This window comes from Triturus cristatus, chromosome 2_2 (assembly GCF_964204655.1).
Source record: "Triturus cristatus chromosome 2_2, aTriCri1.1, whole genome shotgun sequence".
In the NCBI taxonomy this organism is placed as follows: Eukaryota; Metazoa; Chordata; class Amphibia; order Caudata; family Salamandridae; genus Triturus; species Triturus cristatus.
The window spans coordinates 920,817,459-920,961,637 of record NC_140582.1 but is presented as its reverse complement, the minus strand read 5'-3'; the positions used below and the strand labels follow the sequence as shown (position 1 = coordinate 920,961,637).

Genomic DNA, 144,179 nt, shown 5'->3' with positions numbered 1-144,179 from the left:
GAATCATTGGGGTCATTTAACTTGAGCCTTATCTGTGATCTCATAGTGGGCCTCAACCTCAGCTAAAGGGAAATTAATACTTCCACTAAACCATAGTTTCTCAGTTTCAACCCAATTGAATCGTTTTGCAAATGAGCTGTACCAAAGAGTGAAGCATGTAGAATATCATCCCTAATAATGGATCTACAACCTCTGGTGTGTCTCAGCCAGTGAATGGCTTTATTAATAAGTGAATCACGCATATCCCTATCACCATGTGGAATTTGTGGGACATTCGCCATATATATATTATGCTGTTTGCTATAGGACCGATGGCGGTCACAGCTGGTGTTCTTCCCATATTTGCTATTAGGTGGAGGATATTTTTGCCTTAGTTGGGTGTTATAATGTGGTACCTGCTGTGTATGGGAGTTATGTCCCAGAGCAGTTAATTGTCCTATTGCATTCACACTATTATGCAAACCTGCAGTTCTTATCTGGTTGCTAATACTTGCGTGAGCTACATTATCTCCAAGATTGTATATTTCTCAGTCAGTAGTCTGTTTAAAATTTGCAGGGGTGACTTTATTTTTATTAGTTATCAGTGTGGTGTTTATATTTGCTACCAGAGCTGAGAGATTATCCAATTTTTCATTGAGGGTTTTAGCCAGTCTACTCATACAGTCGCGAAATGTTGAAATCTCTCCCTTTAGGGCATTAAGTTGAACACTTGTATCATTGATGCCCTCTTTAAGGACGGGCCCGGGTAACTCAGTGCCTGGAGGTTCTTCGTTTAAACACCACATAATTGCAACTAGATAGAATGTTCAATATCAGATATTACAGGAGCATAGGATGACAACCGCTGAATCGGGGATCAAGAGGTGATGCAACTTGCCTAGAGGCCATACGAGAGGTGCTGCTAGTGTGATTTTCTTTTGTATTAAGTCTTGCAATGCATCCTTCCTCTGGTTTATTGAGGTAAGATCTAATACTCTTCTGTGTACTTCCCCTCTCCTTCTTTTTTCTGTGATACTACTTTTCCTTAGGTGCTAACGATCCTTCTACTTTCTTTATCAGCGTGTTAATATCACTTTGGGTACAATTTTATGCTGAATGTCTGGGGAGTTTCCTAGCACCACCTACCGGCATGTCTGGAGAGTTTCCTAGCACCACCTGCATACATATATTGTCGGTCACTTTCCTTTCCATAATGACTTTAGTAATCACCTCATTTTTGGACAGACACTTCTAAACTGCTATTCAAAAACACAAAGTGTTTCATATTCTAGCTGCCGACTTGTTTCAGTGGCTACTATAAGCGGGAGCTCAGGAATTTTAAAACTCAAATCGCAAATGATTTCAATCAAACACAGGTATGGCCCTTAGATTTAGCCAACAGCCCTACAATTGGAGATGCAAGTCTTTTTATTGTGAAGGTTCCAGTCCTCAGCCCAACGCTGATAGGGCAAGATTACCTTTATCTTTAATTTTTTGTTTTTTTTAAAGATATTTTATTCATTTTCTGCATTTTAGCCAATAGTACAGTTATATAGCAGGAATATGCAAGTGAACATTCAAGCGACACATAGTGATTGCCATATAGCAATGTATCCATAATATGCTGTTTGGCTCTGAATTAATCGGTGTAGTGCCTGTCCACGAACTTCTCGTACTGACAGTTGTTGTTAAACCTGCTGCTACAATAATAGGATTACAGTGCATAAAAATTATTATAAAACAATTAAACATTTCAAACTATCCCACCACCTCCCTCCCTGCTGATGGATCAATGATAATTAAAAGAAGAGAGATATGACACCATAGAAAGGAGGTAAATTGTAAATTGTTAAGATTGCTACTGGTATATTTGGTACTATATAATAACTCTTGTTGTGGGGTACTGTGTACTTTGGAGAGTTGCTAAGTTCTGAGATCACATCTATTATCTACGAGGTGGATTAATTTCCAGGGTTGAGGGCATCAGTTGCTTTAAAGGATGTCAATATAATGTCCATACACATGACCATAGGATATTTTCGTAGTCCTCTGCTTTCTTCTCTACAAATGGCTACGCTTTCTGCTAGTCCACATTTTTCTACTTCATCCTTCTATAAGTGTAATGTAGGGGCAGTTGGTGATTTCCATCTCCAAGTTATGCCACGCTTGGCTAGGAATAGGGCCAAGTCTGCAAACTTAGCTTGTACCTCTTAGCCTTTTCGTCGTTTATTTAGTCCTAAAATACAAGCTTCAACTGTATAGAAACCCCCATTGCTCAGTGTTTCTCCTAATGCAGTGGATATCCCTTCCCTGTACCCTCGCCGTTTATCACAGGCCCACATTATGAGAATCAGGTCTGCATCTTGCCCAACATATCTGGGACATGTTGCTATGCCATTTGGATATATGAATTTTATTTTATGTGGTGTTAAATATGCCCTTTGGGTTATTATATATTGGAGAAATTTAAAACAATTATTGCGGGACACTCATTTTGGGTATTCAAGTACAGTATTCCACTTGTCCAGTAGTGGTCTATTTATATCTCATTCCCATTTACTGCGCACTGAATTTAGCGGGTATGGTTGGTGTGTACATAACCCTTGGTAAACCCATCGCGTAAGGTGACTTCCTGTTCCAATAAGGTACATTAAATTGACTAGTTCATTTGTTGCGGGTTCCGTTCCATGAGGAGCCCATTTTCTCTTAATATAAGTTATTAGGCTTGCGTGAGTTAAGAACAGTGTTTCTGGTACTCCTCGTTCATTAGTGAAATCGGTATGTTTTAAGAGTGTCCCCTCTCCAAAGAGATCGCCTATTGTATTCACCCCGGCTTGTGTGCAGGGTTCCAGCTGTCGATTAGTTAACGTTCTAGTGTTAGTGGGGATGCCTAATAATGGTATGTCGGACGCGTATGTTGGGGTATCTGCTGTGTACTTTAATGCCCGTTTCCAGTAATCTATTGCAATACTTAGCAACATTTGGGACAGGGCAGAGATGTGGCATTGGGTATAGCAAACTGTGCAATCTACCTTGCGCAAGCATTTGTGATTTGTATGCTATTCCATGTAAATTTCGACCTGATACCCAATATGAGAGCCATTGTAGATGTGCAGCAAGGCAGTATGCATAAAGGTCTGGGGCTCCCATTCCTCCTGCGTTTGATGGGAGTTGCAGCTTCTTTAAGCTCAATCATCAACTGCCTGTGCCCGATATTAATCTAATTAATAATGTGTTTAGGGTTTTAAAAATATTTTTGGGGAACAATACTAGCAGGTTTGTGAAGAAGTATAATAGTCGCGGTAGCATTACCATTTTTGATATTGCCAGTCTGCTAGCAACCGAGAGGGGTAGAGACATCCAGAATACAATTTGTGCTCTTAGTGAGTTGCCCTCTGGAGGTTCCCTTCAATAATGTCTTGTGGGTCCCTATATACCAGTATTCCCAATTATCTAAAGGTCCTGTGTCCGAAAGGTATGATATGTGCGTCTACGTCATTACCAAAAGGGAATGCGTTGGATTTTTCATAATTTATGACCAGCCCTGCAATAGATTCAAATTTTGTAAAGGTCTGTGCTGCGTTAAGTATATTATCCTGTAGGTTGCTAACGTAAAGTATAATATCGTCAGCGTATAGTGATATATCATGATGTGTGTCATTAAGGGTAATGTCCCTTCCAACTGATTCTGCTCATATCTTGTGAGCTAATGGATCTAGTGCAAGAGCGAACAACATAGGCAAGAGGGGACAGCCTTGTCTTGTGCCTCTTTGTATTTCGAGGGGCTTTGATATGTATGATCCGGTATGTTCCCTGGCATTTGGAAGATGATAAAGTAATGGTATCCACTTAATATATTCCTGGGGGATTCCGAATTTTCTGTAGCGCAGCTAACATGTAATCCCAGCTTAATGTGTCAAATGCTTGGGTAATTTCAAATGAAATACACCCTGTCTCAGGTAGGTCCCTAGTGCAAGAAAACATTATATTGCAGAGTCTGTGTATGTTAAGGGATGCATTACGTGTTGGGACGAATCCACATTGATCGACATGAACTAGGCCTGTTAGGAGGGTTTGTAGTCGATTTGCTAAAATTTTGCTAAGGATTTTATATTCAGTATTCAATAATGATAGTAGGCGATATGCATTCAGTTTAGTGTGATCGCATCCAGGTTTAGGTAACAAAGTTATTAGGGCCTGCGAAGTTGAGGGGGGTAAGGTACCTGTTTCATATATTGCTGTATATAGTTTCTATAGCGGAGGAGTCAATGGTTGAATGTAGGCAACATAGAACACCGCTGTTAGGTCATCTAATCCTGGAGTCTTATTTTTGGGAAGGCCTTTTATTGCTGCATTTATTTCCCCTGCTGTAATGGAGCTAGCTAGGTTTTTCCGGGCATTTTAAGTAATTTGGGGTAGTTTCACCATCCCTAAAAATGAGTGGAGCTCTTGCGAGTCTGCTCATCGTGGAGCCCTATATAGGGCTTAATAATGGTTATAAAAGGCATCATTAATGTCTGCCAGTGTGGTTGCTTGAATATGGTGTGGTATTATCATTTCTACTATTGGTGTTGGAGACGTGCACCAGGTCTGTCTGCTTCTGTGTGTATTTTTTGTGTCTAGGAACGATAATCTCTGACTCGTAATTGTTCTAACAATTCTGCGTATTGTATGCAGGCTTCTTGTAGTGTTGGTTTTGCAGTGGGGTTGCTGGAGCAGGGTTTTCTGTTTAAACCCGAACATCAGCTTATTAATTTTGTATGTCATAATTAAAATTACTTAAGAATAATTACTAGATATTAATTTTGTTGAGTTTCTGACTAATCAACCTTACTAATGAAAGAATTACACGTGGGAATGCAATTGCATGGCTTAATTAATAAGTGAACTAAGTTGGTGAGCAGATTAATTAAATACGTGTGGCTATAGTGTCATTTGTTATGTGTTTGCGCTTTGAAATAATATGCTTTAAAGCTTCTTTATGTTGCAGATGGCTAGATAATTACATACACATAAGGGTATTAGTGGGAATTAACACTGTATAATCAATACGATGTAGTAACGATGTTTTGTGTTTCTTTTAATTAAGATTGTCCATTTTGGCCTATTGAAAGATGGCCGACATTTACAGCCTGCATTTGAGTAGATGAAATACGAAGAGAGGCCTCGCTGAATATGGTTGAAAACCTGACCTCGGTCTCTGTCTGTATTAAAAGTTTCCGTGAGGACAGCAGCTCTGGGCTCGTCGCCAGCTATCCTTGGAAGAGAACAGTAGCCACAATTAACATTTTGATAAACTTGCAGTGGCTTCACTATAATTCCGGAGAAGAGCATCCATGAATGTTGCAGATTTAGTTTGTGCTTCCTTCTTCCGTGTTTTTATTTTTGTGATATTCGAGAGCGGAGGTTTTTCTAAATGTTGCGAGCCAACATCCTTTCCTGCTCGCTCTGCTCAACGGACGTTTTGAGCTTGTTTGTAACTTTTAATGTGTAAGTTTTAGTATAAATATTGTTAGACCAGAGAGGGTCTAAGGCCACTTCTTCCCGAACTTATGCTCGAGAGGATCGATGCTGATTGAGAGGACAGCGACTCGGGAGACTTTACTGAGAGACCTGTCCTGACCTAATTACGACATTTAGCTAGAATAGGTAACTATGAGAATAATGATTTTGCTATTGGATGTCTTTTCATTTGAATTAATTTAGATAAAATAACCTTTGTTTGAATTCCAGTGTCGGGTGGTTATTTCTTTGTCATTTATTGAGATCTCAAATGTGTTCTTATTGTTTAAATCATGACTCGAGACAAATCAATTAGGTTGCATTGACCTCAGTTTAGATGCAGATTGATACAGGAGTTCTCTCTTATATTCAGTGTGGATAGAGTAATAGAATGAATGTTGGTGTGATGGGCCCTAGCGTATGATGAGTGTATGTGCGTATGACTGTGAAATTACTCTGTCCATGGAAGTAGGGAGAATTTATATGCTTTGATCTGCAGCAGTTTCCTGGTAGCAGTATGATGGTTTGATTATTGTCTTGATCTAATAGATTGCTTGTACATAGGCTTTTGGATTTATTGGTTTATTGATTGATGTTGATACATGTACTAATACTAAATGTTGAAGTCGTCGTATTGAGTTATATGTAGTGTGTACGGCTTCTGGAATGTAGGGAGCTGGTGACGGTTCTGTAGTAGGGCAGAGGGAAGTGAGTGCTGCTCTTGGGAAAAACGGGATTGTTGGCCCTGTACGTATGCAGGGAAAAGCGTGTGACAATTGAAGTTGCGCGTCGCATTGTCTGGTTTCGGAATCAGTGACATCGCCGTGTGTTACTATTAGAGATATATTTTCTGTATAAAGGGAGTGCGTATGGTAGCAAAGGTTATCTATGAAACTCTGGTCTTAAGTCCCAGGGATCCGTAAGGTTTGCCGTTAAAGCTTACCGCTGGAGAAGTAATAGGTATTCTCTGAGCTTGTTTGAAGGACTGGGCAGAGGTAAGCGCTGCTTAGTTAGCGTGTGTTATAATTCTGTAGTGGGACAGACTGTTCGCTGTTCTCGGGAAAGGCAGGATTCTGTGTAAATGTGCTACATTTTCTGGTGTGAAAGTGCGTGAATGTATGAGCATTTAGTTGATTGTGAGACTCTTTGGAGCGTTCCGAGAGGAAACAGTTAATGGATGCATGTTAGAAGGGCAGAGTAGAGGGATGTGCTACTGTGTCAACGAAAGTAATAATTCCGTAGTGGAGCAGAGGTAAGCGCTGTTCTAGAGAAAAAAGCGGGATTCTTGTGAGAAAGGTCTTTACTATTCTGTGGTTAGCGAAGCAGACAATGGAGATGTTTATATGTTGTAACTAATAGATTTGTAGAATCTGTAACAGAGTCTACCGAGAAGGCTTTGTAAAGGAGGGGTAGACGAGTGACAGGAGACAGGAGTAGAAGCGACTGCAGCGACTACTGACGTCAGAAAGACCGCGCTGTGATTGGACAGTGGGTTAGAACAGTGCTCGCGCTGTGATTGGTGCGTTGGTGTGAGCCGCGCAGGGATTGGAAGGAGTACAGGGTGACGTAGACGCTCCGGGATTGGTGCGTTAGTGTGAGTCGCGCTGTTATTGGACAAAAGATCGTACGGTTGCGGAAAAGGACTAGAGGGTTGTGATAAACGTAAAAATGTATTACCAAACAGAGGAGAAAAAGAAGAAATCCTTGTTCGGTAAAATTAAAAAGTGGTTCGACAAGGATAAGGACATAATAACTAGAGAAGGTGAATTGCTACCTCCGACAAGAACCCCTGCATCCTTCATGGTTGCGAAATATGGGTATCATACACAGTTTGAGGCATTGGTGGAATGGGAAGATGAGGTGCATGAGCGAGAAAAGCAGAGGAGTGGAGGTAATTATGGGTATATTTTTGAGAGGAAATATGATCGTGAAACTCATCATGATCGAATGAGGAGATGGCGAGATGCTAGTATGTTAGAGGGACTATATACTATGAGAACTGTTGAAGAAACGGAAGGGAGGAAAGGTACGGAAAAGGTACCTGATGCAGAATTGAGAAGGTATGGGGCTAATGATTATGAGGATGAAGTATTGGATGACATGATTTACAAGAGACCGCCTCCATATAGACCAGAACCAGAAGAGAGAACGCCAGTTGCTACTCCCATAAGAGATACTTTGCGAATTGTTAAAACAGAAATTGCGACACCTGATCTGAAAAGTGGTAGCTCTTTCATGGAAAGGGAGAGAGAGAGAGAGCGAGAGAGAGAAAATCAAATCGGGGATGAGAAAACAAGAGAGTTAGCAAGAACGACTTCTGAGTTGACAGAGAAAATTAGAGAATTAACAAAGAATCTAGAAGCTGTTACAGTGCCTGTAGCCATAGGTCCGGTTATGCCTATATTTGATAAGCAAAGAATGGGTGAAAATGGTTTGACAGTTCCCTATGTAGGAAATGGTTTGGTTGGTTCTTCGGGAGAGTCAGGAATAAGGATGGAAGAAAATAATTTGAGACAGTTGAGACATGACACATGTGGTGGAGGGTCAGATGTACAGCCTAATTCAGGATTGAATACTGGTTGTGTAGGAGGATCAATTTTGGAACCACAGAGGATGGTAGAACAAGTGGGTACAGTGAAAAGGTCTACAGAAATAACGGCTGAGGATTTGAATGATTGGTTAAAGGTTCTTCAAAAGAAGGATAAAGATTCACAGGCAATTGAGGTAGCTAGGTTGCGCATAGAATTGGAGGAGCTTATAGCAGGAACAATTCCTACAGAAATGTTGAAAAATCATCATGATGGAGAATTGTTATTCATGTGCAAGAGTATCACCTGGAGGGCTAAGAGTACACATGACAGGTTAAAAGGAATAGCGAGTGAAATGGGAATTGATATGGATAAGGTGAAAGCTTTGCAGAAGCCTTACAGAGTGGATTTTTCTGACAAAGACATCGAGAATTTAAATGATGTTGGCAGAACAGGGCAGATTAAGGAAATGATTTCCTTATTGCGAAAATGGGGTGATGTGGAAAAGTGGAAGGATAGGTGGTACAAGAAAAGGGAAGATTCAGTGGACAGGACTTACTCAGCATTTCCCATGAGAGAAAAAGAAAAAACAGTGGATGCTTATCCTATGAGAGAGATTCCTGGAGGAGGATATGTACATGTCCCATGGACTAGACAGGATATTTTGTCATTTACGAATGATTTCCCTCGACTAAGAGAAAAGCCCGTCGAGTGGTATAGGCAGGTAGACAAGTTTGTGAAATTGTCAAAAGTGCTGTGGATTGACCTGAAAAGTCTGTTTGATATAATTGTTCCAGCAGACTTGTGGGCAGAGTGCAAGATAGTTGTAGATTGGCCTGCTAAAGAAGACCCAAGGGATCAGAAAACAGGAGCTCCAGACCCGGAGGTTATGAGAAAATATGAACAGGTTATTGTGTTCCTGAAGAATAAGGTACCCCCTAAGGAGACAGATTGGGTTAAGATAGATCGAACACATCAGGAAGCAAAAGAATCAGTTCATGCTTTCTATGAAAGGCTGATACTGGCTTTTAAACAGTTCAGTGGAGATGAACATCTGGGTGATAAGGATTTGAGTCATTTTGTATACAGATTTGTATATGGCTTGAGACCTGAAATCAGTGAAATGATTCGAGAGCATACAGTCGATTGGCAGAGTAAAAAGATTGATGAGATCTTGAGACATGCGAAATACTTCAGTGATGAAATTGAGGCAAAACAAAGAAAGCTGAAGGAGACAGCAATGTGGGCACAGGTGAAAGTTGCAGAAAGACAAGAAGCACAGCTGATTGAACAAGCAAATAATCCAGGAAATAGGCCCAGATATGGTTCAGGAAAAGGAAAGGGGAATTTAGAAGAGGCCAAAAAGAAGTTCCCATGTCACAACTGTGGACAATTGGGGCATTGGAGATCCGAGTGTACGAATCCACCATTAGTGAGTAATGAGAATAAATCATTGAATCAACAAGTGCAGAACGAGGGGTGTAATCATCAGCAGCAACAGCAGAAGGTTGTCAAGCAGCAGAGTCAAGAGCCAAAACCACCCTTGCCGCAGAATAGAGGGTCTCAGAAATATAACCAGGACTCAGGATTCTACAATGATGAGCAGGTAAACAAACCGAGGCGTACTAACCCAGTACAGCAATACTGGTTAAAGAATGAGGGGCGTGAGTCTGAAGGGGACTACTGACGGTGCCGAAGAGAGGAGGAAGAGTGCATACTTGGAGCAACTCTAGAAATAGACCAGGCAGGACCATTTGTAGATGGGAAAATAAATGGGGAAAGTGTTACTTTTTTGGTAGACACAGGAGCGACGAGATCAACTGTCAGGTCAGCAGATATAAGAAATCTTCCTCTCTCGGACGAAGCAATCCAAGTGGTTGGTGTAGCTAATACACAGATTAAGGCTCATCTTACCGAACCAGTAAGGGTAAGAATAGGGAAATTTTCAGATATGCACCGATTTGTGGTGTGCGACACCATTCCACTGAATTTGTTAGGTAGGGACTTATTGTGTAAAATGAATTGCACAATTTTTTGTACTCCGGATGGAATAGCTTTTGAGACACCAGATGAGGATGTTTTGTACAGGATGACTCTAGATAATAGAGAGAGTGAGATTGTTGGAACATATGCTGTATTTAATCCAGATGACTTGCCTCAAGAGTTGAGGAATACAGTAAAGGCGGCAGTTTGGGATTTTACTGGAGAAGATGTGGGATTGATGAATAATGTAGATCCAGTGAAGATTACAGTGAAAGAGGGAATTACTTACCCTAATATCCCACAATACAGATTGACACCAGAAATAATTGAAGGAATAACACTTATCATAGATAAGATGATTCAGCAAGGTGTTTTGAGAGAGTTACTGAGTAGCCCATGTAATTCACCGATAATGGGGCTGAAGAAACCTAATGGGAAGTTCAGGATTGTACAAGATTTGAGAAAGGTTAACAAAATTGTGGTATCATGCTGTCCCATTGTGCCAAATCCGTCAGTGATTTTGTATCAGATTCCTCATGATGCTGAATGGTACACGGTAATTGATTTGTGTCATGCTTTCTTTTCAATTCCACTGCATCATGACAGCCAGCCGATTATTGCATTTCGGTTTGGACAGCGTATTTTGGCATGGTGCCGTATCCCACAGGGGTATACAGAGAGTCCTTCAATATTTAATCAGTTGCTGAAGAAATCATTGGAGAGTTTGATCATGCCTGAAAGCTCAGTACTAGTACAGTATATCGATGACCTACTTGTGGCATCGAAGACACTTGAAGCTTGTGAAGTAGATACCATAGCTTTATTGAATCATCTGGCAGATGGAGGGTTAAAGGTATCTCCGGCCAAATTGCAATTTTGCAAGAAAGAAGTACATTATCTTGGACACAATATTGAAAAGGGTCTGAGAAAAGTGACCAATGACAGAATCAAAATTATCAGAGGAATGAGAGCCCCAATGACCCAGAGAGAAGTAAGAATGTTTCTGGGAATGGTGGGTTATTTTCGTCAGTGGATAAGTAATTTCTCCCTGATAGCAAAGCCACTGATTAAATTGACTAAAAGTGAGGTGAAAGACCCATTGGAACTGAATGCAGAACAAATGGCAGCATTTGAAGAATTGAAGAGCAGATTATGTGAAGCTCCTGCTCTGGCAATGCCGGACTATGAGAAAGAGTTTGAATTGTACTGTAGTGAGAGAAATGGATGTGCACTTTCAGTGTTAATCCAGAAACATGGACGACTGAGAAGGCCAATTGCGTACTTCTCATCAACACTTGACCCAGTAGCTGTGGGTTTGCCAGGTTGCCTGAAAGCAGTAGCTGCTACATGCAGAAGCTTGGAACAGAGTGAGGGCATAATAATGGGATATGCTGTAAGGGTATTCGTACCTCATGATGTGGCAATTCTTTTGACAAGGAGCAGAACTCAATATATGTCACATAGTCGGCTGACTAAATATGAGAAAATCATTCTAGGAGCATCAAATGTGACTCTTGAAAGATGTGTGAATGTGAATCCAGCAACACTCTTGCCAGATGCTGAAAATGTGAATGTGAGAGATGATGTTGATCATGATTGTTTGGATGTGCTTGATTACTGCACAAAACCAAGACCAGACATAAGAGATCTGCCACTACCTGAGAGTGATCATGTGCTGTTTGTGGATGGATCATGTTTGAGAACAGAGGAAGGTGTGCTGAGTGCAGCATATGCGGTGTGTAAAGTTTCAGAAGTTATGGAAGCTTCGTCTTTGAAAGGAGTTAGATCTGCTCAAGTAGCTGAGTTGGTGGCATTGACAAAAGCTTGCAAGATTGGGAAGAATTTGAGAGTGACTGTGATGACTGATAGTCAGTACGGATTTGGAGTGGTTCATGATTTTGGGCAACTTTGGCTACAGAGAGGTTTCTTGACGTCGAGTGGGACTCCTATAAAGAATGCTGAAGTGATTGGGAAGTTGCTTGAGGCGATACAGCTGCCTAAAGAACTAGCAGTTGTAAAATGTGCTGCTCATGGACAAGGAGATGATTTTGTTACTCTTGGTAATCGGTTCGCAAATTACATAGCACAGTATTGTGCAAAGAACAATCATTCGATTAACAGGGGAAGAGAAAGGGAAATGTCTTTTTGTTCTGTGATGTTTACTAATGTCCTGGAAACATGGGATGAGGTGAAGCAGTTGCAGGATGAAGCAGGAGATGAGGAAATGAGAGATTGGATTAAGGCAGGTTGTGCTCCAAGAGAGAAAGATCATGTTTGGATCTATAGGGATGGGAGACCAGTCATGCCAAATTCCATGTTGTCAACAATGGCAAGAATGTATCATGGCCAGGGACACCTGGGGAGGGATGCTATGATTAGGTCCTTTAATCAAACCTGGTACAATGCAAAGTTCGGGCTGATTGCAGAAAGCATCTGTCAAAGATGTTTGATTTGTCAGCAGTTCAATACTGGAAAGAAAACAGTGGTGAGCCTAGGAACAATAGGCAGAGAAGGAGGTCCTTTTACCAGAATGCAAATTGATTTCATTGAAATGCCACAGGTCAATAGATTGAGATATGTTCTAGTGGTAGTCTGTTTGTTCTCAAGGTGGGTGGAAGCCTATCCGACTAGGAGAAATGATGGAATAACAGTGGCAAAGTTACTGTTAAGAGAGTTGATTCCTAGGTACGGGTTCCCAGTGACAATTGAGTCAGACAGAGGGGGACACTTCTACAATGAGCTCATGGGTTTAATTTGTGAAGCATTGAGCATACAGCAGAAGCTACATTTTGCATACAGGCCAGAGGCTTCTGGTGTTGTTGAACAGATGAATGGCACAATCAAAAATAGAATTGGTAAGATGTGTTTAGCCACTGGAATGAAATGGCCTGATGTCTTGCCTCTAGTGTTAATGACTATTAGATCTACTCCAGATAGAACTACAGGGTTCAGTCCACATGAAATATTGATGGGACGAGCAATGAGACATGCATTCGTGCCTGTCAACAAATTGATGACAATAACTGATGACATGATTTTGGATTACTGTAAAGGCCTGGCTGACGCAGTTCATTCTGTGTTTCACCAGGTTGGAGAAGACGCCACCACACTTGAAAAGAAGCAAGCCCATGATCTAAGTCCAGGGGACTGGGTGAGAATAAAAGTGCACAAAAGAAGAAATTGCTTGGTTCCAAGGTGGGGAAGGCCAAGACAAGTCATTCTGACTATGACGACTGCTGTGAAGTGTGCTGGAGTGAAGAACTGGGTGCATGCAAGTCATACTCTGAGAGTTCCGAATCCGAAGGATGGGACTGGTAAAGAGTACTTTGAAGAGTCAGATTCCAGTGATGATGCAGACACTGAAACAGTGAGAAGAAAAAAGAATCCTAAAAGGGGGGAAAGAGAGTCAGAAAGAGAGTCAGGTGATTCTTTTTTCTTACCAAGAGAGGCTTCGAGAGGAACATTGAGAACTTCAGGAGAGAGTTCAGATTCTGGAAAGGTGCCTGAAGTTTCAACGAGCGGTGAAAAAGAAAGAGGAGAAAAGAACAATTCCACAGAGACTACACCTGAGTCAGATGAAGAGATTGAGAATCCACCTGAGATTACTCCTGAAGAAGTATGGTCAGAAGAAGATAGAGAGGGACAGGTTGCGGAAGACCCCCGAGGAGGTGTAGGGAACATTCCTGATAAGCTAGGTGAAGGGACAAGTAGACAGCAAGAAGATTGCGTGTCGGAGACCCGAGGAGGGACAGTAGTAGGGAAATCTCAATCGGTGGAGAAGAAGTCTGTGGAGCAAAAGAGAATCGTTGATGAACAAGAGGCAAATGAGACAGAATCGGATGAGAGTGAGAATGAGAAACCAGAGGGTCGAGTTCTGAGAAAGAGAACTTGGATTGGAGAAAGAAACAATAGAGAAGTGAAACAGAAAAGGAGTGTAAAAGGAGATCTTTGGCCTAACAAGATAAAGAGGCTGAGGTATCTGTTGACACAAGCAAATTCATTGAAAGCTGAACAGGTGAATGAGGTGTCGAGTCAGAATCAAGCAAAAGAGGAAGAAGAGAAGAAATCAAAGGAACCAGAGGAGATCAAGAGAATCAGAAAGCCCAACCAGAAGTATAGGTCACCGGAATGGACGTATGTGGCACTGTCTGAAGAAGAAGAGGCAGAAAGTCAAGGAAATCCAGAGGGGGCCTTACGGGAAGTGGTTGAGGAGGAGAAAACTGTTGGAGTCCTGAAAGTTATCTTGACTGACATTGGAGAAGAGACAGATGTTCAGGATATTGAAGATCTGATACAATTTGATGTTGCTGAAGAAGAAGTGAAAAGTGATGAAAATCCAAATTGAGTGAACTGAAGGAGTCACTTGGAGAAGAGTGAAAAAGAAGAAATCTAAAATCAGCAGATTGAAATAATCTAGTGTTCTAGAAATTCAGTAGTGGAGTAGTAGAGGCTAAGTCAAAAGACACTGCCAAAGTAATAAGATGGCTAACACAGAAAATAATCAAAGTAGATGTACCTTCTTGAAAAGATGGTGTAGAATGTGCTGCTGCTGTACAGGATTATTAATGCTACTATGGAGTGTACTTGCTTTACTAGTTACTTTTAGAGTTACAATAGACACCTTTGGAATACATACTGAGAATATGACTAACATAGAGAGGAATTCACAGAAAGTAGTTCCAACTAGAATTAGTAACATATACATACATAAGGATAGGTCAATTAATGATTTTTCTAGTAATGTTTTTCAAAATTGTTGTATAAATACGTAAAGAAAATGGAAGTAAGGGATTGCTACGTCTGTATGCAATTGCCTGCATCCGTTTCAGAGGGAGTTACTTATCATCATCTTCCGGATACGTATGGGATTTCATGTAGTGTGTTGAGTAGTGTTTTTTATTTGTTAAGGAAAATAGATTATGAGATGTCTAATAAAGATAACATTTTTGGGCAATTGCCTATGAGTAAGAAACTGAATCCTTAGACGTGTTAGCCTCCGACCCGGGCACCCGCCTCGTTCCCACCATTTGTCAGAGTTCAAATCTGTAGGCCGTAGGTTACAGTTTATCCCTCAAAGGGCCTATGTAATGTTCCTTATTAGCGTTGGTTTCCTGTGACTTGTATTGGCAACAGACTTACCTCTGTCTATGATGTGCATCTGGTTGTCCCAGTGTGGCTTGTTGCACAGCCCGACTGGGTATCACACTTTCTCCGCACCAGCAAGTAAGTGCTAATTAGTGTCATGGATGGCTGCTGATGTCCTGGGTAGTCATCCGTTCCCGTACTTCCAAAGAGCAGTCACACGAGACGGCTGTTGAAGTAACAGAGATTTGTAGTCTCTCAGTCTTCAATTAAGCAGATCAGTGATTGTTTGTGAAGATATGGATGAAAAAAGCAGTTGGCTGTTGTCTGGCTCTGAGTGTACAGTGTCAGCTGTGGAAAGTTCCTCATCTATTATTGCTCTGTTCTCATTGAATGTGGCTGCAGATATTGTGGCTTGTCGTTGTCCTTCCATTACCTGTGCGGGTGTTGGGTCCTCTTCCGGCTTGGTAGTTCTCCTGCGCCATTGTTGTTGCGTCCATCTTCTGGGCAGTGAATCGTCATTTTGTCGATGCACTGAGTCAATAGGAAAGTCAGGGAAGGTGTGTTCCAGGCAGTCCCACGCTTCGTCTGCGGTGTCAAAGAAATGACTTTTTTGATCATGTAAAATCTTGATTTTGGCAGGGTATAGTAGGGTATATTTCAGATTTATGCTTTGCAAGTGTTTCTTTCCACCTTGGTATGATGCTCTTTGTTTTTGAACTTGGAGTGAGTAATCTGGGAACAGTGACATCCGCACATTGTCTTTCAATATTGGGACTTTCTCATGTGCCACCTGTAGGATTAGATCTCGATCTCTATAAATGAGCACTCTAGCAACAATTGGGTGAGGCGCAAGTCTGGTGGGAACTCTGTGAGCCCTCTCCATGCAAAAGGTGGATGTCATTTTTCCCGTTGGCATCAGCTTGACCATGTTTCAATAAAACATGTAGCATTTTGTCCTTCAACATTTTCAGGCATTCCTATAATGTGAATGTTATTATGGCACAATCACCCCTCTGCGTCTTCTACGTGTTCTTGAAGAATTGTGATCTGGTGTTGTAGGCGCTCTAATTCTGCAGAGTGCTCCTTCTGCTGTGGAATCAGTTCCTGCAGAGCCGCTTTATTGGTATTTACTTTGTCTGAGAGTTTTCTGTGGCAATCTCTGATTAAAGCTACTTCTGCTGCGAGTGAACCTAGTTGTTGCTCCATTGATGTACGGGAGTGCCTTATTTCTTGAAGAATAATGTCCAGTTTATCTGGCGGTGTATTTTCTATTGTGTGGGGGGACCGTATTTGTGGGTGCGGTACTTGAAGAGGAGCTGGTGTCTTCGGTTTCTTCAATTTTACCCCCTTTTGGTCCTCCCATTAAAATTTTACACTTGTGTTCTGTTGTAGTGCAAATTGTAGGCGGGTATTTTTAGGGTATTGGGAGCTGCTGTTTGGTGATCTTCTCCGTAGGGAGTGACGCTTTCGTATTCGCATTTGCACCAAAGCAATTGTGCTATATGCAGGTGCGTTCTTATTGTGTCAAGCACCTTTTTGTTTTTGCTATAAGAGTCTGCCGCAGTTCATCCCTCTCCTACCTTGGCAGTGTGCCTTATTCGCACTGTCCCAGCTGCGCCTAACACTACTGCATAGTTACATTGAGTAATGCGCAGTCTTTATTCAATGTGCAGGGATAGGGGATTATAGGCGATGCGTTTTATCAGGGCTGCGCTCCCTGGTTTCTGATGATACCTTGATGTACAGGGGTGTCACAATGTTTTTGTGTTCTTATTTTCTGGGTGGCCTTCAGTCAGTGTTCATGGCAACCCCACACGCTTAACACTTTGTTGAGAATGCCGGTGATAGGCCTCGTGACTCAGGTCCCCGTGATGGTGTTCAGCCGTTCATCTGTCGACTAGGGCCATTCCCTCTCGCTTCATACCTTCCAGCTGTCTAGGTCCAGCTAGGCCTCGCAGGAGTTTCACTGTCTCTGGTGGCAACGCAAGTCCAGCAGCATCGCAATCACTCCGCTCAAGCGCACGGGTGCTCCTGTCAGATCCCCGCACAACCAAACCAGCAGTAGTCAACAGCAAGGGGCCCACCACCCATTCCACGACACCATGCCACAGCGGCGTGCGTGGTGGCGAGTTTGTTGTGTGTTGTGTGTCCTACGGGTGCCTCGGTGCAGCACCCCTACCTCCTGCGCTTCAGGAGAGCAGAGGGTCAGCCATTTTTCTGCCTCTTCATCCTCAACAACATGTCGCAGAATCAGGTGCAGATATGGATGTTGGGCGCCAGTGGTGATCCCTCGCAGATCTCCGAGTCTAGCAGGTCATCGCACTAGCTGGCAGGAATTATGGGCTCCGGGCCGGGAGCTTTGTTACTATACGTCCCCCTTGTTCGGCGGTTAGCCACACCCACCTTTATCTTTAATGTTAATAAGCATTCGGAATAAATATGTTCTTACCAGTCACAGCAATGTTCAAGATTAGGGCCAATGGGGGTGGTCCATCCCTGCCTCTTCCTGTCGCTGACGGGCCTGCCCTTGCCCTCGGCTTTCTCCTGTTGCATCTCACGCTGCGGGACAAGCCGACCCACTATATAGCACCTTGGCAGAGATCAGCTCTGCCTCCACTAGAGCAGTGCAGATGGTCTCGCACTGCGGGACAAGTCACTGCGCTATATGGCACCTTAGCAGGGATCAGTTGTGGCTCGTTGCAGGGACTGCCTCCTGGGGATCAGAGGATTCTGGACAGTGAAGTTCCCTACTGGAGCAGTGAAGGAAGGGACCCGATTAGGGCCACCCGGGTCACTCAAGACCACATTTCAGCCTTCCATACAAATGAAGAGTCGGTCAGACAGTAGAGAATACAAACCGAAGTTATTTATTAGTCATACACTCAAGTGGAGTCCAGTATGACCAGCCTCCTTGGATTGCTGCTCAGTGGACTGACTTCAGACAACATTTCAAGAGGTAAAGTACATTTCCAACACCCCTAAAGACCCGACCCAACTGCATTTTTCTAGTTGGGAGCTAATGAACAAAGGAGGTACAGAAGGATAAGCTGCAACCCTTAGAACGGGCCCATTTTATCTAACATTCAAGGTTACTCTGCCTGCCCTCACCACTCTGAGCGGTAGAAACAGGTCTATCTATTTAGAAAGGTATGCGTTAATAAAACATTCTATTCAATAGCACAGCAAACTCGGCCTTGGAGAAATACACATACAGAGAACACATTGGCAGCTGCTTCTCAGTGAGGTGGGTAAAGACTGAGATGGAAATTAGTTTAGATCATTCCATCAAAATGGTGGCTAGATACAAAAAGGTGCAGCGAATGCTAACTTAAATTGTACAGGGCATAGGGAATTCGACAAAAGCATTTTTCATTCCAACAGCAGTACAGATGGTCTTGCTCTGTGGGACAAGTAGCTGCACAATATAGCACCTTAGCAGAGATAAACTGTGGCTTGTTGCAGGGAGCGCCTTCTGGGGTGAAGTGCCCTACTGGAGCAGTGCAGATAAAGTATTAAAAACACAGTAATGTTGAATTGGGAGCCAGTGGAGTAAGGCTAGATGTTGGAGCACTGATTAATGGCATGCAAGATTTAAAATCAGCTAAGCAGCAGCATTTTGAAGCACCTGAAGTCTGTGGATAAGGTCCATAGCCAAATTGGGAGATTGTAATGGCTTGAATTATGGTTTTACACAAAGTAATAAGAAGGAAGGGAAAGGCCTTGCAGAGCATTATGAAAATCGGGAAACAGGTGGAGGCACCACAGATATCTGCAGGGCAAAACATAGTCATCAAATAAGATGCCCAAAATGTATGTTGCAAAAAATAGGTCGGACCGAGTTCTGGTGACAATCAAGTTACTGATCAAATTGAGTATTGAGCCCCAAATTAAGAAATTCAGTTTTATCATTACTGAGACTCATAAATTGAGGCATATCCATGAAACCACTGCAGACGTGCAGGCAGCGAAGCACTCTTGAGCGTATGAGATGTTCATTGAAATAGAAACCATGATCTGCATGTCATTTGAATAACACATTATGTTAAATCTAAAAGACCTAATGAGTGCCGCAAGGGAGATGATGTATATGCTAAAAGAGTTAGGGCTCAAAGAAGAACGCCTAGGAACTCCACAAGTGGCCGGAACATTGGCAGATTAAAAAGGCAGCAATGAGATGTGTTGTGTTCTCTTTGTTTTAAAAGACTTAACCATCTCAGATACTAATATCAGAGACGCATTTGATGAGCACCTGATGGAACACCGTATAAAATGCCACCGAGTGATGCAATAGGACCAGAGAGTTCCAGATGCCCCAGTCTAAGACGGTTCTAAGATTATCAGCCATGGCCAAGAGAGCAGTATCAGTGTACATAGGGTCTTGTTGAATTCAACATAGTTAGAAACCTGGAAGTTGGTTTGGACTAGGGTGTGAGCAAGAAAATGGGTCTATAATTTTCAAAATCCTCTGGGTCCACGGAGGGCTTTTTCAAGAGAGGAATGACCAACGCATATTTCTAGCAGAGTGAAACAGTGAATGTAGTCAAAATAAGATTTCATAGGTCCTGCAGGACTCGAATGAAAATATCTGAAGCCAAAACTTACATCTGCAAGGAAAAGAGCTCTAAAGAGAAACTCGATCTGATGGATTCAAGCAGAGCTCCTATCTCCTGAAGGATAATAGAAGTGAATGCAGAAAAAGGGGAAGTATTGACAAACTGGTTAATTTGAACTGACAAGTGCTCCCACACTGCCAAACTCCACTGCTGACCGCCCGCTGGATTACAAGCTGTAATCCGGGTGGGCAGTCTTGCGGTTCCTGGCCCAAGGCACTGCCTTTCAAAGACTCATAGGAGAGCTTTTAGCGCTTTCCAGCATGGCATGGACAGTAAATTCCATGCAGTGCTGGAACCGGTACAGAAAGACACAGGGGCACACCATGTGCCCACCTGCATGCATCCCTGTGCACCGATGCACTAGGGGGCCCTGTAGGGCCTCCTAAGTTTCCTCACCGCTACCCTTTTTATGGTGGGCTCACCGCCATGAAAAGGAGGGCAGTGAGGAAACTCATAATGGTATAGAGTCATAATATCGATGTTTAAATATCGATATGGCATAATATTGATGTTTAAATATCGATGTGACACAATATTGACCTGCAAGAATATCTTCGACCAGAATATCGGCATGCAGGTAAGAAATATTGTTTTTTTAAATATCGAAGTTAGTAATATCGTTAGTCAAAATATCGTTGTTAATAATATCGAAATTTATTTTAGTGTTCTGTATTGTAGTATATGTGTTAAAAGTATAGTTTATTTTTCTAATGTATGTTTGAAAATTTTAGAAGTAATTAATTTTACGTTTAGTAATTTTCTGTGTATTTTAGTTCTGTAGCGGGTTGTGGGTTTATAGGGGAATAGGGTGGAAAGTAATTTATATTTAATAATTTATTTTGTTAATTGTGTTAAATAATTTGTTATTAATTAGTTATTAATTGGTTATTAATTGTTAATAATTATTGCTAAATATGTTAATTGTGTAATGTTTAGGAGTGGGTTGTGGGTTTATAGGGGAGTTGGATGGGAAGTAATTTAATTATAATTAATTAATTAATACTTTTATTAATTAATAATTATGTATTTAATAATTTATGTTGTTAATTGTGTTAGATATGTTGTTATTAGTTAGTTATTAATTGTATATTAATTATTAATAATTAATTGGTAAATATTTTAATTGTGTTATTTATTTAAGAGTGGGTTGTGGGTTTATAGAGGAGTAGGGTGGGAAGTAATGTAATTATAATTAATTATTTAATAATTTGTAATAATTAATATGTGTGTATGTAATACTTCATATTGTTAATTGTGTTTCATAATTTATTATGTATTAATTGGTTATTAATAATTCAAATTAATTGGTAAATATGTAAATTGTGTCATTTTTTTATGAGTGGGTTGTGTATTTAGAGGGGAGTAGTGTGGCAAGTAATTAAAAATAATATAATTTTTTACTTTTTCAGATATTTATTTATTGTTATTTTATAGTCTTAATAGTATGAATTAATTTATTACTCATTGTTTTTAATTGTATTGTTTATTGTTATTAGTTAATTAATTAATTGTTAAGCAATTATGTTAATTGTGTCATGTTTTACAATAGTGGTGGTGTTATTATAGGGGTATTTGTTGAGAGGTAAATTATTTTTAAGTATTTGTTAATTAATGTTTATTATGTTGCTGAAGTGGGAATAGTAAATTATTCCCCTACGCTATCCAACATCTTCCCTACTGTTGCACTCCGTGGAGTGGGAATAGTAAATCATTCCCCTCTGCTACCCAACACTTCCCCTACTGTTGCACTCACTGGAGTAGGAATAGCAATGTTTACCCACCCGCTATCCAACACTTTCCCTACTGGTGCACTCACTGGAGTGGGAATAGTAATTTTTCCCTACTGTTGCAATTACTGGAATCGGAATAGTAATTTTAACCTCTCCGCTATCCAACACTTTCCCTACTGTTACACTCCATGAAGTGGGAATAGTAAATCATTCCCCTCCGCTATCCAACACTTTCCCTACTGTTGCACTTACTGAAGTGGAAATAGGAATTATTCCCCTCCGCTATCCAACACTTTCCCTGCTGGTGTACTCTTTGGAGTGGGATTAGTAATTTTATTCCCTACGCTATCCAATTTTTTCCCTACTGTTATAGTTAATGTAGTGTAAAATATTTTAATATTTGTATTTTTATTATATATATATTTATTTTTTATCTGTATATTAGATATTTCTGTATATATATATATATATATATATATTCACTTAAAAAACCATAGGTTTCACACATGTTATAGTTAGCTGGACATTTCACTCGTAATAAAACCAATGAAATTCCCCCGTTATAGTTAGTGCAGGCAACTATAACTCACGCGACCGCAATCCTCTGCTGATGACGTCAGATATTACATCACTGTATTTAGACACTTATTTACCCATGTCTTCTTCCATTAATCTTTAGCTATACATATATTACAAATATTTATTTTTCATAAAGACACATATGTCATCAGTGATGTAATATCTGACGTCATCAGCAGAGGATTGCGGTCGCGTGAGTTATAGTTGCCTGCACTAACTATAACGGGGGAATTTCATTGGTTTTTTACGAGTGAAATGTCCAGCTAACTATAACATGTGTGAAACCTATGGTTTTTTAAGTGAATTTGCAAGGTTTTTTAAATGCTAATTCTTAACTATAACGTGTGTGAAAACTATGGTTTTTTCAGTGAATTTGTACGGTTTTTTAAATGCTAAGTTATGTATTTATGAAATTTATTTTTTTTCAGGTTTTTCACCGTGCACGCACGGTTCGCCATGCGTGCCGTGCGCGTGCGGTGCGCGCACCTCGTAATTTTTTTTTTCTCCCTTGGGGGTCCTTCTGTGACCCCCTGACCAAGGCTAGGGGGTCAGGAACTGTCCACTCTGCCCCCTTTTCATGTTCTCCACCTTTTTTTTTCACCTCCTCAGACTGCGAGAGACAAAATGGCGGCCGACACTTCCTGGTTTCGACCGATTCGAATGTTTACCGACATCTAACAACCAATCAGAATTGCGCTCGCGCACGGCAGGGTGCGCGCGTATAGATATTGATATGCTTTTAAATGCTATTTTCTCAGGAAATACAGAACAGATTTACACCAGACCTGCAAAAGGCACTTCCTTGACCTTATGGCTACCACTCTGCCAAATTTCACGAAATTCTGTTCAGCCGTTCAGGTAGCTATGGAAAAATGCATGGGGAAAACTCGTTTTAGGACCCCCCCTTTTTCTCGGCCCCCGCTTGACGAATCACCCCGAGACTTTCAGGGTAGGAGCTGAACGGAGCGCCCCATTTGTTTTGAAAATTTCGCGAGGATTCGCCAAAGTTATTCAAAATAGAATTTTGAGATTTCCTATGGAAACTAGGTTGTAACTATAACTATCTACTGGCGACCGCCAGTAGATAATATAGTAATATTAATATGTTAATATATATTTTTTTATATGTATGTTTAATTTTTATATTACATTTATTATTTCTCATTTTTAACTTTTTAAAATAATTCTAACTATGTTTTTATTAATTATATTTAATTAATTCATTTTATATTATTTTTAAGACATTTAAAAAAAACGATATTTGAAACAACGATATTTGAAACAACGATATTTTAAACAACGATATTTTGGTTGCGATATTTTTGTACTTACCTTTGTGGAGATAGGATGTCGATATTCTGTCCATCGATATTCTGTACTCGATATTCTTGTAGGTCGATATTCAGTCCGTCTATATTCTGTCAGTGATCCACTCATAATATGCTTGGTGGTACCGCAGCGGCACCATCAAGCATATTGTGGACTTAGACTGCCAAGCCACCTCCAGGGATTGGAGATCCCTGGCAGTTGCAGCGGTTTGCTGGCGTTCCGACCGCTATACTTGTAATACAGCGGTCCGACTGCTGGTGTGGTGGTCTCTGACCACCGCCACACCTCCACCGCGAGTATGGTGGTCCCACGGACCACCAAACTCGTAATCAGGCTCTTTATGATGTTTTTGGAGGTGTGGAGATCTCTGGGCATGGGAAACTGAAACACAATTTGACGCTGTGACTCTGCCATTCAGATACTTTTTCTTGGGAGTCCTGCTATAACTCAGGAGCTCTGAAGGAAAAGTTTTCAAAAATACAATTCTAAAGCCCCCAGGACCCCAGAGAACTCATTTAGACTTAGGATGTCAGGCAGAATCAAACAGCAGGCCTATAGCAGAGTCCTGTCCAGGTCTAGTTGCTACTGGTAAGCTGGACACTTAAGTAAAAAAGTCTCTTGCAGCTTGTTGTGTCCCTGTAGCCACACAGACCGTCTGCCCACTGACCCTTGGGATTCACTTTTTTTATCCTGGGTACAAGTGGGAACTTCATGCTGTAGTGGGCTGAAGAAAGGATGACGAGAGCTAGTTGAAAGTCCCTATCAATGTATATATTATATTTTACTAAAATGTATTTTACTAAAATTAAAAGGGGTTGGCTAACACCCGATGTAAAACGAGATGTTGCTTTACAAAGAAAAGTAACTCAAGTTAAGCTCTCATCATATTCAAAAGAAACAATACAGCACTTTTTCATCAATACTGTAAATTTATGTACAGAATTAATGGAAATGGTAATAGTACTGAGGCAAACATAAGAATTTAGCATTGAGACACGCGCTTCGCTATCGACTTGAAGATGTTATGTGCAAAAGCACATTGTTCTATATTTTCCTCCACAAGTCAAAACAGCTCTTGACAATAGCATTGAATTTAAACACTAGCATCACGGTAATGACCTGGGACAGGAAGCAAGTATGTGGATGCCAGGTGGCCACTTCAGCACAAAGTGGCCACTTCAGCACAAATACTTTAATAACACAAACTGCACCCAGTTAATGAACATTTGGCTACTTTACCTTAGAAACCCACCAGGGATATAGGACACAAAGTGCCGCCGGGGCGCAACAGGCTTTGCGCTCACTTTGCACGCCTCTGGGGCACTTTGGTATTACAGAATGGGCCCCAAATGATTGTGCGACCCCTTCTGTATCATTGAAAGCGCTGGTGCAGATCCAGCACCAGCGCTTTCTCAAGAGGGTGTTACCTCATTTGCATGGGGGCGTGCCCCATGCAAATGAGGAAATCCCTTCTCATCTGTGCCATATTACAGACGGGGCGCAGAGGCACAGAAACTGACAGGGGGTGCACTTAGTGCACCCCCTGATAGCAGCCCTCTAGATGAGGGAAAGGGGGTCCCATGGACCCCGCCAGACATCCCCTTGCGGGTGGATACAGTCAGTCACTGCACCCGCCTACAAGGGGATCTCTAATCCCCTTTAGAAGTGGAGGCGGCTTGCTGCCTGCACAGTGAAAAACACAGTGGCTGCTTTAAAGCTGCTCCATATTTCACTTGAATGCGCTGTCCTCAGGGCAGCACGAGTTTGCGGCTACCCTGGGGGCAGCGCATTCTATGTAATAGGGCTCACTTTCGCTGTTTGCACCTGTCGCACCTGTTTGAAGGTGCATCTGTCGCAAGCAGGTAAAGTGCGCCCTATACATAATAGGGCCCTAGCTGGTTATACATTTTTCAATGGCAATTAAAAAAGAAGTTGGAATATGTATTCTCTAAAACATCTCTGAATAAGCCAGCTTCTCTCCAGGTCTGTCATGAAAAGAACACCAACATATACATAAGATCTATTAAAGTTATAGAATGAGCTGGCTTTATTTTTAGTGTTAACTGATGAACATACACCAAATAGAGACACAACAGAGATACAGTGGCACGGGGAGTGGACTTTGTAAGCAGATGCATCTGCATATGGTAAACTGCATGTCGAAATTGCCCTGAATGTTCACATTTGCAGGCATCTATTATCCATCTATTTTCTAACATATCAAAATATGTATTTGCAATGACCATGCTGTTTCTTAATATCTCCACCAATAAAGATAATTGTAATGATCAGACAGCCTTCTGCCTGGATAAACTGCTGCAAAACTTTCACTCCTTGCAAGCACTACAATGCCAATAGGTCTGACTTTAAATGAATGCTGTATGGTAATGTGAAGCAGTTCAAGTAAAGGGCATGAGAATGGATATGTATTTGTGTGGAACCAAAGAACTGTAGAATAATATTGGTGTAGGTCCTCAGGCCATCTCCCTTGCAACAGTTCTCCAGTCCAGCTTGCCTGCAGTCCCTTGCCTTCTGCTGCCTGGCTACATGCTGCTCTCTGTTTGTGCCTCCTCTGCTCGTTTCTTGCTGCGTTTTGCCTTTTCAGTTAGTTTTTCTGCCCTCTGTATTGCGTTTTTCTCCTCGCTTTCCCACCCTCTGTCTTGCCTTTTCTGCTAATTTTTGTGGCCACAGCTTTGCCTTTTCTGCTCGTTTTTCTGTCCTCCGTTTTGCCTTTTCTGTTCATTTTCCTATGCTCTATTTTGCCTTTTCTGCTCATTTTTTACCCTGTTTTGGCTTTTTCCATTCATTTCTTTGCTCTTCCCACTGTTTCCCTCCTCCCACCGTTCTCTCCTCCTGCCATTTCCCCAAGACTTACCTAATGGTGCGCGCAGCATGACCTCCTTGAGCAGGTCCTTGTGCCAGCTCCCCCAGCGACAGTCCTCCTGTCCAGCATGCCTGCAGTCCGCTACCCTCCACTGCCTGTTTAACTGCTGCCCTCTGTTTGTACCTCTCTGCTCATTTCTTGCTCTCTTTAGCCTTTTCTGCTAGTTTTTCTTCCCGCTGTTTTGCCTTTCCTGCTCGTTTTTCTGCTCTCTGTTTTGCCCTTTCTGTTTGTGTTTCTGCCCTCTGTTTTGCCTTTTCTGCTTGTTTTTCTGCCCTCTGTTTTGCCTTTTTCTGCTCGTTTTCTGCTCCCTGCTTTGCCTATCTGCTCATTTTTCTTTCCTCTGTTTGCCCTCTCCTGCTCTGTTTTGCCTTTTCAGCTTGTTTTTCTGCCCTCTGTTTTGACTTTTCTGCTAATTTCTTCCCTCTTCCTGACGTTCCCCTCCTCCTTCAGTTTTGCTCCTCACGTCACCCAACGTCCCGCCCTCACCACAGGATCTATGTAATAGAGGCCATATTGTGACCCCATTGAGCAGGTCCTCATGCCAGCTCACCCTGCAACAGTTCTCCTGTCCAGCTTGCCTGCAGTTTGTTACCTTCTGCTGCCTGTCTACCTGCTGCCCTCTGTCTGCAAATGTAAATGCCAGCATTCGTAAAGTGCACAGCCACCTCCGGAGAGATGCCCCATCACTGGGGGTCGTCGGGAAGATTAAGCAAGCTATTGCCCAGAGTCACATGGTGCTGGGCTAATCTGCCGTCGGAGCCAGGGATCACACCATGAACCCTGTGGTCCGGAGTAAGGCACCCTGGTCTTTGCGCCACACCTCTACCCCTTCTGCTCTAATCTGCTCATTTTCTGCCCTCTGTTGTGTCCTCTTCTGTTCTGTTTTGCCTTTTCTGCCACCTGTTTTGCCTTTTTCTGCTCCTTAGTCTGCCCTCTGTTTTCCCTTTTCTGCCTTTTTTTCTGCCCTCAGTTTTGCCTTCTTGCTCATTTTTCTGCCATCTCTTTTGACTTTTCTGCATGCTCTTTTTCTACCCTCTGTTTTGCCTTTTTCTCTTCGCACCCAGGCCTACCAAGGCTGACAATGCCGCACTCTACAAATGTTGATTGATTGATTGAATAATTGATTGATTGATTGATTATAGGGTCAGGTGGCAATTGCACTCTCACGCCAGATCTAAGAATTCATGTAGGTTAATGACAGCCCTCCTCCCATACGTGCTGCTGCCAGAGAAAAACGCCATAAATTGGCTAGTTATCTAAGACACTTTCATAGGATTACAGTTTCATGTGTGTGCCCCTGTAAATTTAACCCCTTCGACGCGCATGACGGAGCGGTTCCGTCATGCACGTCGGTTGCGCTGTGCGCATGACGGAACCGTTCCGTCATGGCCCCACCCGCGCACAGAACCTTCAGCGTGGCGCGGAAATCCGCGCCGCGCTGAAGGGGTTAAGCTCACGCAGCTGGATGAATTAACAAAATTATCACAGCTGCGTGAAGGACAAGCACTTTTTTTGTGGAGGCACACATCTTTTTCCCAATCAAGACGTGTACTTCTGGATCTACACATGTGGGTGGAGCCAAGCCCCTCTCCTGGTGATTTTCACATAATTGTCTGGTGACAGCTGCGCTTTCAAACCAGACCATAACATTTCTGTGCTGCATCACTACCCTACTGCAGCAAAAAGGCAACAAATTCTGCTGACAAATAATACTTGTTTAAATGCATACACTAATGTAAAATGAAAACGTAATGTTTTTTTTAAAAAGGGTACATGTTCTTCCACCAGATGTTAAAAGTTATTCCTATAAATCTTTTTAAATAAATGAAGCTCGATATAAATGTATACTTGGGTTGCCTGGCTGCTTGCTACATGCGCTTGCCGTCCAAAAACGGATGTTCATGTGCCCCTCGTACTGCAAGCTGATGGCTTGTCGGGCACTCGGGGTACCGAACACTTGATGGCAAGCAGAGGACAGAGAGGAGCTATGCTAACACTGGAAGACAATTATCTGCTGTTCCCCATTGGAACCAATAGGAAGTGTAGACGAATGAGTGGGTGCAGTTCTGAATGTCTGCATCATGGCAGCTGACCTGGGAAGGAGGCTGACTCATGGAAAGGATGAGTGAAAAACGTACAATCTAGTAGTCATTTTTACTTGTTGTAAAGTGGACGTTTAAGGAGCCTTAGCATTATAAAAGAGGGCATGCATGTCTAGAACTATAATTATGCCAGAAGCTGCTAGTTTTCCTCTGGCTGGTTCATGTACTGTGTATGCAAAGAACATATTGGGGTACAAAGAAAATCGAAAGAAAAGACACTACCTAAACCAAAAAGGTTTTTGCAAAGCCATACAACAGCAACCAAAAAGGTTTTTAAAAAACACATGAAAGGAGACATTAAGACATGCACACTGGCACTGAGAACTATATTGCATGCACAGCCACAATGTGCAGAGCCTATGGCTCAAGTGAGTAGACCATGCTCCATGCTGTATGATATGTTGGGTGTAAGCAGAAATTGAAGCAAACTGTAAGAAATTGGGTTGCAGGTTGAGGGTGTGAACCTATACTCAAGCAGAAACTATAATCCTTGTCAGGATGAGGCACAAACAAACCCCAGATTAACCTGTGCTCAATACTTTGGCAGCTTGGCAAAGAACAGTCAGGGTCAACTTAGAGACAATGTGTAAAGTATTTATGTAGCACTTTAAATAGTAATAAAGTGAAAACACAACACAAAAGAACTTCCAAACCAATTTACAACAATAGAGTAAATTTTAATAAATAAACAAAGACCAAAATGACAATAATCCAATCAGTAGAACTGGAGATATGCAAGTTTAAAGATGTCAGTGAATATAGCACCACAAAGCAACAACTGTGGATATCTGGTTGTACAAGTCCGGAACAAAGTCACAAGTCGAGGCCAACCAGGATGGAGTGTGGGCCAGCTACAGGGACCCAGCTAGGCCCAATGAACAAAGTAACTTAAATCCTGGTTGCGAAGAGTTGTAGAGGCCTCCTGGAGTAGCAGGATTCCCAGCCTGGTGCCTTCCTTGCTGTCCAGGCCATGGCTGAGTACCCAGAGGAGCTGCGCCGCCTGGCCTCAGAGCACGTGCTGGAGCACCTGTGGGACGACGGGGTGGTGACGGTCAATTACATTGAGCAGAAAAAAGTAGAAGACAAACTTCAAGATGTTTTTAATTCATTCAAAATCACAGAGAGCTGGTTACGACTTACTTTGGCCAGAGAGAAACATTTCCACGATCTAAAGAGAGGACTGAAGCATTTGCTTGACTACCAGTGTCCAGATGCCAGCCGTCGGCGGTTGTGCTATTGGATCTTGCACAGATTGGCACGACTAGATGTACCCATTTCAGAGTATGCAGCTTCAGATGTGTGCCAGCTTCTAGCTTGGTGCCAGGACCCAAATGGAGGATTTAGAGGTGGACCAGGACAGCACCCTCATCTTGCTCCTACTTATGCAGCTGTCAATGCCCTCTGCATCATCTGCACACAGGAAGCATATGATGTCATCATTCTTGTTCGCACTGAAACAGCCAGATGGCTCTTTTCTCATGCACGTCGCTGGTGAAGTTGATGTTCGGAGTGATTATTGTGCTGCATCAGTGACTTCTTTAACGAATATCATTACCCCTACTTTATTTGAAGGCACACCTGAGTGGATTTTGAGGTGCCAGAACTGGGAGGGTGGAATAGGATGTGTCCCTGGGATGGAAGCACATGGAGGATACACGTTCTGCAGATTTGCAGCAATGGTCATCCTAAAGAAAGAACGACTGTCGGATCTTAAATGTTTGCTGCGGTGGGTTACTAGCAGGCAAATGCAATTTGAAGGTGGATTTCAGAGTCGCTGCTACAAGCTAGTGGATGGATGTTATTCATTCTGGCAAGCAGGATTGCTACCACTGATACAGAGAACACTCAATGCAGAAGGAGATACTGCACTCAGTCCAACTCACTGGATGTTTGACCAGCAGGCTTTACAAGAATACATTCTCCTGTGCTGTCAGTGTCCGTCTGGTGGATTACTGGATAAACCTGGCAAGGCAAAAGATTTTTATCACACCTGTTATTGCTTGAGTGGGTTGTCTATAGCTCAGCACTAAGGTGGTGGTGAGATCCTCCATGAAGTTATTGTTGGTGCACCGGAAAAACGTTTGCAACCTACTCACCCAGTGTACAATATTGCCCCCGACAATGTTTTGCAAGCAGTGATGCATTTTCTCCAGAAGCCTTTACCTGGGTCAATAAATGCAGCAGCAGAATAGACGGCTGGTTTCAATGAAACTTGGATGTGTCATAAGTGTTAATACTGTACTGTACTGCATGAGCTTTAGCTATACTGGCGCCTTAGTGCTGGAGTGATGTCTGCGGCTTTAAGGAGCAGTGTGTGCCCTCTGCCGCGCCTAGAAGGCATCAGGATGCCAGCCAGACCAAAAAAAAACTTCATGCGCTGTAATGTGGATAGTGGGAAGGGTATGCCCAGACGTGGGTCCCCTGCTCTCCATGCCACTGGAATCAAGCTATCCTGGCTGAAGAGGGGTGAAACCCCGAAACCGGTCCTAGGATGCTTGTTTCCTGTCCATGGAGGACCTGGCTTGGCAGTTCGGGCTGGACTGTTCCCATGAGGCACAGGGTCAAGACTGATTTGCATATGGCTGGGTTCAAACTGGAACGGCATGGTGAGCAAAAAAACGATGGATTTAGGCCCAGATCTCTGTACTGGGGTGAATGTATGACATTGTTCTGCATTCGGTCCATCAGCTGTGTTTTTGCATTTGTCAGCCCGAGTGGGAAGGGTATGCCCAGACGTGGGTCCCGTGCTCTCCATGCCACTGGAACCAAGCTATCCTGGCTGAAGAGGGGTGAAACCCTGAAACCGGTCCTAGGATGCTTGTTTCCTGTCCATGGAGGACCTGGCTTGGCAGTTCGGGCTGGACTGTTCCCATGAGGCACAGGGTCAAGACTGATTTGCATATGGCTGGTTTCAAACTGGAATGGCATGGTGAGCAAAAAAACGATGGATTTAGGCCCAGATCTCTGTACTGGGGTGAATGTATGACATTGTTCTGAATTCTGTCCATCAGCTGTTTTTTTGCATTTGAGCTGAAAGAAAGCAGGGGAATTACTGTGTGCATTGCTGCTGAATTGCAACGCTTCTACGCCATTGTGCACTGAGCACCCATTCATGTGCAGCGCTTGATACTTTTGAACCTGCGCTCTTTATGCGCATATGCGCAAATGGCACTGACGCCAATGCACGTAGAGTTGGCTTGTGCAATACTTGATAAATGTCCCTCTCCGTTTCCAGGAAAGGTCTCACCTCAGAAGCCCCTGGCTCCAATCTAAGCCCCCACTGCCCACGGATCTCCTGTATTTACAGACTTTTCACTCGATGGAGCTGAGCCCTGGAGTCCTTATCAGGAAGACTTGCAGATAAGAGCCTGCCGCAGTCCTGACGGTGGAAAGAAGATTTCTTCAGCGCCCAGAAGGACGTGTTCTTGTGACCCTCAGTCCTGCTGATGGAACGTTTCCTGCATCCTGATAAAACTGGACCGCTCTGAGGGTTCACTGTGGGAGACTGCCTCGCTGTCACCCTGAGTGCCATGCAGGCAGGTGGGCTGTACCTCCGAGGCGGTGGGAGGAGAGCAGATGACAGCCTCCACGTGTATATATAGCATCCGCGGAGGCACCTGCCGCATTCCTGCGAGCCAGTGACTGGAGGGATCGGTAAGTCTCTGGGCTGCGCCTCGGTCATGAGAACTGCTGGGCAACGCAGGAGCCAACAGTTAGAAGGAAGAAACAAAGAGATCGAGGAGAGGGAGAGAGAAAAAGAGCCGGAGTAAAGCACGTAAGAGAGAAAGTTAAAATAAAGATGGGAAGGAAGAAACAAAGAGATGTGAGGAGAGGGAGAGAGAAAAAAGGCAGAAGTAAAGCACGTACGAGAGAAAGATAAAAATAAAGAAGGGAAGAAAGAAACAAAAGATGGAGTACGAGAAAAGAATAAGAAGGAATGAATGGAGAAAGAAAGGGAAGGAAAGAGGGAAAGAAGAAAATAGGAAAGTTGCCAAGGAAGACCAGCGTTATCGCACTTTTGAGTCGTTTTCTCGCACTTTTCACAAGCCAAGCGCTTTGCCAAGATACACCACAGCAAATGTCATTGAAATCGCAAAGTTCCGTTTGCTGAACAACCACCATCCGACACTGTCCAGGAGTAACAACCTAGGCAATGTGTCTCACTGCAGTGATGTTACTTTAAAACGTCACTGAATGATTTGTACAATCTTGCAACAAAAAGACGGCTGGTGGAAACTTAATGTTCCAGAAATCTTGATAAAAATGTGTGTTTAAACATACTTTATTGCTGGCTTGAGTATTTCTGAACGTTTCTTTCGTATGCCGTCGATGTCATAGAAAATTGTCTAAGTCTAGGCAAGTTATTTTAGGCAGCAGTGTTGCCAGCCCATATCCTTAGCAGACGGATCTATTTTGTGAAATTTGTGGGGATTTTATATATGTGATAGTGTTTGTGGGCGCGCTCAAATGGGAGTTTTGATGGAATCACACATGCTGGTGTCCATATGAGAGGTATTTATGATTTAAAGCAGCCTCTTGGAGACTTGTGTTATATCCAGAAAGCTTTGGACTGGCAGCTTTATTTTGCTCTATGCTGAATAACAGATGAGGGAGCAGATCACACAGAGTGAGCTGTGAGGCAGGACCGGCTTTTGCAAAGGTGGCGCCCTGTGCGACAATCATTTTAGGCGCCCCCCTTCCCCGCCTCAATGACTACCTCCGCAATGGATTCCCGCACTACCACCCTTTAACTGTCTTCATAACCACTCTCTCTCAGATACATTTATTTCGTTTTATAGAGTCACTCATAAAAATGAAGGGTGTCAGAGCACTTTACATTGCACACACATTACAGAGACAAAATATAGGAAACGTTACATAAGACGGAGGACTACAAGGGGAAGGATGTATATGTCATCCATACTGGTAGGCAATATAGTTTATGGGGGCTTGGTCTGGAGGAGCACAAACTCAGAATTTCAAACGGTAACACCATGGTGGAGGGTTCTCTTTAATAATCAGAAATGATTTCTACCCAAATGAACCCTTTGTGAAACATTAGGATAATGAAAGCCTAGAAAAAAAATCAATATGCTCTAATCTATACTTGACGTTTGCATTTCAGGCCTTGGACAGTTAGTGTCTCACTGTTTAATATTACGGGTTTAACTTGTAAACTGAAAGTAACAAAAGGAAGTCTCTGACGAAAGCAGTAACCCACTGACCAATTTATGTTATATTCACTTTGTGATTTACATGGGACACGTTCTTTGCAGCAGGCATATTAACCCTCTGCACTACCTCATGAGGGATCAAAACTTCCAGCAGTAAAAACTTCCACTAGACAAAACTATAGTCTCTCTCCGGAAGAACATTAATCACCGGAGTTAACTTGACATTTTCATTATTGGCTTAATATTGCCGGAGGCCAGGAACGCGGCAGCGTGTGCTTAATAAACAATATAAAGTAGCAAACAGGCGCCCCCAGGCAAAGTCTGCACCCGGTGCGGTGGCACCGGTCGCACCGCCCTGGAGCCGGTCCTGCTGTGAGGCCCAGACAGGTGATCTTGTTCTCTTTAGGGTGGTTGTTCTTGTTCTCTTTAGGGCCTCCTTCGATTTAACCCTGGGAGTTTTAGAAATTGTCATGTATTCGACTGCATGGTGTTTTCTTGTTTTCGAACTGCAATGTGTGTTTTTTTAATTAAAATAATGTAAACGTTTGCCGAAGAACAATCTGTGTTGGGAGAGACAACAAACGTTCAGAAGATACTCCGCGTCTGCCCCCGGAGGCAGAGCATCTTTTAAATATGTGTTTGTGGTCCCGCTGTCTTGCATGGTCTAGCGGTTGTTGTCTGCACAGTTTTCAGAGGAGATGGTTTTGGCCCGTGTTGTTGTTCACCTGTGACTCGCTCTCTTGAGCAGTTTGCTCCGTTCATTACTTTTCTTTCATTGTTTCAAGTCACCACAGACACTTTTTGCTGTTGTTTTAAGCCACACAACAGGACTTTATAAGCGATGCACAATGACCAGTGGAATAAGGAAACTTGAGGGGACCCCCTCCCCCCCCCCTGCAAGGTACACAGGGGGGCCCAACCCGCTTCGGACCCTGTCAGGAGCAGCCAGCTGCCACCCGTGCACAGTGCCAGCGGGGCCCCCTGGAGCTTCGGGGCCCCCAGCACCGCGGGGGCTGCGGGCACTGTTGTTACGCCACTGACAATGACACGGAATGTTACTTGTGACAAGTACGTGTTGAGTAAGGCGCGCGTGATTGTTATTTGAACACAAGAGGCAGCCAGAAGCGTGGGCCTCAGCTGTAACAGTATCTGGAAGGGTCCGCCCGGCCAGTAACGGGAAGCCGCTGGGCGGCCTCGGTGGCGTGAGGCGGAATGAGCGCCGTGCGCGCCGTGCTGCTCAGCGGCCCACAGCACACAGCGCCGAGGCTGCCCCAGAGAAAGGCGCGCTTTGTTTCCCTGCTTTAGCCAGAGCTTATTCTTAAAGTGCTCGTGATTTCTCGAAACATTAGGGCCTTCCAGAGCTTTTTAAGCACAACCTGTTCTCCTGGCTAATGTGTTTGTCAGCAACAAACAAAGGGCCGAGAGCGGTGCCCGCTGCCGCCGCACTTGGTGTGGACGTCAAGACACAAGTGCACGGTGGCAGTGGCCCTCGAGGTTGGCGGCCCGGGTGTGCCCTCCTCTTACAGGTACTCCAGGAGCAGCGCCGCAAGGGGACAGTTCTTTGTCGTGGGGTCCCACTGGTACTTCAGTCTGAGTTCAGCGGCTGGATGCTCACACCGAGGTCTGTTTCTGAACTGAGAGGTTGCTGGTTGAATTGTATGACCTGTGTTTCTTTAACGCAGAGGTCTTCAAACTTTATTTCTCTGAGGCCCCCCTAAAGCAACATATTTGAAAGTTGGCCCCACCCTTCAAAACTCTATGACAAGGACTGGGAAGTGGAGGGGCAGGAGCAGGGCTGAGCTCAGGGGATCGGGGCTTATGAGATTATTTCATGGATACTTTTTCAGAAATAAATCTGAAATCTACAAAGAGCAAATTCATCAAACAAAAACAGAAATTGACCAAAACATTCAGCTCCCCATAATCAGTGTGTTGTGTTCACCTTGCACACCTGGCGCCAATGCAGCTACACCTGTTGCACTAGTGAAAGATAGCAGCGTCCCTGAGTGGAAGGCTACCCCTCTGTCCCCTTCACCCGTCTCCCACCGATCCCTGATAATCGCTAGAGTCGTGAAACAGGCTCTGTACCTTCTGGTTTTTGGCAGTCTATTGAGTGCAAACTCGGCCCAACGGCATGAGAGCGCTCCTTTACATGAGCACAAGCTACATTACACAGGGTCAGATTTTTTGTTTTGTTTTTAGGCACATAGACATGGTGATTTGCCCGTGGGAAGTAGAGTCAAACCCGGAAGCCTGTGAAGGCTTGAACTAATGGAGCCACTTGTAGCTCCACAAAGATTTTCCATTATTCAGAGGTATTGTGAGGGTGTCACCAGCGGAGTTCTTGAGTGCATCTTTTTAATGAACACTCATCAATATGTTTCTAAGTGTAGTCTCATCACTTATTACTAAAATATATAGATAAAAATGATGACTGACATATTCTCAATGTTTTCTGTCACAGGCTTGGACTTTTTAGCACTATATCTACACATGCCATATTCCCCACTGCACCAACTAGGATTCAGTTCTGTGATTTTCTGGCAGGACCAGTGGAATTAGGCGATTCTGTGGCATTTTCCGCATAATTATGGATTTTGCCGCATTTGCCACTTAATCAGTCATCTGCTTCATAATCTGTGAATTTTAACAAAAAAATGTTTGTAGCTCAAATGGATTAAAATGTATTAACATGTAGCAACATGTTGCCACGCAGTGGACAGCCCTTCACCAAAGGTGATTAGTCACCTTTCAGGTGCTTGTTGGTGTTTTTTCAGTGGTAAACTGGTAACTAATGAAGTTAAATCTTTGCCCAGACAATATTCACATGTATACAAATGGAAACATAATGAAATACTATCATAAAATGTGCTACATTAAGTCGTATTATTTGCATTTTCTTGTAACATAATTTGTTTAACCATGCCGCATAAATTTGGTCCTTTCCTGCTGCCTAATTCTAGTTGTGCTGCTTTCTGGCCACAATCAGACATCTGTCTTGATTGCATTAGGCAACTGGGGTTTCGTAGTAAAATTGATTAGTTTAACTTGCATTTATTTTCCATTTAACATGTGCACATCTTTCTGTACGCAGTTAGCTGAAGGTTCGGAAAATATCAAACCTGTTACAGAATATATTGCTCTTTTTAGCCACATCCATGATCCTGCCACCTCACTTACTGACCCACACGTCCAAGTATCCAGGATCACAGCTCGAGCCCTTCGGCTGCTGTATGGAAATCAAGAGTGCCTGGAAACGCATCAAATGAATAAAGTGGCGCTTCCAGGCCTTCCTTATTTGCAAGTACTTCAGGAGCCATTTGCGCTAAACCTGGGAATGCAGTGACGGCCCCCGGGGGGGGGGGGGAGGGTTCCCCACTGTTTGAAGTACTCTGCCTTAATGGCTGGCACTTGGGCCCTGATCCCAATTTCACTGTACAAATTACAATCTCTGCACACACCTCGGTTTGCTCAGAGACATGCAGCCATTACCAGACCACCACAAGTTTGTCCTGGTTAATATTGACAGGTCAAAGCCACTATAATTTACCTGGAGAAAATGCATGTTAAATTCTAATAAGTGTGAAATTAAGTGCGGAATAGTCAAAATTCTGTATGTAATCCCTTATTTTCATGAGAAGAACTAGGAATTTGAGGAATTTACCACTCTGATAAATACCACAGTCCATGGTTCGGTATCTCCTTTGTTTGCATTCAGTACCCACAGTGGCCATACTACTGCCCCTTCTCGGGGAGAACCCAGCCCCCCACACATGACACAGGCCTCCGCCCTCCTTGCAGATGTCACATGGCCATATAGTCCATCAGCAAGCAGTAATGTCTGCAGATTCGTCTCTGAGTCGGAATCTGCGGATTGTGCCCCCTGAAGGCACTTTTTGGACCCCTATATTGAAGATAGTTTCGACAAACATTTCATGTTGTGTACCTTAGTATTTAAATGTAATGTCCCTCCTGCATTAATTGTTCACTTTGTGCTTACTAATATTATGCTCCTGGTGAGTACCTCAGTGTTATACCTACCTGGTGCATTATGCCTATTATAGTCAGCATATATTTTGCAGGTATTTATGCAGTGGTAAGTCATGTGGGCCTGACGTTTACCAGGCTGTACGTCTCCATGCATTCATACTTCTACAATCATCTCTAGGTTAAGGGTGCTCACTCTTAATTTATTATTATGTATAGCCAGTAACTCAGGGTTTGCACTTTTTAGTATGTTTGTATGTTACTCACCTGCTAGCTACACTTACTGATATTTCGGAGAGGGTCACTGACAGGGTTGTTTGGCCCCTTGACTGAGAGCTAAGGCATATGTGCACTGAGTACCTATTTCGATCATGTGTGCATGGCCAGTGACCATCAGCTATACGCCTGTGCAGAAGTGAGGGCAAAGCGTAATAACAGACCAATTGGTGCAAGAAACACTCTTTGATGACATTGTTCTCCATCACTTAACACTTATGTCACAATCAGGTGGAATAATACACTTGATGCTTGAAGCAATTGTTATTTGTACCAGGGTAACTTCATGGACCGAAATAGCCACTTCAGCCATACTTCAAAACTTGCAAATCGTGTGGCATCCACTGTTCGAGCATGTTTTGCAATACTTAGTCATGTGTTTTTGATAATTCTGAACCTGTTATCAGCTTGGTATCTAAGCTATAGTTGTGTTTTGAAGTGACATGTGACTCGCTGCCTATGGTTTCTTGTGTAATTATTATTCTCATGGCCAAAGCCTTTCTGTGAATCTAATTTCCCAGAGTTTGCATCTGCTGGCTTTTCTATCATGACTAGGACCTTATTGATTAGTCCTTGTGATAATGTTCTCCAATCCACTCCACTTCTCCACTGTAAAACTAGGCCTGGGTGGTAAATTTCGTTCCACTCGCGGAATTTGCGATATTTTGACATTTTCGCGTTCCACGGAGAGCACGAAAATGTCAAATTTTTCGCAACCTGCCATGAAACGGAAGTATTTTTCTTGTTCGCGCTTTGAAATGCGTTCTCGCGCACGTGGTCGCGACTTACCGCGTCCCTGCATTCTCCGACGAGTTTTCCTACCGTTCGTGTGTGCGACGAGATGTTGGATTGTTGGTAGCCGGTCGCGCTATCCCGTGAGAGTTTGCGATCGCGAACACGTCATTGCGATCGCGAACACGTAATTCGACCCGGAACAGGAAATAAGCATCGCGAGCAAGATGGCCGCGCCCATTAGCGACCGCATGGGCAAGTTGGAGATATATTTCCCCGCGAGCACGCAAAAACACATCGCGAACGGGCGAGAAAAGCAATCACCGCATCTTTGCGAAAGTTCCGCGTGCTCGTGGAGATTTTACGCAATTTCACAATAATTTGCGAAAGTCAATTTCGCAAATTCCGCCCACCCTTATGTAAAACTATGATGCCATAAGGGGGACACTATTGGGATGAAATTACTCTGCTGTGGCACCCTACCCTGCCATGCTTTTTTGGCGAGTCTTGTTTTTTCACCCATGAGTTGAATCAGCTTTAGAGCCAACTGGAGGCGTTCCGTGAAGTTCTGGGTTTATGGTGATATCAGATCTGGGCTCTGAAGATAGAGAGATACCAAAAGTGTATCCCCATTCTAAGTGAGAGTGACTATCAACCTGGAGATGAGGCGACTGATGGCGGTGGCTGAGTGACCTACACCAGGGGCGAAGTCTCGTTAATCTGTGCCTATGTTATTACATTGTCCACCATCCAGCTCCATACAGTCCTCATATTTGGAGTTCTTTGCCTTCTTCATGTCCGGGGCTTCAATGTAGGACATATGTTGTGTGTATGTTGGATGTATGGTTCTTGGTTGGACAGTGGATGAACGCAGGGTTGATCTGGACTCTATGTATGTGTGCTCCATGTGTGGTGGTCCTCTCTATTGTATGCGCTGGTGATGTCCATCTCTGTCCCCCTCTCTGATACCCATGCATATGGTGAGTGGGGACATGCCTGGCCCATAAAAATTACAAAAAGCATATTCCAAGAGACCACATCACAAAACATTCAACCCATCCATTCCCACTTTTCAATGCAGACAGACTCTTTAGACTAGATTAACTTATTTCGCCTCTGTATGAAGAATGAACTTTGAAATGTAAATTGCTTAAACGAACCTAAAATAGAGAAATAATTGAAAGTTAAGTAAGCAAATGAACTACGTGTTTGTTTAGTCTTACGTGATAATTGTATACAACCTCCAGGGTAGGGTTAGGTGAGGGGGTCAAAGGGGAGAACAGAATCTCAGCTTGTCACACGTATACTTTCGGCGCCATCAATCATTAAGGATCACTGTTCTCTTAATTCAGCTGGGATACCTTTCCTGACCAATTATTGACTCCTCGTGTTACTGATAGGCCAAAGCAAACACAGCCTGCCTCCTCATTACATTCTGACGGATGCACGCCTGGCTTATGTGTTTTCTCATTGAATGATTGCAAATGTTTGCCAAGGACTACAGAGACTCCTCTAATATCTAGGGCCCACATCACTAAACACGCGAGCATCCCAACACATCATATAATAAGAGCACCATCTGCAGGGGTGCAGCACAGGCCGCTGCAGCCCGTGAGGTTCAGGGAGGGGGGCACCAACCTTTCAGGGGGCCCCATTTAGTCCAAGGACAATGAATGTCTGCGAGATATGGGAGACTCAAGGCCCCTCTTCACCGTCTTCAGGGGGGGTGGGCTTCATTTTGCTTGAGGCCACTGCCCATCTGGCCATCACACACAACAGTAATTTGTCCCACATTTGCCTCATTACAAACCCACATGCTTTCTAGCCAAACACAGCATGCTATTTTCCCTTCAAAGTGCTTTGGTGCCTCTGCAGGGGTTCGAAGCGCTATGTAAATGTGATCCACCATCGCTCAGGCCATCCCTTCTTGCTCAGCAGAGCTTTCCCAGGCGCCCTTTGGAAGCCAAGCACAAAGGTGACCACCTCTGCACTAACGTCACTCCCATGATTTTCATTGTCAGGAATTAACCTAGTGCACAATTAATACACAGCTAAAAGACTCAAGCAGATGCTGATGTGGGCAAAACATGATACGTGGCAACTTCTACTTCGAGGGTTCCCTGATAACCAGTCTGAAATATGACCTTTGAGTTCTGATTAAGTAGCGTTTGATAGCTGTGGTTGCGCAAGAGTGTTTTAATATATGTAAATGGATATGCATATTTGCAGATTTGTAATACAGAGTCTTCTGCCTGTCAGTGAACCAAACCTAAAATGCAACAAGGGTTTTGTACCTTAACTACTGGGAAGAAGCATGGTTCCTGTCGATGAGAAGATGCCACAAATGATAGTAGGGAATATGTGGACCCAGGTTAAACAGTGCAACATGTTCAGGTGCTTCGTCCTATTGCATTTAGCTATTTTGTAAGAAAGCATGAGTACCTTTCATTTATTCATGTGTCATTAAAATACCCTGTCCCATATATTCTCCTGTTGTTGCTGTCAAATTATTTCTAAGGCACTGGTAAGATGGAGCCCATGTAGTGTGTTCTAGTCAAGACCCCACACTGCCCCCTCTTCCAGCAACGGGTGTGGTACTGAGCCTCTTGTAGGGCAGACTGGCAATAGATGCGCCCGTGAGGGTGATCTGAAAAGAGCCCTCCAGCCAGGGTGCTTCTTGCTGTCAATGTGTTCATGATCCGGACCCGTGGGCACTCTCTTTTTGTTGGGAAGAGCACGTTTTCTGTCCATTTTAGTGCATCATTCAGACCCATCATTCCTGTGCTCAGCCCAGCCGAAATGACCCTAAGCACACATTCCATGCCTCAGAGTTCTTCTGCTGTTATGGTTATATCTATGAGCTGTTTTTTCATTTAGGGCACGCTTGTCTGCTCGAGGACAGTTCACACTCACTGCCTGCACATGTAATGTTTTAAGTACAGATTGGCTAGGAGTACTCCTGGGACTCCTGCACACAACTGTGACAAGAGGCCAGAATACAATTAGCCTTGAAAAAAGATAGCCTTGGAATCAGGTACTGCTTATGTCTTCATACGTACCTTGATATCGGCAATGGCTTAGCAAAAAAAGCTCTTTTCATTGTCTCAAAATCATGGCTAGTTGTAGAGTCCCATAATGTGTTAATTGGCAGCTCCATGTCTAAAACGTTTGCTAGAGCCTCTAAATCCAGTTTGCTGTCAAGTACAATAGTTTAGTTTTTGAGCCACTACTATATAGTGTCTGCATCTTGCACCAAAAGCAGTTTAAATTATGGAAAACATAGGACCATATTCTCAAGGAGCCATCGCCGAGTTATCGGCACCTTAACGCAACCAAATTTGCGATAAACTTACCACCCCATTCACAAGCTGGTGCAAACAGCTCATATCACCAGTTTTCCGGCGATAGCAGCCGCAAAAAACATCGCCAAGGATGACCCCGGCAACTATCGCTAATGAGATGCAGAGTAGGAGTTCCCGAGCAAAAAGCTGCAACAACACCCCTCCACAACATTCACATTGACCAGCCACATCAGCGATAAGAACACAAAACATGCAATAAGGCGCGTTAGCACGAGGAAACTAACTTCTGCTCAGACCTGGTGCAAAGTCGGACCACAGCCTGCACCACAAAAGCGAGCCCAGCTCAGAGCCACACCTGAAGAACAACAGATGCCATGGAGCCACTGAACAAGCATGCCGGACACCCAAGAGGCCACAACACCCACCGCCACCACCCCCAGGAGCCTAACCCCCAAAAGCCCCCCTCCAGACCACCACAGAGGCAGCGCAGACAAAGGCAGTGGACCCCCAGGAAATGCACCAGCCTCACAGACCCAACACCTGACAATGTCTTTGCCCACTACAGGCCCAAAAGGACAACCATCCTACGTGTTTTGACCATCATCGCCCAACAGGCTGATGGCACCAACACAGCGGATAACCAACATCCCACCCCACACAAAGCTGCTGGCTGTGCTGCACCTGTTGGCCTCTGGCACCCCCCAACCAACACCGCCAGAGTCGGAGGAGTCTTACAGCCAGTCACATCCAAGTCCCTCACACCTGTCCTGGACATCACCATCAGCCTGGTACCCCAGTCCCTATAAGTTCAACACAATGCGCAGGATCCGCTGGAGACCATGCAAGGACCATACGCCATCGCTGGATGCATGCATGTGTTGTGGGCAATCCACAGCACACATGTCATACCTGTGCGCCCTGGTGACACAGCACACAATCACCGCAACAGAAATCACACGTCTCACATCAATGTCCAGGCAACATACGAACACCGTTGAATCTCCACCAATGTCGTCGCCAAATACCCAGCCAGTGTGCATGATTCCATCATCCTCCGACAGTCCAACTTCAACCTGCGCTCCCAGGATGGCACAAAGGGAAATGCACAGCCCCTTGGCAAGACCCAAATGAACACCTCACACACCTCAACTCCACAACCATGCAACTTACAACTCTGGCAATGCACACGTCACAAAATCACATACAACATGCAAAAAAACATGCCCACCCACCAGACACAACAGAACAACTTACTATGGTAACCTGGGCCAGCTGTGAACATGAGCCATCAACGGCATAGCACCTCAGCCACACAATAGCAGAATGGGGGGAGAGGTGGGAACCAGTCATGTGTGAAGGAGGCAGGAGAACCATGATTGGGAAAGCACACAATGCCAAGAGTGGCGGCGATGTGCTGGACAGACCACAGTATGCAGAACACACCCATATCTATGGCGACAAACACCGCTGGTGTATGGAGTATAGTGGACAGTGGACGCAACCATGTCACTCCAGCCAGTGGGGGAGTTCGCGGAAATGTTGCCTGTTACGTCCCTCCCATAAGTGTGAGCGGAGTGGGAAGGCCCGGCGTACGCCAGGCCAGCGTAGGGGTGTGAATAAAGAGCACGTAGCCCTGGGCGTGGTCCTCTTCCGGAATGCCCAACATCTCTGCCAAGGTGGTGCATCTCACCCTGCCACGAGGCTGATGCCGTCCTCGTGAGCGGAAATGCCTGCGATCCTGTGCACCTGCTGTACCTTGGCCTGCTGGACCCTAAACCCTCTGAGCCTCCAGGCCACACTGATCACCTGCCGACACCGGCGTGTGTCAAGGAGGGTCCACCACGTGCCAGCGCAAGCTCCAAGCCAGAGGCCCGCGACCTTGGCAGCCTCCTCAGACCATCACGGCCTCCATGACACAGGCCCCTTTAGTCCTTTCTTGTTGACTTACTCTGCTGCTGCCTCCAGCCTACACTACGGTCAAGTAGGTCACACATTCGGAACTGAGTCTTGATCATACATTGTCCGTGAACGCACAACAATGAAGATTCTACTTCACTCTACTCCCTACGATCAGGTGGCAGCAACCATGTGCATAGCATCCAAACGACAAGTGGCTGTGGGCCCTTGATGACCGCTGGCTCCGGCCCACGCTGCTGGCGAGTAGGTCAAACATTTGGGACTGAGTCTTGATCATACATTATCCGAGTACGCACACTAACAAAGAGTATATTTCACTGTACTCCCTTCGATGTGGTAACACCAAGTATGAGCCTGACCTTCCAACCACACGTGTCTGTGGGCCCTTGATGACTACGCCGTCAGCCTACAATGCGGTCCAGCAGGCCTCACGCCAATCCACTCCAGTACGTACCAGGCATGACACGTCATCATCGCTGACTAAACACCCGCTTGGCTCTGGTGCCTTTGCCACCATCAATCACAAGTCACCCCACAATGTCATCTCAACGTCGTGTTCCAGGAGGGGCTTGTTGAAACGCGTCCGGCCCTTGCTGACCGCTGCCTCCGGCCTACACTGTAGGTCACACACAATTTTGAATTCAGCCTTGATTTATTTAAGGCTGACTTGATGTCATTGTACAGGCCTCATCGCAGACTGCATCCCCTTCCAGCCCCGGTGCCACTAAGTCTGTTCCCCGAAACCCAAGGACACTTTCTGGTTGGACTTTGGTGGTGACTGAGTCCATGGACTTGGGGTTGTCATCATCATTATGTCAGTGATACTGACTTTGTGGTGAAAACAATGCCGTGGCATTCCACTCCTCCATTTGCTGCTTCTGGACATCTTCCACCCTCTGCATCATGCCCTGGAGGACAGCTTCCACTGTCCCCCGCAACCCTCCGCAACCCTCCGCAACATACACCTCAGACATTGATGAGAACCCGCTCAGGTCGCATGGCCCATCTGACTACACCGCAAGTCACCGTCCCGTGGCTGGGTGCCTGTGCCGGTCGCAGTGCATCCGGGGCCACTAACTCTGTGCTGGTCAGGTCCGGGACACATTCTTCTGAGATATTGGATGGCCTCTGAGGTGATGGCCTTGGGGTCATCAACGACATGTGTCTGTGGCCCTGTGCTGTCTGCAGCCTCCGGCCTCAACTGCGGGCCACCAGGGCTCACACATCAAATCGAGTCCTGCCAGCCCAGACGTCACATCACCGCAGGAGGTACACACCACCACCGCAAGAACCATCTCCAACGGCCATCTGCTAGAGTCGAAATGGTGGTCCTGAATGACTTTAGGAGTTGCTCACACCTGTCGTGGATGCCATCATCTGCCTGATGCCCTGCTCAGCACTCCAGGTGCCAATAACTCAGTGCACCACAAGCCATCGTCCGTTACTGATTGAGTTTTGTGCTGTGGAGAGGTGGCACAGCAATGTCATCTCAAGCAGTGTGGGAGACCTGGGACATTGATGAGGAAGATGATGCAGGTCTAACACACCCCACTGCATCTGCATCAGGAATATTTAGAAGGGACACAATCTGAGACTTTTTCTTCACATGAGCGCGCTCATCTCTAGTGTCCCAACCACAGTGCACTGCAACTCACGACACTTCTGTTTGCATGTTGGATGTCCTCTGGACTTTCTCCGGCTCCCTCCATGTTGCTCAGCAGTTGACTCTGTTATGCAGGTGTTTTCAGTTTCCGTTGCACTGGTGTCCACTGTTCAAGTGTTTGCCAGGACCAAGCATTCCGTGCGTGCTGGCTTACACTTTCCGCACATACATCCAGCACAGGCGTCACTATACATGTGGCCCTGCCAATAAAGGGGCCGGGCGCTCATGCCGGTAGCCAGTTCAACATGATATATGCGTGTGTCCCTGTGGTCTTGTTGTATGCATGAGGGCCCTGGGCCCTACGACATTGCATTGTGCTGTGTACAGCGGACGCAGACATATCCCCGCAGGCCGAGGGTCAGAGCTTGGCCATGTAGCTTTGTCTTCACCCACTCAGTTCGTAAGGGGAGTGGCCTGGGCCATCGTACGGAGAGCCAATGTGGGTGTGTGGCTGCTATTTGCGTGACCCTGGCCGTCGTTCGGTACTGTGAATGTGCATCTACATGTGTCTATGACAGTGTGGGTCTCCTTTGTGGGGTGTAGGTGGTCCCTGAAGGATAGACACCAACAAATGTGATCTAGTTTGCCTTCCATGGGTTTGGACTCCACCCACACCTGTTGGGCCACCTCCTTTTGGCGTGCTGACACATTGCATTGGGGTGCCATGGGTGGGTGGGTGGATGAAGTGTTGTGAGCCAGCTGTGCATGCGGGTGCTTCCTGCTGTGTGGTCTGTTGCAGGCTCTGTGTTCTCCTCTGAGTAGCTTGGCTGCCCGGGTCCTGGTGGTGGGTTGCGTGGGATGTCCATGGGCTGTTGTAGGGCATCGATGTCGAAGGTGTGGTGGTCCTCTTCTGTGCTCTGCTGGAGGTGTTGTGTGCCCCTCTGCGATGTGTAAGGGGAGATGCATGTTGACATTGTGTTGACATGTATGTTGGAGCATTGTTCTTGTTTACATGCAGACTGTTTGACAATGTACATTGTGACTGTTTGGGAAGTGCTGAGTACTGCTGCCGGATAGTGTACATTTGGACTACATGACGGTTGTGAGGTCGTACGCATACTATTCCATTGCACAGTTTCCTGCTCTGTCAGATGTAGTAGGCATGTTTCTGTGCGTGTGCGGTTGTGTCCTCTGTTCTGCAGTGTCGGCTTTGCGCATTGTACCATGTTGTCGTCAATGTGGGTGTGCTGTTCTTACTATGTGTGTGTGCTGCAGTGTTCCAAGGGGATCAGGGACATGATCCCGGGTAATTGTGGGTGTGCAGTGTGCTACTCCTCGTTGGGCATGTGTGCCATTGTGCCCATCTCTCCCCGTCCCCCCAGTCCCTGGTCGTTACTCACCCTGTTGATGTTGTGTCTGGTTGTCTCGGACTATGTCCGTACTCCCTACTCCTTTCACCATCTCCACACTGATGATTGTGGTCTAGCTTTCCTCCATCTCCTCGTGTGGCGCAGGACTGCCACCTCCTGTCGCCGTTGCAGCCTTACTGTTTGCGACAGGTTTGTGCCTGATTTTGGTTGTCACATCATGCCAGTGCCTGTTGGCCTCCTCGATTGGCCTCCTCGGCACTCCGACTGCATTCCAGGTGGTCTACTTGTGGGTCAGTTGATGGTAGTGTTCTGTCACCTCCGTGATGCTGATCTGGTTTTGCTGCGGACTGCATTCCGTCTTCCTCTCCCTCTTCTCCCTGGCCTTCCCCGACCCCATTGTCCCTTGGTGGTCTGTGGGGCTTGTGGCGTTCACATTGGCCTCTGCGCTCGGTCAGATTGCATACATGGTGCTGCGCACTTTGGATTATTTCTGGTGTGTTTTTTTTTCTTTCTTTTATAGTGCATTTTCCGCCAGATTCGTGGGATTTGCAGGCCTGTGGCTGGTTTTAGCAACTTTTTGTTTCGCGCTTGGCCTCATCGCAGCTTTTTAGGTGGAATGTTCGTGTTTTGCATTTTTGCAGCGTGGCATTGATTTTAATTCGCCGTTTGGCGTGTTATCTGGTGAGTATCGCATGGTACCGCTGTGTTGTGAATACTTGGTTAACATGGCGTAAATTTCCCGCAATAGACTGCGATGTTTTAGGTTGTGTTAAGTAACTTTTGCAATGGTTAGCAAATGTTCTTGAGAATATGCCCCATAGTTCCTTAGCACTGTATTGCTGCTGGTTGAAGACCTGGTGAACTAATTCACTGAGCTGTACTTTCATTGCAGAACTTGGGGAAGAAAGCTAGCCTATTGCAACTGATTGGTGAGCCAGGCTGTTCCACCTACTATCACAACAGTCCTGCATCGGTTTCTATATCTGGTGTATTCTGTCACATGTTCTAGAACAAGAGCGAGAATCCTTCTGAAATTTACCACCTGTCCTTGTTCTGGTCACCTGTCTTGTAACCGTGCAACCTTTTTGTTTATTTTTCAATTAGTTTGTAGATAGTTTCGCACTGTGTATGTTCCAGGCACACATATTCCATGACTGTTTTTCTCTCAGTCAGAATATTCCTTTCATGGAATCAGGCAAACAAACTTGATGCTTCGAAGGAGTTAAATACAATGTCAGTTTTGAAAGGAGCAAATTATTTCAGGACCTAAAAGAGAACCAGGAGGTGTGCGTTATCCTGTCTGTGAATGAAGCCAGAGAAGCAAGGATACGGCTTTCAAAGACGTTCACTTAACCAGGACCCAGTGGAGGTGCAATGCAGGGGACTTGCTCTTTTAGCGGGTGGTTTACGGGTAATCCATTGGTGGATGGGCAGTGTTGTATTGGTGAATGAGCAAATTAGCACCTGCATTTGCACTGACCTGTGCAACGCGTTCAGTCCAGCCCTGTAAACCATGATGGAGTGTTTCATTAGAAGTACAGAGGATCCTGTTGCCTCTGATCCTGCTGTGTGCTTTGAAGGATGCTGTGCGCTTTTGATTAGCTCACTTTTTATCTTTTATTCTTTTAGAAAAAATGGCACCTCTCCCTGAATTGCAAGTGTCTCAAGATGAAACCAAATTGGAGGCTTCCTCTGCACTCCCATCCCAGACTGGAAATGGCGTGGCGCACTCCTCTGGTAAGTACCGTCATGCTCTGATACTATGACAGTAGTTTTGTTGTGCTTCTCCCGAGGCACTAATGTTAGCTTATCCCATCATTTTTTTTCCAATATAGATAATATGGCGTTAGATGAACCAGATCCAGCTTTGCTGCCGGCTTACTCTACCCTCACCTTGGTGGATAATTCTACTGAGCTTGCGGGCGATTGTGCAGGGCAAGAAGAGATAGATCCATGGGACATGCCCGAACTGAAAAGTTCAGGGCCCAAGTGGTCAGGTAAATATACCACCTTTATAGTTAAAGGGAGCATTATCTTTGGCTTGATACTATGAACATTTCTCTTTGCATATCTGTTGCATTGGAGTGTCCTGGGCGTTGAACGCGTGCGGGCCTGCACGCCACGGTTTGATCCTTTGACTAGGACAGAGTATTGTGCATCTGTCTACAAAATCATACACCAGGGAGCATTAACTTCCATCAGAGGACTGATTTATTTGACCAAGAGGGTCTAGAGGGGAAAAGCAAAAGCCCGCTCAGGCCCTGGCTGTCCTGTAAGACGCTAACGGGCCTGTGTGGCACCCACAGCTGACTCTTCCTTTTAAGGTCCCAGCCTTCCAAGCCTGGGAGCAAGCAATGAACATCATCTATTCAGTGGGTTCTCCAGTGTAGGAGGTGAAGCATAGGCAGGGAATCCCTCTGAGGTTCTAGTATCACGATTCAAAGCAGATCCCTTTCTGGTGGAGCCTGGAGCATATGTCTGTTTGGCTCTTCTAGTGATTGCTTCAGAAGACAGTTTACTACTTGTTTAACTTACTTTTTGCTTGCCTCATATTTCGCTAAATGATGGATTGACTCACCAAAAAGAATTTTTAGATATCCCCTGGCACTCATTTAGCCTGTTTGAAACCATGGCACTGCCCACCCTATCATAAGCAGAAACAGGAAGGGTATACGGCAGATTGTAGACCAATGGGGTTAAGGGTTCTTTTCAAATTCAAATGTTAACTAGCCTTGTCTTAATTTCGGTCATGAGCCGAGAGACTGGCAGATGATCATAGTAAGGAACTTTGGGGCATATTTACAAAGAAGTGGCGGAGCGTGTCGTTAGCCTTCTTGGCTTAACGACACGCTCTGCCACTTCTGAAACGCAGGGCTGCACCATATTTACAAGAATATGGTGCAGCCCTGCGTTTCCCCCTGTGCTGGCGGTAAGTTCAGTAGCCTAGCGCCAACGCAGGTGGTGCAAGGGTGTCTGCATTCAGGGGAAGATTGTTTATGTGCAGGAAGGTCCCTCTTACTGCACATAAACAATCTTTAAATGCCTCTTTGTAACTTCTATGTGTGCTGCTTAATGCAGCGCAAAGAAGTTGCAAAACAGCATTTAAAAAAAAATGATTGTTCATGTGCAGGAAGGGGACCTTCCTGTACATAAACAATCATTGGCCTTTTGCTGTTTTCATGTGTGCTGCACAACACAACTCACATGAAAACAGCAAAAACGAGGAGAAATGAAAAATGTCACTGAAAGTGACGTTGTGATGGAGAAAGGGTTTGTAAATGTACTCCTTTGTTCAACATATTTTTGTAGTTTTATTTGCACATTGTTCTCTACGATTTTACTGAGGTATTAGAAGGTGGAGTAGATCATACCAGCAATGAAGCTGGGGGGGGTTAAGGGTTCAGGGAAGACTGCTTGCAAGCAAAGGAGGTCACATTGGATTCAACTAAGGTTCTGATTGGTGAAATGACCGCCGTTTACAGAGGCAATTGTTTTCTAGGCCCATAACAACGCCTGTGTTAAAGATGAAACACAGCAGCATTTGAATGACGTACTAAATACTGCTTTGGAAGCAATTATGGCTTACATGACACTAAACTCTAACCTCCTGCCGTGAAGACCAGTACTGTGGCAGTACGGCTAAAACCATTGGCTTACTAGAGCAGGGGGAATCAGAGTAGCCTTGAGTGGTCGCGTGGGGTTGATTTATTTATAAAGTTTTATATAGAGCGAACATGATCCCGAAGGATATCAGAGCGCTTTACAATTGGAGGGAAGGAAGGTAATAAATTCAGTACCGGCATCAAATAGGAATAATAAACAGGACAGTTACAAACAAAGGGGTCAAAAGAGCCTAAAACAATAACTGGTACTTAGCGAACTAGGAGGGCAGCCAATGATAAGTTAAAAGAAGAGTAGCACCCAGCACAGGTCTTAAAGTTGAAAGTCTAATACCTTAGAGCAGATGATCCAAACCCCTTTAAGGTAAGAACTTGTTCATAAGGAATCTTTTAACTTCCAATTTGAAAGCAACCTTGGAGATTTTGCGTACTTCCGGTGGGAGAGAGTTCCAGATATTTGGGGCAGAGCCGGAGAAAGCTCGGTGAAACATTTTCTTTTTGCTAAAGATCTGTAGTTTCAGGAGGAAAGAGTTAGCAATTCTTGAAGGTCTACCACCTCCGGATAATTCTAGCTTTTGCACTAGATAACTGGGGGTTTTGAAATGGAGGGCTTTGTGAGACAGGCAGGCAATCTTTAGCTGTATTTGTGCTTCGTAGGGCAACCACTTTAGGACTGGGGATATGTGTGCATTTCTTTTGGCACCCTTAACCAATCTGGCAGCAGCGTTCAATGATGCCCTTAGTGGGGCCAAAGTATATTTTGGGAGGCCACAGAGCGTAGCACTGCCATTGGCCATTGGCAAAACAAGCGCTTGACCACCTGCTTGAAGTCAGCTTGTGGAAGGAATGGTTTGAGATTCCTGAGTATCCTCATCAGGTGATTAGCTCCCTTGCACACATTGCTAATATGATTCTTCATGTTCAGATGCTTGTTCAGGGTGATTCCGAGTTAATAATGAGGGGGGAAGCAGTTGAGGGCAGTGAGGTGGCTTATCCAAAGGTCAAACTTGGGGATGTGATTCGGAGGAGAAATGAGGAGAAATTCTGTTTTAGAGGTGTTGAGCAGGAGATGGTTCTCAGTTAACCAGTTTTGAGTAGTCGTTAGAGTAGTGTTGAGTGATATGAGGTTATCCGGAGAGGAGATTTTTAGATAAAGTTCCGTATCATCCGCATACATATGGAAGAGGATGTTTGTGGAATTTAATGCAACAGCTAATTGTTCCAAAAACAAGTTGAAGAGTATACGAGATAGGGTTGACCCTTGGGGGGGCTTCATGGATACTAGAGAGTGGTTCACCTTGACTCTTTGGGTTCTGTGGTGGAGGAAAGACGAAAACCATTGAAACACCCGAACAGAGAGGCCCATCCTGTTCTTCAAAATGAATAGGAGGTTGTCGTGATTGACAGTGTCAAACGCAGAGGAAAGGTCAAGGAGGATTATGAGGCAAGATTAATTTTGGTCAAGCTTTTATAAAATGTTATCCATAACGTGAGTGAGAGCCGATTCCGTGCTGTTCCCACTCCGTAAGCCAGATTGATGTTGGTCCAGGAGTTGGAAATTCTCGATGTGAGCACAGAGGTGTGATTGGACGCATTTGGCTAGAGGGGGGATGTTAGAGATAGGGCGGAAGTTGTTAAGGTCAGTACTATCTGCATTAGTTTTTTTTGTACATGTGATACCTGAGCTGCTTTTAGGGGTTCAGTGACTAAATATCGAGGTACAGAATATAGACTACCCAAAATATCGACTCCAAGATATCGAGGGACAGAATATAGAATGCCTATCTACAAACACGTAAGTACTAAAATATTGAGTACAAAATATAGAATGTTAAAATATAGTTAACTAAAATATTGAATTTTTTAAATGTAATAAAAATACTATAAAAGTAATTAAATAATAAACACAATTAAATAAAACGTAATTAAAATAAGGTAAAAAAGCTTAAAATGTAAAAATAATAAATGTAATGTAAACATTTGTAAAAAATATATTTACTTAAAAATATTATAAAATAATTATTAATCTTAATTATAAAATAATTAGAACATTATAAAAAACATATTGACATATATATATATATATATAAATAAACATATTATCTAAATATAAAAATAAATAATATATAATAATTAAAATAATTAAAGTAATAATTTTTATGTTAATTAATAATGAGTGCAACAGTAGGGAAAGCATTAGCTAGCCTAGGGGTAAAAATTACTATTCCCACTCCAGAGAGTGCAACAGTAGAGAAAGCATTGGATAGCGTAGGGGTGAAATTTACTATTCCCACTCCAGTGAGTGCAACAGTAGGGAAAGCGTTGGATAGCGTAGGGGTAAAAATTACTATTCCCACTCCAGAGAGTGCAACAGTAGGGAAAGCGTTGGATAGCGTAGGGGTAAAATTTGCTATTCCCACTCCAGTGAGTGCAACAGTAGGGAAAGCATTGGATAGGGTAGGGGTAAAAATCACTATTCCCACTCCAGTGAGTACAACAGTAGGGAAAGCATTGGATAGCGTAGGGGTAAAAATTACTATTCCCACTCCAGAGAGTGCAACAGTGGGGAAAGCGTTGGATAGCGTAGGGGTAACGTTTACTATTCCCACTCCAGTGAGTGCAACAGTAGGGAAAGCATTGATTAGCGTAGAGGTAAAAATTACTATTCCCACTCCAGAGAGTGCAACAGTAGAGAAAACGTTGGATAGCGGGAGGGTAAATATTACTATTACCAATCCAGACAGTGCAACAGTAGGGAAAGCGTTGGATAGCGTAGGGGTAAAAATTACTATTCCCACTCCAGAGAGTGCAACAGTAGGGAAAGCATTGTATAGCGTGAGGGTAAAAATTACTATTTCCACTCCAGAGAGTGCAACAGTAGGGAAAGCGTTGGATAACGTAGAGGTAAAAATTACTATTCCCACTCGAGTGAGTGCAACAGTAGGGAAAGCGTTGGATAGCGTATGGGTAAAAACTTACTATTCCAACTCCAGATAGTGCAACAGTTGGGAAAGTAATTATTTAATATTTAAATAAAAATAAATTAATTATCAATACCAATTTAAAATTAATTACCAATTAATAAAACTTAATTACCAATTAATAATTAGTTAACAATTAATTAATTATCAATACATATAAATAAAAATACATAATTACTTAATTACAATGAAATTACTTCCCACCCTATTCCCCTATAACACACAGCCCACTCCAAATAATAAATTAAAACAATTAACATAATTATCAATTAATCAATTAATTAAAATTAATTACCAATTAATACAAATTAATTAACAATTAATAATTAATCAACAATTAAATAATTATCAATTCATACAAATAAAAATACATATTTATTTAATTACAATTAAGTTACTTCCCACCCTATTACCCTATAAACCCACAACCCGCTACAGAACTAAAACGCAAAATTCAATTAAAAATAGTTATTAATTCATAAAAACTAATATTTAATTTACTATAATTAAATTACTTCCCACCCTATTCCCCTATAAACCCACAACCTGCTACGGAATTAAATTATGCAAAAATTAAATAACATAACATTCATTACTTTAAAAATATTAAACATACATTACAAAAATAATATATATTTTTAACACATATACTAACATACATAACACTAATTTTTTTTCTCGATATTATGGAAAACGATATTTTAAATTCGATATTATAGCAATCGATATTTCTTACCTTAATTTCGATATTCTGACATACTATATTTTGGTGATTCGATATTCTGTCCACTCTATATTTTAAATTCGATATTCTGGGCAGTCGATTTTTCTGAATCGATATTTAGGGTGTTCACCGCTTTTAGGAAATCTGGGATCGTACCTTGTGACAGTGACGCGTTGACAATCTTTGTCCAGATAGGGATGATGACATCCTTGATTTGTTTGAAGATGGAAGGTCGCTGAAGGGATTAGATGGGTTGATACTCTGAAGAATCTTGTTAGTGTCTCTTTCACTGAGGGGAGTAAAGGTGCCCCATGAGGCATTGTTCTTGGTGCTCAGGCTAATTGGTTTGGGCTTCTCTAAGAGGGTCGGAGGGGGCACTGACCCATAGGATGTGTTGATTTGTCTGCAGGTAACAGGTATTGAACGTTGTTCTGACAACTGCAGTAGTAGAGGTGATCGATAACTCAAGGGTGTACTTTAGGTTGGCGATGCACCTCCTGAAAAGGCCTGCCTTTTTAGGCTTTAAGGCGATATTTTTACTGTATGTAGTTCCAGGTGTGATTGTGAATAATGCTTTTGCAGTGCCTTGATTTTAAGATGTCTCAACTCGTGTTAGGAAATGTAAATGACGCACATGGGGGCGCATTGGAGGCATGTGGTATTTTTTTTAATGCATGGGTTTCAAATAGCCTTGAAGTCACAGTTAGGGCTTCTCAAAACCGCCTGCAGGCTCATGTTCCTGCGTTGGTTGTTAGGGTGCTTAAAGGATCTGCAAACTATAGTGTCTTGTACTCACCCTATGCTAGTGATTATTCAAAGGAATAGGAGGCGCCAGCATAATTTTACCGGACTTGGAGACATGTAGGCAAGTCAGGGGAGGTATGGTGTGCACAGTTGTGTATCCAATTTGCCTGGTGCGTGTCATCAGCATCTCCCAGCTCTTCTTCCTGACACCTTTAGATCTAGAGCAACAGATAGGGACGAGTCACTTCAAGTAATGTTATTTTTTTCTGCAATGAAAAATCATCTAGTAAAAACAGCATTTTTGGCAAATTTCCTCTGAAATGCAACCCTGTGCTAAGTCCAATGCTTTGTGCGTGCGTGGTAACACTTTGCAAAATAAGGGCAAGTCACTTTTTCCAATGCCCTTTTTGTGTGTAAACAGCAAAATCAGATTCTCACTTGTGTGTTTGCATCCACAGAGTCTGCAGGCCCCAACCCGTGTGTCCATTTAAAGCAATGGTTACAAGGCAGAGTGTCATGAGCACAGGGGCACAGTTGTTATCAAAGGAGTGAAAACTAGTATTGTGATAGGTTAGGATAAAAGCAGCTCTATTTGCGTACAAGCATTTGGCACTTTGATGTACCCTGCATGTTTTTTTGCGGGTTTGGATAAAGGCAGCTCTATTTTTAAGCCTTGAGGTGTTTTTATGCATACACTGTAAACAAGCATATGGCATTTTTACACAGCCTGTATCGTTTTCTGCAGGCTAGGATAAATGCAACTTTATTCTTAACTTTGGTGAATTGTTTATGAGGATAGTTCTTAAATACCAGAATGATTTCATAATGTAATATGGTCTATATAAAAATATTTTCTGTTAAACTGATGGATATTTACTGTAATGTATCATTTTGTGATGATTTTTATTAATCAGACAACAAAACTTACTTACTTACTTATTAATGTCAAATCCACAAAAATCTGGTTGACTGGCTCCAGGCTTTTACTGTAAAAGTTTGCAGAAAATCTTGCAGTCCAAACCAATGCCTGTGCTTCTGCGTGTTTTTTTGGGCTGCACAACAGTACAGAGGCCCAGCAGAGTCACCCCATAAAATGTGCATTTGTAATCCTTGAAAAATAATAAATATTAATAATTAGGGAATTGTTCAACATGCACTATGCATAGATATGCAGCTAGCACACGTTAAATTAAAATGCACAGCTGTAATACATTGACAACAGTACGTTTCCTCTTCAAACTTATATTTTGCTTTTTGATTTAACATTGTGCAGCACAGATGACCGCTTCGCTTAATAATGGAGCCATTATACGGGCCAGGCTCCTCTAGAATAGCTGCTGCATTCCATGACAAGGGTGGCTGCACTTCTGTAGATTGACTCGAGGAATGGGAGTCTTACTATGGAAGGGGAATGCCTAGAGGCAACGAGATCAGAAGAAACTTTGTTACCACGAAAAAAGGCCGCCATTGTTAGAAAAAGTACCATGAGTTTATTCTGGGAGGGAAAGGAGGGAGAGAAACCTATACCTCATTTACTTGCAAAGAATGTGCACCGATATCAAATACTCGTATTATTGGAAAGCAGTGCGGGCATAGAAGATTCTGATTTAAAAAAAAAAAAGTGATAATATTTCCTTCTAAGACAGGTATGCTTAGGTTACAAGAATGAATGGATGGTTGAATGAATGAATGAGTTTTAAAAGTGCAAACTTCTGCCCGAGAACATAATAGTACTAGAACTGAGATCTACCAGTCAGAGTGCAAAAAGTCAGCAACATAGGTGAGTCTTAAAAGTGCCTTTCTTAAAAGTCCATAATTGTACATCTTGTTCGGATAAAGGTGGAAAACATTTCAAAGAAAATGAGAGCCCGCTTCCGCCAACCCGAGCCTAGATCTTAGGAGGCAGGTCACATCCAAAAGAGACTGTTAAGCTAACTGAAGTGATCGCTCAGGGATACATCAAATCAGTGGAGTATGCAAATAAAGGGGCATCCCCATAAAATGGCCTGTGACAAAGGCATGGCTATTAAAAACAGGGGCAGCCCAAAAACTGCCGGGAACCAAGGGCATACAAACACATCAACAAGAAATGTTCCAAGTGGAATGATGTACACCGCAAAGATATTAATAAAGTAATCAATTAATCAATAGTAGAGTCGATCTTATATAGTAATAATAGAAAAAAAGCGAAAGAAAAGGCTGGACCCATTTGTTCAATATACAATATAGTGTGTAATGGTAGTATGTTGCAAAGCAAGTGCTCTGTGCTCAGTTGATCACAATGAATAGTACAAAAAAAACTGTGGACAAGAGTGTAAAAGAAATATGACAATGAAACAATAATAAATAGTAGGGGTCAGAACAATTCCTCATAAATGTCATGTTGTCATTGTCATGGTCGTTGATGGCGTTTTGACCCTGTATCATTTGAGGGTCATCATTAGGTCCAACAACATTTTGGTGAAGCTTGAGCAATGTAACTGCAAACAGAAGATTGGCGCCAGATGCTATGGTAAAAATAGAAAAAGTGGAGGAATCTGAAAAAAATAATTTGAAATATGGATACTCATGAACAAAATCACCCAGGAAGTCAATCTAATAAATGTATTGATAATTCATGAAAGTCATAGCTCTAGTAATGTATATGAAACCCAAATTGTCAGGTTTGTTATTTACTTTTAGAACAGCGCTTTGAGACTGGCCTTTCTCAACCTTAGGCACATTTCCAAATGCCCTCCTGTTTTCTCTCTCTATGCTTTGGCCTCTTAAGCTAGCTATTTAGGGTTCCACACCTCAGGAGTGCTGGGGGAGGGCTATGGGTCGTGGGCAGCGGGAAGGCAAACATCAGAAAAATAGCCACAGACAATTTGTGAATGAAGCTGTGTTATTTGAGAGCCACCTATTCAATCTCACAGCACTTAAAAGACATATATTCACCTCCTCCAGGCTAATTACTTGTCCGCCCTCCTTCCTAGATGGGTTATTTGTTCCTTTTTGCAATGCAGGAGGCCAAGCAACGTAACAGTTATCACACACTAGTGTGAAAGAAGTGTGCTATTAGAAAGGCTCTCCTGGTTTCTGATGTGGCCTGCGTGCTCCATGAAAGACTCTGGGCACATCAGAGTAGCAGTGTGTGTGTGCGTGCAGACGCACACCTTGGAGGGAACATAGGCATGCTGGATGCTGCCAACTATTAATATGAATGCCGGGTCACATGACATTAATGGAAATGAAAGTGGTATCCCTATAGTCCAAGGCCCACAAAAAGACTAAGAGATTCTAAAGGACTAAATAAGTTATGAAAGTTGAGATATTTGTAAATATATTTGAAAAAGTATTTTTTTTAGAAAGATAAAAAATTGGGAAATGTGTGTATTTCAGAACAGTAATTTTTTTTAAAAAAAGAGGATTTGTTGGAGCGTAACCCCGGAGTTTTAATGAGCACAAGACACATGAAGGGAAGGGTTCATTTAAAAAAGATAGGCACTAAATAAAAGTGCACAAAAGTCAAAGCTGCAATATGTTCAATCAACAATCCCATATGGCAGAAGGAACAAGTTGTGTAGTACAACATAAATAAGGACCATGTCGCACATCATCACAAGCATAATAACTTGAGACAATACAAAGCATAACCGTGAGTTACATTTTTGCCAAAAAATGCGCTCAACAACATGAATTGCATAAAGAGGAAACCTTTCTCAGAAATGATTGAGGGTAGAGAAATATCAAAATATTTCGGATAGACATCATGGATGATATATGAGAAACAGCAGTTGCTCGGTATGTTCAGACTGAATGTGTTACAAAAGGAAAGTCAGATACATGAGTATTTGTATCAAGGAATGAAAACATTGAAAGACAGAGTGATTGTATATGAACTAGCCACAAAGCCTAATTATATACAATGGAGTGGCATTCCTCAATAGTATTAAGACCATCCATAATGCTGTTACATTTTAAGATCCACAACACCCAGCTTTGTTCAACAGACTTTGCAGATCTCTCCCTCACATTGTGTGTTTTGTGACTACTTTAATAACTTGCCATCTGATGTCATTTTCAGTATGGTTTTTCTCAGTAAAATGGTCAGCCAGGGGTGTAGATATTACCTTGCCCTTAACTGTGCTGTCTGGACCTAATCTTCTGCAATGTCTGGCCAATGTAAATGACATTACAAGGGCACCAAACTGCATAAATAGCTCTACTATTGGTTACACTTTGTTGTTGTTATAAAACGAAATTAGTTCTGACAGCATTTCGACCCTGTATTATTTGAGAGTCATGATCAAAGGATACAGGGTCAAAATGCTGTTGACGACCATGCCAATGTGAACATAATATTTATGAACATTTTGCACCCCAGGACGGGAAAATTACTCTGGCCACTATTATTTAATATTGTTTCATTATCATATGTCTTTTACACACTTGTACACACTATTATGGTACTAGTAACTGTGTGATCACATGAGCACAGAGGACTGGCTTTGTAACATACTGCCAATACATGTTAAGTTGTGTATTGAATGTATGGGTCACCCTTTTATTTTTGTTTTTTCTATTAATAATATATATGATCAACTCTAGTATTGATTAACTCAAAAATATCTTTCTGTTGTACATGATCCACTTACAACCTTTGCTGTTCATGTGAAAAAAGCTTAACATCCTATATTGGATTAGTTTGGAAACCAGTAGCCTTTGGCATGTCTCCAAAACCCTGTAGATGTTTCTTAAGGTATAGATGAGCTGCACTGCTGCGGTCTGACCCATTGTAGTCCACAATTGTGAGAGAGGTACCCTTCTACCAAAAGAGACAGGGTTCAATAATCATAGAAACTATAATAGATCCCTTTTGTGAAACTTACTCTATATCTTACTTTTTTCATAAAGAAAACCCCATACATTTACCAACTACACCACTAACAATGCACTAAATCCTGTATGATGTAAAAATGCCTCTCTTTATTGTATATAATAAATCCTCATTATATAAAAAATCTTTTATATATATATAGTCCTTTTAAGAGTGTATACAAAGTAATGTAAAATCTCATTAAATCCAGATTTAAAAAACACAAACATATTCGGTCAATATCAAATTTCATCACTTTAAAATATGGCCCTATATAACTTTCTAAAACACAATGTTATCTATCTCAGTCCATTTAAAGGGTATTATAAATCATCTAAGAGTGAATGTTACATTCCTACTTGTCACCTAATGGCATAAACAGCCACGGCCTGTGCAGGTAAGAGTGGTGCAATGGTGGGGTCGGGTGGGAGGGGGGATTTCGACAGACAATTACGGGGGAAATTATTTAATTTTCCCTCGTGATCATCTGTCGAATTCCTCCCCAACCTGTCCCCACTGCTCTTACCTGCATGGGCCGCTGCTGGGTATAGAGTAAATGTTATCGCAAGAAATCCATCGAAAAACAAACACAAAATAATATAAAAAAATAATCATAGTAGATCAATTCCATTTTCATAACTGATTGCCTGATGTTCTTTAAAACTGTTTGACTAATGTAGACCGGATCGTAATGACGGGACGTTAACAAGTAGAAGATAAGGTGGGAGCAAGGAAAGCAAGCTCCCTGTAGATTATAGGAAAGTTCACTATTGGTGAAAAACATCAGGCAATCAGTTATGAAAATGAAATTGTTTTACTGTGATTATAATCAGTGAAATCCAAGGGACCTGCCGATGCTAAAAGGACCAGAGAAAGACCTAAAACAAAGGTGACTCCCTATTTAGAACGGAAGAGATACGATTGAGAAATAAGACTAATCAAAGAGGTGATCTTTCCAATTGATAATAGGGATGTGGATTAAATCGCCCGCAGAAAGGAGAGTAAATCTACAGTGATTTTTAGATAAGTGTATTATTTTGAAATGTTGTCCTAAAGAAGGTGGGGTAAAACATCTACATACCACCGAAATGCCACTTCGACAATTGTGACCTCATCAGATAATTTGCGATATAAAATAATTTTTGTATATTATTTTGTGTTTGTTTTTGTATGGATTTCTTGTGATTATGTTAACTTTATACCAGTAGGCGACAAGTAGGAATGTAACGTTCGCTCTTAGATGATTTACATTAACCTTTATATAGACTAAGATAGATAACATTGTGCTTTAGAAAGTTATATAGGGCCGTATTTTAATGTGATGAAATTTAATATCGACAAACATGATTTTTAAAAATAAATTGGGGGCTTTATTGAGATTTTATATTACTTTCTATACACTCTTAAATGGAGTATATATATATATATATTTTTTTTTTTTTATATACTGTGGATTTATTATATACAATAAAGAGAGACATTTTTACACCTTACAGGTCCGGTGTACTGACCCATTGTAGCACATGGATAGGTGCTGTAGGTGGGCCAACATAGCAAGCACTGACGTAGTAGAATGTACTACACTATTGAGGACTAAGCTACCATTGGTCTAATAGCAAGTTAAGCCATGCATTCAGATATTGTGAACTTCTCCTTTGCAAATACGTGATTCTTGTACGGGGGGACATTTAGGAATATGACCATGGTATCTTCTTGTTTGACACCCATGCATACAAATGTCTACTGTCTACACTTGTGGAATAAGTAAAATAACACATATCTATGGGCTTGTTTTTCAGAGCTGGACACCAAAGGGAAAGTTTTTGCAGTGCTGAAAGGAATCGGGAAGTTCATAGTCCTGCTAGGACTGCTCTACATGTTTGTCTGCTCCCTGGATGTCCTGAGCTCAGCCTTCCAGCTGGTAGGAGGTATGTGGTGATTTTGCAACACACAATCAAGGTTACTCAACACAATTTCATCAAAATGAAGTCAAAATGAATCAGACAACATATCTATTTTCATCCCCGCAACCACCTTGAAGAGACCTGAATTAGTAGTTGAGTACATTCATCTATCAGTGATTCAACCCACATACCACCTCTATCAGTAATCTCTTTACACACTGCCAGTGTGGACCCTTTTATAGCACTGTCCTATGAACCCATGTCTATGTTGTGCTAACACATACAAAGTCCCCCGATTGTGTACTTCCTTGTTCATTTTTGAAAAAGAAAAGGATGTCTCAGTTACCAAGGTTTGGCGAAGGTGGCGTTCAAACATGGTGGTTGTGTCTCTGTAGGGAAAGCAGCAGGAGAGATTTTCAAGAACTCGGTGTTGTCCAATCCGGTCGCTGGTCTGGTGATTGGGGTTCTGGTGACGGTTCTAGTACAAAGCTCCAGCACGTCTTCATCTATCATCGTCAGCATGGTGTCATCTAGTTGTAAGTAGACAATACAAGATCTCCTATGTGTGCCTGTCCATTGTTGTTCCAGTGCATTATTGACAACAGATAACTTTACTAGTGTCAACCTGTAGTACAACTCCTCCTGTCCTAGTGCACATTTCTCCTTGTGTACCAGTGCTGACACCCATATTACCTGGGTTTGTGGTGGAGAGGGTTGTGTCGGTGGTGCAGCGATACACAATATATTAGCCTACATTTCAGTAGTTGCAAACCTTGGATTGGGTGGAAATTTGGGGAACACGACAATTAAGTGCACAAGAAACTAAGAATTAGAAAATCCTGGGGATATGTAACACATTCCAATTACCTTTGTTCTTCGACTGTTACACAGCCATGAACGTGTCACTTACTTTTCCCTATCTTGAGATGTTCTGTTTAGTAACACTTTAATAACAGATGACTTTGCAATGACGTGCATACACGGTATCATAAATTACAATCATAAATAACCGATCCTCTAGTTGGTAATAATATGCGCGGCTTGAAAACGAATAGGTCGCAGTGATTGTCTCATTCTCTGGAAAATTTAATGAACCTGAAATACATGCAGGACCCTCTGGGTAAAGGGTCAAGTGTGAAAGGTGAAACCTGCCGCCCCTGTAAGGCTGCTCCTGTGTTTGGAGCAGGATTCTGCAAAGGTTTTTTTCACTTGTCTACCTCAAGTAGAACCTGTTTTTTTGCCTAACGATAGTTTGCAGAAAATCCTGCCTTTCATACTTTTTCCCTCTGCACGATTTTCTCTGCAATTTGGCAATATTTTCTCTTGAATGCTAGCGGGGGCTGGTGGTGTTTTTACAGAAAAAGGTTAAAAGGGACAAATTTCAACGTGTAAACCCACATACAGAATCTTTCAAACGATAAACGGTAAAAACGATAGTTTCAACACCACTGCTTGGAGAACATTTGTGGCTTTTTAGCGAGTCATAAAGGCCATTATTTACGGGATTTGGTGTAGGGAAATGCAGCAAGTCACCTTGCTGCACTGCCCTTCGCCAAATTGAAAAGGCAGGAATGCACTGTATTTATCCAATATGGTGCATTGCTGTCCTTTTCCCCCTACGCTGGCGCCGTTTCAGCAGCCTAACGCCAACGCAGGTATCCATGCTCCATGATGGAGGGGTGCCTGTGTTGTTGGCAGGACTGCTTTTGTGCAGGAAAGGGAACCTTCCTGTACAAAAACAATCCTAAGAGGCTTTTTCCTCTTTCTATTTGTGCTGCAGAATGCAGCACACATTGAAAGAGCAAACAAGTATTTACGATGCAATAGGTCTCGCAATTGCAAGTTTTTGAGCTATTGGCATTGTAAATGGCAATGCCTTTTATAATGATAAAAGGCATTGTCATTTACTATACCAGTAGTTCAAACTTTTGCAAAAGTGATACCTATTGCACTTCAGTGCGCAGTGTCTGTGAAGCGGGCACCGCGCTCACTATTAAAGTTAAAAAGAAACAGAGCACGGTGTCCCTGAAGCAGACACTGCACTCCTTATTAAAAAAAAAATTCAAAATGAAACTGAGCGCGGTGTCCCTGAACCGTGCACCGCGTTCAGTATTAAAGTTAAAAAACATAATTAAACAGAGCGCGGTGTCTCTGAAGCTGGCGCCGCGCTCAACATCAAAGTTTATTAAAAAAAAAAAAGGAAACTGAGTGTGGTGCCCCTAAAGCAGACGCCGCGCTTAGCATGCAAGTAAAAAAAAAGTTGAAACTGAGCACGGTGTCCCTAAAGCGGGCACCGGGCTCAGCATGCAAGTTAGAGAGGCAAAGCACTCTATAAGAAAAGTGGCCGCTATTGTCCGGTGTGGTCGCGCTGCAAATACAAAAAGCAGTCGCCGGTGTCCACATCACATCAGTGGGCTTCCAGTGCATACTCCAATACAGCATGCCTTGCAGAGCCACCAGTACATACGCGCTGCCGCTAGGCTCAACCTAAAAACGAGAACAAATAAAGATATTTCTCCTTGTTACTCCCACCGCAGGAGGTGTAAGGATTTGGTGCTTTCCCAGGTTTACATGAGCTTGTAAATCTGGGGTAGTGTCAAAATTCATGGGTGTTGCGTGGGAACACCCACCACAATGCGCATGGAACGCCTCCTGAGCACAGAGTAAGGCGACAAAGCGATTTGTGCTGGCTTGCCTTACTCCTTATCTATAAGGCCATCCAAAGCCACGATTAGTGGCTTTGCCTGGCCTCATAGATATGATTGAGTAATATGTGCTGCTTAAGCGTAACAAAAAGTGATGCTCGCGAGGCGCAGGAGGCTCGTATATAAGCCTCAAAGAATCTAAGGTGTGCACTAGGAACTCTCCAGCAATCATAGACCTAGTCCACTGAGCACAATTTAAACCTGCAAGATGTCCATTCAATAGAAATTTCTACATGCACAAACATGAGGCAAATGTGCCTCAGCTCGTCACTTTATTTTTCTCTGTGAAGAAACCCAGTTCCCAACTTCACAAAAAAGATAGTGTTTCTTCACTTTCCCCACATTAAAAGTGCACTTACAACTGCCTTTAACAGGAGCAAACATGTTTTTGTTTCCAGACAAGAAACCTACCTGCACGAGGTAGGTAAAGCCTTATAAAATAGCAAGTTTGTAGTGGTTCACCTCCTTTTGATGGAACTGCCCACAATCACGACACAAACACTAGGCTTGCAAATACTGCAGTTCAGCCACAGTGTCTGACCATGAACTTTCGTCTGTGCGCATTCCACAAGTAAAAGTCCACCATTCCTGGTTCTATTTATCAGCAAAAGGTATTTACTATCAGTTAAGTGTGGTTTTCGCCTTATTAAGTTAAAAGTCAGTGCATATTTTATTTATTTATTTACTTTTCACTATCCCATCGTATGTCGCCTTCCACCCCCGCCCACCCTGCCCTGCCTCACCGCCCCGCCGCCTTTACCTGTGCGAGCCGCAACTGCCTGTGAATGCGATTCCAGGGCAAACAAGCAGAAACCCACAACCAGATTTATCAAAATATCACTCAACATGACACAACAAGACAACTTGCTGTGCTGCGCTCCGAAACAGGGAAAGAGCAGAAATGCGCCATATCTACTAAGATGTGACACGTATTCCTGCTCGTTCCCATCGTATGTCGCCTTCCACCCCCGCACCACCCTGCCCCGCCTCACCGCCCCGCCGCCTTTACCTGTGCGAGCCGCAACTGCCTGTGAATGCGATTCCAGGGCAAACAAGCAGAAACCCACAACCAGATTTATCAAAATATCACTCAACATGACACAACAAGACAACTTGCTGTGCTGCGCTCCGAAACAGGGAAAGTGCAGAAATGCGCCATATCCACTAAGATGTGACACGTATTCCTGCTCGTTCCCATCGTATGTCGCCTTCCACCCCCGCCCCACCCTGCCCTGCCTCACCGCCCCGCCTAGTTTACCTGTGCGAGCCGCAACTGCCTGTGAATGCGATTCCAGGGCAAACAAGCAGAAACCCACAACCAGATTTATCAAAATATCACTCAACATGACACAACAAGACAACTTGCTGTGCTGTGCTCCGAAACAGGGAAAGAGCAGAAATGCGCCATATCTACTAAGATATGCCACGTATTCCTGCTCGTTCCCTGTGCTGGCGCACTGAGTGCTTTCTACCCCCAATGCGGCCACCCTTGTGCCATGGTGCAAGGGTGCCTGCGTTACAGGCAGGAATGTGTTTGTGCATGTTGGGGCACCTTCCTGTACAAACACAATCATCAGAGGCATATTCCTCTTTCTGCCGCACACATAGAAAGATGAAATAGCAATGAGAAATGAAGATATGTGTCCGTGTTATGCTTTTGTTTGGAGGGCGTATCACTTTGACACAATCCTAGGTTTACTACCCCTAGCAAATCTGGGATTGCGTCAAATTCCATTTGTGGATGCCTGGGAACGCCAGTGCTCCACCAATTGAACGCCTTTCCAATGCAACATAAAGCAGCAATTTGTGCGACCTTGCTTTACTCTGGATTTACTAAACCTCATAGAGCCATGCAAGGTGGCTTTGTGTGGCTTAGTAAATCTCACCTAAGCCCTTGTGTTGCCTTGGGTGATGCAGGGGCAGTGCAAGGGCTTAGTAAATCTGCCCCCTGATTTCTTTACATATCATAACAAAGGGGCTTATTTACAAGCCCCTTGCACCACCGGTACTTCACTTTTTCCCATATTAAAAATGACACACCAGCAGCGCAAGGTGCTTGTAAGGCCTCTAAATATCCATAACCACAGCACTACAAATGAATCTATGTGCATTTGAGTATACGTGTCAGGTTTCAAAGAAAGTTTATTCTGTAGTTCATTAGTATTTCAAGAAAGAAGAGGGCGCAAGGACCCTCAAGATCAGAATTTAGTCCAATCTCTCCTCATCTTCAGAAGAAAGTTAAAGTCTCTTTTCCATCACTGCCTGAATTGATCTGAGTCTTCGCTTCCAGCTCCTCTTCTCCACCTTTTCTGTCCCTTTCCTTCCCCTGCATTACTCACCCTTTGTTTCCTGCGTCTGCTGGTGTAAAGTTATTCTAGCCAGCCTCTTGTATGTAATTTTGTTCCTCTTGATGTCAAGCCCCTAAATGGTCTCTGAGTGCTAGCGCACAATCCAAGAATGTCAGGTAAATAAATATGTAGGACTTTGACCTGAGAATGGGGTGCCCATAGGGAAAGAGTTAAAAAGAGGTTCGGAAAGAACGAAAAGGGGGGGGGGGGAACAATGCTAATTGGAAAAATAGCAGAATAAAACAATGCTGTGAAGTCGATTTGGCACTATACTGGGCTGCTCACAATCAGAAATAGTGAAAATTGATTATAACTCCATCATATCTTGAGACTCTGCAATGATAATGCAGTTATGTATATAGCAATACTGGGTATTTAATAGCTAAGTCAAAGGTCAATAGTCAAGTAGGTCCTGTAGAACGCAAAACACTAATTTCAAGTTAAACTTGTGGTGAAAAACTACCCCAAATCATGTTAAGTTAGTCCAGAAAGGAAAGTTGAATCCTTATATTGAGTTTGTGTGTGATGCTGATTTTTTAAGTACCGAACAGGATAACAGTAAGGAGCGAGTTTGCCACGAAACACTGCAGAACAATTATAATATAATATTACAATCCAGAGAAAACTTGTAATTTCGTTGGACTTCACTAACCCCGTGTGCTTTGAAAGAATGCACCTTAGGGTGGGTGCGATGGATATCCCCGCTCAGTATTTTCGGGCTCTCAGGTTTTCTTTACACGGGCTAGATCGGCTCCGCAAAGCCGCCTTGAAGTGGACACGAGTCAACATTTGACCGAGGTCCATGATGAGCTTAGCGAGCATCACTCACCAGCACTGTTTAACCTGTGCTGACCCTTCACTGATAGTTATTGGCCTGTGCACACACAGCAATCAGGCCTAAACCCAGGGCAGGGAGTTGGCAACCAACTCACCTACTGCAGCAACCAAGCGACGAATCCGGGCTGCCAGGGGCGAAGCTCTCCTTATGTTCCCTCGTGTCTTATGCCACTCGACCGGACACGGCCTGCCAATATAAAAACAACAGACACTTCCTTGTGGTGCCTCTTCGTACCGGCGGATGCATTCGGCACAATATATTCTCGTGTGCTGTTTTTACTCCCTGTGTTCTTCATGGAGTATTGTGGATGTCTGCGCTGATTTAAGGCAGCAAAAACACAGGGGCATATTATCAAGCACTGCGTTAAAATTATCGCCGCTTTAGCGGCAGAAAGCTGCCGCTAAAGCGGCGACAATGGGCTTGATAATATGCCGCAGAGAATTCCAATAGAAGCCCATGTTGACACCAGAACATGGGCTTCTATGGGAATTCTCCGATCTTTTGTCACTGAGACCTTTAATGTTGTGGAGATCAATATATTTGAATGAAGAAAAATCTTTCACTAGGTCTATAATCCAGGACTGTATGCGATTAGATAAAGTAAAGGCAATTCCCTGGATTAAATACATTATTATGTGCTTTTCGGATATTTTTAACCTGAATATTGTAACTGATCCAAAAGCTGTCTTATTAATCCCCAAGACTGAGATGAAAGTGACTTTTCTAGCCTTTGCCGAGAGGAAAAGAAGAGTAATTGCAGGTTCTCTGTCCACTGTCATGTTCTATAACAGATATTTGTCCATGGATGGATTCCCCGTCTATCTAACTTTAGTCACCAGACCTACACACAAATTTGTACTAACAAGACTGAGATTTGGAATAGTGCATCACCTGGTGGCACATCCTGTAATGAGAAAATACCCTATAGGCCCTTGTAGATGTGACGGTTTTTCCAAGCAGAGCACAATGCACTTTATATTATTTTGTAAACTGTACTCCAACTACCGTGTTATTCTGTTAAAGCCCATGTTTGTAAAATATGGTACACGGACGGTTGAGCAGGCTATGAAATTGATTTTTAACTTACAATCTGCTGATATCTGCTTTTATACAGCTTCCTTTTTAAACAAATGCATTAACCTGAGGAAAAGTATGTGTTTTTTAGATGTAGATATGTAATTTTAAGATGTATTATGTTTTTAATGATTAATATTGTATATGAATTATGATTATGTCTGCTATAAGTGTTCATGTTTGTATTTGTGATTATGACTGTGTTTGCTTTTATGGACATTAACTTGCTCCGAATAAAGCTGAATTGAATTGAATTGAGTCAACATTTGACCGAGGTCCATGATGAGCTTAGCGAGCATCACTCACCAGCACTGTTTAACCTGTGCTGACCCTTCACTGATAGTTATTGGCCTGTGCACACACAGCAATCAGGCCTAAACCCAGGGCAGGGAGTTGGCAACCAACTCACCTACTGCAGCAACCAAGCGACGAATCCGGGCTGCCAGGGGCGAAGCTCTCCTTATGTTCCCTCGTGTCTTATGCCACTCGACCGGACACGGCCTGCCAATATAAAAACAACAGACACTTCCTTGTGGTGCCTCTTCGTACCGGCGGATGCATTCGGCACAATATATTCTCGTGTGCTGTTTTTACTCCCTGTGTTCTTCATGGAGTATTGTGGATGTCTGCGCTGATTTAAGGCAGCAAAAACACAGGGGCATATTATCAAGCACTGCGTTAAAATTATCGCCGCTTTAGCGGCAGAAAGCTGCCGCTAAAGCGGCGACAATGGGCTTGATAATATGCCGCAGAGAATTCCAATAGAAGCCCATGTTGACACCAGAACATGGGCTTCTATGGGAATTCTCCAGGGCATATTATCAAGCCCATTATCGCCGCTTTAGCGGCAGTTTTCTGCCGTTAAAGCGGCAATAATTTTAACGCCGTTTCTTGATAATATGCCCCACAATGTTCTCGTTTTTCTGTATCGTGGTTTAGCGCTGATTTACATGTGTTTTCCATGTGTGTTTGCATCACAAAAATGACGCAAATTGGTGCAAAATCTTTTTTTTACGATTTACTTTCCAGCGCTTAAATTGTTTAAAGCTGGAAATAACTTGAAAGTAATGCAAAGCAGCGCTATACTTTGCATTACTTAGCTCCAAGGATGCATACTATGGGTGGAGCATGGGCGTTCCCATGCAACCACCCAATGTTTCCGACGCCAAACCCAATTTACTAAATAAAGTAAACAGGGTTTAGCGTCAGAAAAGTGCGCCCTTTTGACGTAGGCGCCAGCAAGGAGAAATGCTCTCATTTCTCCTTCCTTTTCCGACTTTGTACTTGTGCTTAACTGTACAGCACACATACCAAGAGGGAAAATGGTTAAAGTCAATCTAGGCATAGTATTTTGTACTGGAAGGGCATCTTTCCATTATAAAACTTATGCTAGACATATGCACACACCCTTGCACTATGGCGCATAGGTATCTCCATGGTGCCATAAAGAGAGGAGAGTGCCTTAGTTTAGTAAATTTGGCGCTCTCCTGCTCTCTCCTGTTCACGCAGCACAGCGCAGCATATGCAACTGCTGCACTGCATGAAAAAGTGGTAAATCTACCCCATGGAGTGCAAAATGCAAAAGATTCACAATGATTTATATATGCATTGGCCCTAAATTTTGCGTTATGCAAGATGCTTTTGAAAATCACTCTAAATCAAACAAAAACGGAAAGGTTTGCCAAAATGCACGACCACAGATACTTGACAAAGCACATGGTCATTGTCAAGTACATGTTTGTTTCAATCCTCTGCTCACAAAGTTGCATTCAGTAGGGAAAAAAGTTATTTTTCTCATCTTAACCCATACATTTTCACATGTAAAATTGTTACTGTGGTAAAGTGTTGCAACCAGTTTGCTCATTTTTGTGGAACAGTAAGTTCCCCTTGGGATCTGCTACTTTTTATGAGTATTTCACATTTCCACTGCATTTCTTTGGTCCCTCACTTGCAGCCTGTCTGCTGTAGTTTACTCTGCATGTATATAGTTCGCATATGTGCAGAATAATGTATGTACACACAAAGGGGCAGATTTATAATAACTGACGCATCCCTGCATATCAGCAGGGATGCACCAGTTATTTTGCGCCCCAGCTCCACCATCATGGATGCACCGCATTTATAATGCGGCGCACCGTGGGGCAAAAACGGCACAGATGCGTCACGCATCTGTGCCGTAAAAGTGGCGCATTGCTGGAGTTGCGTCGCAAGCGCGACGCAGCTCCAGCAAGGCTCTGGGGTGCCCTATCTGCACAATGCTGCGTCAATCCTTACGCCTGCTTCAAGCAGGCGCAGGGTTTTGACGCAGCATGGGCTCAACAGTGACTGAGTGAAATCTTGTAGATTTCACTCAGCCACTTTTAGGAGGCGTTCCTGCGCCGGAACGCCCCCCCCCCGCGCCGGACCGCCATATGTGGCGCAGAGCTTCACAACGTGACGCATCTTCCAGATGCGTCACGTTATGAATACCCCGCACCATGGCGTAGGATTTGCGCCGCCGCTGCGTCACAAAAGTGACACAATGGCGGCGTAAATGAGGCGCAAGGGCCTCATAAATCTGCCCCAAAGTATTTTGTGCCCGTTACAGCTCTCAGTTTTTCTTTTTGTGAAACAGGAGTCTTTTGAGAAGAGGTACAAAAGGTATTTGAGCTTCACCGTTTGAAAACCTCAAATCCACTTCTGTTTCTCAATGTATTCACTGTGAGTTGTGTCTTACTCTACACTTAGGTGTGACTTATTCCCGAATTTCCAGGAGTAAGATATGCTTACGGAGCAAATGTTTTGTGATTTACAAAGCTATTTTCTATGACTCAGCATGTCTTACTCCTAGAAGTACAGGAGTATGTCACGCCTATATTTGGAGTAAGAGAGAATGTCTCAAAGAAAAAGGTTTTCGCATTGGCCCCTCAATCCTAGCAGAAGGGTAAAGAAGGCTCCGAAGAGGGAGCATGAATGGGTCATGAATTGAACTGATAAAACCAGGTTTGAGCATCCAGCTGTGCATTGAAACTAAGATACTCATGAACATGCTTGCGGGGTGCTCCTGTTCAGAATAAACTTGCTTCCACTATAGGGGTGGTGGCAACTCACCGGAGGTAAATTACTGTCAGGTTTTCATTCTCTCCACAATGTGCAAGTATGAGAAGAAACCCCATAAAATGAAGTACACATGAGATCTGTTGGTTGTTCTTGGTGCTGTCTGGAGTTCACACTTGGCAGGGTCTTCATTGAACCTGAAAGCCCTGAACCTGTGCATATGAATGGAGCTGTGTTCTACTCTGCTCTAATGATAGCCTTTTCTTTGCTCACAGTGCTGACGGTCAGAGCGGCCATTCCAATAATAATGGGGGCGAACATTGGGACCTCGGTCACCAACACAATAGTGGCTCTCATGCAGTCCGGTGACAGGAATGAATTTAGAAGGTACAGTACTCCTCCCAACGTGGCCATTCCCGCTGTCTGAAGTAGTGTGACATGCTCCAAAAGCTACAGATGTAAGAATTGATTACGATTGCCCCATAAGAACCATCACTTTACAGAGAGATTGGGCCAACACATCCACCGTAGGCAACAGCGGATTCACTAAAGATCCGGCTCGGGTTTTCAAGTCCAAGTGGCTTAAGCCTCACATAGGTAGTAGTACAACCAACTTTGATGCTGTTCAGTTGTTAAACTTGATAGGGCTTATTTCCAAGCCCCTTGCGCCCCCGTTGCGTCACTTTTTTGGATGCACTTGTGGCGCAGTGTGCCTGCCCGCATTACTCTGCGTGAAAGGGGCATTCCATGGGTGTTGATGTGGGTGTTACCGTGGAACATCCATGGTACCTGACGCATTCCCAAATTTACAAGGTTGCGTAAACCTGGGAATGCGTCAGATTCCTACGCCTCCCCAGGAGAGGCATAAGTGATGCACAACGAGGAGAAATATATTATTTCTCCTCATTTTTCCTCTTTCTATGTGTGCTGCATTTTGCAGCACACATAGAAAGAGGAAAACACCTCTTGTAATTGTTTTTGTACCGGAAGGTATGCCTTCCTGCACAAAAACGATCACTCCTACAACACCGACAGTCGTGCACCAAGGTATAAGGGTGCCTGCAATGGCGCATGGCAGGTTATCGTGCGCCAGCGCAGGGGAAAAGGACAGGAATGAGCCGTATCTTGCAGTTACATTCATTGCTGCCCTTTTCTTTTGATGCACGACAGCGCACCAGGAAGGCTTGCTGCGCTGGCGTGAGTCTCAAAATATTGTATATGAGGCCCTGGGTTTTGGTCATCCTGAGAGGATGAATGCCAATAGTCAATAGCCATCCAGTTTCTCAACGGGTTTGCTGAACAAGAGGTATGTAAACACTCCTTGTGGTGCACAAGTCATGAAGAGAACAAGTCATTTTAAGAACTTGTCTTTTTATATAGTGTCTACTACTATAGTTTTGCCTCTTCTACACATTGTAAGAAACAGATGGTCTTATTATCCAGCTGAATAGTAGTGTATATAGTCTTTTATAGGCTTAAGCCCACCACAGCAAGGCTTATAAGTAAGTAGTTTCGATGAATACGGAACGACACCCCATCACTGTAGGTCTGAAGTTTTCAAAGGTTTGGTGCTTTGGATGGACTTTTAACAGCGCCTATATTAGAGGGATTCTGTGTTTAGAGGTAGACGCCTGCCCAGGCCCAGTGCCTGGTAAAGGCAAGCCTACTCTGATTGTCAAATGACACATGATATGAACGCTTCTGATCCCCCCTGATTTTCATGGAGATGTTTGTGCTTTGCCTGCAGGGCCTTTGCTGGTGCCACTGTCCACGACTTCTTCAACTGGCTCTCCGTGCTGATCCTGCTCCCTCTTGAAGTCGCCAGCGGCTACCTTTACCTCCTCACCGACGTCATTGTGAAAACCTTCAACATTCAAAGCGGCCAAGATGCTCCTGACCTCCTGAATGTCATCACCGACCCTTTAACAGACCTCATCGTTCAGGTAGGGCAGACCACCGCATCAGAGCGGTGCTGTACAGTCCTCTTCATTTGAAATCAGTCCTTCTTTTTAAATGCTGAAAAGGTGTCTTCCCCAAGCTCAGCTGCAGTCACATGGTCATGATGAATCTGAAAAAGCAGTACTGCTCAGTCTCTCTGTGGTCTAACCAATAAAAGAGCATGTGTGATTTGTCATGCTACTTATTAAGGGCCACATTTATTAATATTTCAAGCAACACAGCAAGACAACGAGCTGCGCTGCCTGAAAGGTAGAGGGCAGGAAAATGCCATATTTGCCAGTATATGGCACATTCTTGCTATCTGCCCGCGCACAATCTGCTGCCTGGCGCCAACGCAGGTACCCTTGTGCCATAGTGCAAGGGTGGCTGCATTGCAGACAGTCTAGTTTTTGTGCAGGAAGAGACACCTTACTGCACAAAAACAATTCTTAGAGTTATTTCCTCTTTCTAAGTGCAACACACCTAGCAAGAGGAAACAAGAAGAAATAGAGATATTTCTCCTTGTTGCGCATTTCCCAGGTTTACCAGTCTTGGTTAAGTCTGGGAATGCACCAAAATTTATCGATGGATGCATGGAAACACCCACTCACCACCCATGGAATGGCTTCCCAGGGCAGAGTACCCCAAGGCAGCAACTTACGCTGCCTTGCGTTACTCTAGATCTATCAAGCAATGCAGGGCCACGCAAGGAAGCCTTCTGTTGCTTAGTAAATCTGACCTAAATATTCCGTTGCCCTGGCGACACCATGTGTGACGCAAGGGCAATGCAATACAAAGATAAATCTGGCCATTAGCCTCTTTAGGTTGAGTATACCAGACAGCATAAACTGGTTGTGAAAGATCTATTGTGGGCTCATTGAAAATTTACAAGGATTTAGAGCTTGGGTACTCACAAACCTTTTCTAGGGGGCCACAAAGTTTGGTCTTTGGTGTGACCGAGGGCCTCACTGATGCCAGCAAGGGGGTGGGGGGTTTGCAAAGTGGGTGTGGGGGAAGTGAAACATGTATATTTACTGGATGTACTCAATTGTGCAAGGTGAAACCAGAAAATCTGGGATGAATCCCTGCTTTTCGACTTGACCAAATTGTGTGACTCTGGGCAATTGTTTTTTTTTTTTATTTCCTGGGCAATTGTTTTTTTTAAAAAATTCCCTCCTTTTTCTTCATTATCACATAGAAGAGGACCTAAAAAAACATGACTTGAGGATGTGTGCTATACAAAACCATCTCCTGTGCTTGGATGTAATCATTAATGGCATTGTTGTCAGGAGGAGGGGGCATGAACTTTTCTGATTTCATGTTTGAAAACCATTATTTAAAAAAAAAAATGCTTCTGAATGCACTGCTATAATTTGATTTACTACAGTGAAATTGTTCTACAGGTCACTGAAATACACTTTTTGAATTTTGAAAAGACTATCGGGTTTTTACATGTGTGCTGTCTTTAAAAAATAAGGTGATCCCAAAGTTAAGGGCCTAGTACTTCCTTTTGTTTAACTGCAATTAGCCTTTAAATAAGTACTTGTTGCATAATTAATTTTTTTTTAATATTAGTGCTAGGTCGAGTAAACAGCAGCCCAGTGTAGCTGCTGCTCAGGGGGCCGCATATAAAGGTCAGGAGGGCCGCATTCAGCGCCCGGGCCATACTTTGAGTATCACTGGTTTAGAGCATGCCCATTGCTTACCATTGGTTGGCCTTATTGTCACACTTATGCACTTTTTATTTGATGGCTTTCCTTGTGCATCTTGCGTTTGCCCCTCCCCTAGAGTATACCCTCTTTACCGTCTTCTTGACTGACTGACTTGTGTCCTTCCCCTGCTCACTTTTTGGGAACTACTTTTTAGGTCTAGCATGCAGACAGCGCGCATTCGCTGTCAGCTGGTGACAATCTACCGTTTGTACAAAAAAGAAATCTAAAAAGGGACTTTCAGCCCACCCATTACTACTATTGGTTGACTGTCTTGCCACTCTCATTTCCTTGCTTTTGAGCAGTCAGTGCGTGCAGACTTCACTTCCTCTTTGTGTGCTCCCCTTTGATGGAGCTTGGACCAAGCACTAATTAATGTATTTATTGATGTCCTTCCGCCTCTCGCGCTCAGATGGAGGCACTTTTTTATTACTTCTCTGTTGTCTTGCTTGTTGCCTCCCACTCCCTCTCTCCCACATTGTTGTTTATTGTTTTTCTGCGAATCATTCTATGAGAGAGCATGTGATTTAGGGCTGCTGTTTGCTTCGGTGTAGCCCACACCTATATTACACTCCCTCTCCCCCCTCTACATATTCCTCCTCCTTTTAGTCCCTCCCTTTTTTTGGATTTTTTTTTTTGCAAAGGTATAGGAGCTGTTTACAAGGGCACTGGTAACATTACCCAAGGTCACATTCATTTGATTGAATCTCTCTGGATGATGGCTACCCCACCCCCGTGCCTGCCACTCCTCCCAATGTTGCAATGCATACTGGAGATGGGGCCTTTATCACGTCTGGGAGGGAACCTCTCTTGGAATCAGGTTTCTGTGAGGAACATCATGTCTGGTTGCTTTTCACAGATAAACGCATACATATCTAATGGGACGCTGGAGTGATCCTAGAAGGTTAAGCTATTGGTGGCGACCTCATTCCTTATTGCAAAGTTGCAGGTCGAATATTTGGATGGAGAAATAATAGGGTCTAGGAAGCATACCATACCTTGTCTAAGCTTGGTGAACAGCATTCAGCTGTCCAATAAGAAAATTATCCTCATTTGGGGCAGAGATGCAGGGGCTCTGGCCCCTGGTTCCAGCCAGGCACGATGGGCGCAGACGGGCTCGCCTTCGGCATACCAGCACGCACCGTGCTGCGGTCTTGCTTTTGTATGCGGCCGGGAGAACAACTTGAGTGCTTACCAAAATGGCAGCTTTAGTTGTTAATGTGGAGTAAAGTGCAGTGCAATACTTCCAACGAATAACATTTTAGAAACACAAAATGAACCCAGCATCCCAGCACCCGAACGCAGCTAAACACAGTTTCCAGTAACAGTTTAAAACTTTAAAATGGTGGTCTCAAACCCCCAGCACCAGAACACAGTAAACAGAAAAGTTTCTTGAGGTGAAGTCTGTCCACGCCGTGGCCTTGCTTTTCCATGAGGCCCGGAGAACAAATAGAGAGCCCACCAAAACGGCGGCTCCAGGGCCGGACTGGCCATAGCGGGCACCGGGCAATCCCCCGGTGCGCTGCACGGGTGGGGCCGGTTTTGGGCCCCTGGGGCCGTTTTTGTTACAGGGCCGTTTTTGCAGCTTAGCTTAGCCCTGTAACTGTTTTAAAGTTTCTAAACTGTTACTGGGAACTGTGTTTAACTGTGTTCGGGTGCTGGGGGCTGAAATCATTTTTTTTTTTAACATGTTATTAGTCAGAAGTATTGCACTGCACTTTACTCCACAATAACAGCCAGAGCCGCCCAGGGCAGTACTGGGAACCAAAACCGGCCCTGGCAAAGAGCTTGGCGGCACCCCAACCCCCCCCCCCCCTCCACCCCCCACCCCGAGGGGGGGAGGGGGCGGCCGAGCACTTTGCCAGGGCCGATTTTGGTTCCCAGTACTGCCCTGGGCGGCTCTGGCTGTTATTGTGGAGTAAAGTGCAGTGCAATACTTCTGACTAATAACATGTTAAAAAAAAAAATGATTTCAGCCCCCAGCACCCGAACACAGTTAAACACAGTTCCCAGTAACAGTTTAGAAACTTTAAAATGATGCTCTCAGCTCCCCAGCACCCTAACACAGTAAACAGAAAATCGCCTTTCATAATGATTTACAGAGATTTATTCATGCATGTGGACATTTTGAAGTTCTCTCCAGTTTTCTGGGCCAAGCAGATGGGCCCTATTGAACATATTCCATTTGATAACGGCTGTACATCCGATATCGGGCCGGGTTCTTTCATAAACTCACTGCAGAAACAAGCATTGGCAAAGCCAATAGGTCGTGCCTTCTGGTTTTCCAGTGCTTTTTGCCAATCCCATTCAACAGTGATAAAAGGAAAAAAAACATAGTTACTGCCGAAGTAGAACAGCATCAGCAAAAAAAAAGAAAGCATTGGGAAGCCAATAGACTCTGCAGCATGGCTAAAATCTAACAGATTAAACAATGCTGGCCCCGCCATAGGGGTCTTTTTCTTTACTTTTAATCCCAACATGGCTTATAAACTTTGTAAAAGCCAAAAAATATAGCAATTTGGCATGGTAATTTTTTGGCATGTTATCCAGCAGTGCAGCTGCTGTGCAACATGGTTCAAAGTTAAAAGAAAAAGACGTTGGCAGTGTTCACCGCATCACCATGTTTATTTATTTTTTACTTTCATCCATGACTGTACAACATGACTTTAAAAAATATATTGACAAAGCCAACAGATCGTGCATAGACAACACTTTTGGCTTTGCCAATGCTTGTTACTTTTTGTTCTGCACTCCATCATAGTGCATGTTTTTTTCCAGCTTTCTCCCTCTTCTGATTCCCCTACCCCCTCAAATGCCTGCCTCCATGCTCTGTTTGCTCTCTCGTGCGGCTGCTCTCTCTCTCGCCTGTGCACATCCCCTCCCCTGCATGTCCCATCCCATGTGTTCCCTGTTGCTCTCTTCCTCATGTGCTTCTCTCCCGCCTCCTGTGTTGCTGCCTACCTTATGTGCTTCTGCCGGGGCCCCTTTGTTGCTCTCTCCCTGGTGCCCCTGGTCACTTATCATTGCTTTCCTTCAACCCAATCCTCCGTTTCACCTCCAGCTCGGCCACTCCTGTTTGAAAATATATCTATTTACATTTTTCGGGAAGGCCAGTGAGCAAATTAGTACCAGTCAGCAAAAAAGTTGGGGGACAAGATGACTAATAAACACATATGTTTATGAGCAAGATGACGCAAGTCTGGCAATTAAGTTATGGCTGTTTCCTGAGAACACCAACAGAAACAATGAAACAAATAGTTCCTTCAGTGCCTAATATGAGCTGGTGTTTGCTGGTTGGGCCCACCGACACTCAGTTTGAGGACTCACACTTATTTATCCTCAACAAACGAAGACTAAGCAAGAGAAAAATACAAAAGTGGGAAAGTAGGGGGAAAATAAAAATGGAAAGAACATTGACAAATGGAAAAAGCAGACATGAAAAAGAACCTGCACACATGAAATGAAGAGGTAGGCACTGTCTGGTGGAGGAATTAAGAGACAATGAGGTGGACTCAAGACTATGCAATCTCGGTATTGGGCACCTCTACCTTTGAGAACTCCATGACCTTCTGAGCAAAACTTTGGGCTCCAGCGCGTATTCTTGTACATTTTAAGCACTGTCGTGGATGGCCTGGGATTATGTTTGCGCCATATGGAAGAAAGTGTGTGTCATGTTTATACCACGGAACATGGTACATGTGCAACTCAAACCTTAAGTGAGATTTGTGAAGCCACACAAGGCCACTTTGCATGTTGCCTGTGGCTCCATAAATCGAGAGTAAAGCAACGCAAATCACTGCACTGCCTTACTCGCCTCAAGGGAGGCGTTTTTGAAACATTCAGATATTTACCAGAATTGGTAAATCTGGGAATGTGCTAAAAACATACCCCTCCCCAGATGAGGCGTAACAAGTAGAAATATCATATTTCTCCTCATTCCTTCCACTTTCTATGTGTTCTGCATTCTGCAGCACAAATAGCAAAAGGACTCTGCCTATGTAAATGTGTAAGAAAGTGTCCCTTCTGGAACAACAAACGATCCTGCGGGCAACGCAGGCACCCTTGCATCATGGTGGAAGGGTGTCTGCATTGGCGCTAGGCTGCCAGAAGGGTGCCAGCGCTGGGGATAAGGCAGGAACGTGCCTTGCCTTAAATACAGCCCATTCCTGTCCTTTCCCTGTCACGCAGCGCAGCAAGGTGACGTGCTGCTCTGCACTACAAGTTCTTAAACCTGTCTTCAATTCAAGTTTCCAACAGTGCTGCCTGTAATAAACAACCAATGAATAGCACAATAGGCAGCCGGTACCAGCAGACATTGTCGGTGAACTTTGCATCTGTTACTCGTGAGCTTTAAAGCCACTTACCGATCCGTGGTAAGTAGCTCTGCCTCGCGACCGGAATGTGGGACGCCGCAAAGCAAACAACTTTCCTTCTGTAAACAGCCCGATGGATGTTCGCCCGCTCTTTCATCTTCTACCATTCAGACAGGGTTTAGAGGAGGTGTCAAGGTGCACCAGGGTGAACCCAGTCCCATAAAGCCCGCCCAGCCCGCCCCACGCACCCTACAGCAAACCCATAAAAACAGATAATCTGAAATAACACCTGTAGGCTTTAGAGACACACGTTGATCTATGGAACAGAACTGAATTCACACGTTTTAGTTAAATATTTGTATTACTAATTAAAATAGAACAAGGTAAAATATACAGCAATCGTCATGCCACGCATACATTAAAAAAAAAATGAATGTATATGAGCTCCGAATCACTGACCCTGTTAACTGAGTTCACACTTAACATACATATATGTGTCAATGCCTGTTGTCGTGACGGGGAATACGGCGTTGTGATTTTACCTTAGTAAAGCAATAGAAAACCCCCTAACAGCGAATCCTTAGAGAAGCGTAAACTGAACTGCAGTATGGAGAGAAGAGGCCTACAGGGTCTGTAACTTGTAACATTGGGCCAGCGTGAGTCCTCCCAAGAGTGTCCGGCTCCGGGACTATTGGGTCTGAAAACTCCAGACCCGATAATTAAAGGCCCGGAGCCACCGGGCCCATCAGCGTGTCTACAGGGCAGTGGGTACAGGCAGCAGCAGTGCCCTGCCCCTGACCACCCCCTGCAGCTGTCTGGCGGAGCAGACAATGCCCCCCCAGACGGACATAAGTGTGCCAAGCACCTGTGTCCACCCCCAACAACACTACAGCCGACACTGTCTGCCAGCCACCGGGCCCATCAGCCTGTCTACAGGGCAGTGCGTACAGGCAGCAGCAGTGCCCTGCCCCTGACCACCCCCTGCAGCTGTCTGGCGGAGCAGACAATGCCCCCCCCAGACGGACATAAGTGTGTCAAGCACCTATGTCCACCCCCAACACTACAGCCGACACTGTCTGCCAGCCACCGGGCCCATCAGCCTGTCTACAGGGCAGTGGGTACAGGCAGCAGCAGTGCCCTGCCCCTGACCACCCCCTGCAGCTGTCTGGCGGAGCAGACAATGCCCCCCCCCAGACGGACATAAGTGTGTCAAGCACCTATGTCCACCCCCAACACTACAGCCGACACTGTCTGCCAGCCACCGGGCCCATCAGCCTGTCTACAGGGCAGTGGGTACAGGCAGCAGCAGTGCCCTGCCCCTGACCACCCCCTGCAGCTGTCTGGCGGAGCAGACAATGCCCCCCCCAGACGGACATAAGTGTGTCAAGCACCTATGTCCACCCCCAACACTACAGCCGACACTGTCTGCCAGCCACCGGGCCCATCAGCCTGTCTACAGGGCAGTGGGTACAGGCAGCAGCAGTGCCCTGCCCCTGACCACCCCCTGCAGCTGTCTGGCGGAGCAGACAATGCCCCCCCCCAGACGGACATAAGTGTGTCAAGCACCTATGTCCACCCCCAACACTACAGCCGACACTGTCTGCCAGCCACCGGGCCCATCAGCCTGTCTACAGGGCAGTGGGTACAGGCAGCAGCAGTGCCCTGCCCCTGACCACCCCCTGCAGCTGTCTGGCGGAGCAGACAATGCCCCCCCCCAGACGGACATAAGTGTGCCAAGCACCTGTGTCCACCCCCAACACTACAGCCGACACTGTCTGCCAGCCACCGGGCCCATCAGCCTGTCTACAGGGCAGTGGGTACAGGCAGCAGCAGTGCCCTGCCCCTGACCACCCCCTGCAGCTGTCTGGCGGAGCAGACAATGCCCCCCCCCCCCCAGACGGACATAAGTGTGTCAAGCACCTGTGTCCACCCCCAACAACACTACAGCGGACACTGTCTGCCAGTTCTAAGTAGGTGGAAAATGTCAGCATTTTGTAATGAAGTTTTTAAAAACTGTCCATTAAAGCACCCGGGGTCAGATTTACTAAGATTTTACTCCGCATTTGCGTCGCAAAAGTGACGGAAATCAGGGCAAAATCTTTTTGTCCAATTTTCTTTACAGCGCAATTTTTTTAGGTTAGCCTTCCAGTGAAAAACATATGCTTGACTCACTATGGCACAAAGGTGTCTCCGTGGCTCACGGCAGCTAATTTCAGTGCCAGTGCTAGGGAGAGGAGAGTGCCATTTTTCAGTAGATTTGCCACTCTCCTGCTCTCTCCAATCGCAGCGCAGCATTTGCAGCTCCTCCCCTGCGCTGTGTGAGAAATTGGTATATCTAGCCCCCAGTATCTCCGGGTCCAAGCAGGAAAAAAACGTACAATGGCCTGACTGTAGTGTGGAGCTACCCCTTGGCAGCGTAGACTGCGGGCCCCAGTAATTCAGCACCAAAGCCTCGCCAGCTCAGAATGAGAACCTTAAGGGGCGGGTGTAAGATACGTTGTTTTAGGTGCTTCTTTGCAATCCATCTGTCTGTCATGAAAGAACAAAAAAAGATGGACATTGCAGAGATTTACACTCACACAAAAAATGACTTGAGAAAGCATTCATCGTTGTTTACAATATGGAGCGTGTGCGTGATTGCAGTCCCCTAACTTGTGGATATGTAAGGGCATATTCATCTTGGAGTATGTAATCCTATAGTTCTTTTTTAGGGCCAAATACATGGCTTTGTGGATTGGCCCAAAACGGGGAATATTTAGGGTAAAAAGGGAAAAGCTGGTGCCCTTTTATTAATAGCTAGATCTTTGTTTTGGGGGTGATTCACAAAGCCATGTCAGTGCGCATAAAAGAGTACCTTTCAGTACTACTTCTACTTCTCATAAATGCTTTTGTGACTTTGCCCTTCAGCAACTCTTTCTATGCATGGAAGACAGATATCTGCCAAAGCTTGCAGGTAATAGTACAGAACTATTCTGGGTAGGATCCTCCAAGGAATCAAAATATCACTTCTCCTAGCTGGATTTCTGACTCTACTATAGGGCTTATTTATGAGAGCCCTGCGTCACCTTTGTGCCACGTAAAGTGGTACATGCATGACACAGGGCTCTCATAAAGCCATGCAAAGCCACCCAGTGCAAATCGCAGCATCGCCGTACTCTGCGACCGGGAGTTGTTCCATGGGCCTTGCGGTGAGTTTTCCCATGCAACACCTTTGGAATTTGATGCTGCCCCAGATTTACAAAGTGATGTAAGCCTAGGGAAGCGTCAAATCCGTATGCCTTCTGAGGTGAGGTGTAGTGAGGAGAAATATGTTCATTTCTCCTGTTTTTTCCTCTGTGTGCTGCACAAAGAGGAAAATTCCTCGTAGGATTGTGTTTGTGCAGAAAGGTGCCCCTTCCTGCACAAAAAAAAATCATGTCTGCAACTGCAAGAGTGCATACGTGGGCGATAGGCTGCCAAAACGGCGCCAGAGCAGGCAGAAAGGACAGGCATGCACAGTATTGCTTAATAGTGGACATACCGCGTGCGATTCGCCCATCCATAGCACCCCCAAATACCATTTGTTACATTCACCCCCTCAACAAAGTGAACCAGGCAAGTAGGTGGTCTTCACTGCGTAGTCTTTATTAATTTCAGTTAACGCAATCCTTACTCGGTTGATGCACAATCAACCCTTGCCAATTTTATTACATTTTTAAATCCACACACATTGATGAAGGCCATAGGCTTGTGAAATATATACCATACAGCCAACAATTGATATATTTTGTATTTACAGCCGGACTCTCCAGAAAAACACACTTGATGCGGGTTGCGCCAGCAGGCCACAACCAATTCTTTGTGTGGGTGGCGCCAGCAGGTCACAACCAATTCTTCCCAGCTCTCCTGTGGACTAACTACCTGCTGTCTATCCCTTCGACACGGGCACAACGTTTCTCACCACAAGCACTGGCATCTCGGGTAGGGCCAGAGAGTCCAGGACCACCAGCAGGTCAGCCCCCTCTCCCGCCAGCCCGGAGCCCCATCGATGATCTGCCCTGTTGTTCCAGGCTCAGACCGTCCCCACCAATCCTGATTCCCTGCCATTGTTCTTGCCAGGGACCCCGCCATTCCCCCCTCCAACCCCTAACGTAAGGGATGGGTGGGTGGGCAATTCGTTGCGCCTCCAGTCCGCCGGACACCGCGGCGATGGGACAAAGAGGGCTTCCCCCTCGAGACCTCAGCCCTTTATCTCCTTTGCTGTAGGAGGGTCGCCAGCCCCTTGGGTGCCGCCCCTCCACATTCCTGGACTCCTACGGACGCCCCTCTTCCTCCTCTACCTATGAACCGGAAGTCTTCTCCTACCTGAGGTGCCACCAAGGGCCCCCCGTCCCTAGGCGTGGGGGGGCCTGCCAATACGGTGCATTCCTGCCCTTTCATTTTGGTGTAGGGCAGCGCAGCAAGGCACCTTGCTGCGCTGCGCTGCGCTACCCTATGCAAAATACCATAAAAGCGTCTCTATGTACTTTCATGCCAGATACTCGTTACTATTGAAGCAGATGTGAGTGTGGTCTTGGTATTGATTTTTTCATTCTTTTTCTCTAGCTGGACAAGAGTGTGATCAATGGCATTGCAACTGGGGATGAATCGGTGAGAAACAAGAGCCTTGTGAAGCAGTGGTGTGTCGTTGACAAGATCACGGTAAGTGAGGGTTCATCGGCCTGGTGTGTGGTGCGTTGGAGCGGTAAGTGAGGGTTCATCGGCCTGGTGTGTGGTGCTTAGGAGCGGTAAGTGAGGGTTCATCGGCCTGGTGTGTGGTGCGTTGGAGCGGTAAGTGAGGGTTCATCGGCGTGGTGTGTGGTGCGTTGGAGCGGTAAGTGAGGGTTCATCGGCGTGGTGTGTGGTGCGTTGGAGCAGTCACCGGGTGCTTCTCTTGTGGGACCGGGAGTGACTGCAGAGGTTATCATTGTAGAAATAAATCATTTTTTCTGAAGAACCTGCTTGTGCTGCTGTGTATGATGTGATGTCATTAACACTGTACTAGAGGAATCAAATGTGCAGGGACTGTGCTGTCAAATTTCAGAGCGTTTTTGAGATTATGTGGAAATCAACTATACATTTCGTTTTCCATTCATTAAAAATGCACTGCGTGAAGTAAGTAGCACTTTTAGCCTAGCATTGGATAAGGAAATAATAAAAATAAGGAAAGGCCCGGGGGCTCATGGGAGGCAGAGAAGGGGTCTTGACCGCGTGTTTTGTAGGCTGTGAATGAAAGCCAAATGCTTGCAAATATTGTGAACAGGGTCACAGTGACCCGGAGTTGCGTTGTGCACAGTGACTATTGTTGGCCTCGCATCTTGAAAGCCACAACGAACCATGGTGTTCCCGGCAGCTCTGCTCTATTGACTCAGCACGGCTCGCGAGCATTGACCTCATTTCAATTCTCTAGCATTAAGCTTTTGATCAACGCCCTATTGTTTAACATTTGAATGAAGAAGAATAACATGTTTGTTATGCAGCACTTAAAATCACCGTTTTGCCATTTCTAGGAGCTAAAAACAACAGTTGTTACTATTATCCAGCTTAGTGACCAGTCAAGGATGAAAGTATGAACTGGCCCTGCAGATCAGAACAGGCGCTGGTTTGCATGTTGTGTTAAACTATTTACACACTGCATAAATTACATCAGCGACCTCAGCATCTCATTACAGATAGTAACTGTGTGTGCAATTTGTTTGCACCCACTTTTTGCACCCTCCGTGCACCTTGACATAAAAGAAGGGGCTGCAGACGCTTGTGTACCTCATTCTGTAATACGACTAGCACAGTGAGACCCATGCAGATGAGGGGATGCCTTTGTCTCTGTGATATTACAGAGCAGGCGCAGGGAAAGAGTTTTTGGGAAGCACACTGATTGTATATGACATTTAGAGTGGAATATAGTTAGTGTGTTCTCCAAGGAGAACCTGACACTTTTTGTGTTTGATGTAACACCTTAATTGGCCAAGGGTATGCTCAAATTAGGGTCCCATACTCACTGTGCCACAGGAAGCAAGCTGCACCTGAGCTGCACCTGTCTGAAGAGGCCCCCTTAGGCCTAAACCCCTCTTGGGTTGCTTGTGTTCAGGTTCAGAGAGGACCTTGCTTGACAGTCCTATTGGAAGAGGACCAGGTCTGATGTGCATGTGCCTAGATGCCATGTGAGGTTGCATAGTGGGCAAACGAACAATAGGCTGGATTGCTATCCCAAGAAAATGCAATTGGGTAGAATATTTGCAAACATTCCTCCCTATGCTTTTTGTGTGTTTGAAATACCAAATCATATGTCAAAGCACAACTTTTGTAAGATTTTAAAACTGAAACAAATAGATTTGGCTGAAAATGTTAGCATCTTATGTAAATAGGTGCATACAAGGGACAGGCACTGAAATTATCACTATACAAAAAAATGCACATAGAGTGAAACCTGGCTGCAGATGTCAACAGAGAGCATTTAACTCACAGAATCCTCTCACAGGTACTAAGCTGAGAATAACAGCTTATTTGTTTGTTCAATGATATTGCTTAAAATGCACTAGTGACAGACAATTTGTGCACTAGTTTTAAACCCATATTTTCATGCCCGAATGGTAAAAAAGATGCTTTGCAGTGGTCTGCCAGTTTCACATCATTGGTACAAATGTAAAAGCAATTATGTTTGCAGCTTGTGCAAAATTGTCCTCTAAGAGTGCAATTTGCGTGTGTCTCATTGTGCAAATCAGTTCAACCTGTTTTCATTTAACTAATCCAGCTGGAATTCTTAGATAGTAGCTCAAAACATATTGGACTGGTGTAGTTATTTATTGTAAAAAGAAGATATTTCAGCATAGCACCTAGAAATTGATGTTGAAATGGAGTCTAACTCGATTCTAAGAACTGAAAGGGGAGCTATAGTGTGCGAGTTGAACATCACCCTCTCCTATCGGGAGCACAGTTTATTGGCACTGTTGTAAACCAGGTTATAGTACTCTTAACTTCTGCTTTCCCGCTTCTGCGTGGCACGACTAATCACTGGTATCACCACATGTGTCTCTGAACAGAGGCACAACCTTTGCTCCCCCCCCCCCCCCCCGGCTTCTCCACGAACCCATCTACCTCGGAGGTAATAAGCTATCAGATTGCCATTGAGGGGTCTGGGCTGTAAATATCTCTAATCACTCCTCTTTTATTGAGCCTTGGCGGAGGTTCCCTCATATTCTGAGAAAGAAGGCTGTGAAGAGTGATGACTCAAATGAGATAAAGCGAATATCTACTGGAGAGGACCTGCAGGCTCAGCAACATGGACACATTCTTAACTTGTCCCTTTTCCTTTCATCATTAGATGTTGTGACCCCATGAAAGGGTTGCATTTTTTTACTTTGTTTTTTTCATGTGTCTATACATCTGCTACTTTAGTGCTACAGCATCTCATCAACAAATACATATATATTTCACTTTTTTCAGGGTTTAACATGTTATTGTTATCGTTTGTTCAGAATCGTCTCTTCCTTGTATAGATTTAAATACATGGATGATGGGAGGTGTATTCCAAAATCCCTTATCCTGCTAAGGGTTTGGAGTGAAGACACTTCGCTAGCAGGGAATTTGATGACAACTCTCCCGTACTGACTGAAGAGTCCCATTGAGACCGAAACTGGTCTTGGGTTGCTTGTGTTCAGGCTCAATGGGGACCTGGCTTGAATGTCCTATTCAGGACCAATGCTAATTTGCATATACATGGGTGTAATTTGTGGTTGCATAGTGGACAAAAAACAATAGGGTGGATTACTATCCGGGGCAATTGCAAGTGGCTAGAATATCAGTAAACTACCCTGTTAGAAACACATGCATGGCTCACATTTAAAGTCATCCTTGTAAAGAAAACACTTTATATGACCAACCTGCTTATCAACTATGTTGGTCAAAGAGGCTTAAGGGGCAAAAAAACATTTTTATATGAAAACCCTGAAATTCAGAACGTCATATACCCTCAATCAATCCTTCATATGGGATCCAACTGACTATGAAACTCTCTGCCTATCTAAGAACTCCCCAATCTTAATTTAGATTGAAGTGGACTTCATCGTGTGTTACCATCAGTTTTCTATGTTTCTTGCTCCATGTACAGAGCCTTAATATCTTTTCTTTCCAGTTTCTTTCTTGCTTTTGTTTTTTGTTTTTAATAGTTATAGTACAAATATCCTGCAGTATGGTGATTTAGTCAAGTGTGATTGGGAGTGCTTGCAAAACAAAACAAATACATAGTACATTTAATCACTATATTATGCACGCGAGCCTGCAATTTCTTTGTTAAAAGCGTGTCTCTAATTTACTTGCAACTTGTGGCATCCCTAGTCACCTGAGTCAAAAGGCAGGAAGTCTTGAGCTTTGGAGCTTTCAGCAGGCCGAACCTGCAATCAGACCGAGTCATGGTTCGATGTAGTTGGCTTGGCTCTCAACGTCTGGTCGATCACTTTATGGTGCTTTTTTCCAAAAGTTACTCCAAACTTCTGGAACTTCTTACTGAAGTTCCTCTTGGGGGTTCAAAGTGTCCACAACACAAGTCTAAAGTTCCAGAGTCTCTGAGTTGCTCCTCAGAAGTTGGGACTACAGTTCCCACAATGCACTTGACCAAATCCTTTCAAATCCAGCTGAAGGTGATCAGCTGGGTACTCCTTGCTGGAGATGATGCAGGTTGAGCTCTTTTAACTTGTTGCTCTCAGGGAGTCTACTCCTTCTCTTTTTAAAGCGAAGGCAAAGTCCTTAGGGCTGTAGGGTGCTGCAGGTCCAGTCATTCAGAGTGCAGTTCTCTTCGTGCAGGCTAAGGTTCCAGCAGGGCAGTCCTTCTTCTTCCTGTAGTTTCAGGGAGCAGATCTGAAGTGCCATGCAGCTCTCCCATATTTATTCAGTGTTCTGGGGCAAAAAGCAAGGGGGCAACCCTGACCAATCGGGGACAGTGTGCCTCCCAAATGTAGGAAAGCTTCCTCCAAAGTGTGAAATATTCTTGTCCCACAAAGCACAACTCTTTGAAATTTTAGATGGAGAATCTTTTTCCTTCGGGCTAAGATCTTGCTAAGTCGACCTACTGATGTGGCTCATTTCACTTAACACTCCACTTCCTGACCTCCTGCAAATTCTATACCTGGGGGGTACCCATCTGGCTGGGGGTGTACTGCAAGAGGGGGTAGGCCTGTCTTGCAGCCTTACAGTCCTGCTCTCTTTGCAGGTCAGTTTGCTTACCCTGCCCCCATCCTGGCCTGTTCTCTGCAGCTGCAGATCCCCCCCACCAAATAACATCTGTGAGTAAGCAGGCCACTTATCACCTCATCAAAGCAGTTTGACTCAGCGTGGCAAGACTGAACCATCAGTAGAGGCTGCTAGAAGGCTGCATTTTTGCTCACAGAAACGAAAGCTGCATAAACTGTTTTCTGTACTAGATATGATAAATTCGACAGTAGCAAGTTGTCGGATTTATCATAACCAATCTTTTAAGTCCTTGAAATATTATTTTAGCTCACTCCTGTCAATAGTTATGCCTTATTAAAGTATTCCCATGTTAGCATGTGGAGCTAAAATGCTACAATGAGGACAAACAAAATTAGTTGTTTTTCCCTCACCGGGGTACTCAAAACATGTTTTAACATGTCCCTGCTTACCTTTACATGGCACTCTACCATGGGGGCACTTAGGGTACACCTTAGGGGTGACATATATGTAAAATTAAGGTAGTGTAATACTTTGGATGTACCTTTAAATCCCCAAATCGAATTTGCATATAATTTCAGTTCAAAAGCAGCTTGCAAAGCAGGGCTGACCTTTAAAATGACAGCAGGCAACACAGCAGCACACACGTAAGTGCATTAAATCTGCTGGTCCTCTAAACCTCCATGCCCTACTATATACTAGGTTGGCAGTACCAATTGAAATTATACCTAATTGTCATACACTTTTAATCAGAGCACAGACCCTGGGTCTGGTTAGCAGAGCCCAGGTCGCAGTCAGAGTTAGTAAACCAGAATCTAGGCCCAGATTCTGAAAACTGTCAAGAGAACACGGCTGCACGCATGATTTGTTGACATAAAATCTGCCTTTGACCGAGTGAGTAGAGAGCGTCTCTGGGTAAAGCTAAACGCATGGGGATTGCCGAGTCAATTACTAAACGCAATAATTTCCTTATACAGTGACACCTGGGCAAGAGTGAAATTAGGCGATGGATGCAGTACAACTTCGAGCATTTACACGCAGCAAGGTTTAAAACAAGGATGCGTGTTAGCACCAAGCCTATTCAATTTGTTCCTTTCAGATATCAGCAAAAATATGGAAGCAGCCGATTGTCATTCGCCGAATGTGGCCAATAAGCCGATTACCCTTTTACAGTACGCTGACAACATTGTAGTGCTCAGCCAAACTCCCATATGCCTACAAAGAGCGATAAATAACCTAGTATCCTATTTGGACCAGGAAAAATTGGAACTAAATAAAGAAAAAACAAAAGTCGTCTGCCTAGTGGATCCCAAAAAAATTAAGTTCAAATGGTCGGTGAAAGGGGCAACGGTGGAAGAGCAAGGGTCCTATAAATACCTTGGTATTACAATAGGGCAGGGCATAACACACAAGGAGCATAACTTGTCCGTAAAAGCCAAAGCGCAATCGCTAACTTTTGCATATAAACTACTAAAAACAAAATTGTATTGCCCGAATTATAACCATCTTTTAAAAGTGATGGCTGCGCAAATCTTGCCCACCTTGTCATACGGTTTAGTCACTTGGTGCGGCAAGGAGGCTGATTTATTAAATGATCTCCAGACGAAGATTTATAAGGCCGTTTTCAATCTGCCAAAGTCTGCCTCCCCGTCACAAGTTCGGCTTGAATTCGGCCTCCAAAACCAGAAATTTCCGGGCATGAACGGCTTTGTAAAGCTATGCCAAAAACTTCGCAACGCAGACCCAGACACAATGGACAGCTTATCCTGGAAAGAAATCAAGCACCAGGTGGACCAAGAAACATCGAGTTCATGGGGAAGTTATTTGAGAACTTGTTTGGCTGACCTGGAAATACAAACAGCATGGGAAATTAGGGCAGGCAAATCAAGTATCAGTAAAGCGGTCAATGATGCAGCAAAAAGGAAATCTTTTCTGGAAGATAAAAATACAATTTCCAAACGTCGGCATGGGTGGACTGTCATCACCTCTTATAAATCATTAAGACCGCAATCATATTTAATATCACACTTTAGGCTGCATTTAAAAAAGAGCTACACAGACTGCCGGGTGGGTCAGCATGATTCAAAAGACCTACAGCCGTCCTGGAAAAACACCAAACAAACAGCGCAGTGTTGACTGTGTGGCTATAATAATGAATCCCTAATCCATCTATTATGCGTATGCCCAGCAGCTATGGTCCTGAGGAGACGGTACTTAAAACCCATTATTAACTAACTGAATATCCGCACGTGCAGGCAAGCTGTAATACGCTGGTTGGATGGTTCCTCCATAATCCTGGCCTGCCAGGGAGTAAAATACCTGGCAGCGGTAAGAAAACTTTTACGGCAAGCTGATCTGGAGGAAAATAGAGAAGTATGACCGACCAGGTTTGGGCCCTACGGTGCCAATTGCGTTACATATGGACTGAATGTAAAACAGATCAGGAGTGTATTTAGTAAGCAGGATCACAGAAGCTGGATTTAAATTTTAACTATTGTATTTATAATATTTTATGCGCTGGTTAAGCAGACGCACCTTAGCTATACAACCAATGGGATATTATTAATGTTGTCTGGCTTTTAATTGCGATTGTAAAGATATTTTATTTTATTATTTTGGGGGATAATTGTAAAGACTTTAATTAATCATACAATACATTTTTTTGACTTGACTTGACTTGACAGTCACGGAACGCAGCATAGCCCACACAGAGGTTGAGCTGTGTTGCGTGACAATGAGAGAGCAGAAGAGCTGATTTCAGCTGCCATGTGCCAGGCACACACCTTAGCGCCATAGGGCTTGGGTGTGTGCCTGAGTGTAGCATAGGTTTTGTACAGGAAGGGTATCTTTCTTGTACAAAATACTATGACTAGACACGCTTGAAAGCTTTTCCTACTTTGTATGTGTGCTGCACAGTGCAGCACGCATGCAAAGTCGGAAAATAAAGGAGAACTGAAAACATTTCTCTTTCTGACTCCGGCTTTACGGCGGCATTCATTTTTGTCGCTGAACCCTGCTTACTAATGTTAGTAGACAGTGTTAGTAGATAGCAGACTGATTTGCATAGAGCTGTGTCTGAACTGGGGTGGCGAAGTGAGCTAAAGAACGATGATGGATTCAACCCAAATCTGTGACTGGGGGTGAGTGTCTGAAAAGTTTCAGCACTCCGTCCATCATCTCCTTGTGTTTGCTTTGTTCGCCCTAATTTGGCAGGGTATGCCCAGACGTAGGTTCCTTGCTCACTTTGCCACTGGATTCAAGCTAGCCTGGCTGATGAGGGGTTTTACCCTGAAACCGGTCCCAGGATGCTTGTTTCCTGTTCGGATTGACCTGTTCCCATCTGGCACAGGGTCAAGACTGATCTGCATATGGCTGTGTCTGAACTGGAGTGGCTAAGTGAGCTAAAGAACGATGATGGATTTGACCCAAATCTGTGACTGGGGGTGAGTGTCTGAAAAGTTTCAGCACTCCGTCCATCATCTCCTTGTGTTTGTTCATAGATAGTGTTTAGTATTAAAAAGCCTGGGTGTTGCATGGGACCACCCATGTAATGCCTCCTTGACGCAAAATAATGCAAAGCTGCCTTTCGCGCTGCTTTGCGTTACTTTTCTTTACAAATCAACAGTAATACCAATTAGCGTTGGTTTTTTAATCCCCAGATAGGTTTGGCGTCGGGTTGGTGTTACAAAAGTAATGCTAACCTGGTGCGAAACCTTTGTGAATCTGAACCCCACGAGTCAAAATGGGGCAAAAATTGGGGGGACACTGCAAACAGGTCCTAATTTCTCACAATAGGTAAGGAAGGCAAAAATCGTGCAATTAAACAAAAATATTACTCATGTTTTTTCAACGTCAGTGGTGTGCGGGAGGTCAAAATAGATATATATTTATCACTGTGTGCTTCCAATTGGATACTTGTTATCACCTCTTAGTCCTAAAATCAATCTGGTCCTTACACTGTTGCAAACCCCATTGTTTTATTATCTTTTCAGGTTCTGAAAAATGTCACCTTGCAAGGCAACGAAACATGTGATCAGACTCAGATTTGTTGGAACGAAGGAAACACAACATGGATTGAGAAAAACGTAACCGAGACCATTAATGTGGGAAGATGTACGTGTTAAAAGGGAGAATAAGTAATACTGCACTTTAACATAGTCGCAAAAGAAATGAAAGATCGTCACATTTGGTGCGTACACTACGAAACGGTGTGACTGCCACAAAGTCATTACTGACTTAGAAAGATAGTGACACGCGACCTAAGATTGTAACAGAATATAGAGTTACTATACTTTTTTTCCAATGTTTACATTTTGTTGAAATCCCTAGAACTCCCTACCTCCAACCCCAGACTTTTTAACTAACTTGGTACTATTATCCTGCTTAGTACCTATGGAAGGATGAAAGTATGAATTGACCCTCAGACCAGAACAGGCGCTGGTTTGCGTGCTGTGATTAAATGTTTCCATATAGCATAAATAGCAGCAGCGACCTCAGCACTATGGGCAAGATGTATCAAAGGGTTTTGCCCATTCTGTGTCTATGGGGAAATGTGTTGATACAGATGGCCCCATATGCGGTGCCTGCTTGTGCAACTGTTGTTTGCACCCACTTTTTGCATTCTCGCTCTTTGACATTAGTAAGAGGCTGCAGACGCTTGCGTACCCATTCTGTAATACGACTAGCACAGTGAGCCCAATGCAGATGAGGGCATACCTTTGACTCTGTGTCATATTACAGAGCAGGCGCAGGGGCAAAGAAGTTGTTGCGAATCGGGCTGATTGTAGGAGACACATGGAGTGGCATATAGTTAGTGTGTTCTCCCATAAGGGCACCTTATGGGGCTTATTTCCAAGCCCATTTTTCCGTCGGTGCATCACTTCTTTTTTGATGCACTGGCAGCGCAATGGGCTTGCCCATATTTACAAGGCCACGTAAAGTCACCCTGCATGACTTTTCATGCCCTTGTAAATATGGGCCCCTTTCACGTAGCACTCTGCGTGAAAGGGGTGGTTATTGGGTGCTGCTGTGGGTGTTCCCATGCAACATCCATGGAACTTAACGCATTCCCACATTTACAAAATGTTGTATAGCTGGGATTGCATCAGAATACTACACCTCGCTAGGGGAGGCCAGGGATTGGCCCAATGAGGAGAAACACTTTTATTTCTCCTCGTTGTTTTCTCTTTCTATGCATGCTGCACTCTGCAGCATGCATAGAAAGAGGAAAATGCCACTGATTATTGTTTTTGTGCAAAAAGGTGTCCCTTCCTGCACAAAAACAATAATATCAGCAGTGCAGGCGCCCTTGCAGGCACCCTTGCAAAATGACACAAGGGCGTCTGCACTGGCGCATGGCAGCCAATTTTGCACCAGCACAGAGGAAAGCAAAGGGATGCATCGTACTCTTGTTAATACGATGCATCCCTGTGCTTTGAAATTGGCTCTGAAATTGACGCAGCATGGCGCAGCTAAATGGCTTGCGGCACCGAGCTGAGTAAATTCCTTGAAGAAGAGGCCCTTTGTGTTTAATCTAACACCCTAATTGACCAAGGCGAGAGCACCTACTCAAAGTAGGTGTTTCTGTCTAGCTTTTCCTGTAGGTCCCTACTTCAGCCAGGGCACTGCCAACCAATGCCCTAATGGACAGTGTGATGGGAAATGGGGACATGGAGGGATGAAAGGACTCATAGTACAAAACATTGTGGATGACTTAATGCGCAGAAGCTTAGACCAGTTTGAGCACCTTGGTCTGCTCAGTGATTCAACAGCACTGATTCTGCACTGTTATCATGCTTGATGTCACTCCCTGCTCCTCCCTGGGAAAGCAATGAAGAGAATCAATAGGAAATGCCAATGTGTCTGTAGTGCAGTTTTGTATGTTTATGAACAATCCATGGCTGTCTATAGTTAACTGCAGATGACCAGAGCGTAACCCCATTTTGGGCCATGCAACTGATGCTGGTCATTTGTTCTCCCGGCAAACATAGTAAAGGACACAAGATTGGATCAGCATCGGTGTTTTTTTTCATATTCTTTCTACAGGTCCACACATGTTCGCCAGCAGTAACCTCCCAGACCTGGCAGTCGGGCTCATCCTGTTGGCGCTGTCCTTGATAGTTCTCTGCACCTGCCTCATCCTCATCGTCAAGCTGCTGAACTCCATGCTGAAAGGACAAGTGGCCGTTGTAATCAAAAAGGTGCTCAACACAGGTAATGCCGGAGCATTAACGCACAGCAACAACACTAGAACTGCATACAGTGTATTTGTTTTAAACACTTTTAAAATCAATAATGGCATATTTACAGATGTGCCAGTTGTAATCCGCCCAAGCCATACATTTCTCGTAATAGGAAATACACAAAAAACTGTTCATTGCATACATGAAAATGTACTTGTGCTGCACATGATATTGCACAGTCCATAGCAGACAGGATTATCGAGGGTGTGATGGACCCCAATGCAAGGAATAAAATGTCCCCTGCCTCTGATTTCGTATTTAAAAGACAGCAATGATGAGGGTGTAGCAGGCGTGTCATAGACCTGAGTCCCGTTGACACCGCACCTGCGGAACTAATGATAGTCCTGTCCCTTGAAGTCCCGAGGTCAACTGCACTTTCTGTCGGCTTCAGATATCCATCAGGCTCATATACGGCACATGCTGCCCATTGAAAATGAAGATGTGTTATGTCTAATGTTCTACAGAGTTTTCTCTTTACCATAGTTGCTTTTATATTTATATGTGTCTGAGGGCCATTTATGAGCGATATCGTGGGTTGGACTATGGATAATGTCCAACTTTGTTTGTGATTGAAGAGATGTGGAGAGCGCCTCAGGAACACCTCAACTAAGTTTAAGCCACATCCGACATTGAATGAGGAATAGCTGGCTCAATCTGAATGTGAGAGAGTCAGGGGCTTTCATGGCTGGCCCTTTTCTCTGAATTATTCCTATTTGAATACTCTTCTGACATAAGCAGCATCTTTAAACCAGTTCCAAAGATCTTGGATCTAGCTGTCACATTTGACATTTATTTTCACTCAATACCCTTCTGAAGATGAAGAGGAAGAAGAAGAAGAAAAGTGTCCATCAGATTTATCAATAATGTTCAATATTTTCTCAAAACTGAGCATAGAAAGCTCTAAATATGCAGTTGTTGCTTTATCTATAACAGATATGTGTAACCTTCCTTTTGAAGACATTCACTTTAAAACCCAGAATAGGATGTGATTTGTCCATAATCAAGCACCCCATACAAATAGTAGATCAAAGCAGAAACATACCCATACTTCTCTAAAGTGACACCTTCGGCTATGTTGTGATCATCGGATACATAAATCACAAAAAGAGTGGGGACAGGGAGCTAATAAAAGCTCTAGAATCCTTGCTCCCAAGATCAAGTATGAAAAATACTAGTAGGGGGACTGTTCATGTAGTGGTGTGTCTCGAGGTAGAAATAGTGATGGGGTCTTGCTTTTTAGGAAGTAGGTCCCTCACACACCCGTAAGGGTGTCATACTTCATCATCAGGTTTAGCTCCTCATGGGGTCGACGCTGCAATACCCCACAGACTCCGCGAGAGGGCTCCTTGACAGAGATCTTTAGATAAAAATAGCCATGAAGATGAGTGCGGGTGTGTACGATAAGTGTAGAAGTAGGTTTACAAATACCTAAGGGGTACCAAAAATAATGTTCTCATGTGGTCCCCTTCGTAAGGATAAACACTATGTGTCATTTGTTTGCTTCTAAATTATGAGGAAAAACATTCTAACACCATGTGTAGGTAGACATGTTTCATGCATCAGCAGTCCAGGAAGGATCCATGGTCATTCATCAGGACCAAGTACATGGAAATAAATATCCCTGCCCTGAATAGGGTTGGGTGGAAGAGTTTCGGTATCAAGTGATTACCAAAACGTGCTTAGTATGGCAGATAGGTCAAGAAAAGTACCTGCTAGAAACTAAACCTACTAAGCTTTTCTATGTTTCACCTGTAAGTGAAGAAGGTATGGTAAAATGAAACTTGTACGTACGCTGGGTTGCCCACAGGGAGTACATATTAACATAGAAATATCTTGTGTAGAATCAAGACATGCTAGGAATGCACTGCAAAACTTCTCTGGTACATTGTGTCACACATCCCAAATACTGAGGTGAGTGACTTTAATGATCATTGATTATCAAGGCCTAGTTGAATAACAGACACACAGACACACAAAGAACATGAAAAACGTGAAGTGACTGACCCCTGGTAAGGGTAGGGATATATTCTTACCCTACGGACGATAGTTTTGTGCACCTTGCTGATGAGAAGAAGACCTCGTCTAAGCTATGGTGAAAAATCTATAGAAGCGAGTACAAAGTAGAACTGTCAAAATAACTGAGGCAAGTGTTCCGCTCACCAAGCCCTAAATTATCATTTATTGACAATTTAGGACATCTTTTAGAATGTAAGGCTGACTTCTCAAATTTCTCCTTCTTAGGAGATTTCGACTTTCATATGGAGAATGTCATTGACCATGATACTGAAATGTTCCTTGATCAAATGACCAGTACAGGACTATGTTAAATTGTAGACGGTCCAACACATATTGCTGGGCATTGTCTGGATGGAATTTTTTCAGACAATCCCCACTTAAGATGGACCAGATCCGTCCCTCTCAGATGGTGTGATAATAATGCAGTTTTGTTTGAAATCTCACTGCCTCAAAAATATCCTGGGATGGCACTTACTAGTCACCCCTGGAACAAACTAGAAGACAAGCAACTTAACTTCCTTCTTACTCAGACCCTGCTGGATACACCCCTCGATCTTGACCTAGCAGCTGCAAACAATCACTCCTGGCTTGACTCTGCGACACTGCAACTAGCTCCTCCCAGGAACCATGGGCGACCCAGGTCATCTCCTCCAGAACCCTGGTTCAACGACACACCCTGAGCCCAGAAACAAGTATGTCATAGATTAGAGAGAAAATGGAGACTAGATGATAATACTCACACTAAATCAGAATACAAAGTGTCTCTTCAAGTATATAAGAACCTTATCCTGAAGGAAAAGGCTTCTTATGTTACTGAGGAAATGAAAGTGGCCAACAGATGTCCAATAGTTTTATTTGCTATGGTTAAAAGCTTGTCTAAACTTCCAGTATCACAGGACCTCGAAATCAGTCAACAATTCTGCAATTCTTTAGCTGAATCATTTCAGCATTAGGCAAAGTCTATTTATGACACTTTTATGCGTCAGGACAAGCGCTCGGCTCAGACACCAACTCAACAGAATAGATTACAACCTTCATCAGGCTCTGTAATACCTCTGTTTTCGTCTTTTAACACTCTCACTATAGACCAGACTCAAAAAATGATTACTAACATCAAATCAGGATCCCCTTCAGACCCATGTCCTCCTAGAAATCTACATATGTACCCAGAAATCATAGCTATTCCTCTCACATCCATATTCAACTCAATGGTTACGCCAGGGCACTTTCCCACTGAGTGGATAAAAGCTTTTATACTACCGCTATTGAAAAAGGCCCATTTGGACGCCAATGGCACCCTCAATTACCGACCAATATCAAGACTTGCTATCCCCGCTAAGGTAATCGAAAAAGCTATCAACATGGAACTATCTACCTTTTTTAATAATTACACTATCCTTGATTCATCTCAATTTGGATTCCGCTCTTACAATAGCACAGAGCTAGCTCTGATTACCACTACTGAAGAGCTCAGAAAAACCTAGGATGGAGGGGGGACAGCTGCCTTGATCCTTCTAGACCTATCAGCGGCTTTAGATACGGTCAACCACGAGTTGCTTGTAAACCGTCCAGCTTCTCTTGGGATCAGGGATAAAGCACTCTACCTGCTGGGTTCTTTTCTGACAGAACATTCTCAAGTGGTGGCTCTGGGTGACTATGTCTCACCCTCCTTCTCACTTCCTTGTGGCATACCTTAGGGATCCTCCCTGAGCCCGACGTTCTTTAACCTGTATGTCAGCCCTTTTGCTAGACTAATCAAAACCTTTGGCTTTGCTTAAGTGTCTTAAGCTGAAGACACACAGATAATTGTTTCAGGGAATAGTCCATGAAACTCAACAGCAGCCAGATTCCATGACTGCATGAGTCATATAGGTAACTGGATGTTAGATATCTGTCTAAAGCTTAATTCATCTAAGACAAAAGTACTTCTATTTGGCAATTACTCTTCTATCTCGGCAGACAGTTGGTGGCTTTCCCAACTTGGCTCTCTACCAACTCCAACAAGTAAGGCAAAAAACTTGGGTATGATATTTGACACAAAACTGTAATTTGAAGCCCAAATTTTGGGGAAAATACTTCCTTTCATCCTTTTTGATTTAAGGAAAATAGTGGTCTCTGTAGGAGAGTAGGATCTGCTTCTTATGGTTACCCCCACTTTTTGCTGCTGTAACACTGTTTTTCGACTTTAGTCTGGCTGGTGCCCTGCTATTCAGGACCCCAGCCTAGCTGCTTCCTCTCTAAATTGATTCCTAGTACCTTAGGTACACCACAGATTGAATTCTGGGGTGCCCTTATAAGTCCATAGTATATTTTATACTATATACCCAGGGCAGAGGTACCCCAGAGGCCTATCAGAGGCTGAAGCATGTATTATGCCACCCTTGGGAAGCCCTCCAAAATGACACCACAGTTCTGCTACTGCAGCCTGGATAAGGTGGTGCATGCACCCCATACAGAGATATAGGTTCACTATATCTCATCTATCACTGCACATAGAAACTTATCAGTCACCCCTATGGCAGGCCTTATCAATCCTGAAGGCAGGGTGCTTGGTTTTGTGTGAAAGGGTGCCCATGCATGAGCAGAGCCCCTCTGCAGCCTTCAGAATCTCTTTCTCCAGGGTTGTCTGTGATGCAGCCTGACCATATACTCTTAAGTGCATTATAAACCCAACGGTAAATGCTAACTTTGGACTGGCTGCACGGAAACATGTTGTGTTTGGTGTAAAACACCTTGGAATCATACCCCCACACCAGTTACTGGTGTGGGAGTCTGATGCCACCCTTCTAGAGAGAGAGACATGACAGCACCGGTATACCCGGTACCAACTTAAAAGAGCCCTGGCATCACAAAATGGATGCTGCAGCCACAGACACAAGTCTGGCCTCCTGCTGCTGACCGAAACTCCGGCAGGGGAGGCCTGGACAATAGGTTTCCTGTCACAGGGAGGTGTCACTACCTCCCAGACAGGCTTTAGTGTATTGGGACTGGGTGGGTGCACTCTGAGGGTGCTTTGAAGTCCTGCACTGGGGGCACATTTGGTGTCCCTGTGCATAGTCCAGCTCAAGACGGTTCAGGGGCTTCCAGCCCCTGCTCTAGTGCAAAACTGGACAAAGGAAATGGGTGAAGCCATCCCTCTTTCCAAACCCTCCCATAGGTGGGTCCCCTGAGTTAGTCCAACCCCTTCCTTGGGTATAAAGAAGGAACCTCTATAATCAGAACTTTAGATATCCCTGGACGAAACTCAAAAACGGAATCATGGAACTTCGACAATCTGTTCAACGCAATATGACTGAAGAATCTCCCTTGGAGTGAACGAGTTACTCCTCTGCTTGGCAGGCACCAAAGACGCATCTGTCCGGTCTGCATCTCCGAAGCTTCCGCTGGACGCCAAAGACTTTGCAACACCAGAGGTGGATTTCCAGACTTCCCAGAGGCCGAACCGAGTCCCCAGCAAAGCTGAGACCCGAGCCCTCGTGGGTACTGTGGAACCGGAACCCCTGGACACCGTGCACATTTGCAAGTGCATCAGCTTCTCGACGTCTCCTGAGGCTGTGCATTGGGTTACTTATAACCCAGACCCCGAGCAGAGAATCCACTGAAGATTGTTGGACTAATCACCCCGAGTGACCCATGGGCTGCCATTTTGTGATTCCTCTTGAGGTCCCTCCGCGATCCCTGGTCCGTCAACTGGTGGGTCCCTGTGAAGGTAACGCTGACTTTCCTTGGGCTTCCCTGGTTGCTCCAGATGTGCCCTCACTCTTCCTTGCTGGGGGAGTCCCTCAGACCTTGCTAGGCCGCACCGAAGCATTTTTCTCCTTTCTGCGTGGGCTGCTGTTGCCAAGGCTTGTTGTGTCCAATCCGTGCACCGATGCTGCATCACCCGACATCCTTCGTGGGACAGCTCAAATCCAGCTCCTGGCCATCCTCAACACCTCCTGGTCCTCGTGGCTGAAGAATAAAGCTTCACCTTCTTCACCTGAAACTCCCGACATTGGTGGGCATTCGTCTATTGTGCCCCTGGTCACTGTCAAGTGACCCAGACTCTGTCCCCTCTGCTTTCAGGTTCTTCACATCTCTGATTCAGGCTTGGATCTCTTCGGACACTTCGCATCTTCCCGGCAGCAGCACTTCTTTGCCAGCTTCCATTGAAAATGACGACGTGACCCGACACCATTTGACACCTATGCACCCGGCTTCCCTGGGTGAGGTAACTCGAGTTCTCCGGTGCTCCCATGGGTGTTGATCCTAGAACTGTCTAAGTCCAAGAGGGTTTGGTCCTAGTCCATCTCTAAGTGTCCTTTATCTTTAAAAATCTAACCACGACTTTCCCCATAGAAGCTAACAGGAGCTCGTGGCTGTGTTCTCAAACTGCACACGGCCCCGTGGGTCCCCTGCGTCACTACCTTGGGTGGTTCATTGGGGTCCCAGCGATTCTACAGTCTCTAGGCCTTGTGTCTAGTTAAGTCATGGTTCTTATACTACTGTTGCAACTGCACTGGATGCCAGTTGCCAAGCAGATCCAGTTCAAAACCGTGTGCATAGCATTTCAATCTTTGCATGGAGCAGTGGCGTCACTAGGGGTGTGCGGGGGGTGCGGGCCGCACCGGGTGACACCCTCACATGGGGTGACACCAAAATGCTAAATAATGGGACCCCCGCCCCGCCCGCAGACCAGCCTGCATGGGGGAGCCCCGCGCCTGGAGCCCAGGCAGTGACAGCACAGCACGGCTGTGCAGTACGGAGAGTGCACTGCAGGTTACTAACAGTACAAGTGTAGAGTTTGCTGGGGAGACACGAGGGAAGAGCCCGGCGGAGGCAGGGCAGAGGCGAGGGCATGAGAGGGAATAAAATAAGGGAAAGGGGAGGAGATCTAAAAATGTGCAGAGGAGAGTGGGCGGGGAGGTAGAAACGGTTATTTAGCAGAAAGAGAAGATTGTTTTTGTGTGATGCTTTGTTTTTCACAATCCCTACAACTTCAGTGCTGAAACATCGATGGCAGCACCAACACTGAAAATAATTCCAGCACCATTGGGTTTCGGTTCTGTTCCTGAAATCGACAGTTCACTACTTGCACGAGTGACGTGTGTCGCATTCGCACGAGGCCAAAGCGACCAAAGGTAGAAACAAAAGAGAGCTAGGCGCTCGAGGCAGTTCCCAGACCACAGTACCCAGTGGGCGTGGCTGTTACTGGAGGCTTCACCACTACAGAGCTCTGGTGCTAATGTACCTGCCATAATTCCTATATTTCAATATTAAATCGTTTCCCTTTGTCAGAGATTTTAACGGAAATACATATTTAAAAAAGATTGCAAACTAATTTCTGGCCGAATGGCTCAGTGAGTTGAATGTACGGCAGTAAGATGCAGTGTTTTGTAGGTTATGGGTTAGAATCCCAAGGGCCGATTTTAGTCTTCCATGCTTCTGAGATCTGCAATTAAGTACATTACATTGTGCAATTCCAATGATTATAAAATGCAGCTAGGCGTTATAAAAACAATGTACTATTTAGATTTAGTAGAACTGCGAAAAGATTGAGTAAATATTTGAGAGATCCGTCTGCTTTTGACTTGTCCCAGGACCATGACTCAGCCACGAGTGCCTCTAAACCTGCCAACCTTAGAGTCCGAAGCTGGACCAATCACGGTCTCCATGTGTCATCTTTGATGTTAAGGCTCGGTCATTCAAAACCCCTCGCTGGCGTTTCTCTGCTCTCATTATTTTGTGTCAAATTAGCGACATATGGAAACGGACCCTTCTGTGATCTGCTATTCCTCCTCAGACTCGGGTGATCAATCCTACTGACTCGATCAGCGACAGCGGCGTCATCAACAGGGTTGGTGTCACCCAGTGCAGTGGCGTCACTAGGGGGATGCGGACCGCACGGGTGACACCATGAGTTACCGCTCTGGGTGACACCAACCCTAGTGACGCCGCTGGCATGGAGTAGGGCCTGAGCAGCTGTCACGAGATCTGAAGCATTACACCCCTGCAAGATCCCTTACATCAGCTAAGCATGGTAACCTTGTTGTTCCCAGTGTGCTCAAGGTCAGCTGGGGTGGCAGGAGTTTTACCACCACCACGGCTAGACTCTCGAATTCCCTTCCAATTCTACTTAAAAAAGAAACTAACCTGCCAAAATTTAGAAAGGGCCTGAAAACATGGCTTTTTAGAGGTTGAGTCTCGACAACCCCATCTAGTTCTGTCTGTCTGAAGGTAGCGCCTAAACACCTCAGTTAATGTCTCATCAACATCATTACTCCGTAGGAGATGGTACATCCCGCTCGGTATCTACAGTACTTACTTAGGTCGTAGCAGTGTGCATCATAGGGCCAGATGTTTTAATGGTTTTCCCGTTCGCAAACTGCCGATTCTCAGAATCGGCCCGTTTGCGGACGGGAAAACGCCTTTTGGGATGTATCATCCCAAAAGGCCCTCGCAATATAGGGAATCACAAAAATTGCGATTCCCCATTTTGCGAATGCATTTAAGGAATCTCAACTTGTGATTCCTTAAATGCGATGCAGGAAGCACCCAAGTTGTGCGATTTTGCCCTAAGAAATCACAAATTACCACCAACTTCAAGTTGGGGGTAATTTGCGATTTCTTTGAAAAATCCACTTTTTTACATTTTTCAAAGTGCCATGTGGCGCACATACATGCCCTTAGGGCATCTATGTGCGCCACATGTGCACACATACATATTTCAGGGGTGCAACAGGGTGTCCTTTTGACACCCTTGCACCCATGAAATTGCATTTGCAATTTGCGAGTACCTAATGGGTACTCACAAATTGCGAATGTCTTCCCATTCATCTAGGACCATAGGAATGAATGGGAAGGTATTCCTTGATTGCAATTCGCAATTTGCGATTCGCAATCAAGGTATATTTAGGAATCTCTATTAGTATTGCGATTCCTACATACATTCCATTTTGCAAGTCCTTAATAACGATTCACTAAAAATCGCTATTAAGGGCTCACAAAATCAAAGATTGATACATCTGGCCCTTAGTCATCTACTCTTCCTTCTGCTATGCCCATAGGAGATTGTGCCCAGTAACATATATAGTTAGGTACACCTCAGAATCTCAAGCTATAGCGATCGCCTCATTCCCTCTCTGTATCTCGGAGGGTATTGAGCGAGGACATAGCAAGCCAGTGGGACTCAGGGTGACCATGGCGGCCATCTTGAATTGTGTTAAGTAGTGAATGTGCCGGGCTTCATATTCCTCTGTTACCAGAATAGAGGGGCTGCAGTAGCCACAGGAGTGGATATGGGGGCCCAGGTGGTCCGGTTTCACATTTGTAACTCTCTCAAAATGTGGGATGTTCTGAGATGTTAATTTGGGCAGAGAGAAAAAAGAATGGATCTCCCATTGCCAAATAGTTTTTTCTTTCAGATAAAGTCGCAGATGGTAAAAATGTGGGCAAAGAGATAATTTGTGGCCATATTGGCCTACTTAGATTGTAGGTAGTTAAATGGTACACAGATCAGAAGGACCTAGTATGGGTTCCTATATTTGGACATGGTTATCAGCTCTATCATTCTGGGACGAAAGGGAGTCCCATTATGTAGCTTGTGACATGCGCTGCTGATCGTCCGTGCTCGCCGGGGACCCTGCTTCTGATGTAGGCGGTGAGAGGTTCAGCCCTTTAGGCTGCCTGCTGCGCCTCGTCCCACTGCGGACCGGCTTTGAAGTGTGGAGAGCTGTGTGGCGACTCGCTGGGCACTCCGTGGTTTGCTGCAACCTCCACGCGGTTGGAACTCTCCTTTAAAAACAGTCCTGGACGCGAGGCTTGTCTTCTGGGTTTGTGCTCATCTTGAAGTTTCTACCTGCGGGGTTATTTGCGATCCTGTCGTTGCTGCGCTTGTCGTGGGTGTTTCGAGTGCACATGTGGGTCACGATAGGAAAACCACTGAATACCCGGATAAAAGACTGTGTTCTTTTTATTTTGGTTGGCTGTTCCTTTTTTCAATTACTGAACTTTATTGAGACCCACCAGGATACTCATTTGGTAGTCAGCGCTGACTGTGTTTTCAACAGCCTTTGTTTAAACAACTCAGAGGCAAACGTATGCCTTTGAAGGGTTGCTTTTTGCCAAATTTATAAGCTATGTATATAGCTAGAGCTATCCTTTGTTTTTACCAGAAGAGTCTTCTTATTGAGCTGGACATTCCCCCACATATTGTGAGTATGATCTGGTAAACAGGTCGTGTTCCTTCACTCTTGCTTTCCTAGTACTTCTTTCTCACTGCTGTTCTTTTTCCTTGGGACATACCTGCTGGGAGCACCCTCCGTTCTCTCTTCACGCAGGTGCCGAATTCCAGGCGCATTCACACCCCGGGCGAGAACTTCAGCCCCCAGGGTGCATCAGCGGGTGCACAGCTGCCATGAGTGAGGGAGGCATGGTGACCGCGCATAAAGCGCTGCCTCTCCCCCCGCGGCGTAGAGACCTTTTCCCTTGGCATCTACCTGCTGGGAGCACCCTCCGTACTCTCTTCACTCTCTAAAGCGCTGCCTCTACCCCCGCGGCGCGGGACAGTGCCTGGACGAAGCCCGGACCAAGGGCAGGCCCGTCTGAGCCTGTCAGAGACAGTTAGAGGCAGGGCTGGGACACTAACCTAAGATTGTGGTCCAGGGTTTGTAAAGTCATTCTGTTTGTTTGTTTGGATGCTGTTGTTTTAAATACATATACAAAACAAAGGAATCCACCTCTGAGGGGGGGGGGAAGACTGGGGTCAGATATCATGGATAGTGGAAGGTGTGTATCCTACGGAGGTTGAACGCACACTGTGTTTGTTTAAATACCCCTCACACACCAAAATGGCCCTTGGTGTCAAGCTTCATCATAGGGGTCTTCCCGCCCGCTGCGGGACGGGCGTGCTACAACCTGCGACTACGCGGGAGCACTGATGATGTAGTGCTACTTGTAATGCAAGGGGGAGGGTCTGGAGTGCAAGTAGGTGGGTGAATTAAAAAGACCTGGCCTTGTTAGACATAAAAACTTTAATAGGTCAAGGGAGGCTGGCGCTATTAAAAATGTGGTGCGGAGATGTCCTGCGTAATGTGCGGATACTCCTAGTGAGTCAACATGTTTCGATGCTGCAAGGCATCTTCGTCAGGACAGGAAAAAGATCCCTCCTATATTACCTATGTTAACTCTAATTACAGACTATTAATGTATGTGTAAATGCAGACAATAAAGCATTTATATACAATACCTAATGGTATGCCTTAATCAGTGTCTGAAAGAAAGAAAAAAGGAAACAATTATAACTGAATGTCCCAGGAAGCTTAACTCGTAGTACCTGCAAAAGTAAGCAGTTTGCCACATTGTGACATTTAGTGTTGTGTAACCATAAGCCTTTAGCGCAAAAGAGGTGTAGTGACCTGTTAGGGAAAAAGGAGACAATACAAGACGCACACACAAAAAACAGAAAACACACACTCTATAGTAATACTCTCAATTGGTGAGCAAATCTATGAAAAATAAAGAAAAAATGGCGTAAGTCTGATACATACTTATATATATATGAGAAAGCAATGCCTCATGAACCTCAAGAACGGGTGGATAGGACGAGGTTACTCGATACTAATGGTTGAAAGAAAAAGAGTCCTTTACCTTCCGGTAATGCTGGGAGCAAAAGAAGCATCTGGTCCCTGAGACGGCTATGCTGTACTTACGTGCCCTATGAAAGTCCCTGGCTCAATGTGAGTCCATCCCGCGGTTCCGCTGTACTGCGGGAGAATGCTGAAGGCACTCTATTTATGAGGGCAGTAATTGGTGAGAACCGGGAAATGGTTTCACCTGGATCGTATTAGTCAACCGGGGTTGTGATGTAGTGGTACTTCCGGTTGTGAGCTAACACAGAGACTAGAGCGCTAACCTAGGTTGGTTGTGGGTTAACGGAAGGGAGTCTTTGGAAAGAACGTATGGATCAAAACAACATTCTACGCTACCAAGTGGGCGGCGGCCAAAGTGCGCGATGAAAAACTCAAGGCGCTAGCAATTATGATCTCTCCGACATTGGTAGAAGTTTTTGGTGAGCCGGAGCAAAAAAAGGGAAAAGAGGGAAGAACGTGGTCACAGTGCATTTTGCTGTTCCTCAAGAGAGTGGTCAATGCACATGATTTTAAAAAATTGCTTGCTGTCCCCAGTGATAAGTGTCACCTGTAACGCTAACGTGTTAGCGCTACTGGAAGTTGTGATCAGCTCAATTGGGAGCGGGAGTAGCATAACAAAACATAAATAAGATACCCATTGTCTGGAGTGTATGGGTCATTAGGTTCACAGGACCCCAAAATTAATTATAAAATATTGAAGAAATAGAGTTTGATGTTTGGGATATCTCATCATAATCAGAGGTATCCATAATCAGAGGTATCCTGGTATCAGGAGATCAGAGTTCATAAAGGAATATTTTTTTTTGAAAATTGGAAAATCATGTAATATTTGAATAGTCATAGACAGAAAGCGGGGGACCAGATCAGATGTCCTCATTAATGAGTAATAATGGCACTATGTGAGTTGTGACCAAGGTATATCATCGTTGAGGCCTGTTATGTGGGTACCTAGACGGAACACCCATCGTTGCTCTTTCTCAAAAAGACCATTCTCGAAGTTTAGTTGTTCTATAACTGTACATTTAAGGTCATCAACATTGTGATTCATAGTTAGGAAGTGGTTGGCTATCTTGGTTGTGCTCTTTTTACAGCGTACATTGCTCCTATGTTCGCCGATACGTATCTTAACATGTCTCGTGGTCATTCCGACGTATTCCATTCTGCATGGGCACGTGATCAAATATATCACGTTCCTGCTGTTACAATTTGTAAACTTCCTTTGCTCCCAGGTTGCGCCGTTAAGGAAGGTGATGTGCGTGCTTTTCTTGGTCAGATAGCACGTACTACAAAGGCCACACGGATGGTGACATTGGATAGGTGGTAGAGTCGTAATGGTGGGATTTCTTGCTGGTAGTGTGCATGGTCTTGTGTGGACCAGTATGTCCCTAAGGCTTCTACCCCTTTTGTGGGAGAACATGGGTTTAGGGAAGTTGAGGCCCCCGCAGTTGAGGATCTTCCAGTTCTTATTGATAAGCTTAGACACTTGGTTGGAGTAAGTGTTGAAAGGGGTCACCCAGATAGGTCTAGTTTCTTGTTCTTGTGATGTGTGATCTTCTAACAGAGAGTCTCTGTGATTGTTTCTAGCCCGTTTTAATCCTTTCTTCACAAAGGGTTCTAGGTAGTTATGTTCCAGTAGTTTTTTCTCTAGATCCTTAGCTTGTTTTTTGAAGTCTGTTAGTTCAGAACAATTCTGTCGTAGGCGGAGGAATTGACCATACGGGAGGTTGTCCCGAAGGTGTCTGGGGTGGAAGCTGTCATACAGTAATAAACAATTCTTCGCCATTGGTTTAAAGTGCGTGCTAGTTTTTAATCTACCTTCATCTGGGTAGATGTTCAGGTCAAGAAACACCAAGTTTCTATTGGATGATGTGTGGGTGAACTTCAAAAAGGTGTTCTGTTGATTCAGCCAAGTCATAAATGTTGTAACAGATTCCGAGTCACCCTTCTAAATAACCAGAATTTCGTCAATGTAATGCTTCCGTAGAACGATGTTATTATAGAATGGATTGCGCTGGTGAAGTATCTTTTGTGATTCAAGGTGGTGTACATGGAGACCAGCCAGACTCGGTGCAAAGGTGCTCCCCATGCTGGTACCGTGTTTCTGTAAATAATGCACCCCTTGGTACAGGAAGATGTTTTTCTTGAGGGCAAGTGTGATACACTCCATGACCATATTTCTTGGTGTATGATAGTTCTAGGTGGTCGAGAAAAGTACTTCTTCTATAATATCAAGTGTCTCATCACGTGGCAAGCTAGTATATAAGCTTTCGACATCTAATCCAAGTAGGAGTTGTTGTTCAGGATCAAATGTAAGGTTTTCAAGAAGTTGCAGGACTGCCTTGGTATCTTTAAGATAGGTGTCGGTATTCTGAACCAATGGCCGGAAGAAAGCGTCGGCGAATTTAGACAATGGCTCAAGTATTGAGCCAATCCCTGATACGATGGGGCGTCCGGGGGGATGCTCCAGATCTTTATGAATTTTGGGGATCGTTAAGGAATAAGTCACTCCATTTTCTTACCGTAAGGACAGGTTTAAAAAATCCTCTCTTTTCGGATGTTAAAATGGTACGAAGGATTGGGTGTGTTGGCACTTCTGCCAAATCATTACATGAAGATTGTGTTGTGATCACTTTTGGGTCGCCACTCTTGGTGCGTACAATCTTAGAGAGGAGCTATAACGGGCCTGTTAATCCTAACGATGTAAACATATTACCAATGGGATATTTTTACTGTCCATCAGACCCCTCAATGATGCAAGGTCCCCAGTCTGCAGGAAGTAACTCTTTGGGAATTAGGCAGTTTAGATACCCTATCCCAACACACAATCGTTTTGATGCCTTGCCTTCCTTTGAAGACATTGACTGACTTCTCCTTGGGACGACTGCACATTACAACTGTGTAACTGGCCTACACAATATCGGGGTCAACTCTAGTCTGACTTTAATGGATAAAGACGATGCTGCTGCTAATCATCGTGTGGGAAGCAACAGAGTTGTGCCTTGTGGGTTCAGGGACATAAGCAAGGAGACTCAGGTTGATACTCAGAGTACTTCCAATGCTCTTTCCCCATCTGGCTATTTAGAGGAGGTCACAACAGAACCTATGAGTGACGGGGTTCAAGGGCTTAGGGATTTAAGAAATAAGTCTCTGCTTGGCTCCCAGGGCATGCCTAATGGTTTGCCTGTATCTGTATGTTTAAATGAGGATTTACCAAGGGCAGCATCTCCTTGCCATAATCACACTGTTGTTGGTAAACCCCCTCTATGTCACATTGTTTCGTGGAATGTTGCTGGATTGCGCTCAAAATTAAATATCCAATTATGGTGGGATTTTATTGAACAATATGAGGTTCTCTGCTTTCAGAAGACATGGACCAAGGAAGCAATCCACCTAAATGGGTTCAGAACTTATCATGTCCCAGCTGTTGACGGTCGGAGTGGTGGAGCAAAGGGTGGTCTGTGCGTTTAGATATCTAATAGCTTGAACCTAAAGAAAATAACAAAATTCGCTAATGATGATTATCACCAATTAGTGGTGTTGGACCTAGATAAAACATCTTCCGTAGCTTTGGTTAATTTCTATAATAATATCCCCCCAGGTTTAGTGGGTACTGTCATTAAAAATATGTCACAATCGCTGAAATTATTGGGTAAAAGTAAAAGGAAAGATTCTACGTTAATCTTGGTGGGGGACTTTATCTGTACGTTGTGTGAGAATGCTGGGGACAAATTGTGTGGAGCACTATCTGAAGAAGGTGTATGTTCATCTCACTTTAGTCATACTGCCCTGGGGGAATAGCTAAACGAATTTATATTTAGCTTTGACCTAGGCTTTGTAAATGAATTGTATTCATCACCAGCACCCCTGCCCTGGACATATAATGGTAGGGGATGCTGTTCCACCATTGATTATGTTTTGGTATCCAGTTACCACGCACAAAGCCTCCACTCCTTTTATGTCTCTGAGAACTCACTCAGTGACCATTACCCTCTCTGTCTGTCTATAACATTATCTTCTAGTACCATTTTTGGAACCAATAATAATGATCGATTGTTAGAGAATATAGCCATCGGGAGCACCAACGGATACTCCCTCAGATGGGCTATGGTAGATCAAGAAGCGCTGATTAAACTAGTTGTTGGTAAATGTAAATCAGACATAGAGACATAAACAGGCGATTAGTGATAGAAAAAAAACAATGAGGAAGGAGGCATGGGAGGCATTCCATTCAGCCTCTGTAGCTAAGGATAGTGCGGCTTTCTGGAAGGTAATTAGGGCACCTTTTTTATCTAAGGAGCCCGGCCCAACAATAGAGATAGCCATAACCGAAGAACAGTGGATCAAGCACTTTGCTCATGTATATAGCGGTGATGAACCCCCTGTTATGAGGGAAAATTGTGCCCAGGTGGTCCATGGTTCAAATTATTCCCAACATTATAAGGAACTAATGTTTACCTTAAAGGAAGTAGAGAGGGCTCTACATGCTAGGCAGGGTGGTAAGGCTCCTGGCCCGGACGGGGTCCCCATAGATATGCTAAAGTCAATCATTCCTCTGTGGGGGCCCTTACTGGTGCAGGTGCTCAAAGCTAGCTGTATTACTGATTTCTTACCTACTTGGGTGGAATCTACAATTGTGCCCATCTTCAAAAAGGGGGATAGGCAAGAACCGGGGTGTTACAGACCAATCTCCTTGTTGGATGCCACAACAAAGGTAGCAGGCAGAGTTATTCTAGAACGTCTTCAGGATTGGGCTGACGAGAACTCTACTCTATCGGACCTGCAATATGGCTTTCCGGACGGTGTGGGGATGGTAGAGCAGGGCTTGAACCTTTCCCTTCTGGTGGGGAAATATACGAGGGCCAAGACAGAGAACCTATTTTTAGCATTTGTGGATCTCACATCCGCTTTTGATTGTGTGGTCCACTCTAAATTATGGAAATTACTGGAAGCCCTGGGGGTGGATGTAAGTATTATTTATTTTCTTAAGCGCTTTTATAGCGATGCTAAGGCACGTGTGCGTTACGGTCTGAAAGGGCGAGTGTTCGGCTGCTTTGCCAATTAGAGGTGAGTCAGGCAGGGTTGTGTTCTGGCTCCGTTCTTTTTTAACTTGTATATAAATGGACTTGAGGAAGCTCTGCTTAAAGATAACCAAGACTTTCACCAAGTAGCCGGCTGCCCAATTCCAGCCCTCTTGTATGCAGATGACGCTGTGCTGATGTCTCGCACACAAGTGGGCCTTCAGCGCGTTTTGGATAGTTTTTCCCTCTTTATGAAAGACTTAGGACTAAGGGTAAATTCTTCCAAAACTTTTATTATGCGCTCTGGCAGGGGTTTTAAAACAAATAGAAACATGTTTGTTGCAGGACAAAAGATTGTGGCTACAAATAAATTCTCTTTTTTGGGCATTCTCTTTGCCCATAACGATACCTGGACACAAGCTGTAGCAGCCAAAACATTTGCATTTATACGTACTACATCTGCCCTTATCACCTTTGCCAGGAAACTGGGGAAAAGACCACCAGAGGAACTTATTAAAATGTATAAGGCAAAGGGTGTTTCTACTGCAGCTCATGGGAGTGGGGTTTGGGGGTTTGCTGACCTCTCCCCTATTCAGTTAGTTGAAAATCCCTTCCTAAAATACATCCTAGCTGTCCCGAGAGGTACCTCAGCATCCATCTGCCATGCAGAGCTTGGTCTTCCCTACATCTCTGATTTAATTAGACTGGAGCCTGTGCTATTATGGCACAGGCTGAAAGAGTAGTCCAAACTGAATAGAGATATCCTTTTAGATATCTTAAAATTGGAAGGTGTCATGAGGATTCCATGGCTAAGATATGTTTACAACTTTTTAAAAAATCTTGGCCACTTAGAGTATTTTAACAATCCTACCACCATCATGACAGCAACTAGGAAGGAATTGAGAAAAGAGGGTCTCTTGCTATTGGATGATCTCAGAATGTCATCTGAGATTTTAAAGCCCACAGACCTGCACAATCAACTGGTTTTAACTACTTTTAACATTCAACCCTATTTAATTTTTGTTTCCGGTGCTTACGATAGGTTCCTATTAACTCGATTTAGGCTGGGGGTCTTCCATAGACTAGTCTCTATTCCTCTTATGAATAACTGGTCATAAGACCCTTGTGATAATATCTCCCCCCAATCCACGATTCATGTTACCCTTTTCTGTAAATTCTGTTCTTCTGTAGGGTCTGCTTTTGATGCCCATCTTAAAACAGTATGGGCTCCGTCAATGCCGTCATGCCTTTTTGGCATTATAATCCCTAGATAACGAGAATAGTGTCTTAAGGATAACAGTTTTCCGAAAAAATGTTTTGAGTTTTAGGAAAAGTGTGCCTATTTAATTGATTTTTTTTTAATGTAATAAGGGTTTTTGTCAGTGTAAATACTGATTTGTTTAATTGGACTTTTATGTAATATTTGTTTTTAATAGATGAATTGTGCATATACTCTTAATTGTTTGCTTTTATGATTGTTCTTAATCAATCGAATAAAGCCTTTTTGAACTGAACTGAACTGAACTTGTGTCATAGAAGTTCTGTGTCATAAGGCACAATTATATGAAGGTTGGGAGGACGTTTGAAGTGTAAAGAGATGTACTCATTGTATCCAGACTCATCCAAGAGTGTTATGGAAAGCAAAAGTCTGAGATAAATGGATGTTATTCTGTGATGCAAGGGTGATTACTTAGTGCACTCGATCCAGGGTATGTCATCTTTAAGACCGTGGTTGTGTGTCATTAGACAAAAGACCCATTGTTGTTCTCTGCTGAACAGTCATTCTGCATTTCATCTATCATTGACCTCTAGAATTGTCCACTTGTTGGTGTCTGCTGTGTGTTTCAAATCTAAAAAATGAAATGACATTTTAGTAGTAGCCCTTTTGCAGCGGGTGTTGCTCCGATGTTCAGTAATCCTGATTTTTAATCGTTCTGGTGGTCATCCCTACATAGCGAAGTGTGCAGGGGCAGGTGATAATGTAGATACAATTCTTTGTATTGCAATTTGTGTGGATCCTTTGTACCCATGGGCGGGTTTCCCACAGATCAAGTGTCTTTGTTGCTTTTGCTTTTGCGAAAGCACATATGCACAGTTAGAGCAAGCACCACAGAAATAACAACCTGTTACCAGTGGTAGTCCCCACAATGTCTGCTGGGATTCCATGGGGGGAGTCGGGTGTGTGTGCACAAGGAGATCTCTTAGATTGTTTGGGCATATGTATGCCATCAAGGGGTCAACAACGTCTAAGATGCCTGTTTTGAGAATAGGCCAGTGTTGCTTCATGATTTTTGAACTTGGTTAGAAGAGGGGGTAGAGGTCGTCATACAAGTGAGGTTGTCAACAGGTTCCTACATTTTTGTTTCCAGGAGGTATTCACTCTGATTATTTCTCACCCTCATACATGCTTGGTTGATGATCCCGGAAGGATAGTCGTGTGCTGTCAGGTTAGTACACAGCTCCCTTGCTTGAACGTCATATACCTTGAGGGTGTTACAGTTCCGTTGTAAGCGGAGAAATTGCCCCACCGCAAGGTTATCTCGTAGAGCTTTAGGGTGGTGGCTGTCATAGAGCAGGAGACTATTCTGATTTATTGTTTTTTTGTAGTTTGTAGTTGATAGTTTTCTGGCTTCTCTTGAGATCCATAGGTCCAAGAATAGTATTGCATGCTCCGACACCAGATAACCATCAAGAAGGATTCATTTGGCTAGTGAATTATTACTTCCAAAGATAGCAAATACCATCTCACTGACCAGTCCAAATAAGGATGTATTATAAATGTGACTTTGAGAGATATCTATAGTGGACTGATAAATGTACATTTACAGTGATGATGCCGTTCGATAATGTCATTATTCTGATCAATTGCTACCAAACCTTACTGTAGAAACTTTGTGCTTGTGTTCCTCCTAAATTAATAATACCCGCTAGTTTCGGCTCATGCCGTTCTTTTGAGATAAAACTATAATGTACTGTCAATGAGAGGGAGAGAGAGAGTGTGCGTGTGTCCAGGTGTGTGTGTGTGTGTGCACGCATGGTGAACACACTATGGACTGAATTGGTCCTTGTAGTGTAGATAAATTCTGGCAGAAGCAGACAAACACAATCTCTGTGAGAACAGGTGTTCTGGGGACTGGTCATCATAGTGTTTTATGTACTTTCAAGCAGCTGTATCAAAAAAACTAAAAGTGCAGTTATATGTGCTTCTATCTTATTTATAGCCAACCCCAGGGTCAAAGTGTGCATGGTGTTTGAATAGTAAATACACATGGCCCTGTTCACAAAATGCATTTTGAGTACATTTAGTAGTACTACAATTAACATACTACGAAATGCTATTCACAAACTTATGTGCAGTGGTTCCTCCTCCGTCTAGCCTATCTTTTTCTTCAACCCAACTGCAGAGTCTCTGCACACAAAAGTATTCATTTTACTGGTAAATGTGGGAGGGACAGGGGAATGGCTGAAAATTGGGGAATACTTATGACTAAGGGGCAGGGGATTAAGGAAGAGTAAGGAGGGGTTAGGGAGGGACGTGCCCACACTCACAAAAGAATATTCCCATTGCTATTCACAAACGTTCTCTTCTAAAGTTACTACAGCCAGAAAGGGACCTAAAACAGTGGTAAATTGCTTCATCTAGGAGCTGGAGTATGCCCAGCACCACACATGGCCTACCACTGGAACTGCAGCACCCCCCCCCTAGATAATAAAGTATGGGAGTTAAAATAAAACCCCATAGGAACTAATGTTTAAATGAAATGAAATTATTTAAAATAGTTGTAAGTAAATATGATATAATGTTAAAAGTCACAAAATAGTACACAATTATCATTTAATTCTAACGTATGTTTGACCATTTTCTAGTTTAAAACTACTTTTTTGAGTTTTAAAATAATAAAACACTAATTGTAAATAAAACATAATTACATTATGCTTAATTCTTTTCATACATAACTTTTAATAATTATTTATGCACAATAATAAATACATTAGGTCCCACTGTATTTTGTAATTTAAACTTCACTAAAATAGTTGTATTTAATGTAATGTGTTTAATTCAAAATTAAGTTAATAGTGCTGTAGATCTCAAGAGCAGTGCTTAATTTGTGCTGGTGTTTGCGAGTGTTCCACACTTGATTATAGCAGTCAACCTCATGGTGGGCTGACTATTTCTGAACACAAAACATTAGCACCAGCACGTACAGGACATTCTTACAACTTTATGTGACCTTAAATAGTTCAAATAGTCACATTTGTTGAAATGTGAACACATTTGAGAGAGCTAGAGTGGCAGTGAGTAGTGCAATCTGTAGTTGACTCCTGCAAAATATCCTAGGCCCTGGCAATTATTTTATTTTTTTCAAATTAAGCACAACTCCAGAGTCTCCATATGTCAAAGTATAGGGAAACATTTATAAAACTTGGAAAAAGTTAGCAAAAATATATTTTTATTAAATAATCTTGTAAATTCAGTGTACATATTTATTTTAAATATAAAACAGAAGGAAATCTGCTACAGCACTATAACTTAATTTCAAATTAAATTGTTATTTAATTTAAATATGTTAAATTAATGCTACAATAATTATTAAATTAAAAAGGTAATCAAAACTTTTTAGAACTAAATAATAAATTCGCATTATTTTTTAAATTTTCAAATGTTACATTACATTAATTTAATTTAATATAACATTATTTCCGATGTGGTTTTATTTTAAGCTACCAGCTCCATTGTTTTCTATGGGAGAGTGTTGCAGTGGCAATCATTGGACATGTGTGTTGTTGGACTCACTACTGTGTTTTCTTGGCAGTAGTAGTGTACGCTACAGATTTGTTCTAACTATGTTTCGGGGGCAGAGATGTGACACTGGTAAGAAACTTTACACTCAGATTCTGTGAATAGCCCAAAGTAGAAAGTTTACTCACAGGCGTAAGAGTAACCTTACATCTGTAAATTACTCATAAGTGTAAGTTACCTTTGTGAATAGCCCAAGGCTCCATTATGCTCAATGGCTGGTCTTCGTAAATATTGTATTGAATTTGGGTGGTTTATGTCCATCTGAAGAACTTGTTATTCTAATAGAGAAATGTTTAACTCCTCTACAGTAGTAAAGCAATGTCCAGGACATTTTATATGCAAATGAGATCATCATACACAATCCCCCCAATATGAAGCTTTTAAGTCTAGTAATAATTAAATATAAAAATATTAAAAATCATGTAGCAACAGAATTAGGGACAATGGAAAAGTTAGAGATTTGGTCCAAGAAGACCTCAGCCATGCCAAATTTTAATGATAACCAGAGACTATGAAACTGATTGCCATTTATGTTCATTTGGAATCCCTGTACAAGTATTTACCTAATGTTAATTTTCAGAAAATGCGTCATGGCTTTTGCATTCATAGACGAATGTGTGTGTTACATAAAATGAGCAGTTTAGTCAGCTAAAAGTAAAAGGCATATTCCTTGAAGAGAGAAGTTTGTGACGCTATTGAGATTTGTGGAGATTTGGAAGCATTGTAGATTGAATGTACAATGTTATCAAATAGACCAGGGCATATCATAAATGGGTACGTTGATTTTGTAGAAAGCGCAGACATCCATTGAAAAGCATTTCAAAGAGTTGAAGCCTATTATCAGATGAACCTAAGTAGCCTATTTGTCAAGGCATTGACCTATATGTACATTATATAGATAATCTGTACCATTCACTTGAGGTTGTATGATAAATAAACACTTTGGTAGTATGTTTCATTTGTTAATTATGAAATACAAACTAAAATGTTTGCCAATCTAATCAAAGTGAATGTTATTCTCTTCAGATTTCCCATTTCCATTTTCTTGGGTCACCGGATACCTAGCTATATTAGTTGGTGCTGGAATGACCTTTATTGTTCAAAGCAGTTCTGTTTTCACATCTGCCATCACACCACTGGTTGGTAAGTCTTTTCCATATTTACAAACTTCAGAATTTTCATGTTCACAAAATGTAGGCATAGACCATAAAGGAGACTAACCCGTTTCATGTTCTTTCCCTTCTCCCAGGCATTGGTGTAATAAGCATTGAGCGTGCTTATCCCTTGACGTTAGGTTCTAACATTGGAACGACGACGACTGCTATCCTAGCTGCTCTAGCAAGTCCTAGTGAAACACTAGTAAACTCATTGCAGGTTTGTCAATTTATATAATTATATAAGTTTTTAATGATAATTTTACTAATAGGAGAAGCTCAACTGGCAGTTTGTGTCATTGTTGGTCAAACTAAGGGTTAAACCAGTGGAAATCAATTCAGTTGCTTCATTTATTTCCAAGTGTGAATCAAATTCACTATTTCTCACATGTGCAAATAAACTTCTGGATGCACTTGCATACATTAGAATGACGATCCAACAGCTGTGTAGTTGAAGGTTCCTGCATTCAGATGGTGTGCCCTTGGGGTACGCTGATGAGTTCCACACAGCATGGATAGCATTCAGCATTTCCAAATTTAAATTCTTTAATTGGTGTCTCTAGATATCATTGATTGAAGCATCATGATTGTATTTGTTGAAAAGTGAAGCATGCTCTTTTAACTTTTTCAAGGTGTTTATTGTGCGCTATAATAGATTACAGAAACACACAACATTTTAGAGAGTAATAATTGAGTGAGAAAACTTAAAAACTGAAGCTATCATATTCTAACTTTTTAATTAACTATTTTGTTTTATTTTGTGCTGCAGATTGCACTATGTCACTTCTTTTTCAACATATCTGGGATTCTACTCTGGTATCCAATTCCCATCACACGAATCCCGATCCGGCTTGCCAAAGGCCTGGGTGAAAAGACAGCCAATTACAGATGGTTTGCAGTAGTTTACCTAATCCTCTGCTTCATAGTTTTCCCTTTGACTGTCTTTGGATTGTCAGTGGCAGGTTGGCAAGTTCTTGTTGGAGTTGGAGTACCCTTCGTTGCAGTTATTCTTGCAGCAATTATTATCAACGTAATACAGAACAAGTGGCCTAAAGTTCTTCCAGAGTTTCTCAAAACTTGGGATTTTCTTCCTAAGTGGATGCATTCTCTTCAGCCTTGGGACAGGATCTTTTCTGGCATGAAAATATTTTGTGGTAGATATGTTTGCTGCTGCTGTAAATGTTGCAAAAAGAATGAAGATGAGGAGATGATCAAAAAAGATGAGACAAAAACTGAAAACGTGTATGAGAACATTGTTTCAATCGATGATGAACTGCCCAATGGTAAAGCAAAGGTGTCTACATCAGTTGATGCAAGCACTACCTTCTAGTACAGTCTTTTCAGTAAATACCAACTTGGCTCTCTATCAAAAAAAGATGAACATAGATGGGATCCTTGTTTTCTTTGACAACTGAATAAACCCTGCAATTAGAAATTTGTAGAGATGGTTACAGCCTCAAACTATATCAAGGAAGAAGATGCAATTTTTGAGAGAGTATCAAACATCTCCTAAAAGAATCACTTGAAGCAAGCTTGGGGAAATCTCAGGAGTCATACTTTTCAAGCCATAAGACGGGTGAACAGAGTAACTGCAAATGTGGGAATGTCACCATGTTTGGGGCTGCAATGAATGCATGATAAAGTAGCATGATGAAAGGACTCTCTCAGCAATGCCTTAACAAGGGTCCGATTAGTTCGAGGAAGACTATGTATGGTAATATGAATGATACTAAATATGAATGATACTAATAGAACAGAAGTGCCTTATTTGTGCCTTGTGTATGACTTCATCTTCTGATTCCTAAAACATTAGGCTGTTCCACGAAACACTCCTAGCAATTCATCCTGCAAAAGCAATGATGTAAATACACATATATCTTTTATGCTTCTGTACTATTCGAAAAGTGATCATCTAAAGTATTCTCTCAACAACATCATCATCAAATATGAGCAGACTATTTCACTAAAAAGCCGGACTACTATAATATTACCACAAACTAGGGTGTAATTTTCTAACAGTGGTACCTGACTTCCACAACAGGACATTTTCAAAGCCCAGTCTCATTTCCTTGCAGTTAACTGGTATATTTAAGTTGTCAGCTCTGATTTTGCACATAAAAAGATAATATTATCACAATATTTTCATAAAATAATGAAGTTATTAAACAGAGAAAACAATACATTGCAAAAACATATTCTATAACATTTGTTATCACTACCCATTAGAAAGTATTTTGTTTAACATTCAAATAAATTAAAAAAAAAAAATATTGTATAAGTTTAGTAGACAGCCCCCTCCGAATAAACACTTTTGCATTAGTTGAAACTAAATTTGACACCCACAGATATTCTTTTTACTAAGTGTTATAAAAAGGTGAATATTTCAGGTCTACTGTGGATTGCTTGTCACGTGAATATTTAAAAAAAGCCAGCCCATTGTACATTCAGTTACCATCACCATAATAAGCTCTTTATTTTTCCTTAGATATCTTTTCGAACTAGATAGTTTGCTTGCTCCTGCACATGTGTAAATCAAAATTTGTTTTGTTCTAGCCTTTATCTTTTTTAACCGGCTCTTAAATCCTCTTGATGCCAATGACTGGGTGTTAGATCACTCAAATTGAAGTGGCATAGTCGTATTTGATTTTTCTTCAACTATTACGATGTAAAAACGTGATCCATCATGTGCTTTATTTAACTTAGAACTAGAAATACATGTTTGGAAACCGTCAGACTGTGTGGCACATGTGATTTTATAGATTGCAGTAGTGATCAGCGAGAAGTGTGCAGGAGCTTCTTTTTAGAAGGTATACTTACGAGGCAAACTACATAATATGTACTCTCAAAGATAGTCGACAATTAAAATACACAATGAATGTACTCATATATTGCCAGGTGTAGGGTGTATTCATGCATATCCCTACAAGTATATCGTGTAAAACGAATATACTGTACTATACTTTAATTGCAAAATTCATAGGTATTGACACACTTTCTTTACCATGTTTATAGAAGTATTGGGTAAAAAGGTACATTTCAAAGTAGAAAAGGTGTGATAACCAATATAAAAAACAAAAGGTTGTATGTCAGAATATTGAGACCAAAAATATCATGCTACAAAACCATAGATATGTATAGATTTGCCATTGTTAACACTGCACCTGTGTTCCTATGAGACATACATATCGGCAAGTACATATATGTAGAGTTAAGTATAGTCAATATTCTGGCTATGGTATTTCTGTGGCAGAATATTTAGAAGTTGACATTTTGGTAGTATACCCAACACCAATTTGTTTCAACATAGTTACATTTCTTTTTATGCACTGTACCGTTTAAATAAAAAAAAGTTACGCGATAATCTGAATTTTATTTTACTAGCGGCCACACTCAGTATTAATATACCTGATGCAAACATGGCTAAAATCAACTCTTGTTCTGCTAGAATTTGCTGGTCATGGCGCACCCCAAAAGTAGCAGATAAGAAAGAGCACCCTGTGTCCAGAAATAATTGTTATTCTCTGTGCTTCCCAAGTCACTGCCATGACTGAAATGAGTGAGTCCGTCACTTCCATGCCTCTGCAACAGGTCTGTTCATTCAGAATAATGGAACACTGACGCCTTCATCTGCTTTTATCAGTGTATGAATGAACACCTTGGTGTAAGGTTATCACATAGATTCATGTCATTAAAATACGGTGTTGCCAGTCTTGGGCTTTCCTTTTCCAGCCTTGTTCTCCGATTCACAGTGGACTGCATACATTGATCCAACCGGACTACACACCTGATCACAGTGATTTGTGATACAAAAGCCAGAGAGGCAAAACATGTCCTAACAACATGGAACTATCCAGCCAGCTCTAAATTGAAGTATATTTGGTCATGGTTGCTATGTTGTTCTTGCTTATGCCTTGACATCAGCAAACGAAACACTCCCCTGATTTACCTTCAGCTCTGCAATCGAATAATTCGGTTTTTCTTTGGGTTTACCATCAGGATTCATAAGTCAATCTGATGGTTTGTCTGCTAAAATCCTCAGCTCTGACAATCATGACATTGAACTGGTCTAACACTGAAAGTATGGCCACATACAAGGTACTTTAAACACTGCTGCTTAAAACACACAACAATACTTTAGTATATCTTATTTATTATTATTTCACTGTAGCATTCTTGCTAAACAAACATATCCAGGGAATTGACTGTATGCCAACGTTTTGAAATGCAGTAATTCAAAGTAGGAAAGTACTGTATGTAATGAGTTTGTTTAATGAAAATATTTTTGTAAAGTTGTGTAAATGTATGTAAACATTTGATACCTCTTCTGTGTATAACTGTTACTTCTGCAATTGATAACCCTAGTCTTGTAAATAGATGAATTTTATTTTCAGACATTGAAGAAAGTAAATACATATTTTTAAAATGTTACAAAATGTGTTGTGTTGTGAATTTGGGTGCAACTGTTGCTCAAAATTGAGAAACCATGTACTCCCAGTTAGGGTTCAGCTCCACCCAGTATACTCTCCAACTTTACTCTAGCTTTTCCATGACCATTCAAATTTGGTTTCCATTCAAAGACATGGTACATTCAGTTAACGATGTTCCTCAACCAAAGTATCTTGGAGAATTTTCTACACAAGCAGGCTAAAAAGATTACAATTTCAAAAGTGAGATAGATATTAGGAATAATAGCCTTCAAGCCTACAGAGACCAATGTGGTACAAAGCACAGACCTGACATCAGGCAGAAGGTCCTTTACATACAAAGGGTCAGACCAGAGAATGTTGCAAGCTCAAGATTAAATGTAAAACCTCTGTCAAGTGAGCATGCAGATCAGGTTCACGTGCATCGCTAATCAACACTTCGTCATTTTAATATGGTTTGCAGATAGTGAGGTGCTGATCTCTTCAGAGATTGATGAACCACAACAGTTAATTTATGGAGGCCATAGAGCGAATCAGTACAGCAAAGAGAAGGCTTGTGTATACGTAGAAGTAAGGCCGTACGCTGCTCAAGTTGCATTCTCTACATATGTTTGTGTAAAAAGTTTGGTGCAATGATTCCTGAGACAAGGGAAGCAGTCACTGACCCTTAGCACATTTAACTGTGTTGACAGTGGCAGAAATCTGGGGGCTCATGGTAGGTCTTTTGACAAAGGGAACTCCAAGGTTATGATTTGGAGAAATGGTCCTGATCTATCGCTGTTTCCTGCTAAACTCTGGAATCATTTACATCGCTTCAGTGTTGTGTCAATTGAGCTCCAGAAATTCCTCTTCAATATAAACGAATAACTCAATCTTGTATTAAAGAGGGAAGGCAAAGCTATTGTGTTGCACCAAGGAAATTGTCAAAATATGTTTACTGATTTTATTACATACCATAACCTATAGTGACATCCCAACAGTCCTGAATTCACACTGAAAGTCAAGAACAATATCCTAAACTGTGGAGAACTCCAAAGACAACAAAATGCGTAGTGGCACATCAAGATCATTGGATATCAGCTTGATTCTCACTAGCAGGAACAAGGATTGCTATTGTAATACTACTCCAATCTCCTGGTGGCCTGTCAGGTTCAGGTAGCCTCATTCTGTGAATAATCATTCAAAACTTACAAATAGATCCAGCATGACAGTGACTAGTAAACTATCCCTGTCAATCGATCTTTATGACGTCTTCAGTTTTGCTGACCAAAATTGGGAAGCCTCAAAGAAGATGGCTCATCTCACACTGCTCCCAGCTGTGGGAGCACTCAATTCTCCATAACCTAAAAGAATAAATGCAGATTGGGGGTGAAATCATAATATGACAAACAGGTCAGCGTCCAGGTTAACATTCTTGAGGAGTCTCGTTGGATTCATCACCAGAGAAACCGCAATTCCAAGATAAATGCTTGAATAGTGCTGTCTGAACAAAATCTGATCACAGATTAAGGCTAAGCTTAGAAATAAATACTTGTACGCCAGAAAACTGCAGTGATGAAAATTATGTTGTTAACAAAGAATCAGTGTATATTACTGCATCTCTGAGTCTAGAAACATGACACAAAACGTACATAGCTGAGATGAACCATGTCCACCATCTTAAATAGCTCAGCAAAGTGATCCCCAGGAAATAAACTCTTACGGAAGAATTGGATTTTCCTCACCCTCAATTATGACTATTTAATAAATCCACTGATAATTTCCTAAGGATTTCCAATCTGCATTAAGCTCTGTATTGCACAAAAACTGCCTCATTCTTTATATGACTGAATCTTAACATGGTGAGTTACTTGCAATATTTCAGGAAGCACTCAGGTGACTATGGGCAATAATTTGTCGAAATGAGGTTATGTCTATCCAAATAACTGAATAACATATCCACCACTCAAATTACTTTCATATTTCACTATACTAATTTTCAACACTAATCCTTAATGGGTTCCGGAGTAGCGTGCTACTCGCCAAAAAAGCGCTTCAACACCCCCATCAGGGGTATCAAGCGCTATATAAACGCAACCTTTTTTTCCCTCTTCTATCCCTCCGCTATCCTTCTCACTCCAAATAATTGACTAATATCCACCACTCAAATTACTTTCATATTTCACTATACTAATCCTTTATGGGTTTCCGGAGTAGCATGCTACTCTCCCCAAAAAAGGCGCTTCAACACCCCATCAGGGATAGCAAGCGCTATATAAATACAAACCTTTTTTCCCTCTTCTATCCTTCCGCTATCCTTCTGAATCCAAATAATTGACTAACCTTTCCACCACTTAAATCACTTTTATATTTCACTATACTAATTCAACACTAATCCTTTATGGGCTCCGAAGTAGCGTGCTACTCGCCGAAAAAGCGCTTCAACGCCTCGTCTGGGGCAGTAAGCGCAAAATAAATGCAATTACAATACAATACAATACAATACAATTTAGTGGATCATTTTATGGAGAATTACATTCCACTTTGGCACACACCCATTGATAGCACTGTAAGAGGTAATGTTCTCTGTGTGTATATGCTGCCAGAATTTTCCAAGCAAATTCCTTGAGCTTAAGTAGAACTTGAAAGTTCAGAATTTCTGCCGGCCACGCAAACGTGCCAGCACAAACGTATTGCACATTCACAGTGGGAACAGTTTTAAGGTTTATCTAAGCATAGTATTTTGTACTGGAATCCTACCTACTATAGAGCAACGGTGTATGCGTGGTGCTAGGAAACCTGATTGTGCACCAGCACTAGGGAAGCAGATTTTGTACTCCTTGCTCTCTCTCTCTCAAGCAACACAGCACAACAATTTTGGTTGCTGCATTGCATTGTGTGACAGCTTACTATATACACACTCCCTCTATAAGTAGGATAACCTTTCCCTTCACTACTCCCACAAGAACACATGCAACTGAGGCATGATTTGCAAGTCTCAACTAGTCTAGAGGTCAGAAAATCTAGAGGACTTGACAGAAAGTTGTATTTGTTTACACTAATTATCGTACAGCAGAAACTAAATGTAGCAGGAAGGCACCTAAGCAAAAAAAATGAAGATGTGACAGTTCATTACTGGCAATGGTCCCCAGCTGATGGTTTCTGGGAAACTTACAGTCTGGTAGCATTCTAGTTCCACTTGCTTTCCAGTTAACAAGTCCTCTGTGTAGCAGCCCAAATTAACTTCTTGACTGTCCTTATGTGTATAAAGGGCGTCTCCTTGATACCTTTATGATGTAAATATACAACATAGCATGTTTAATCAAAAGGACTGGCTCCCATTCTTTTACAAATATGTGTGTGCCATCACACGTATATGTGGATTTTTTGATACAGAGTTTCACTAACTCTTCCTAAGTCTCTCTCCAAGATCTGATAAGTGGGTGGCCTATGGGAGGCGCTGGAAGCAGCTGTGACTGTCTCCAGCGCCTCCCTAGCCATGTCCACAGACACAATGCAGTTATTGTGGAGGTGGGAAGGAAACTAAAACAGAGGGTGGGAGGAGCAACTGAACTCCCACCACTCTCTTTCCATCAGCAGAAGAAATGCACTGTGAAGTGAGGATTGGAAGGGGAAGGTTTAGATCTTCTAGTCCCATGTTTCTAATCCCCATTTGCTGATTCCATCCAGTTATTGGAGAGCTACTTCCTCTTACCATGCTTCTCTATTCATGAGAAGCATTTTAAGAGAATGGAGCTGTGTGCATGCACCTCATCAGGGAGCCAAAAGCTTTTGAGATATTTTTTAGGTTACAAAAAAAACACAGACAGTGCTGATTCCTTGTTCGGGTGCATTAACCCGGATTTGTCCTCTTACAAAACTGTGTGGCTGTGTCCCAGCATGAAGCCAGACACTCTGTATTTTTTGTTAGGCTTTGAAAAGAATCAGCAGTTCTTTTTTTTGTGCTTCACATCTACTTAGTGTTTTTTAAGAGTAACATGTATGAAACCCGTGGGAGGTCCCAGAAAGCAATAGTTTGCTGTAAAGTAGGAAAACATCGGAATTCAGCAAAATGTTGTTTGTGTCGATTGATCAAGGATTTTCCAAAGAAGCTAATCATCAAAATGAAAACATAGAATGCAACGGGCAAGAAAGAGAAATGGGTACAGAGATCTTCACCTGTTCCTATTTCCACAGAAGGACAGAATACAGAAATATTTATACCATTACATGCATCAGACAGTTTCAGTCACAGAGATAAATAGTGTTTGCAGTTTGTTCAAAAGATTAAGATACCCAAATCCACCAATCAACCCATGGTTTACAATGTTTTTATGGATTTCTCATCATTATCACGGTATACACCTTGTACCAACTGTGCATCTGTTGATAATCTTAAATCTTATGAGAAGACGTTATGGGTGAATATAAGCTATGTATTTTTTAAATGTACTCAAGAATCTGAGTTTAGGAATAGGGGTCATTTGTGCCATTCTGAAATCTGGAATGGCCATATAGCTAGATAATTTTGAGGACTCTTTTTAAAAGGTGTGTTATGTGAATACTTGCATCCAATGGAAGGCCTAAACCAGAGAGAAATTCAATAGATAACAGCAGATTTTCACACAATCAAAACAGTATCTCACAAATGTAGGTGGGCTTATAACCCAAGACAGGAAAGGTCCAAGGATGCGACCAAGGAAAGCAAAAGACAAAAGCTTGTAATTTGGTTAATTTTGGGATGTGAGGAGCTGCGATATTTTGGATGGCTCGACAGGCACCCAGGAAATAAGACAAACCCAACAATGTTTCGGGTGAGTCCAAGGTGGTGTGGCATGTATGGATTCCCCCACATTTACTTACCCTGAATGCCCTGCAAACATAAAATTCTGAAACAAAATTATTTCCTCCTATTTATGTGACAGTAGGTTCTAGCATTTGTGAAGAACAGCACATTGACCACCACTAAGTGCTATGACTCTTTTGTCTATACAAATAGATATATTAATTGTGTGGATGTGCCTATCATAGCAGACAATAACAGGCCAAAATTGTGACTGTGTGAAGTCATTTAATGTCAATATGGGCTTTATATGGTCAAGGTTTTGGCTCATTCTTGTTCATGGCTGGTACCTATTTTATTTTGGCAAGTGTTGAAAAAATTTGGTGGGCATTTTTTCTTTTTTTAAGTTTTCTGTTATAGAAAGTGTAATAAATTGTGATTCCTTTACTCATACTTTGACATTATCATAGCATTAGATGCATTGAAACTTGCTTTCATTCATGCAAGTTGCATCAACCTAGATTTCCCTGGGTCTCCTGGTTTCAGAAATGTCTGGGATTGCTAGGTTCCCAAGATTGTTGGCCCACCTCTGGCTCAAATACTGCATTTATCCCTCATGTAAGTTCCTCCCATCGAAAACATTCCTTGGTTCCTAGTGGGTCGATCCCTGCTCACATATCTGGTAATCTTGTGCTCTGGAGAACCAAGGGAACACAGATTTGGGTCAAGTCACAGCAAGGATATGTTTCTGTGTGAGGAAGGCTGAATTGGAATTATCCTGTTAACCAGGAAAAGTGTTGCCAATTGGATAAATGACATGCAATGTGTTGTCCCAGGCAGTCAATCAAAGGGAGGTATATCCATCACCCAGTGATAGAAAAGATAGGATGTGTAGAAGTTGAGAATATATGTTTGTTGTAGGTTTTCATACAACCAGGAAGTGGTATCTGTGATCAGAGTCAGTCAAGGGCTGCGCACTGAGAAAGTCTGTTAAGGCCTCTTCTTAATTGCCCAAGAAAAGGGCAAATAGTGTCATTTTATATCATTATAATATCCAGGGGTGACTTGGTGCTGCTTTAACTTTGCTGTGATCTGGCTTTTTGATCAACAGGGGAGTTCCTAACAGTTAGATAACCACGTTTTTAAAGCTTTCCAGAAAGGCTACAGGTCTGGGATAACCTTTATATGGGCAGGGAGAGCATTCCAAAGCCTGGCCGCATTGCATATGAAGCTCCTACTGCCCCCATGAAGCACTTCTGAAAGTTTGAACAATTACATTGTTTGCGTTGAGTGAGCGCAAATGTATGGTTAGGGGGTACCAAATGAATTTCTGCTGCAGGTGCTTAGGACCTGTGCCATGCAGGGTTTTATGAGTGATATATAAGTCCTTAAAAATTAATCTCTGGCTGATTGATAGCCAGTGTAGTTTTCGTAAGGCTTGTTTTACAGATTGAAATTTAGGGATACCCATAACCATACGTGCTGCTGTATTCTGAGGGACTTGATGTTTGATAAGGAATTGTTATTGAATGTTTAAGAATAGACCATTACAGTAATCTAGTCTGGACATGACTTGCACCGTCATAACTGATTTCTGTAATGTCACCTGGAAATAAGGTCGAATTTTCTTAACAGTTTTAATTATAAGAAATGCAGACAATGTGATGACTTTGACTTGATTGCCATATGTCAATTTATTGTCCACCTAAACTCCCAGGTTTTTTACTTTTTGGCAGGTGCAGGTAGGGCGCCCAGTTCTTGAGGCTACCAACTTGCTGACCAAAAAGAGATGTCTCTGCCAAACAGAATGACTTCTGTTTTTCCTGAATTAAGTTTGAGACAATGTTAACTCATCCATTTGCTGATTGCCAGCATGCAATTGCTGAATTAATGTTTGTGTTCTCCATATCACTAGCTTGGGAGATGACAATCTGGGTGTCGTCAGCATATGATGTTAGAGAGAAGCCAAAAGACTTGATCAGAGCCACAAGAAGTGTCACATATACATTAAATATAGTGAGACTTAGTAACAACTCCGGAGGTTGGTATAGGTGAAAGGTGAAAAGAGTCTCCTTAGAAGGATCCCACTTAGGAGGGAAACAAACTACAGAGGGTAAAAACATTATTGCAATCCTATAAGTCTTCATTGACAATGAAGATTATTAAAGGAGAAAGTATACAGAAGTAGAACCCAGTAGAAAGTTGCAATTGCAATAAGAAACAACTAGGGACAAAAATGGTAGCCTAGCCGCTGAGAAATGATTGGGAGTGTAATTGGCCCTCAGTGGGAGAGACATCCCAGGAGGAGAAAGGAGAAACCCAGTGTGCACAAGACATAAGGAGTAACCAGAGAAAGTGGATGGCTCAAGAGAGTGAGGCAGGTGGCACATCTACTATCGAAGGGGGAGGGGCAGTGTCTCTGCACAGTCTGCGAGTGAGCCCTATAAATATTCTACTAGAGAGTGTTTTCCATGAGACCTAGCTGCCGGCACAGGCTCAATAGACTGATACTGTGGATGCCGACTGATGAGGTATGGAAAGGCATATTGTTGCTGAAAGAGAGAGTCCTGATCGGTCCAAATGCCGCAAATGGCCAAAAGACCACCACAGGGGACTCCGCCTAGAGGTTGCAACTGCTACTGCTGAAAGCCCTTCCCGAACTTCCACTGCTGAAGATTAATACTGACACGCAGTTCAGTTCCCATGTATTCCCCAAATCTTGTCCACGTGAAGCTGTCACGGCATTCCTAGCAAAAGAAAAGTAATCGAGGGCAGGATCGCAACCTGAATCTGTCACACAGCCCGGACTGTTGCAAACTGTTGCAAACAACCAGCAGGTAAACTGTGTGGCTTAGACTGCACGTGGCGACAGGAGACTGAGGTGCATGGATGAATCGGCCACATCTGCTAGAGAACATTTGCTAATGGAATGAAAAAGAAATTGTACAAATGTTTAGTTAGGGGTTGTTTAGCAAGCATACATGGTTGGTGGAAAATGTGCTGTGCCATGCCAACGACACGTGTGCTATTTTATACTTAAAATAAATAAACAAACACCTCATTTTCTTCAGGTGACTCAGTGACATGATTCAGTAACTTACCACTAGGATACCCTTGGATAATCGCGTGCTCTATAAAGATGAATAATATAACATAACATAACATTGAACTAAGTTGATCCTAAACCAGTAAGAACATTTGAGTAATTTTCCCCATAGCCTAAACCCTATCTAAACCCATATTGTATTGAGGACATTAATTGTGGGATCTCAACGATAAGAGGAGAGTGTTATAATGCAATTTATGATATAGGATAGCAGCTACTTCTGCTGTGTGATTAAACCCTTAACTGCTAAAGCTTCCTTCACCTCTGTGTTTTGTTAAATGTTTAGGACAATTTGCAATTAAACTTCCATATTTTTCTTTACACATAATGTATTGTTGTCCTTTTTCCCACATGTTCTGGATTCTAAAGATCCTCAGGATTGTGCATTTGAGAGAACCAAGAAAATAGCTTAAATGTGGTAAAATGTGGGGTTTTGAAAAATGGGAACGAAATGCTGTGCAAGAGAGTGTATGAATTTTTATTTCTAAAAAGGGCAACAACAAAAGGTTTGCTGTGCTAAAATTACACTCTTCCAAGCTGTATGGACCAGGCAGAGTTGTAAAAAAGATGTATTTACCCCCATTTTTGCAATTTTCCAAGTATTGAACCCATGGGTTAGTCTATTTAAACAGTACCTCACAAGTGTGTGTGGGCTTATCACCCAGCACAGGAAAAGGGTGAAAAGTTGATGTCAATGTAAATAACAATACATTCATGTACAAAAACGAAATCACATCTTTATTGACGTATTTGCCAGTTATAAACTCCACATCAACCCCAACTTAGAAATAAGTAGACATGCATGCTCTGTGACCCAGGCCCGAGGTCACTGGTTGACAGGTCACAGGTTGGGTAGCACGTAGCCAGTAGACAAATGGGCAAACTGTAAATCTCAGATCAATCCCACAGATAGCCGTAGCAACACCACAATGGTTCACGAAAATTGGCCCCAATAAAGCACACATGCCCAAAGCAAGGCGTGCATTCCCAAAACACCATAAATTCAGATGCCACATAAAGCAAGGAACACTTAGTCAATCAGGACATAGCACACACAGTACACACAGTGATTATGTGCCCACAATGCCAGGCATCTGGACATGTTATCTACTGGCTGCATTGTGTTCATGCATGGTCGAGGCGGGCCTGAATTCCTTGTCCAATACATTAATTTATGTCTCCAAAGACAGTGGACCACACTCCTTTCAAAAAAAGAATTGGTGGAACCGTTTTATTGCATTTAATGAACTGTATAAAAGTCTATGTTAGACCGATTGGAAATTGAGACAGTCCTCAGAGCCAATGCCTCTGACTGTGGTCCTGGCCGCAACCTTTAATTAAACAAACTGTTCTGTTTTGCCAAACGTCTCTTGTCTTGTTTTTCCAAGATAGGTCATGTTTAAGCAACATTTGGGTGAGCCCCCATCGGAGCTGATTGGTACTTTGAACCTGACTGCAGCCAAAGGAAGGGGACCCTGCCTGGGTGGATTCACATTTGCACAGCTAGGAAGGTGAGCAGAAGCGCAATTGATTGAAAGTTCTGCTGAATCCTCAGGGCGGAGGACTGTTCTGAAGCAACTATCACAGAGGGTAAAAGACTACATCAGAACCTTAGTAAAGCTTGTGGCATATGGCAAACTAGGGAGAAGCGTAAAAAGATACCTTGAAAGCCCTACCACTGACAGAAATCTGGGATATTACCTATTTTATATGTCCAAGCTGAGTAGTCACAAGGTAGACTTAGAGGCAATCCAGCAGAAGTTACCTTATTTTTATATTCAGCGCACTAGGAAAGGGAATATTTATTGTATTTATTGTCAGAGGTGACACCTCAATCTTATTTTTTAGTCTAAAAGGGTTTCTCAGTGCCACGTTTTCCAACACCGTAGGTATTTGAAAGAAGTGAGAGGTGTTGGACGCTTGGACCACTTGGCATAACATAGATTGTACGCTTTTCCACTGGGCGTAACACAGACGGTATGCTTGGAACACTGGGCGTGACACAGATGGTATGCTTGGCCCTGGGGTGTGATACAGGGTGCAATTCAGACATTTAGAGAAAAAGATTTGGACCTTGGAGATTCGATGTAAATTGTGATTGGCCACGAGGGGCCAGTGGTTCTCAAATTATTCACCTTTTCTGCAAACTATTGTTATTATCTCTGTTTCTTAGCTGCTATTGACAGACTATCAGGCTTACTTAGGACCAGATGTTCGAAGTATTTTTGCATGCGCAAACGGGTTTGCGACCCGTTTGCCCATGCGAAAATACCTGAGGACCATGTACAAACCCTAATTAGCGAGTCACAATGTATTTGCGACTCGCTAATTTGGATTTGCGACTTGCTATTTGTAAGGGGCGCTTCAAGGGCGTTCCTTCCTAATAGCGAGTCTGAGCCCTTTGTATGACTGTTTGGTGACCGTAATTGTGATCACAAAACATTCGCAATTTACCACCTAATTCAAGTAGGTGGTAAAGCATTCACAAACAGGAAGGGGTCCCAAGGGGACCCCTTCACCTTTGGGAATGTATGGGAAAATATTTTTTTTAAGGGCAGGGACCACTGCCTGCCCTTAAAAATTTAACGAAAACATTTTTTTTTCTTCTTTTTTTAAATTCATCCCGTTTTCCTTTGAGGAAAACAGGCTGCATCAAAAAAAAAAAACTGCTTTATTTAAAAGTAGTCTCAGACATGGAGGTCTGCTGAGCCCAGCAGGCCACCATCCCTGGGAGGGCCAGCCATTCCCAATGGGGTCGCAAATTCCAGTGGCTCATTAATATTCATGAGCCTCGCTTTTTGCAACCCCATTGGGAATCGCTAACAGTGTCTCTGACACTGTTGTACATTTGCATTTGCGACTCACAATTTTTCCCAATTTGCGAGTCGCAAAAGCAAATAGTCGTACATCTGGCGCTCAGTCTCATGTACCACACAGAGCTTCCCCTCGTCACAGGATAACATGCACTAAGAGCTGGACGAAGGGATTTTTGATGAAGTCATAGGTTTTTCCTCTGTCAGTTTTTGGTGTTGGTCACTTGGACCGCTGGACGTGATACAGATGGTACGCTTGGCCCCTGGGTGGGATACAGGGTGTGATTGTTGATTTGGTGTTGGTTGCTTTCACCGCTGGGCATGATATAGATGGTAAAACTTACCCCTGGGTGTGATACAGGGTGCAATTATTTAGATATGATGTTGTAGTGTTGTTAATTATTGCAAACTGTGTTTTGTCGTAAGTGGTGCATTTTTGTCGATGATTTAATGTTTCCTATGAGGGTGCTGTTGTTTCCCACAAACTGTATTTGATGCAATATCGTTGAGATATTTTTATTGACAACTGTACTTTTTTCCTAGATTGCAACCCTTTATATGCATGGTTGTTTGTGTTTATGAAATGCTCATGTTGAGTTGTTGATGCATCTGCAGATAGCGCTGAGCTCATAGTAACGTAATTAGAAGCAGTAACCCCATGTATATTTTCCTCACGATTCAGATCTAAATAAGAGAGTTCCTGAAACAAAGAAGCTAAGGTATCCTCTAAAACTACCTAACTTATCCCGGAGACTCCATTAAAATACATGCGAACCAGGTCCCCACATAGGCAAAAAAACTTATTTTGGCACGCAGACACAAAGGCATTTACATTTTCCTGGCTAAAGGAGGGAATTTTTGACACTAACATACTTAAACACATGAGAGCATAAATACAAACCAAAGGTTAAAAGAAGGATAAAGGAGAGGCATTATTAAAGTTTTGGGCCATCTTTTAAGAAGCCCAAATCGACAGACCTGCACTACAGCTAGCAAACAAGGCATCAACACCTTCCCTACTGTATGAAGGTCTGGAGGCTCTCCCCCCACTCTTCACGCATTAGGGTATTCCAATCCACCAATAGTAGAAGCCAGTGGGCCTCCCAACGAATAATGAGCGGTTAGGCCCAGGCATGAAAGACTAACAGGCCAGCACACCCAGGCAGTCACACAACAACCCCAACCTGGTTCAAATGTTCCCAGAAGTTCGACCCCCCCGTCCATCGCACCGGACACATAGAACCCCAGTTGCGTGGAGAATGCTCACCCTCACTGATCTACGGCAAACACACATGAGTGACAGGGAGATTTGTGGTGGTTATAGACAGTACTACAGCTAGCGGGAGTGAGAAAGGGGGCCAGTCCCCCGGGAACCGATGACGAGGGTGACACTACAGGACTTGCTCAGTCAACAAAGGGAAAAAGACAGGGCTGATGCTAGAGGCATAAGAGGCACTCAATGACACCCGCCTCAACCATTAGCCAACCAGAAGAAGAACCCGTAGTTATGGCACTTGTAAACAATATACCATACAACTTTGTAATGGACACAGGGGTGGCAAGGTCATGCCTAAGGGAAGGGATTGTCTCCTTATCGAAAGAAATTGCAGCAATACAAGGGTTTGTGTGAACAGGATCCCCTTCGCAAAATCCCTCAAAATAGATTTTGGAGGGATTTGCGTAAGAGAACCATTATTATATTCTCCTTCATTCTGACTAACCTTTTAAGATGAGATTTGCTGACCAAGCAAAAAATTACCATGGTCTGCTGCTCCCCAGGGGCTCTTGCCTTAGGACCCTTCACATCGAAACCCCCAATATCACAAGTATGCAAGTAAAGACACACCCTTCTAATCAGACCACCTTCATTGAGGCAGCCTTGGCATACATGGGAGAACTCTCGGGTAGGGGTGAACTTTTTTGGCAGTGGGCATATCGCACGCACTATCGCCTAGTTGAATCAGCCAGAAGGATATACATTTCTGCAAATAATAGGATAATTAAGGAGAAAGAGAGTTGTGATTACTCTACATACGCGCCCACTGGGCCACCTGTCACAATGCGAGAAACAGGGGCAAGGCATCTGGGGGAAATAATCATAGCCACTAGATCCCATGCACCTTTTAAAACACGAAGTTCAGGCAATGTCACTACCACATCACCTCTGCACTCTTGGATGCTGCGAAGATGAGGCTGTCTGTCACGATGGGGTGCATCCTCCCTGCCTAAGGACCCCTTTCTGCTGCCAAATACAGTACTTGAACGCATAGCCATCGTAAAGAATGCTGTGCATAAGGGAGACAAAAGCCCAGAAAAATGGGAAAGGAAGGCTGAGTATGAGATACGTGGGCAGACACACAGCTCCCATTTGGCGACCCACCAAGATGATCACCAAATAGGAGCAAGTCCACTGAGACAATGCTAAATTGGTCCAACCACCCTCACGGGGGCCATGTTGGCTGCGAGCGAGCAAATAGCACCAGGTTAAAGGGGGCTCCACCACAAAACCCCAAATGGTTTCAACCTAGCTATAGCAGCAGATGCCAGGAAGGTTGGTAGCAACCAGACCACTGAGAATGCTACCTTTGCTGCAGACAGATGCCAGTTAAAAGCAAACCACAGAGATCAATAGGTCAGGATCAGCTACCACAAAATTCTAATCCACAAAACCAAGCTCAGGGAAACCCGAATGCACCTTACATTTAGCCTCAGGGAGGCAGTCAGCTGCCGCACCCCCGCAACAGGGATCAGGTAATGGGACAGATGCGTGGCAACAGCAACCACAGGTAGGGAACTCAGCCCAAGAGGGATAGGGGCCACAGCCTTGGTAGGGTGGGTTAACTGTCTGCAGAGGTAATGCCTTTACACAAACACAAAGCCCAAATGGGCAGTAAGATAAACCTCCAGAGTAAAATACCACTCATTCACTCATCCCAAGATTTAACTATACCAAAGCCAAAAGAAGTAATGATGAAACAGCGTTGGGAAAACAAACTTCTGGGGATTCAGGGATGCTATATGTGTTCTGCTGATTGGGTATCCTCAACCAGAGTTCACCATTAAGGGGGGCCACAAGTAGAGGGAACCAGGATTCCCCTACTCCTAGGTTAGTGCAGATCCAATAATCTCCACAGCACACTCACAAGAGCCAATAAGTTGTAAAGCGGCCTCACGGCGTCAAGTCAAACGGTCAGTTAACCAGGTTAGACAGACGTCCCAGAATTACGAACCAGTCCTGGTTCAGTAATCATCTCTAAACAAAGTTCAGCGAGGGTTCTGGGCCTTAGCCCGGGCTCCCCACATTCTTATGATCTCAGCAGTGTTTTCTTTTCATTCATTCAGGTTTTTCAACTCTCCAAAGTTTGGTCACTGTGCCATAGCCCTCCAAAATAGTAACAGGAGCATGCCTGCTAGTTGGTAGACCCTAGTCACAAGCCATGATCCGCAAATCTAAACACAACTGAGAAGACAAGGTCTGAGGGAGAGGGGGGTGGCGAGGATAGGGGATGCTGCAAAGTCCATCACAGCACCAGGCGACAGTAGAATGCAGAATGCGCCCACCCCCTTATCAGACCTCACAATTAACAAACGCACTAGGTGTCACCATGCGGAGAATACAGTAAGCCCCGACCTCGGACACCACAGGACCGCATGATTTGGGGCACATGGGAGACACACAGCAATGTTCCAACCCTCTCTGCCTCATGAAAAGTTAGATAGCAGATCGCGCAAGATCTCGAGAAGCACCCAAAACCCAACCAAAGTAGCCCAAAGTTAGCCCAAAAAGAAGTCTCCAGAGAAACATAGGTTCAAGATATCGGGCGCCGCAAGGGAGGGGCACGTTGCACGCCACATGCCGAGAGACACATAATCTCAGGGCATGTTGCTGTTAAGTGTTGATATTTGCCCCTACTCATCCAGTCCTGGCCCCATGTAGGTTTAAAGCAACTCACACCAATGGCGCACTCATGTGCACATCAGGAGAGACAGGGTCTCAAAAAACTGGTGGCACCCATAAAATCCTAGATAAAAACTGATACGATCCATCCCTAGGATCAAGACCACTCCATAAACATAAATCAATAATCCAAGAACCCAGTTGGGTACAAAGGCTCATAAAATAGATTAATTTGCCTACTACCCATAAGCCACTTTTAAGCTTTAACCATATAACAGATACAAAGATTTGGCCACCTTCCAGTTCCTCAGCCCAAGAGGGACATGGGCTACAGCCTTAGCAGGGTGGGTTAACTGTCTGGAGAGGTAATGCCTTTACACAAACACAAAGTCCAAATGGGCAGTAAGATACACCTCCAGAGTAAAATACTACTCATTCACTCATATCCCAAGATTTAACTATACCAAAGCCAAAAGAAGTAATGATGAGACAGTGTTGGGAAAACAAACTTCCGGGGATTCAGGGCTGCTCTATGCGTTCTGCTGATTGGTTATCCTCAACCAGAGTTCACCATTAAGAGGGGGCCTTAAGTGGAGGGAACCAGGATTCCCGTACGCCTGGGTTAGTGCAGATCCAATAACCTCCACAGCACACTCACAAGAGCCAATAAGTTGTAAAATGCCCTCACGGCATCGAGTCAAACAGTCGGTTAACCAGGTTAGACAGACGTCCCAGAATTACAAACCAGTTCTGGTTCAGTAATCAACTGTAGACAAAGTTCGGCGAGGGTTCTGGGCCTTAGCCCGGGCTCCCCACGTTCTTATGATCTCAGCAGTGTTTTCTTTTCATTCATTCAGGTTTTTCAACTCTCCAAAGTCTGGTCACTGTGCCATAGCCCTCATTCAGTCCTGCGCACATGTAGGTTTAAAGCAACTCACACCAATGGCGCACTCATGTACACATCAGGAGAGACAGGGTCTCAGAAAATTGGTGGCACCCATAAAATCATAGATAAAAACTGATACGATCCATCCCTAGGATCAAGACCACTCCATAAACATAAATCACTAATCCAAGAACCCTGTTGGGTACATAAAATAGATTAATTTACCTACTACCCATAAGCCACTTTTAAGCTTTAACCATCTAACAGATACAAAGATTTGGCCACCTTCCAGTGCCTCATTAAAAGGAGTGTGGAGAAAGCACTCATGCAAGAAATACAGGAACCCCGAAGAAAGGATCATTAACAACGGCGCACATGCAATATTTTTCTGAATTAACAATTGAACCAAGGTCTTATCCAACAGGTCTGCTATTGAACCTCCTAGTGCACCACCTTTTAACTGCCACATCTTCACCACAACGTGGATCTAAAGTGTGCGAATCAAGCTTACGAACTGACCTGTGAATTTTTTGATCGAACTGTTGAACGAAAACAAAAACGCTAACCAGAGGACCACAGACAACTCCCCTGGATCTATATCAAAGACCTGCCATGTTTAATTACAAGTTAGGTACTTTTGCTTTTCTGTGTACCCTCCGTCTAGTTTGGGTGCTGCTGCACCTATTTACTGCTAAAGAACCGCCTGACCAAATTAAGTCTGTTCGGACACTATCATAGCCCTTGCTTAGGGATATCTCCCATGTCACAGCTCTTGCTTAGGGATATCTCCCATGTCACCTATTTTTACACCAATCCAAACACTAGCATTTCACATGCACTACACAGCACCCTTTTACACTACATGTGGTATCAGCACATGACCGCTGTGGGCTCTAAGACATCAGACACATCGTGTTACATCTGTTCTTTGATACCGCATGTAATAGGGGCAGACAGACTTTACTTGTCCAAAGAGGTAGCCCCTGAAAAATTAAAATGCCTTCTCCACTTATACCTATGCAGAATCAAGGCCAAAATCCAGCCCAACAAGGTAGTGTTAGTGAATCTGACTCATTAAGAGACCAGCCCAATGGCTCTATACCTTTTTACAGGGCATAGCGATATTCAAACTGACCTAGACAAAATGAGCAGAAAGGGCAGCATAGGAGAGGCCCTGAGACTCCCCAAAGAAGAAATTCTTGGAGTTAGAAAAACCCTTAACCGAACACCCAATCACAACTGCTCCTGCCTCAATTTGTGGTCCAAAGGTGGACTTAGTGTATCTGAGGCAGTGTTGTTTAACAACAAGTGGATCCCAGACATGGAATTTCTGTGTAGGGCCCTCCAGCTTGATGACATGAAAGGAAATGACACTTGTGAGGGAAGGTTGAACACAACCATAGACAACCCATGTCAGGAAAGCTGGGATACCAATGTGAGTGGATACACTTGGCTAGAAGGGAAGAGGCAGACCCTAACTGTACAGAAACATACACTGTAGTCCTTGAGTTTCAGAGGTAAAGGAATGCTTCCATTGGGCACTTATGAAAACTGTAGCACTACCCTGCACATTCCAGATATGCAATGGGTCACCTCCAACCTGATGGACACCTACTGGCCTTGTGGCGAGTTTGCATACAATCAGCTTGTCCCTGGATGGCGCAGACTTTGTTCCCTTGTTACCATACACACCAGGACCCTGATTATTCCCGTAGAAGAACTATTGGATTTTTACCAGCGCCAGCTAAGGAAGAAGTCAACCTTGCTGCATCGGCCTTGTGAAAAAAGAGCTACAGAGATTTTTGGCTGGGTCTAGTACAAAAATATCCCAGAAGAATTCAGATTGTTCTCGTACACACAAGTATCGCAGGAGGTTCATACCCTTCTTCACCATGCAGACAAAAGCTAATGCACACTGGTTACAAATTACCAGGTGGTAGCTGCTCAAAATGTTGGGCAGCACTGAGCTTGGTCTCAATTCGATCAAGGAAGAACTGATAGCAATTCACCTCATTATAATGCGGCATTGGTATGCGTTAGACTTAATGACCGCAAAGGAGGAGGTGTGGGTGCCAAGACTGGTGCGTCCTGCTGCATGTTTACCCCAGGGCATGACCTGGATATCGTGATTCGGACTCTTGCTATCCAAGCACTGCACAATTTACAAAGAGGCATGTGTGAGGAGGGAGGTGCCCCTGAACAGGAGTAGTTCTCGAATTGGTTCTCCAGGCTCCACAGTGGCTTCCTGGTCTGTGAACATCATTGCTACCAGTTTTTATAGCATTCCTATTTGTGTGTTGTTCCCTACAAATGGGAGTTTTAGTGCTGTAAAAAGAAGTTCACAAATTGGGTAGAATTAGGCCTGGTTGGAGTTCGTGGAGTTGAAGTGACAACAAATCTCTGCTGTGCTACATGGAGTTCCATGAGCGGCAGAGTGTGTTAGGGTCATGCTATTTGCAGTGATTTTGGGCGCCATGTGTCCTGCACTTTGAAATCATCACGGACGGCACCATGCACAGCATAATAGAGCGCAACTTCCTTTCTGCTGCTCAAGTAGATTTTCTACTCGAGCTGCAGCTTTCTCAATGCACCATAAGGTTTCTCAACGCGAGTGGTAGCGACCTGCCGCAATCACTAACATTGAGGGATCCGACTTCCCGCGTTGATAAATCTCACCAGGAGGTTGATTTTCCTTGCTCACCAACTAGAACTTGGCAAGTACAAACAAGGAAAAATCTAGTCAGGAGGTGGATTATCCTCGCTCGAGCTTGCCAACTTGACATTGAGGAGTGTGAGCAAAGAAAAAAACTCCACTCCTCAGTTTTTGAGAACTGCGTGCTCGCGAACTGAGCGGAGTTCACTGTACAGGGTTAGGTAGAATGCAAGTAGCTAGAAAAGTAGTAATTGTTAAAACCGAAGAACAGCAGTCATCCAATAATGTAACTGTCATGAAGTATGGGTTTGACAGCGTAGTTGAAAATTCAACTAGAGGGAGAATGTTAATATTGAAAAAGTCGAATTCAATGTGAAAAATGATACTTTTACATATGAAACAAATTCACTTGTTGTGAACTCCACATCAACCCCAACTAAGAAAAACATATTCAGGCAGGCCTTGAAACCCAGGCCCAAGGTAACTGATTGACAAATCACAGGTGGGGTAGCACATAGGCAGCAGACAAAATCAGAGATTGAACCCATTGATAGGCGCAGCAACACAAGGAGAGAGAATGTCTCCCAATAAAGCACACATGACTGGAGAGGTGCACACGTTCCCAAAACACCATAAAGTCAGATGCCATATAAAGATAAGAACACTCAGCCAATCAGGACAGAGCAAACACAGTACACACAGTAATCACGTGCTCCCCATGCTGGATATCTGGACACGTTATCCACTGGCAGCATTGTGTCCACGGAAGGTCAAGGCCCACATGGATTCTTCATCCAAACATCAATTTATGGCCCCAAAGACAGGGGTCCACATTGCTTTCCACAAAAAAAGACTGGAGGAACCTTTTTATTATGCCCATTGCACTGTATGAAAATCTATGTTAGACTGATTGTAAATTGAGATAGTCCTCAGACCCCATGCCTGTAACTATTCTCCCGGCCACACTGTTTAATTAAACTGTTCCTGTTTTGCCAAATGGCTCTTGTCTCTTGTTTTTTCAAGATATTTCATGTTCAAGCAACACATAAACAAAATCCATCACTTGTTAAATATAATAAGAAAATCCAATGTTATCATATAAAAGATATAGGCCTTGCAGTAGAGAAAACACAGTTTTGAGTTTTTCACTACAAGGACATATAAAACTTAAAGTAGCATGTACAACCTTCTAAAGAAAATGCACCCTGCCATTTGGGCTATCTAGGGCCTACCATAGAGGTGGCCTATATATCTCAAAAAGGGAGTTTTAGGCCAGGCAAGTAATTTACTTTTCCAGGTTGTATTGCAGTTTCAAACTCCTGACAAGCTGCAGTGGCAGGTCTGGGACATGTTTGGAGGGGTTACTTAGATGGGTATCAGTTAATTTAGAAGCCCTGGGTATATGATATACCACTTTACTAGTAAACTAAATATGCCAGTCAGTTGTAAGCCAATGTTACCATGCTTTAGGGAGTTAGGCACTGGTTAGCAGTCCTAGCTGTCCTAAGACCAACAAAACAGGAGGGGAGGAGGCAAAAAGCAAAGAGTTTGGGGAAAGGCCACCCTAAGGCCGACAGGTATAACATGCAGTGACTCAAAAAATCCTGCCACCCATTGTTCCCACACTTCTCCTAATGAAAGCAGAGCTCTATTGAGTGGCAGATTGTCTGTAAGAGGAAAGGCCCCAAAATGCAGCAAAGAAACATCAATATTTTTTCTTTCAAGTTTACATACTCAGACTATACAGGCAGCTGTTGTATTTGGGGTTGGGCTCTGACAGAACCCAGAGAAATCTACCAACTATAGACATTTCTAAAAGCTACTCCCAGGGGACTTCAGGTTTGTGTGACTTGCTTGGATCCAACAATGTTTTTTCACAGAATGCCCTGTAAATGTCAAGCATTGGCTAAAATCATGGGATTTACCTCACATTTATGTGAGGGTGTGGTATCTGGTTTCCAGTGCAATGCATCTTTCCTGCTTCCTTTCCCTTGCTGCTCAGCCAGTGAGGATGTGCTGTGGAATCTTGGTGTGCGTTGTGAGGTAATGGAATGTTGGGATGCCTGGTTGTGGAGTGTCAGTTGAGAGTGTGGGCTGAGCAGCAAGGAAGCTGCTCCTGGTGGGGCTCGCTTTATGATCTATATCTATCTTCAATACCACCTAAGAACTGCATCAATAAACCTTCATCATTATTCTACATCTCGGCTACTGGACTAATTTACCTTCATTACATTTGGCGACGATCTGGAAAAAAAACTGTCGTTACCACCTGATGTAGTTCTGATATTTGAAGCAACTGCTGAACTTCAAGAAGTTTAAGAAACTGGTTGCCCACGTTCAAGGTAAAGAAATTTCTATTGAAACTACAAGCTATGCACTTAAAGCATATTTACTGGCACCAATGAGACCCACCAGTGACCTTTACAGCGGTCGCCCTTATCCCAAGGGTGCCAGTTCCTGCTGGAATCTCCCTCCCTGTCCACCCACCTGGGATGAGATATCCGTTTTTTCGCCCTGCAGCATGTCTGTTCCCAGCCTGACGCGTATGTATACAGTATTGAAAATGAGCTTCTTGTCTATTCTACTGGCAAATTGCTGCTACTCCTGGCGTTCAAACGCATGTACATGTGCTGGGAATCTTTAGCAGTGTTTTGGACTTTTGACTGTGTCTACTTTTTTCGTTTTTGTGCTTCACTACTGCCTTTCTACTCCTTGACAGTTAAACCGCTACTGGCATTTCAAAGTCGTCACAAGCTTACACACAGAGTTCGCTTGCAGCCTTAACTGCATTCTACTTCAGTGTCTCCATGGTCCGCACGTTCCTTTCAGTTCTATGTATTTGCTGCTTCTATACGTTTACATGCTTAGACATGCCATGAGCCATCCGGGTTCTTCATCACGAACATGCTGCCATCTTGCATTTGGAGGCACCACCTCTTCACTGGAGTCACTCTGTTTCTTTAGTTTATAGCGTCCTCTGCCAACCATGTTTTATTTTTTCTAGTGCCTCAATAAAGTTTAGGGACGTTGAAGGAGTCTCCAGCACCTCCCCCTACTGTGCCTCTGTCACCATCCGCTTCTTTTTCTCGGCGCATGTATTTTCCTTCAAGGACATAAGATCAGTGCAGCGGATCCTCATGCTTTATTACAGTACTGCTCTACCAATCTATCTTGGAAATGGTAAACATCATGAGGATCTCCTGTTTCTCTATGGAAATTGATGTATTGCAAGGAACTTTGCATAATGAACTCCTGCCTTTTTCAACGTATCCAATTGGCGCAGTTGAAGTACTTGACTTTAATTTCTCTACGGTGACATCTTCTTATCTTCATAGTTTATCTACCTTTACATGAAGCTTGTAATGTATTTTATATGTTAAGCACATTGCTGACCTGTGCTTGGTGCGTTTATGTATTTTGTGGTGACATGATGAATATGCATATTACTAGTTCTTTGTTACTTATTCACGTACTGCTGTTGATGTTCTTCTTTCTTGTTGTTTGGAAGAGTGTTTCACATAGTCTTTCTTACTTTCTTCGTGATGGTGCATTTCGAGTTTCTTCTGATGTTTGACTGGTCAATCTACTTTCTTCATTTTTATATTGCTTAGCCATTATGTGATTTTCTACTTTTTGTGCATATCTTGTGTGTGTGGATTCATCACTTGCTGTATGATAATTTAATTCTCAGTAATTTATTTACAAAGTTCCGCATGGGAATTCTTCTCTGTTTGAGGTACGATTTATGATAGTCTTTTGGCTATGTGACTTTCCACGTCACCTACATTTTTCTTGCATGATATTTTACATTACAGTACTTTGTTTACAAGTTTAGTTAAGGGAATTTTTCACGTCACCTACATTTTTATTGCATGATATTTTACATTAAAGCACTTGGTTTACAAGTTTAGTTAAGGGAACTTTTCCTGATTGAGGTATGCTTTATAATAGCCTTTGGCTATGTGACTTTCCACATGTGCAATTCTTTGTGTGTGGACTCATAACCTGCATTTTCCCTGCATGATTCCTTATTTTACAATACTTTACTTACAAGTTTCCGCAGGAAATTTCCTCTAGTTGAGGTATGTGCTATTAGAGCCTTCTAGCTA

The 144,179-nt window shown here is 43.4% G+C and overlaps 1 protein-coding gene and 1 pseudogene across 2 annotated transcripts; both read left to right on the top strand.

Annotated features, from left to right (window-relative positions):
• The first annotated feature begins 29,269 nt into the window (after positions 1-29,269).
• LOC146862942 (protein farnesyltransferase subunit beta pseudogene) lies at positions 29,270-30,506 on the top strand (annotated as a pseudogene).
• A 1,195-nt stretch (positions 30,507-31,701) lies between these two features.
• LOC146862941 (sodium-dependent phosphate transport protein 2B-like) lies at positions 31,702-121,961 on the top strand. 2 transcript variants are annotated; one of them, XM_085642309.1, is made up of 13 exons: positions 31,702-31,968; positions 48,305-48,412; positions 48,511-48,672; positions 61,402-61,530; positions 61,902-62,042; positions 71,783-71,894; positions 73,255-73,450; positions 84,052-84,147; positions 92,661-92,781; positions 94,714-94,881; positions 117,401-117,517; positions 117,624-117,748; positions 118,298-121,961. In XM_085642309.1, the coding sequence occupies exons 2-13, from the start codon at positions 48,310-48,312 to the stop codon at positions 118,856-118,858; spliced, it is 2,031 nt and encodes a 676-aa protein (XP_085498435.1). In that variant the 5' UTR covers positions 31,702-31,968; positions 48,305-48,309; the 3' UTR covers positions 118,859-121,961. The 2 variants fall into 2 exon arrangements, with proteins under 2 accessions (XP_085498435.1, XP_085498436.1); XM_085642310.1 differs by having other exon boundaries at positions 31,936-32,089.
• Positions 121,962-144,179: the final 22,218 nt, after the last annotated feature.

What these genes read in the sequence shown, in the direction of transcription:
- LOC146862941 (XM_085642309.1), top strand. Translation starts at nt 48,310, where the DNA reads ATGGCACCTCTCCCTGAATTGCAAGTGTCTCAAGATGAAACCAAATTG. An exon ending in TGGCGTGGCGCACTCCTCTG is followed by an intron (nt 48,413 to 48,510) that starts GTAAGTACCGTC and finishes TTTCCAATATAG; the next exon opens with ATAATATGGCGTTAGATGAA. An exon ending in CAAAAAGGTGCTCAACACAG is followed by an intron (nt 94,882 to 117,400) that starts GTAATGCCGGAG and finishes TATTCTCTTCAG; the next exon opens with ATTTCCCATTTCCATTTTCT.